The sequence below is a fragment of the Erythranthe guttata genome, chromosome 3, assembly GCF_056151865.1.
Source record: "Erythranthe guttata isolate IM_541 chromosome 3, IM_541, whole genome shotgun sequence".
Lineage (NCBI taxonomy): Eukaryota > Viridiplantae > Streptophyta > Magnoliopsida > Lamiales > Phrymaceae > Erythranthe > Erythranthe guttata.
Window position 1 is genome coordinate 14,475,261 of NC_142535.1, and position 144,179 is coordinate 14,619,439.

At 35.5% G+C, this 144,179-nt stretch overlaps 11 protein-coding genes, 2 long non-coding RNA genes, 1 other non-coding gene and 4 pseudogenes across 18 annotated transcripts; 3 read left to right on the plus strand and 15 right to left on the minus strand.

Moving 5' to 3' along the window:
• The first annotated feature begins 1,735 nt into the window (after positions 1-1,735).
• Positions 1,736-3,558, plus strand: LOC105971288 (APO protein 3, mitochondrial). Of its 2 annotated transcripts, XM_012996136.2 has the most exons (4): positions 1,736-1,881; positions 2,060-2,417; positions 2,509-2,933; positions 3,017-3,558. In XM_012996136.2, the coding sequence occupies exons 2-4, from the start codon at positions 2,068-2,070 to the stop codon at positions 3,421-3,423; spliced, it is 1,182 nt and encodes a 393-aa protein (XP_012851590.1). In that variant the 5' UTR covers positions 1,736-1,881; positions 2,060-2,067; the 3' UTR covers positions 3,424-3,558. The 2 variants fall into 2 exon arrangements, with proteins under 2 accessions (XP_012851590.1, XP_088671715.1); XM_088815589.1 differs by lacking the exon at positions 1,736-1,881 and having other exon boundaries at positions 1,981-2,417.
• A 164-nt stretch (positions 3,559-3,722) lies between these two features.
• On the minus strand, positions 3,723-5,470 carry LOC148771878 (serpin-ZX pseudogene; annotated as a pseudogene).
• A 636-nt stretch (positions 5,471-6,106) lies between these two features.
• On the minus strand, positions 6,107-6,751 carry LOC148771879 (uncharacterized). Its single transcript, XR_016030546.1, has 2 exons — positions 6,651-6,751; positions 6,107-6,507 (listed from the first exon to the last, which is right to left on the minus strand). It is a non-coding gene; the product is annotated as an uncharacterized LOC148771879 (long non-coding RNA).
• An 896-nt stretch (positions 6,752-7,647) lies between these two features.
• On the minus strand, positions 7,648-23,506 carry LOC105971212 (serpin-ZX). The gene is made up of 2 exons (XM_088815590.1): positions 23,005-23,506; positions 7,648-8,549 (listed from the first exon to the last, which is right to left on the minus strand). Exons 1-2 carry the CDS (start codon positions 23,395-23,397, stop codon positions 7,767-7,769), a joined length of 1,176 nt encoding a protein of 391 aa, XP_088671716.1. The 5' UTR covers positions 23,398-23,506; the 3' UTR covers positions 7,648-7,766.
• LOC105950575 (uncharacterized) lies at positions 10,354-15,753 on the plus strand (annotated as a pseudogene).
• Positions 23,507-24,184: 678 nt separating the features above from the next.
• LOC105971211 (serpin-ZX pseudogene) lies at positions 24,185-25,957 on the minus strand (annotated as a pseudogene). Its single transcript, XR_016030164.1, has 3 exons — positions 25,925-25,957; positions 25,335-25,631; positions 24,185-25,025 (listed from the first exon to the last, which is right to left on the minus strand). The product of XR_016030164.1 is annotated as a serpin-ZX pseudogene (transcript).
• Positions 25,958-35,046: 9,089 nt separating this feature from the next.
• On the minus strand, positions 35,047-35,535 carry LOC148771880 (uncharacterized). Its single transcript, XM_088815270.1, has one exon. It carries the CDS (start codon positions 35,533-35,535, stop codon positions 35,047-35,049), a length of 489 nt encoding a protein of 162 aa, XP_088671396.1.
• A 1,632-nt stretch (positions 35,536-37,167) lies between these two features.
• On the plus strand, positions 37,168-38,289 carry LOC105971415 (serpin-ZX). Its single transcript, XM_012996268.2, is given in 4 exon segments — positions 37,168-37,203; positions 37,282-37,321; positions 37,324-37,544; positions 37,546-38,289. Coding segments are annotated over 4 exon segments (825 nt in total). The 3' UTR covers positions 38,074-38,289.
• A 7,054-nt stretch (positions 38,290-45,343) lies between these two features.
• Positions 45,344-48,122, minus strand: LOC105971310 (serpin-ZX). The gene is made up of 2 exons (XM_012996157.2): positions 47,529-48,122; positions 45,344-46,415 (listed from the first exon to the last, which is right to left on the minus strand). Exons 1-2 carry the CDS (start codon positions 48,024-48,026, stop codon positions 45,624-45,626), a joined length of 1,290 nt encoding a protein of 429 aa, XP_012851611.2. The 5' UTR covers positions 48,027-48,122; the 3' UTR covers positions 45,344-45,623.
• A 2,709-nt stretch (positions 48,123-50,831) lies between these two features.
• Positions 50,832-89,062, minus strand: LOC105971209 (serpin-ZXA). Its single transcript, XM_088815593.1, has 2 exons — positions 88,325-89,062; positions 50,832-51,851 (listed from the first exon to the last, which is right to left on the minus strand). Exon 2 carries the CDS (start codon positions 51,575-51,577, stop codon positions 50,921-50,923), a length of 657 nt encoding a protein of 218 aa, XP_088671719.1. The 5' UTR covers positions 51,578-51,851; positions 88,325-89,062; the 3' UTR covers positions 50,832-50,920.
• Positions 59,570-60,138, minus strand: LOC105971206 (serpin-ZX). The gene is made up of 2 exons (XR_016030165.1): positions 59,749-60,138; positions 59,570-59,626 (listed from the first exon to the last, which is right to left on the minus strand). It is a non-coding gene; the product is annotated as a serpin-ZX (transcript).
• LOC105971205 (serpin-ZX) lies at positions 62,749-68,140 on the minus strand. Its single transcript, XM_088816056.1, is given in 5 exon segments — positions 62,749-62,922; positions 66,528-66,646; positions 66,649-67,162; positions 67,782-67,834; positions 67,837-68,140. Coding segments are annotated over 5 exon segments (1,164 nt in total).
• Positions 69,342-70,926, minus strand: LOC105971464 (serpin-ZX). The gene is made up of 2 exons (XM_012996317.2): positions 70,433-70,926; positions 69,342-70,181 (listed from the first exon to the last, which is right to left on the minus strand). The coding sequence occupies exons 1-2, from the start codon at positions 70,823-70,825 to the stop codon at positions 69,396-69,398; spliced, it is 1,179 nt and encodes a 392-aa protein (XP_012851771.2). The 5' UTR covers positions 70,826-70,926; the 3' UTR covers positions 69,342-69,395.
• LOC148771881 (serpin-ZX-like) lies at positions 72,350-75,144 on the minus strand. The gene is made up of 2 exons (XM_088815591.1): positions 74,645-75,144; positions 72,350-73,312 (listed from the first exon to the last, which is right to left on the minus strand). The coding sequence occupies exons 1-2, from the start codon at positions 75,032-75,034 to the stop codon at positions 72,536-72,538; spliced, it is 1,167 nt and encodes a 388-aa protein (XP_088671717.1). The 5' UTR covers positions 75,035-75,144; the 3' UTR covers positions 72,350-72,535.
• A 190-nt stretch (positions 89,063-89,252) lies between the features above and the next one.
• On the minus strand, positions 89,253-96,625 carry LOC148771882 (serpin-ZX pseudogene; annotated as a pseudogene).
• A 1,576-nt stretch (positions 96,626-98,201) lies between these two features.
• LOC148771883 (uncharacterized) lies at positions 98,202-102,842 on the minus strand. The gene is made up of 3 exons (XR_016030547.1): positions 102,462-102,842; positions 101,861-102,084; positions 98,202-98,553 (listed from the first exon to the last, which is right to left on the minus strand). It is a non-coding gene; the product is annotated as an uncharacterized LOC148771883 (long non-coding RNA).
• A 5,197-nt stretch (positions 102,843-108,039) lies between these two features.
• On the minus strand, positions 108,040-110,178 carry LOC105971465 (serpin-ZX). Its single transcript, XM_088816057.1, is given in 4 exon segments — positions 108,040-108,340; positions 108,343-108,858; positions 109,761-110,084; positions 110,086-110,178. Coding segments are annotated over 4 exon segments (1,200 nt in total). The 3' UTR covers positions 108,040-108,073.
• Positions 110,179-127,613: 17,435 nt separating this feature from the next.
• LOC105971383 (uncharacterized) lies at positions 127,614-132,040 on the minus strand. Of its 3 annotated transcripts, XM_088815594.1 has the most exons (9): positions 131,740-132,021; positions 130,576-131,405; positions 130,070-130,542; positions 129,829-129,987; positions 129,523-129,702; positions 129,188-129,382; positions 129,006-129,104; positions 128,321-128,923; positions 127,614-128,234 (listed from the first exon to the last, which is right to left on the minus strand). In XM_088815594.1, the coding sequence occupies exons 1-9, from the start codon at positions 131,868-131,870 to the stop codon at positions 127,869-127,871; spliced, it is 3,036 nt and encodes a 1,011-aa protein (XP_088671720.1). In that variant the 5' UTR covers positions 131,871-132,021; the 3' UTR covers positions 127,614-127,868. The 3 variants fall into 3 exon arrangements, with proteins under 3 accessions (XP_088671720.1, XP_012851687.2, XP_088671721.1); XM_012996233.2 differs by having other exon boundaries at positions 130,070-131,405; positions 131,740-132,040; XM_088815595.1 differs by having other exon boundaries at positions 130,070-131,391; positions 131,740-132,036.
• Positions 132,041-144,179: the final 12,139 nt, after the last annotated feature.

Genomic DNA, 144,179 nt, shown 5'->3' on the forward strand with positions numbered 1-144,179 from the left:
GAGGTGAATTGTCAATAATCAGAACGTACCTTAATAAAATGAGTAAAACCTCTATTTATATGTCGTTTATTGGGTTGAGTTTGCTTTGTTGGGCCCAAACCTTACTTGAAGGTGTTTGGGCCTCGGTGATATTAGTCTTCGATATTGGGCTCGTAGCCCAGTAGGTAAAGAAATTGTAGGCCCATTGGGTTGGCCCAATTGGGCATATCAACCATTTTCTTCCTTTTTTTACTACCGTGTGTTGACCGTTGTATATATATGCTTTTTTTTCCTACATTTTCTTAGAGATTTTCATAATCTTTATAGCTATTACTTCCACAATTATAGTTTAGTTGATTTATTCATTAATATTATTAATTTATTATACTATATAATGTAAACAAAACGACGTCGTTTTGTATGGCGGGGCGGGACGGGTTTCACGGGTATTAAAAAAAATTGAACCCATCTAAGACCCAAACCCACGGTTCTTCACCATTTTAGGACCCAATCCTATGGATGGATCTATCCGTCCGGTTCCAACGGGGCGGTTTTTCACGGGTTTGACGGGTGTAGCGGGTTGATGGGTCCGACTTGCTCACCCCTACAACGTACTACTCTTCTACGGAACAAGATTGACCTTTCCGATGTCCGATGCTATGTCCATCTTGTGGGGGCGTATTCTGAGCTCCCTGAACCAGGGTGAACAGGGCCTAAGCCCAAGGCCTCATTTCTCATAGGGCCCCAAAAAGTAATTATATATATATATATATATATATATATATATATATATATATATATATATATATATATATATATATATATATATATATATATATATATATATTAAAAGATCGAGTTAATAGCACAAAACTCCCTATGTAATTTCAAATTGTCAAAAAAATCTGATCTTAAAAAAAAAAGGAAAAAATCCTCTTTGTTGTGTTTTACCAAGTACATTGTCTATTTCTTTAAAATTGGCGGTAGACTTTTACATCTAATGAGTTTTTAATAATAATTTTTAATTTTAAACAAAAAAAAACTAAACAAGTGAAAAAATATATAACTTAAACAATTAAAAAAGGCGAAAGATACGTAATTTCCAAAAAAAACCCTAAAATTTTCTCACTTGTGTTGGATTCGACGGCTCCTTCAAACCCTACACCCAGTGATAAACACCGGGTGGGTCTTCTGCTGACATGTGTACTTTAATAAATAACTCAAGTGAGGAATATACAATAAATAATTAAATATGACACGTGACAGTAGAAGACTCACCCGGTGTTTAGAACCGGATTCCACCATGATTGTAATATCTCCACTTAAAGATACTTTTTTTTTTTTTTACCAAAAATGTTTTATTACATTAAAAACTTATGAAAATACAAGGGGCTTCGTTAAAAACCTAGTGGGTCTACACAAGGAAAATAGTATCCCTGCAAACGAAAGGAATAAAAACGGGACAAGCAAAGACCTATAAAAGTCTATTACACAAAGGCCCAAATTACTATGCCTAAGAAGACTATATCTCGAAAATTGCTAGTATGCCCCCACGGGGGTGAAATGCAAATAAACAAAAACTCCACTCCCTAATTGCTGCTTCTTTGAAACAAATCCGAAAATTGAAGAAAAGACCCAAGGTGGGGGCCAAAGGGAAATAAACACAAATCTAAGATAAGAATAAGTACACATGTATAAATATGTAGGATAGTTGCTTCGGTTAACTCTCTGCAGCAATAATTATCAAAAAAAAAAAAACTCTCTGCAGCAACGAACCATTGCTACGACTTGTGCTTAAAAACTAGAACCAACAGAATAAACAGTTATACTTCTTACATCATCGATACAAGACAGAGGATTCTCCGTCCAGTTATTACTCAATCACTCCAAAAAGAAAAACAGGTACACATGACACACATAATATAGGGTTCGATTAGGTTTGATCTTCTCCATATTCCTTCATTGTTGGTTTTGGTCCCTTTGCTGTAACTTAGCAAGTGGAGATCTATTTCCTTATACCTGCAAACTGTTCGATAAAATTCCCCACCGAGGAAAAGTAACTTGAATCAGTTTCTACCAGCTGTGTTAATGTTCTGTAGACGAGCCCGAACAGTGTCACACCTACACCAGATATTCACGCGAAGCTATGCTCGTGCATTGCACTCTACTGGGTCAAGTTTCCTCGTTGAGCCACCAAGGAAGCTTAAGAAGAACTCCGACAAGAAGCCATGGGTGACCGACATTAATGAGGTCAAGCGCAAATCAAGATTGGAAAAACAAGAGAGACGAGTGGTCAGCGAGTCAACGTTAAAACCTCCGGAAAACGGGTTATTGGTCAAAGAATTAATCCCAACTGCTCACAACGTTTTAGCAGCTAGAACCCAATTATTATCTTGTGTATCGATAGTTTCCGAAATCATCCCAATTTACGTTTGCAGGTGATCCAAGATTTTCGCGTATTTCCGTATCAGCATTGATTCGATTTTTTATTTATTTTTTCGGTTTATTAATCATGTATTGTCTTTGCAGTGTTTGTAGAGAAGTGCATGTAGGTGATCCACCACATAAGATCAAAACATGTAGTGTGAGAGGTAAGAGTAAAGAGCATGCATGGGAGAGAGGGGGAATGGATAATATATTACCAGTTGTGGAATCTTTTCATCTGTACGATAGATTGGGAAGAGCAGTTTCACACAACGAGCGTTTAGAAGTCGACCGAATTCCAGCCCTAGTTGAACTATGTATTCAGGCAGGTGTGGAAAACCCCGAGTATCCAACTAGAAGACGCGATTTCCCCGTTTATCGTGTCGCTGGAAAGATAATTGATTTCGAGAAGAGGTTTCCCAAAAACGACTTTTCGGGACAGAGTATAAATGCCTCTGGCTTTTGGGAGATGAAGAAAAGGTCTAATGAAGATCAAGAACCGCTGATCTTGCCGTATAATGATCTCAAAGGTTTGTCTTTATTAAACTAATGGAGATTTTGGTAATTACCCTAATATTAATATATTAAACAAATACTTAACTCCTTGAGCCAGGTTTTGCGGAACAAGGAATGAAAGCATACGAAAACTTGCACAACGGAGTCGAAAAAATAATGAAGAAGTACGCAGTGCAAACGTGTGGGTACTGTAGTGAGGTGCAAGTGGGGCCCAAAGGGCACAGAGTGAGGCAATGTCAGGCATTCAAGCATCAAATGAGGGGCGGCCAGCACGGTTGGCAAGAAGCAACAATCGATGATCTTTTTCCTCCCGTTTATGTTTGGCATGTCCGAAATAAAAAAGATTCTTTTCTTATAGATGCTTTGAAGAGGTACTACGGGAAGTTGCCTGCATTGGTTGAACTGTTTGCACAAGCTGGAGCTACAGTGGGAGAAGATTATCGGGCTATGATGAGAGAAGATGTTGTCGTGCCTGGATTGGACGAAGACAAGTTTGTTGCTTGATCGAAGAACAGGTAAATATTCTTAAACCTAGACTCCTCCCATTACAATGAGTCCAATTTTTTTTTTTTTTTTTTTTCATTTTTAAGATAAATCCAAAACCCTTTTAATTAATAAGAATTAATATAATTTCACAATTATACCCTTATTTCTATTTGAGTATTATTTAATATTAATTTATATAATTCTTCTCCTTTTATGTTCACCGCCGCCGCCGCTCAATCCCTTTTTTCTTAGGGGTTTTCGGTTGAACCTTGCCTCTTTCTCATCCTTCTTTTTTCTTTAATGTTGCTGCCCTTCTCTCAATTTTCTTCATCGCCGCCGCCGAGCCTCTCTTTTTTACCAGCCGAAAATATAAACAAAGAATCTAAGCCAGCGGCCCCTTTCTTCTCCAAATCATCGTTGTCCACCCAGATCTTCATACGACGACGTTGAAGCTTTACTTCCTAACATTACTTCTCCCCAAATTTATCGATTCGTCTCTCTCGCTTCACGTACAGTTCAGACTCGTCTCCGCTTATTGGTCGTAGTCTTTGAATTGATGCGGGCTAGTTGATTTCTAACTTTTTGTTTGGGATTCAATTTGTAATTGCAATAGCCCTAAATTGTTATCCATTTTGTATTTGCCTTGGGCCTCCAAACTTTACGAATTTTAGACTCCCCATATTTTGAAACAATATTCATTATACATTTTTGGATATTTATAACACATATAATTAAGGGGTCCTTATTCTTAAAAAAATCTTAACCGTGTGGAGTGGAGGAACTAACATATTCAAAGACACGATATTTGAGTGGTTTATACGAACGACGCCACTACAAAACGGGTGTTTATTGTTTATTGTTTATTGAATAATTCCTATAGTTGTAACCGTAAACTGAATTAGTAGAAATTCGTTTTTGCGGATCGTAGTAGATGTAGGATACAATTGTATCACAACCACATTAAAGTTGTGTTTTTTTAGTCATGTTTTACGAATTGTCAGAACACTTAGAGTAGCAGTAACGAATGACTGAATTAGACACAAATAAATAATATTTGCACGAAACTAAATCTAACAAAGTGAACCCCATTCATTGAGTTACAATACGAAAAAACAAAAGAAATAAAAGATTAATAGTGGAGTTAAAATTGGAACAAATTTACAAACTCCATCAATTTTAATTCCAAATTTTCAATTCTAGAATATTTTATTTTTTTTCATTTCAATTTTTCTAAATTACGATTTTTTTTCTATTTGTAGCATATTGGAATTGGAATAATGCACCAAATTTCCAACAATCCAAACTTTTTGATCTAATTTCAATTTGTGAGTTTATATATAATAAATGAATTTTCCAAAAATATATGTAATAAAATAATTTTTTATTTGTAATTTAATCAAGATACATTAATAATATATGTAAGAATATAAACAATTTTTTTTTTTTGAGATGAAGAATATAAACAATGAATGTATCATTCCAACTTTCACCCCTACGTTTATTCTTTTAGCTTCCATATACAATATGTGAATAAATATTATCGACATAATTTAAGAAAATAATTCAAGTTTTCATTTGAATGCACCAAAATACATAAAAAGATGCATGAAATCCCATTTTATATTCAACGGGAACGATATTTTATGCAAGAAAAAAAAAAAAGGAAAGTAACCTGAGTCTGAAAATCAACACGGTAAGTAGCAGCCTTGTAACCATTCTCGACAATTTCTTTGTAAGAGGGCTTAAAGGTTAGACTCTGGTCAACCCAAACGCCGTTGACCAAGGACAAACGGGGCCCACCAAGCGGCTCGCCGTTGGCGAACACCTTGGTCACGTGCTGCGCCAAGAGCGAGTTCAGTTCTTCAATGGAACTGGACTTGAAAAAGCCCAGCATCTCATCTTGGGTCGGGCCTTTCGACCCGGCCGCAATCATGCCCAACAAGATGTGGATCGACAACGGCGAGAAAATGACGTTTTTGTCCATGTAATCGGTGGAGATCAGTTGCTTTGCCAGTGAGAAGGAAATATCGGTCTGGTTTAGTATGGATTCTCTGTGGAGTTCCATTTTTCATATGTCTATGATGAATTGATGATGGAGATGAAATATTTGATCTGGTTTTTAAAAGGCCTTTCAGCAAATATATATCGACACGGACACAGTTGACAATTGTGGAGCAAGAATTGGTCTATTAGCGTGTATATTGTCACAAACACCTCCCTAAATACCAAAATGGCCCCTAGTGTGTGATGATGTGGCATGTTGACTTTATGGTTTGTAGTAGTTTTATGACCGTTGGAAATTGTTTTGACGGATTAGCCCCTCAGATTGGTATATATATAGTTGTGTGGACTAAAATGCACTTGTAGAAAACATGGGTACCTAAATAAAAAAATTAATTGTTCAAATTAACCTTAAATAAGAGCAACTCCAGTGGAGGAATTAAATGGGGAATTAAAATGGAATAACTTCTATTTTGATGCTCCAAAATATAAATTTTCATCTCCAATGAGGGAATTAAATTGGTAGTTATTTTGATATTCAACTCCCCGAGATGCACAAATGCATCCTGGAAAAAGAGGTATCAAAACATTAACTACCCAACAAACCAATTAAAAATTGACACGTGTAATTATTAAATATATTTATGCTTATATTTAAAATTAGATGATTCATTTAATGCTTGCGGTTGGAGTAAACGAGTATCAAAATAATAAAACGAGTATCAAATTAATATTTGATGATCGATTTTTACCATTGGAGTTGCTCTAAGGGATGATCGAAACATAGGGGATCAAATTGCACTTTTACAAAATATATTATGTCAGCCCTAATTCTCCCTTCTTCACCAAAACCACCGTCACCACCGCTCCTCTTTAACTGTCAGTCCCGCATCCACTCCACAACCAAGACATCACCGCGGAAAATACACTGGCACAAACGTCACGCCACCGTAGGCCGATGTCGGATCCCCGCACAGCCCGTTGTGCGAATTCTGCCACCCAATCTTTCACTGCCAGTCGCGCAACGATCCCACTACCCAAACAACACCGCCCAAAATACACTATCACACAACTCACACTGCGTAGTCCGCCGCCAAATCCCTGCACAAATCCGCTGATTTCACTTCCAAAAATAGAGATATTATGGGTTTCTTGAATTTTGTGTTAATTTGCCAAAAGTCAAAGTAAATTTATAAACTAGGTTATGAAGTTTGTTGGCTTTTCTTAAATTTGTGTTAATTTACCTTATGGCAGAGAATTTGGAAAAGCTTAGTTGGTACTTGCTATTGCCATGTTTTCCTCGCTCAAAATGAAGAAGAAAAGGAACAGAAGAGAGACTTTTTAAAATAAAAAAAGCCAAGAGAAAGGTGGTGATTGGTGTTAGTTTTCTTAAGGGTAAATAAATAAATAAATGCACAAGGAAACTCACGGTGTTAGTTTGTCTGCCGTTGACCATAAATGATAAGGGTTATATTGGTACGTTTAGTAGTTTAAGGAGGTGTTTGAGACAAGCACCATAGTTCAAGGGTGCAAACTGTACTTTTCCCTAAATTTTATCATATATCTCCCTATGATGTAGTTTATTTAGTCCACTGACCCTTATCTAAATAAAGCTAGTTGACTGAAATGAAATAAGTATACTACCCCTGAAAAAGGTAAAGCAAAAACTCCCCCACACCCAAAAAAAAAAAGCCAGTTTATGTTTTTTAATAACTTTTAATATTTAGTTTTTTCAATTGGAATTTTATAAAATAAAATATATATTAAATATTAATAAATCATAGATAAAACAAACATAAAATAATAGAAAATTAAATAAATCATATTAAATATTTAGAAAATATTCTGTTACAAGTATTATTTATTTCATTAGTTTTATTTTAAATATGTTCTATAATAAGTTCATTTGACTATATCAATTTTTATCTAAAATATGTTAAAACAAACAAAATACAAATAAAAAATTTAAATATTAATAAATCATAGGAAAAAAAAAAAAAACAAAACAAAAGAAGTCGTCTTCTTCATAAACCGGCGACTGCAAGTCTACAGCACCTCTCCCCCTCGTACAAGGCTGTTGCTCCAATTCCTGTTCCGGTATTTTGATATTTTTTGGGACAAAAAACACACTTCCAGTCACATAATTGACGCGTGTAGCACACAATCGACTAACATGGGCGTATGTACTAATTGTTTTAATATAGACGATTTTTTAACCATTAGACATTACACAGAGGGGTCTGTGCAAATAACTCATTATATTACACAATCATATTCACCACAATATATCAATCACTCAATACGTTTATCAATCCAAACCACAAAATCAAAAGAGGTAATAAAATTAAATGTGCCGTTAATTAACTAGTGGAGGGTTCAAGTAGCTGCCCAATGAAGAGTATCATCCCACTCACATCTTCTCTTATAACAAACATGAAAGGATGGTCGGCCACAAAATCCAATTTATCCTTAATTAGTGAAGTGTCAAAAGTAACAATCGAAACCGCTGCAGCTTCCGTGCCTTTCTCGTTCACTTCAACAAACGCCTTGTGGATAAATTTCGAGACGAACAAATTCTCCGTCTGGGTAGTTATAGTTGGGTACACCATTTCAGTGAGATCACCGCTTGAAAAGGGAAGCACCATTCCGAGCTCCTTCAGAGCTTTTGTTGCTTCGAATTCGAATTCTATTTTAAATTTTGGAATTCGGAAATTACCGACTTCGACATCCCGAAGTGGGAGGTGTTTCTCGATGAATCCAGATTTGGAGCCGGCTTTTTCTATCAAGGATGGCAGCCCATCTTTTGCATCCGGAAGAAAGATGTACATTGAGAATTTGCGTTTATCTTCACCTTGTTTATATGGTAGCCCCAAAACCTTAAAACCCTCAAAATCATGGATATATTGCCTTTCCCAACTTGTCATGAAAGGTGCTTTAATTGAGCTTCCGTTTAAGAGGAAAAACTCGTCGTCTTTAGTCATTGACGCATCAAATGTTTCCTTCCACATTCCTTTAAAATACACTGCATTAGCGAGGATAAGCCTAGTGCTAGCATCAACTAAACCAGGTCCCAGTATATTTTTGATGAGGCCGTTTGTTTCGTTCTCAGCCCATTTATTCACTTCTTCTATAACATCGTCGGCCTTCAAAAATCATCAAGATATGAAAATACAATAATTTAGAATTAAACTGTGTTTTGTAACACACGGTAAACTTCGGAAAACTTTACGGTTATCAAAATTTGCCTAACTTCATTTTATTATGTAAAACTCTATATGTTTTCATTTTTCTTGCACGAAATCTCATTTTTCATTAATAATTAACGCGGTTAATTTCAAGACCTTAATTCAAGAATTCAATTTTTTTTTTCTAACAGAGATTTGGTGCAAAATTTCTAAAATACAAAGGGGGTTAATTTATGCATAGTTAATTTTTCCATTTAAAAGATGTATGAATAAGAGAGCAACAGGAGATGAACTTTTTTTCGGGCCTCCTGATAAGTGTTCGTTTTGCACGATTTTTGCTTATCGAATCTTCGAGTTTTGGTCTTCGTTCGTCCGAGTTTCGGCTTTATTTGTATATATTATTGCGTTTCTTGTTTTATTTCTTTTTTTAGGTTTTGTTAGCTTTTGTTGCCAAGTCGAAGCCATTTGGAAGCGAAACCGATTTTTCAAGCCGAGAAAGTGGTCAATAAGACCCAGATCGCGATCCAGGAAAGTCGGATCGCGATCTGGGGGCAAATTCCAGTAGCAAGCAAAGTTCAGACCCAGATCGCGATCCAGGAAAGTCGGATCGCGATCTGGTGACAAATTCCAGTGGCAATCAATATTCAGACCCAGATCGCGATTCGCACTTCCTGGATCGCGATCTGGGAGGCGGTTCACGTTTTTTTTGAGAAGCCAGATCGCGATCTGACTTTATTGGATCGCGATCTGGCACGTTTTTCAAGGGCAGATATTTTAAATTGCAAAGCTTCTTGAGGAAGCTTTGCAATTTACTATAAATAGAAGCAAGCCCTCACTCTTCATCCTTCTTCGACTTTTTACGGTTTTCAACGGTTCTTCGCGGGAATCATCAACGGGGGTTCCGACTTGGGTTTTTCTTACGCAATTTCTTTACGTTTTGTTCTTCATTTCCTTTGTACATTCTTTTGATACTATGTTTGTTATGAACTAAGAACATTTTCTTCTGGGGTAATGAAACCTTGTATATATTGATTTCGATCGTCATTTCTGCTATCTATTTGTCGTGTTTTGATTTCGTTTATGTTTTCCTGTATTAAATGCTTCTGATTGTGTTGATCAGCTCTCAGACTGATATTAAATAGGAATGAACTCGAGAGAGGATTTCTTGTTTGAAGTTAGGAGAACATAGCTCGGGGTGTGGAAACGGAGACGTGATGCACTTCGGGTAGCCCTTAAGGACTTGACCTAAATGCTCTCTTAATAGCAGGTTCTGAACGGAGACGTCGGACCTGTGGGTAGACTCTAGCTACACTGGAGACGGGGGTTAGAGTATATTAGCGTCTGGGTTAACGAATAGGAACGTGATTTTAAATAGCGGATTTGTCGATCGTTGTTGATTATACCTAGGTGGATTTGGCCCTAGAAGTCCCCTTTAAATCGAAGTCCCCCGCGTTGATTTGTCGTTACTTTATTGTACGTACATTCTATATTTGCATGTTTACGTTCTTGCATGCTTTTAAATTAGGGTTTCTCACCAATCCACTTATTTACGATCGGCTAGATAATATAACGATAATATAATTACACTACTCAGCAATTGAATCTACAAGGTCCCTGTGGATCGATATCCGGAACCACTGTTCTGCAAAATGCGATACCGTATACTTGCGGTAATTTATACGTGAGGAAAACGCGTATCAAGTTTTTGGCGCCGTTGCCGGGTACCAATTTGATTTTATCTTTGCTGATAGTGTTACCAATTATCTGAGTATTACTTTAGCCATTTACTTGTTTTATTTTCGATTTTTACCTTGATCTTAACCACTCACTTTGTTTATGCCCAGGCGTCGAAATTTGGAAATCATACCTTACGATCCCGAGATTGAAAGGACATTACGTAGACTAAGGGCCACGCGCAACCAACAAAGTGAACCAATGGCCGAAGATCAAGGAAATCCAGAGCACCTGGCCTTTGAGTACGATCAAGAGCCAGGACGAGATCACGAGCAGCCAAGACCGAACCTGCCACCCGAGCGAACAATGCGAGAATACCGAACTCCAGCTATGAATGAGAACTATTCGGGAATCAGGAAACCGACGATAGCCGCAAACAACTTCGAGCTGAAAACGGGGCTAATCAACATGGTCATGGCGAACCAATTCTCCGGAGCAGCCACTGCGGATCCGAATCTCCATCTTGCCAATTTTTTGGAAATTTGTGACACGATCAAAGTTAACGGCGTTTCTGATGATGCCATTCGGTTGAAGCTATTCTCATTTTCTGTCAGAGACAAAGCGAAGAGTTGGCTTCTGAGTCTTAATCCAGGATCACTCACCTGTTGGGAAGAATTATCACAAGCCTTTCTGGCACGATTCTTTCCACCCTCGAAGACCGCACAACTACGAAGAGATGTAGGCAACTTCAGACAGATGAGCCAAGAGCCGATGCACGAGTCTTGGGAGAGATTCAAGGACTTATTACGACAATGCCCTCAACACGGATTCAACCCGTGGGATCAAATGGAGTTATTCTACAATGGGCTCGATCAACCAGCCCGATCTCTAGTCGATGCTGCTTCAGGTGGATCATTACAAAACAAGACTCCCACAGACGCTCGAGACATTGTCGAGCGAATGTGTGAGAATGCGTACCATTGGCCGTCCGAACGGAGTGGTGTACAAAAGGTGGCCGGAGTCCATCAACTCGAACCTTTAGCCGCAGTTTCAGCACAATTAGCGATCCTATCAAATCAGGTCGCCCAAATTTCAGTTCGAGGGCCACAGACCGAACGAGTAGCAGCAGCAAGTACCTCACAAGCCACAAACGACGATTGGGAGCAGGCACACTTTATGAACCACCGATTCAACAATTTCCGAGGAACCAACAATCAGAACCAAAACCCTACTCATTACCACCCGGGAATTCGGAATCACGAGAACTTCTCCTATGCCAATCCGAAGAATGCTCTACAACCACCTCCCGATTTCAACCATCAAAGAGAGCAACGAGGGCCAACGTATGACGAGCGTCTTCACCGACAAGAACAGGAAATGGAGGGGCTGAAATCAACAATGAAGAACATGGAAAAGCAAATAGGGCAAATCGCCCAATCCATGTCCACAATGGCAAAGGGTGGATTCCCGAGCAATACCGAAGTCAATCCAAAAGAAAGCTGTCAAGCCATAACCACCCGAAGTGGTCTGCAAATGACCGATCCTCCTTATCCGACAGACGAATCACCAAGGCCAGCTGTACAACCGACCCCGGTCGAGCCGGAAATCACCGTTTCAGGGAGTAATACAAAAGAGGCTAGTAAGCCCAATAACATTTCTTTTCCTGATAATCCCCCTCTTATGGTAACTCCTATTCCTTTTCCAGAAAGACAGAAGAAGAAGAAGTTCAAGGATCAATTGAAGAAGTTCATTGAAAAGATCAAGCAGATTCGAATCAACATCCCTTTTGCAGAAGCCTTGGAGGTAATGCCAAACTACACCAAGTTCATGAGGGAAGTCCTATCCAAGAAAATTCGAATCGAAGAAGACACACCAGTGACACTCACGGCAACTTGCAGTGCCATTCTTCAGTCGAATCTGCCACCAAAAATGAAAGATCCAGGGAGTTACACTATTCCTTGCATTATTGGCAATTCTACTTTCGATAAAGCTTTATGTGATTTGGGGGCAAGTATTAATTTGATGCCTATGTCTGTGTTTCTAAAACTGGGCTTAGGAAATTTGAACCGCACTCGCATGACTTTACAGCTAGCTGATCGCTCATTGAAATATCCCGATGGGATTGTAGAAGATCTGCTAGTTAAAGTAGATAAATTCATTTTGCCTGTTGATTTTGTGGTACTTGAAATGCCTTGAAGATGATGAAGCACCAATCATTTTAGGTCGTCCATTCTTAGCCACTGGTAAGGCGATGATTGATATGGAATTAGGATCTTTAATGCTTAGGGTAAATGGGGAAGAAGTTGTTTTTAATTTGACAGATGCATTTAAACACTCTGAGCATGTTGAGCATTGCAGTAGAATAGACGTGATCGAGGACTGTGTTTCCTCCTTTTTTGATTTGTGTGAATTATGTGATTCTGTTGAGCACTGCATTGTTAATTCTATTGATTTGCATTCTGCCTCCCCTGAAACCCCTATTGAAAATGATGTGCTTGATTGTGTGTTGTTTCTTGAGTGTGCCGAGATTTTAGGTATAGACGAGGTAGGGATCGTCCCCGAGATACCAGTTAGTGTGAAAACGGCCCCCGTACTGGAATTGAAGCAATTACCGGATTATCTTTGTTATGCTTTTCTTGGAGCAGACCAGACTTATCCGGTGATTATTTCTTCTAGTTTGAGCGAGGCCGAAACAAACACACTGCTGGAGGTCCTTAGAGAATATAGGTCAGCTATAGGTTGGTCTATTGAGGATATTAAGGGAATTAGCCCATCTATTGTTCAACACAAAATTCTAATGGAAGACGTCTATAAACCGAGAGTCCAACCTCAGAGGCGGTTAAACCCGTCAATGAAAGAGGTAGTCAAAAAAGAAGTCTTGAAATTGTTAGGCGCTGGTATGATTTATGCAATTTCTGACAGTCCGTGGGTCAGTCCGGTGCAGGTTGTGCCAAAAAGGGGTGGGATGACGGTTATTGTGAATGATAAAAATGAACTTATTCCGTCTAGAACAGTCACTGGGTGGCGTGTGTGTTTCGATTACAGATTATTGAATGCAGCCACTAGAAAAGACCATTTCCCCCTTCCCTTTATCGATCAAATGCTAGACAGGCTAGGAGGTTTCGAGTATTACTGTTTTCTTGATGGTTATTCGGGGTACAATCAAATTTCAATCGCCCCGGAAGACCAAGAGAAAACTACTTTTACTTGCCCCTACGGTACTTTTGCATTTCGTAGGATGCCTTTCGGTTTGTGTAATGCGCCTGCTACCTTTCAACGTTGTATGATGTCTATATTTCACGATATGGTAGAAGAGTTTCTTGAGGTGTTTATGGATGATTTTTCTGTGTTTGGATCGTCTTTCGATCATTGTGTGCACAATCTAGAACTTGTTTTGAAAAGATGTACAGAAACGAACCTTGTTTTAAATTGGGAAAAATGTCATTTTATGGTTCGTGAAGGTATTGTTCTAGGCCACAAGGTCTCGAAAAAGGGTCTTGAGGTGGATAGGGCAAAAATCGAAACGATTGAAAAATTGCCTCCACCAAAGGATGTGAAGGGAGTTAGAAGTTTTTTAGGGCATGCTGGGTTTTACCGTAGATTCATTAAAGATTTTTCGAAAATAGTAAAACCATTATGTCATTTGCTTGAGAAGGAAGCTGTCTTTGATTTTGATTCTGCTTGTTTGCAGGCTTTCACGTTTCTCAAGGAGAAGCTAACCCAATCACCGATTATGATTACTCCCAATTGGGAGGAACCATTCGAGATCATGTGCGATGCGAGCGACTATGCTGTAGGTGCTGTATTGGGACAAAGGAGGGACAAAATCTTCAAAGCCATCTACTATTCGAGTCGTACACTTGACCAGGCACAGAAGAACTATTCAACGACCGAAAAGGAAATGCTTGCAGTCGTTTATGCTGTTGACAAGTTCAGACCGTATATTTTGGGGTCTCAGGTGATCATTTACACCGACCACGCAGCTATTCGATACTTGTTCGCGAAGAAGGACGCCAAGCCCAGACTCATCAGATGGGTACTACTACTCCAGGAGTTCGACTTGGAAATCAGAGACAAAAAAGGGAGCGAGAATGTGGTAGCAGATCATCTTTCCAGACTCATACTAGAAGAAGTTCCAGCCGAAGGAAATATTCAGGAATCCTTCCCAGACGAGCAACTGCTCGCCATTAGTACTCACACTCCGTGGTATGCTGATGTGGCCAACTTCTTGGCCAGTGGAATCATTCCTGACGATCTATCGTATCACCAAAAGAAAAAATTCCTTCACGACAGTCGTTTCTATCTTTGGGACGAGCCATTGCTTTTCAGAACCGGCCCCGATCGAGTCATCCGAAGATGTGTTCCGGAAACAGAAGTACGTGAGATTCTCACACATTGCCACTCTTCACCCTGTGGCGGGCATCACGGGGAATCTCGCACTGCCGCCAAGGTTCTGCAGTCAGGCTTCTTTTGGCCAACCCTTTTCCGTGATAGTTACGAGTTCGTGAAACGGTGTGATCGGTGCCAACGAACAGGGAACCTATCCAACAAAAGCCAAATGCCTTTGAACAACATGCAAGAGGTGGAGCTTTTCGATGTTTGGGGCATAGACTTCATGGGACCATTCCCTTCTTCGAACGGAAAGTTATACATTCTGCTTGCCGTGGACTACGTGTCCAAATGGGTCGAAGCGATTGCCACCACGGCCAACGATGCTCGTACGGTCCTCAAATTCTTCCACAAGAACATATTCTCAAGGTTTGGGACACCCAGGGCGATCATTAGCGATGAAGGATCTCACTTCTGCAACAAACTGCTCACTAATCTCACGAACAAGTTGGGAATCCGACACAAAATTGCGCTTGCCTATCATCCACAGACAAATGGCCTTGCTGAGTTGTCAAATCGAGAAATCAAACAGATTCTGGAGAAGACCGTGAGCACGAACCGAAAAGATTGGGCATTGAAGCTCGATGATGCACTTTGGGCCTATCGAACCGCATTCAAAACACCGATTGGTATGTCTCCGTACAAACTCGTGTATGGGAAAGCGTGCCACCTGCCAGTGGAATTGGAGCACCGAGCATATTGGGCAGTCAAAAAGCTCAATTTCGATCAAACAGCTACCGGCGATCGTCGATTGCTTCAACTCAACGAAATGGAGGAGTTCAGAAATGATGCTTACGAAAATGCCAAGATTTACAAAGAAAAGACGAAAAAGTGGCATGACAAAAGAATCACGAAGCGAGAGTTCCGGGCAGGTGACCAAGTCCTGCTATTCAATTCTCGGCTACGACTATTTCCGGGAAAGCTCAAGTCCCGTTGGTCGGGACCATTCGTAGTCCTAAGCGCAACCCCACAAGGAGTTATCGAAATACGAGGACGAGACGGTCCGTCGTTCAAAGTGAATGGGCAACGAGTTAAGCATTACTACCCGAATGGTGCTCCCGAGGAAGTGGAGCGTGTCGCACTAATTTTCTCCCAATGAATCCAAAAGAAGTCGAGCCGTCGACTGTAAAACAGGCGCTAAATGGGAGGCAACCCATTGTTGCTCATATTCTGTCATTTTCCTTTTTTTCTTGTTTTCGTTTTTAATTTTTTAGCCTTTTTCGTGCATCTTTATAATTTAGGGTTCAACACCTCTATCTCACCCATTTAAATTTTCGTTTTGCCAGGTTTTAGGTGTCCCGGATCGCGATCCAGGTAAGTCGGATCGCGATCTGGGGTGTTTTTCCAGTAGCAGCCAGTTTTGGGCCCGGATCGCGATCCAGGTATGTCGGATCGCGATCTGGGACGTTTTTCCAGAAGCGGCGGATTTTGGGCCCGGATCGCGATCCAGGTATGTCGGATCGCGATCTGGGACGTTTTTCCAGAAGCTGAAATTTTAAGGACCAGATCGCGATCCAGGAACGCCGGATCGCGATCTGGGGCCTTTTTCCAGAAGCTGCAAGGTGAGACCCAGATCGCGATCCGGGTATTGTGGATCGCGATCTGGGGACGAAAAACAGTTCAAATTCACAAATCCCCTTTCATTTCCTCACTCCCCCTTTTCTAAATTCCAAACCCTAACCCCTCCCCAACTTCAAAATCTTCAATTTCTTTCATAAAAAGCACATCAATCACACACTTGATCATCACAAATTCACGATTTGCACATTTATTCCAAGAATTTGTGGGTGAATCTTCAAGAAAAGGTAAATTTTCAATCTAATCCTCATTTCTTTTATTTTCTTCAATTTTTTTCGAATTTCACCAAAATTTCATGTTTTTTCCCCTTGTTTGTTAATTGTGTATGCTTGTCCGTGAATTTGTACTTGGTGTTGGGATTCAAAACATGAATTTGCGGGTGAACCAATGTTTAGATATAGGAATTGCCCTATTGTTCTTAATTTCGAAATAAAGGATAAAATAAAGATTTGAATGACTTGGGTTGATTGTTTAGCTGCCTATTGTTGATTGTGGTGGTGGATTCTCACTTGGGTGTTGTGATTGATGTAGGAGGGATAGGTACCAAACAACCGGGGGAAATCAAAAGGATTACCAAGTTGGGCACGCCAAGTGTTCGACAAAATTCCCGAACCAACTTCCAAAGGCTTTCGACCCTCCATCTCGCACAAAGTCGAACGAAATGACGTCGCCGGCCAAGAAACTCTTAAAGACGGGCGAAACCACCAAAAAAGCCCAACCCAAGGAGAAGGCTCCGGCAAAGGGAAAAGCCGCACCGAAGAAAAATGCAGCTTCTCGAGGCACGGGAAGCCAAGAGGGCACTTCGAGCGCACCACCACCATCTCAGGTGCCGGAAGAGCAACAAACCCCACGCACGGGAAACGTGCAACTTGAGATGGGATCCCGGGCTAATCAACACACCATCCTTGACCACGTAGTCCTCGAGCCGGGAGATGAGTTTTTGTACCTGAACGTCGAGGCCAAGAGAGAGTTTATACGTCGCCATAGCCGACCGTTTGTTCCAGAAAGAGAATTAGATATCTATGGCATGGAAAAAGAATCGATTCGAACAAACTTTGATCGTCGGAAATGGGAGTACTTGGCCAGACGACCGGACGACTACAACGAGAATCTCGTGAGGCTTTTCTATGCCAATGCCGGTTTTCACCCGGGGTCGGTGGTCGTTCTTCGAGACAAAGAGGTGCGCTATGACGCCGCTACAATCAACGATTTTTTCCACATACCCGAAGTCCCGACCGAGCCGTTTCAACAACTGAAGTTGGCAACGACCTATGAGGAGCTGATTCAGACTCTTTGCCCTAGGGGTTCGAAGTGGGAAAAAGGAGAGCACTGGTTTCGTCGGGGGGAACTGTCAAGAGAAGCGAAGGTATGGATGTACTTCGTCAGTAGCAGGCTTATGCCCACAAAATCGACGGCCAAGACCTATGCCCCACGTCTTACACTGATGTATGCCCTAATGAAGAGGACACCTGTGAACGTGGGCGCGATCATACACTCGGAGATCCGACGATGCTTAGGTGATACCTCTCTAGGTCTGATGTTCCCTTCCCTCATCACTACACTGTGTAATCGTGCAGGGGTCCCCACATACGCTGATGACCGGCTCATCAGGTCACCACAGCCGATCTTCCCTTACCACAAGCTCCAGCCAGCGAGTGGACCCCTAGGCGAGGGCGACTCAGACTTACCAGATGCGGGTCCCTCAGGTGCTCATGCGGCTCGACCACAACCAAGGGCCAGAAGAGGCAGACAAGAAGCAGAACCACAGCTCCCTGAGTATGTCGGCCAATGGATGGATGTTATGGAGGAAAATGTGGGATGGTTCAAGAAAATGATGAAGGCCATGGCTGCAGCGCTTCAGTGCAGGACCGATGACATTGTCGAGCCACGGCCGTTCCCACCACGGCCTCGATATGATGTAGCATCAACCTCCGCCGCCGACGAACAAGCACAAGCGGCAGCCACTACACTGGTGGCACAGGCCTGGGAGGAGTACGAGCGGGGACGACCGGAAGAGGAGGGAGGAGCCCACGAGGACGATCACGACAACTAGGGGACGTTGTGTTTTCTATCCCTTTTATTTCTTATTCTGCTTTTGAGCATAGGGACTATGCTAGAATTTAAGTTTGAGGGTGGTGTGTGTTGAACTTGTTTGTTTGTTTTTTTTTTCTTTCGTTTATTTTGGGATAAGTCGTTGGATTGATATTTCGTTTACGATGTATCTTTGCTAGACTTTGTTTTTATTTTATTTTATTTATCTTATTTTGATTTGGTCTTTTGCATGCATATCATATAATTTAGTTTCGTTTATGTATTTTGATTTCTGTTATTGTGTTATGTTTGTCACATGCATTTCATGTAGGATCGAGTGTAATTTGCATTTCCGGGTTCTTTTGAAGCAAAGCAATTAATGAATTAGTAGATGGGCTAGTTGATTTTAAAATTGAAATTATGGATCACCGGCTAATTATAGATGAACCTTCCGACTGCGTTTTTGCAACTTGTGTGGATAGCCTTTCGAATCCTTTCCGATTAAGCTTGAGCGCATTTTTCTGAGGGGTATAATAGCCTGAGGTTTGGGGGGCAGGTTAGAATTGAATTATGTGTTCACGATTTCGAGTTGTTGGCTAGAAGTTCTATCAATGGTCTCTACGTTTTTATTCGATATGTTTAAAAAAAAAAAAAAAAAAAAAAAAAAAAAAAAAAAAAAAAAAAAAAAAAAAAAAAAAAAAAGAAAAAAAAAAAAGAAAGTTGTGAGAAAAATCACAATATATTGTTGTTGTCGTATCTTATTGAATAAAAAGACCAACTTATGCCCAACTCGAGTTTTTGAATTTCTGAATCAAAACTTACTTTTCACCCACATTTCTACTCAAAACCCTCGATAATTGTGTTTATTGTTTAATTACGGATTGTTGAGTCTATCTTTCATTTTGGTGTAGAAACAACTAATTGCGTCGGTAGGAAAGTCGAATACCTTAAAGCCGTGGGCCATTATGAGATTTTAGGTTATCTAGCTCGTTTTATCTTTCGAAGTAATTGCAATGCTTTGACCAATCCGGCAACTTTGTGGGTGTGTTGTCTGAAAACCCTCACGAGACACAACTCGTCCTTTGGGGGTACCCAGGGGTTCAAAGGCTTATTGCATACGCTAAATGCAATCGTGTTTCCCTACGTTAGTGGCCTAGTTTAGTTTGTTGTTTTTATTTCATTTTCGTTGTAGTTTCATTTTGATTTACTCGGGACGAGTAAAGATCTAAGTTTGAGGGTGTGATAAGTGTTCGTTTTGCACGATTTTTGCTTATCGAATCTTCGAGTTTTGGTCTTCGTTCGTCCGAGTTTCGGCTTTATTTGTATATATTATTGCGTTTCTTGTTTTATTTCTTTTTTTAGGTTTTGTTAGCTTTTGTTGCCAAGTCGAAGCCATTTGGAAGCGAAACCGATTTTTCAAGCCGAGAAAGTGGTCAATAAGACCCAGATCGCGATCCAGGAAAGTCGGATCGCGATCTGGGGGCAAATTCCAGTAGCAAGCAAAGTTCAGACCCAGATCGCGATCCAGGAAAGTCGGATCGCGATCTGGTGACAAATTCCAGTGGCAATCAATATTCAGACCCAGATCGCGATCCGCACTTCCTGGATCGCGATCTGGGAGGCGGTTCACGTTTTTTTTGAGAAGCCAGATCGCGATCTGACTTTATTGGATCGCGATCTGGCACGTTTTTCAAGGGCAGATATTTTAAATTGCAAAGCTTCTTGAGGAAGCTTTGCAATTTACTATAAATAGAAGCAAGCCCTCACTCTTCATCCTTCTTCGACTTTTTACGGTTTTCAACGGTTCTTCGCGGGAATCATCAACGGGGGTTCCGACTTGGGTTTTTCTTACGCAATTTCTTTACGTTTTGTTCTTCATTTCCTTTGTACATTCTTTTGATACTATGTTTGTTATGAACTAAGAACATTTTCTTCTGGGGTAATGAAGCCTTGTATATATTGATTTCGATCGTCATTTCTGCTATCTATTTGTCGTGTTTTGATTTCGTTTATGTTTTCCTGTATTAAATGCTTCTGATTGTGTTGATCAGCTCTCAGACTGATATTAAATAGGAATGAACTCGAGAGAGGATTTCTTGTTTGAAGTTAGGAGAACATAGCTCGGGGTGTGGAAACGGAGACGTGATGCACTTCGGGTAGCCCTTAAGGACTTGACCTAAATGCTCTCTTAATAGCAGGTTCTGAACGGAGACGTCGGACCTGTGGGTAGACTCTAGCTACACTGGAGACGGGGGTTAGAGTATATTAGCGTCTGGGTTAACGAATAGGAACGTGATTTTAAATAGCGGATTTGTCGATCGTTGTTGATTATACCTAGGTGGATTTGGCCCTAGAAGTCCCCTTTAAATCGAAGTCCCCCGCGTTGATTTGTCGTTACTTTATTGTACGTACATTCTATATTTGCATGTTTACGTTCTTGCATGCTTTTAAATTAGGGTTTCTCACCAATCCACTTATTTACGATCGGCTAGATAATATAACGATAATATAATTACACTACTCAGCAATTGAATCTACAAGGTCCCTGTGGATCGATATCCGGAACCACTGTTCTGCAAAATGCGATACCGTATACTTGCGGTAATTTATACGTGAGGAAAACGCGTATCACCTCCATCGAGCTAATTGCTCGGAGAAAATATTTATGCAGTTGTTTTAATTTTCATTTTGCTCCAGCGACGTGGTCTAAACAAATGACGTGAGTTTTTGTTTATTGAATAATCCCTATAGTTGTAAACGTAAAAATGAATACCCATTTGAGGTACAATTGTATCCCAACCACATTAAATTTTGGGGAAAGTTAAGCTTACACCACAAACTGTGTAGTCGTACCAAATTCCACTGAACTACAAAATGTAACAAAGTTGTCATTCTGTTTGCATTCTACAATTTTTTGTGTATATAAAAACGCAGAAAACTCATAATCCAAACAAAATATTGAAAGCAACTAGAAAACCCATATTTCAAGAGAGACAGAGAAAGACGATGAAGAAAAAATGCATGAAATCCGAACATACAATGCATGCAGGGGCGAGTCCACCCCTTTGGGAGGGGTGGACTCAAGCTCACCCTTAATTTGCAAATGTTTTCCCATATTATACCTAAATATCGATTAAGCCCCTCCAGTTTATATTAATTAGCCCACCCTCCAGTTTATATTAATTAGCCCACCAAAATTCAAGTTAATGCAAAAAAACTCTAATTTTTTTTTCCTTCATTCTATGTTCCTATTTTCTGATTTTGTCACAAAAAAAGTCATAATTTTTTTTTCGGAGGTGTTGCCCCGTACCCCGAAAATTTAAGTCCACCCTGTAACACATTTCTCGACTCGCCACTGAATGCAAGAATATATATCCCTTTCCATATAATTAACGGAGGGAAAATTATAGTTTATGTCCCTAAACTTTACCACTAAAACGATTTATGTCCTCAAACATTTCAATCCATGAAATATGTCCTCAAACTTGCCACTTTTGATCACTTTATGTTCTGCCGTTAACGTCGGCAGCTAACTTCGACGGAAATGTGATGTGGAATAATATATTGAATATTAAATGTTGACGTGGCACAAGAATATACTAATTTCCTCTAACTCACTCTCCCAAATCCCAAATCCCAAATCACGTTTCATTCCTTCTCACATTTGAAGAGTTTTTCCCTTCTCAAAGAACAGCAGATTCACGTGCAAACACATGCCTGCAATCGAGAGGAAGAAGGTTAACGCGACTCCTCTTTTGGTTCTGAAAAAGATTTTAGAGGAAGCTTTAATTCTTCTCCCAACTCTGTCTCTAGAACGTTGGGGTCGTGTGATTTTTTGCTTGCTGATGCTTGTGCCCCTTGTGGTCTCGATGAAGCGAGAGCACAAGGATGGTGAAGATGGCACAAATTCTATCCAACTCAGCAGACTCAGAATCTGCCCAGAAGGTGTTCGACAAAATGTCTGAACCAATTCCGAAAGAAAAAAAAACATGCAGCACCTGTCAAAGCTGCATATAATTCTTTTATCGCCAATAATAGAGTGCCCAAGAACGGATTCCAGCTCCCCGACTTCCCCAACAAAGTGGAAGAAGACATGATATTTCGGCCCGAAGATGAAAGTGAAATCGAGGAAACATTCGGCATTTGTTTATTGGGCTATTTTGCTGGTAAAACACCACGAAAAATGGCCATGGACTCACAGACGATTCTGCTATTTTCGAATTTCACCTCAATTGAAGGATTCGAAATGGGAATTTAGGGATTGAATTTACGAGTTCATTGGGGATATGGAGAATTAGGGATTTTAGAATAGAAATAGGGGAGGAGAATGACGTGTCGCTCCACATCACGTTTCGTCGACCAAGTAGGCACTGGGTGTTGTACAACTCGACATTTAACGGCCACATAGACGTCAGGTGAGCCACGCGTGCTATTTCCGTCAAAGTTAGCTGCCGACATTAACGGCAGAACATAAAGTGATCAAAAGTGGCAAGTTTGATGACATATTTCGTAAATTGAAAAGTTTGAGGACATAAATCGTTTTAGTGGTAAAGTTTAGTAACATAAATTGTAATTTCCCCAATTAACGGAAAATTAGATTTTATGTAAGAAAAAAATTAAAAGAGACATGAGTTTTATACAATTTAACATAGACAAATACGTCGTCGTTGATGATAATTGTCGATCATCAGAGAAGTAGCTTTAATCCATGGACTAGCTGAAAAAGAAGAAGAAAACTAACCTGAGTCCGAAAATCAACACGATAAGAAGCAGCCCTGTAATCATTCTCGACAATTTCTTTGTAACGGGGTTTAAAGCTGAGACTCTGGTCAACCCAAATGCCGTTGACCAAGGACAAACGGGGCCCACCAAGCGGCTCACCGTCGGCAAACACCTTGGTCACGTGCTGCCCCAAGAGCGAGTTCAGTTCTTCAATGGAACTGGACTTGAAAAACCCCAGCATCTGATCTCGGGTCGGGCCTTTCGACCCGGCCGCAATCATGCCCAACATGATATGGATCGACAACATCGAGAAAATGACGTTTGTGTCCTTGTAATCGGTGGCGAGGAGTTGCTTTGCCATTGAAAATGAAAAATTAGTCTGGTTTAGAATGGATTCTCTGTAGAGTTCCATTTTTGATATGTCTATAATGAAGTGATGATGGAGATGAAATATTTGATCTTGTATTTAAAAGGACTTTGAGCAAATATATTAATATTATTATTAAACAATGAAAGTGGGACAACTGTAAATTGTGGAGAAAGAATGGGTCTAATGAAAAAAGTCATCTGAATATAGGGATGATTACAGTTTTTGTCCCTATATTATACACATTTTACAGGTTCTTAAATTGTTTCTGGCATGAAATTGATACTCAAATAACCAGTTCTTTTATAATTTTCGTCCACCGTTTGAAATTGTTGTTAGTTTGGACGGAAAAAAGTCACGTGCAAGGAAACATCGCTCTGGTTGGTGGGTCTGTACGTGGTGGTTGGAGATTGATTCGTAGAGGTCGTCGATCATCTGTCGGTTGTTTGTGCGTGATTCTGATGAGGGGATAATACGAAGCCCAAATTTGGGTTGCTTGCTTGCCAATAAGTTTCAACTTTGACGCCGGCCAACACCGTAAATATGACCAAATCTTCAATGATGAGAATTGATCGGATATTTGTAATAGAAGACTGGAATATTTAGTTTTCTTGGGGTTTCTTATATAAATGATTCAACGATGGATTATACTTTGCTTTATTCGTCGCGTTTAATAAACGCAAACAAAATTGCCTCGACGCTTATCAAGTACGTAAGCATTTGATTTAATGATTCAATCCACCGTCAGGAAATAAACAGGTCTCTTTTATGTTGACAAAACAATATTATAGAAAAAAACAAAATATAATAAAACAAATGTTTTGTATACATATAACTAACCGTCAAGGGGATTAACTAGTTGGCCGACGAAAAGCAGTACACCGCTCACATCTTCTCTTATAACAAATAAGAAAGGATGGTCAGCCACAAAATTCAATATCTTCTTCTCCTCCCAACAACCACCATCATATGTGCCAGTAAAGGTAACTGCCGCAGCTTTCGTGCCTCGCTCGTTCACTTCGATGAAAGCCTTGTGGATGATTCCAGAAACGTACAGAAGCTTCCCGTCAATAGTCGAGTCCACCATCTCCGCTACTCCACCCGGACAAAAAGGAAGCACCACTCCCCGGCTTTGAACAACCCCCGTAGCCTCAAATTCGAAACTTATTTTAATCTTTGGGATTCGAAATTCGCCAACTTCCACTAGACTTTGCGGGGCGTGGTTTTCGACGAATCGGGATTCGGACCCGAACTTCTCTAGCAAAGCAGGTAGCCCATCTTTTGCGTCCGGGAGAAAAAATACATTGAGAATTCACGTTCGCGATCTTGACCTCATTTATATGCATGGTAGTCTCAAGATTTTAAAACCATCTTTGGCATCGTCGTAGCTTGTCATAAAAAATTTACTAAATCCACCAAATCCTCTAATGTATTGATTCTTCGTGCTCGTCATGTACGGTACTTGAATCGAGGTTCCGTTTAAGAGGAAAAACTCGTGGTCGTTAGTCTCTGATGCATCAAATTCGTCTTCCCAATCTCCTTTAAAAATACACTGCGTTCCCAACGATAAGCCTAGTCCAAGAATTCACCGAACCGGGTTCGAGTACATCTTTGATGAGGCCATTCGTTTCCTTTTCAGCCCATTTGTTCGCTTCTTTCCTTACTTCCTCCGCCTTTGAAAATCGTCAAAAACGGAAATAGATGTAATAATTTGCACATACAGTACTTAAACCTCTATAAATTAATAGAGTCAGAACAAACAAAATTTTGTCAATTTACAGAAATATTAAATTATGGAGTTAATAATTTAGTATATTTTTACCGAGTCGGGACCGAATAAAAATTATTGTTTAAGACAGGTTATTAGTTTATCGAGGTTCTACTATAAATTGTTGTTGTCAGTATTAGTGGCAAAGTTAGGTACAAATAAGATAATATAATTCCCAATGTATGTTGATGAAGAAATCTTGAAAAAAACTAACCTTATTCTGAAAATCGACGTTATTAGAAGCAGCCTTGTAAGAATTCTTGATAATTTCTTTGAAAGCGGGGTTTAGGCGGAGGCTCTGGTCAATCCAGACGCCGTTGGCGGTGGACAAACGGGGCCCGCCGAGCGGCTCTCCGTCGGCGAACACGTGAGCGGCGAACTCGGACGAGAATGAATTGATTAGTAGACATGTCCTATACCCCCTATTGCAATTATGATTACGTCCTGCAATTTTTCTTGAAACTAATTCCTCTTCGTTTTTTTTCCGACGAGTGCAGTGCAGGCTAGTAGGCTTTCGTATCAATCATTTCCTATCATATCATATAATATAACACTATTCGTTCTTTTTTCAGAATTCAATTTCACTCTCTTCTTTCTTCTTCATTGCGCCTGCTGCACAGGTAATTCCTAAAAATATTTCATTTGCTTCTCTTCTTTCTTCTTCATTTTGCTGAAACTCTTCTTACATTAACATACAGTCATTAATTAGAATACATCACACGCACTACCACACCATCAGATCCACGCATAACAACTTCTCAAAATGGACCGCCGCCGCCACAGAGAACCCATCCCCAACCTCACCGACGCTTCCTTGTCACTGGCAAAGCACGTCATCACCGCCCACGCCGGAGACGCGAACGTCGTAATCTCGCCGCTGTCGATTCAGGTTTCGTTGGGCATGATCGCGGCCGGGTCAAACTGTTGGAAGGTGGGTTAAAATGCAAATAAAAGAACTATTAGTTTCTAGTGGAGAGGAGATGAAAAACTCAACTCAATCAACACTTGTACTCTCAATTTTATTTCTTGTTCTCTCGGCTGATTTTCTTACACCCAAAGTGATAGTGGACATTCCTATTTATACAAGGGATAAGAGAATTCTAGACTAATATAATAAATATTATATTTGACCAAGACTTAGACTTTCTAAATACTCTAGAATATGACTAGACAAATACATTCATGTACATAAAATGGTTACGCACATGAACTTACAATCCACACAATTTAATTATTATTTTGACTCGTTTATTCAAGTTTAATTTCCAACACGCCCCCTTAAACTTGATGCTCGCATTCCAAGACGATTCCTTAGCTTCTCGAAAATTTCTCTCCTTAGAGGCTTCGTAAAAATGTCCGCCAATTGATCCTCGGACTTCACAAATTTTACTTGAACCTCTTTCTTTGCAATGCATTCCCTTATGAAATGAAAACGAGTCTCGATGTGCTTACTTCGGTCATGAAATACCGGATTCTTTGCTAACGCAATTGCAAATTTGTTGTCGACATAAATGTCCGTTGATTCACCTTGGTTGAAACCAAGTTCCTTAAGCAAATTCCGCAGCCACAAAGCATGGCAAACACTTGAAGTTGCAGCAACATATTCAGCTTCACAGGTCGATAATGTGACAATGGGCTGCTTCTTCGAAATCCACGTGAAAGCCGCTTCTCCAAAAAAGAAAACGCATCCGGTAGTACTTTTCCGGTCATCAACGTCTCCTGCCCAATCACTATCGCTATATCCTACCAACTTCAGATTTCCACCAGTAGGATAAAAAATTCCATGATCAAGAGTACCTTTGATGAAACGGAGAATCCTTTTCGCCACTTTAAAATGATAAGTTTTCGGGTTCTCCATAAAGCGACTAACAAGACCAACAGCATAAAGAATATCAGGTCTAGTGCAAGTCAAGTACCTTAAACTTCCGATCAAACTTTTGAATAAAGTTGGATCGACCGGCTCTCCTCCAATATGCCTCGATAGCTTTTCACCAACATCGATTGGGGTACTCTTTGGTTCGCAATTTTCCATTTTGAATTTTTTCAGAACTTCCTTCGCGTAGCTTTCTTGAGAAATGAAAATTCCATCATCTTGTTGTTGCACTTCGATGCCAAGATAATAAGACATCAATCCGATGTCCGTCATCTCAAATTCCTCGGCCATTTCTTTCTTAAAAATATTAATCATCCCCTCATTGTTGCCTGAAAAAATTAAATCATCAACATAAAGACAAACAATTAAGATATCACCTTTCTCGTTTGTCTTGACATAGAGTGCATGCTCGTGCGGGCATTTATTGAAGCCTTTCTTTTGAAAGTGTTCGTCAATGCGACTATTCCAAGCTCTCGGTGCTTGCTTCAATCCATACAATGCCTTCTTTAATTTTAGCACTTTATTCTCATGGCCTTTAGCAACATATCCTTCCGGTTGCTCGATATACACCTCTTCGTCAAGATAACCATTCAAAAATGCAGACTTTACGTCCATTTGATAGATCCTCCACTTCTTTTGTGCTGCCAAAGAAATTAGAAACCTTATTGTCTCTAATCGAGCAACAGGGGCAAAGACTTCTTCGTAGTCAATTCCTTCTCTTTGTTTGTACCCTTTGACCACGAGCCTTGCTTTATACCTCTCGATTTCTCCCTTGGAATTTTTCTTAATTTTGTAAACCCACTTTACACCAATGGGCTTGTGTTCCGGAGGCAAGGAAGTCAGTTCCCAAGTTTTATTCTTTTCGATGGCGCCGATCTCCTCGTTCATGGCGTTTGTCCATTTATCACTCTTAGATGCCTCCTCGAAATTTATCGGCTCGGTATTTGCAAATAAACAAAATAGATTTGGATTTTGGTTGAGCTCATAGATCTCCCGCAATGATCTCGTCTTTAGGGGTCTTTCACTGCTTGAACTCTCACTTTCCGACGAGGGCTGGTTAGACGAGGATTGTGATGGTGGAGTCACCGGCTCCGTTAGCTCCTCATCGGCTTCTTTATTAACTGCCTCAATCGGGTAGAAAGTGAATTGTTCCTTCTCTTGAGAACTCCAATCCCAAGAATTTTTCTCGTCGAACACCACATCTCGGCTGGTCCTCCTTGTCTTCTCAATAGGATTATACAATTTATAACCCTTTGATGCATGGTCATAGCCGATGAAGATAAACTTTTGACTCTTATCTTCAAGTTTGTTCCTATGCTGATCCGGAACATGCATGTGTGCGATACTCCCGAAAATCCTCAAGTGCGATACGCTCGGCTTGTATCCACTCCAAACTTCTTGCGGCGTTTTATTTCCGACACTTCTAGTTGGACACCGATTTGATAGATAGACGGCACAGTCAACAGCTTCGGCCCAAAACTCCTTTGGCAAATTCTTACTTTTCAACATGGACCGAACCATGTTCATTATGGTTCGATTTTTTCTTTCCACGCCGTTCTGTTGTGGTGAATAAGGAACGGTAAGTGGCCGGTGAATACCATATTCGTCACAAAATGCCTTGAAATCTTTTGATGTGAACTCGCCACCACGATCGGATCTCATTGCCTTGATCCGATAGTCACTTTGATTCTCGACAAGAGCTTTAAACTTCTTGAATGCAGAAAACACCTCGGATTTTTGCTTGAGAAAATATACCCAAGTCTTGCGGCTGTAGTCATCAATGAATAGAAGAAAATATCTATTCATTCCAAACGAGGCAGGTTCGATTGGTCCGCATACATCAACATAAATTAGCTCCAATGGCAGCTTTGCTCTAGAGAGCGATTCCTTTGGAAAACTTTGCCGAAATTGTTTTCCGATAAGACAACCTTCACAAAGTTGATCCGGCTGGTCTATGTTTGGTAATCCCTTCACCATGCGCTTTGATGACATCAACTTTAATCCGTCAAAGTTGAGATGTCCGAGCCTCAAATCCCATAACCATGATGGGTCTTCAAAACTTGATTTTAAGCACGTTACTTCATCCTGGTTGACATTCATTATGAACATTCGGTTGCTCGTCATTTGAATATGCGCAACTGGGCTCCAATCACTATTCATCAAGTATAGATGATGCAGAGGTGGCGGAGTCGGAATTCTAGTTTGATTAGGATTTGAATTCCGCAAGTTGGGTTGTTTCCAACTTTCGGTATTCTATTAGGTTTAGGAGTTATTTTATTTTTATTTTTTGGTAATTTTCTCGTTTTCCTAGTTTGATTAGGTTTTTCCTTTTTTTTTGGTAATTTTCTCGTTTTCCTAGTTTGATTAGGTTTTTCGTTTTTTTTAGTATAAATAGTTGCTCTAGGATTTATTTTTCAGCATCTTCAGTATTAATAAAAATTTCTGAGTTTTCTCTCAATTATCTGGTGGATTCCAGAGTTATCGTGTTCTATAGGATTAATTCGTAGAAATTAATTCTTTCCGTGCTTCCGTTCTGCGTCAGTTGGCATCAGTAGCGAGGTTTTTCCTGGTTAGATGGCGAAAGGTGCGAAACAAGGAGACGACAACCGCGATGGCGATGACCTCGAGGTTGATAACATTCAGGCAGCAGTCAAGCTCGCTCGAGAAGAATCTCGACAGACTATAGAGGAATTTCGAGTAGAGATTCGAGGTGAGCTGCAACAACTTCGGGAGTTGCTACAGGGAATTGCCCTCAATGGCAACAACAGGAGGGGCGAACCTAATATAGCGCGCGCTGGGGAATTAGCCCGAGGTGCACATGTTAGGAATCAGATTCATAACCAACCATATCTTCACCCGGACAGTGATGAAGACTTGGATGAGAACGACAGAGCAATAGCCGACGGAAATCAACCTAGGCAGGGACAAAGGCAGTACGACGATTATCCAACAAGGGCTGAGATTCCACCTTTCCATGGAAACCTCTCCATAGAGGATTTTCTGGATTGGGTGGTCGAAGTGGAGAGTGCTTTTGATGTGATGAACACCCCACCCGAGAGGATGGTCAAGATGGTTGCGTACAAGTTGAAAAGTGGTGCGGCTGTATGGTGGGACCAGTTGCAGCGATCACGGACTCGACAAGGGAAGGGCCCAGTGCAGTCTTGGAGGAGGATGAAGGGGCTTCTTCACGATCGATTCCTACCGGCCGACTATGAACAACACTTATACAATTTATACCATAATTGTTCGCAAGGTAGTAGATCTATACACGAATACACCACAGAATTCCTGAAGCTGGCAGATCGAAATAATTTAAGGGAGTCGGAGAACCAGCAAGTGGCCAGGTATTTGAACGGGTTGAAAGCTAATATCCGTGACCGAATAGGTTTGCAACCAGTTTATACCATCCAGGATGCGCAGAGTATGGCATTGCGAGCAGAAGAATTTGAGCGACGGAACAACGTGAATAATTATCGTAGACCGCCAAATTATGCACCACCGCCGGTTGATAGGGGTAAGTTCGTATCCCAAAACCCTAATCCTGTTGCCCCGCCAACACGGGCACCACAGATCCAGACGAGAGCCGGTGCCGGTAGTTCGAGCACGCCCGTTCAACCTCGAACAAACAATCCTTATGCGAGACCAGTCCCGGGAAACTGTTTTAGATGTCACAAACCTGGGCACCGCTCTAACGAGTGCCCTGAGAGAAGACCCGTGAACTTAGTAGGTGGGTCGGAGCAGAGAGGCGAGAGTGATCAAGAAGATTACGATGAAGACGTTTTTCAAGAAGAAGAGGATACGGCAGAATATCATAGTCAGGAGAATGGAGAGCAAGTTAACTGCGTGGTGCAACGAGTTCTTTGTACGGCGATGCAGCAAAACCAACGAAATAGCATATTTCGTTCTCAGTGCTCAGTTAATAAGAAGGTGTGCGATCTGATAGTTGACAATGGTAGTTGTGAAAATTTTGTTGCGAGAAGATTGGTAGATTATTTGAAGTTACCGGTGGAAAAACACCCAGTCCCCTACACTATTGGGTGGGTTCAGAGAGGACCAACAGTCAAAGTGACAGAAGTGTGTTGTGTGCCTATCTCAATAGGAATGAACTATGCCAATGAGGTGTCATGCGACGTGATAGACATGGATGCTAGCCACATACTACTCGGTCGGCCTTGGCAATTCGACGTTAATATGACCTATCAGGGGAGAGAAAACTCATGCATATTTGAATGGGGTGGGCGCAAGATTGTGATGTTACCCCGATCGGAGTCGACGGTCAAGCCTGCCAGAATAGCGGAAAAAGAACCAGTTTTTGTGGTCTCCCAATCTGAGAGCGAATTCATAAAAGATGTCGAATCAGCAGCCGGAGTATACGTGACGATGATGAGGTCTTTGGGAATTCAAAAGGAAGAGGAGGTTCATAAACAAACCGTCGAAATTCCTAAGAGTGTGCAACCGTTACTTACGGAGTTTGACGAGTTGGTGTCCAATGACCTACCGGATTCGTTGCCGCCTATGAGAGACGTTCAACACCACATTGATTTAGTGCCCGGTGCTAGCCTACCAAATCTGCCACATTATCGGATGAATCCGCAAGAATGTGAGGTTTTGCGAGAGAAAGTGGAGGAGCTGCTGAAAAAGGGGTTTATTAGAGAGAGTATGAGCCCGTGTGCGGTGCCTGTGCTACTAGTGAAGAAGAAAGACGGCAGCTGGAGGATGTGTGTCGACAGTAGAGCAATAAATCGGATTACCATAAAGTATCGTTTTCCCATTCCGCGGCTTGACGATATGTTGGATATGCTGGAAGGTGCGAAGCTGTTTTCAAAAATCGATCTTCGAAGTGGGTATCATCAGATTCGGATTAGACCCGGGGACGAGTGGAAGACAGCGTTCAAGACAAAAGATGGCTTATACGAATGGTTGGTGATGCCGTTTGGGTTATCGAACGCGCCCAGCACTTTCATGCGCGTGATGAATCAGGTATTACGACCCTTTTCTGGAAAATTTGTCGTTGTGTATTTCGATGATATCCTGATTTATAGCAAACACGAAGACGAGCATATGGGACACCTGCGTGAGGTGTTAACTGTTTTGAGGGATAATCAGCTGTTTATCAATTTGAAGAAGTGCACTTTTATGGCTAGTCGATTACTGTTCTTGGGATTTATAGTTGGGGCGGAAGGAATTCATGTCGATGATGAAAAGGTTCGGGCAATTCGTGAGTGGCCCACGCCTAAGAATGTTTCGGAAGTCAGGAGTTTCCATGGATTGGCGACATTCTACAGACGGTTCATTCGGAATTTCAGCACCATCATGGCACCAATTACTGAATGTATGAAGAAGGGAAAATTTATGTGGGGTGACAAGGCAGATCAGAGTTTTGCAGTGATCAAGGAGAAATTAAGTAATGCACCTGTCCTAGCCTTGCCTAGTTTCGAGAAGGTGTTTGAAGTAGAATGTGACGCCAGTGGAGTAGGCGTTGGAGCTGTTTTGTCCCAAGAAAAGCGTCCCGTGGCTTTCTTCAGCGAGAAATTGAGTGACACACGAAGGAAGTGGAGCACTTACGATCAAGAATTTTATGCAATAGTTCGAGCTTTGAAACAGTGGGAACACTATTTGATACAGCGAGAGTTCGTACTATACACCGACCACCAAGCTTTGAAGTTTCTGAATAGTCAAAAAAGTGTCGACAACATGCATGTGAGGTGGACAAATTTCCTGCAGAAGTTTCCGTTTGTCATCAAGCATCGGAGTGGAATCATGAACCGTGTCGCAGATGCCCTAAGTCGGCGAGCTGCATTACTTACCACTCTTAGTGAAGAAGTGGTCGGATTGGAGTGTTTGAAGGAGCTGTACGAGGGAGATGAGGATTTTGGAGAAATATGGTCTAAGTGTGTTGCGCGACAGCCGATGGAGGATTATTATATTAGTGAAGGATTCATATTTAGAGGTAACCAGCTGTGCATTCCGAGGACTTCTCTTCGCGAAAAGTTAATTGTGGATCTACATGCGGGCGGGCTAAGCGGTCATTTGGGACGAGACAAGACGACGAGCAGCGTCGAGGAGCGGTTTTATTGGCCTCAACTTAAACGAGATGTTGGTAAGATAGTTGCAAAGTGCTATGTTTGCCAAGTTTCGAAGGGTCAATCTCAAAATACGGGGTTGTATACACCTCTCCCGGTCCCAAGTGGTATTTGGGAAGATCTATCGATGGATTTTGTGTTGGGCTTGCCGCGAACCCAGCGGGGGGTTGATTCGGTTTTCGTGGTGGTTGATAGGTTTTCCAAGATGACTCACTTCATTCCGTGCCGAAAGACTTCTGATGCGTCTCACATTGCGAGACTGTTCTTTCGAGAAGTAGTCCGTTTACACGGCGTACCGAAGACAATCACATCCGATCGAGACGTGAAGTTCCTTAGCCATTTTTGGCTTGTCCTTTGGAAGATGTTTGACACCTCCCTCAAGCGAAGCACCACAGCACATCCGCAAACTGATGGGCAAACGGAGGTGACTAATCGGACTTTGGGAAATTTGATACGATGTATTTGCGGCGATCGCCCGAGGCAATGGGATCATGCTTTACCACAAGCGGAGTTTGCCTACAATAGCGCTGTGCACAGCGCCACTGGAATGTCTCCTTTTGCGTTGGTTTATAGAGCAGCTCCGAAGCATGCAGTGGATTTGATACGCCTCCCTCAAGAGCACCGAAAAAGTGTGGCGGCTGAGCGACTGGCTAATGAAGTACGAGACGTCCAAGCAGAGGTTAAGGAGAGGCTCGAGCAAAAGAATGCCAAGTATAAAGCTACCGCGGACGAGCATCGCAGGCTGAAGACTTTTCATGCGGGGGACGATGTCATGGTATTTCTTCGAAAGGAGCGATTCCCGGTGGGAACGTATAACAAGCTCAAGCCAAAGAAGTATGGACCGTTCAAAGTCCTTCAGAAAATTAATGATAATGCTTACGTAATCGACCTCCCGGCTCACATGGGTATTTCGAAAACTTTCAACGTTTCGGACTTATACGAGTATCAGGAGAATACCCCACTTTATCCCGATACAAGCTCGAGGTCGAGCTCTTTCGAAGAAGAAGGGATTGATGCAGAGGTGGCGGAGTCGGAATTCTAGTTTGATTAGGATTTGAATTCCGCAAGTTGGGTTGTTTCCAACTTTCGGTATTCTATTAGGTTTAGGAGTTATTTTATTTTTATTTTTTGGTAATTTTCTCGTTTTCCTAGTTTGATTAGGTTTTTCCTTTTTTTTTTGGTAATTTTCTCGTTTTCCTAGTTTGATTAGGTTTTTCGTTTTTTTTAGTATAAATAGTTGCTCTAGGATTTATTTTTCAGCATCTTCAGTATTAATAAAAATTTCTGAGTTTTCTCTCAATTATCTGGTGGATTCCAGAGTTATCGTGTTCTATAGGATTAATTCGTAGAAATTAATTCTTTCCGTGCTTCCGTTCTGCGTCAGTATTGATAAGGAACGTCAAATTGGATTCGTGTTGCAAAATAACTCTTTAATTCGGAGAAGAGTTATTAATGGACATGGGTGGAAATATCGAAAGAAATTATGGAAAAATAAGGGTTTTCGACGAACTCAAATCGTAGTTGAGTACGAAACGAACTTTATCTCAAGTGAAACGGCGCAAGGAACAAAACTCATGAGCTTTGCTCATGAATCACGTCCAATTTCAGCAATCCAACGTCGTTTAGACTCCTAAAAGTTCGTTTTTGCTATTTTAGGTAAGTTTTAGAAAATTAATATCAAATCATAGAAAAATCGTATTAGGATTCCGTAAATTGGGTTGTTCCCAAAATTACGAGATCTACTAGAATTAGGATTTAACTCGTTTTTGCCGTTTATGGTAATTTTTAGTATTTTCTTATTTTAATTAGGGTTTTCAGTTTTTTAGTATAAATAGTTGCCTTAGGACTTTATTTTGGAATAATTTCGAATTTTAATAAAATATTAGAGTTTTCTCTATTTTTCTGGTGGATTCCAGAGTTTTCGGTGGATTCCGAATGTTATTTTGTTCTATAGGATTAATTCGTAGAAATTAATTCTTGGACTCACAAAGTTGATCCGGCTGGTCTATGTTTGGTAATCCCTTCACCATGCGCTTTGATGACATCAACTTTAATCCGTCAAAGTTGAGATGTCCGAGCCTCAAATCCCATAACCATGATGGGTCTTCAAAACTTGATTTTAAGCACGTTACTTCATCCTGGTTGACATTCATTATGAACATTCGGTTGCTCGTCATTTGAATATGCGCAACTGGGCTCCAATCACTATTCATCAAGTATAGACTTCGGTGCTCCAAGTGCATTTTGTAGCCTTTTTCCAATAATTGGCCTATGCTCAAAATTCTCGCCGCCATGCTCGGAACATAATAAACATCAGAAATGAACTGATGTTTTCCACTTTTTGCTTGAATCGAGATTTTGCCAATGCCTTTAAATGGAATCTTTGACATATCAGCAAGAGTGATATCACCGTTCACAGATTCATCGATCTCCACGAACATGCTTTTGTCGCCGCACATGTGATTACTAGCACCTGAATCGAGGTACCATGAAGACTTATTTTCTTCCACTGATGCCTTATACGCCAATAAAAGGGTGTTATCTTCTTTTTCTTCTAGAAGATGAGCCTTTTCTTTCTCTTCTCCGGGTCCATTTCGACACTCGTAGGAGTAGTGTCCAAGTCGATGGCAATTATAACACTCCACATTTTTCTTAGTTTGGTGTCGGTTGATGCCTCCCCTGCCACGGCCCCTTGACGAATGGGGCTCGAACTTTGTTTCATTATCATAAGATGTGGTGTAACCACCACGACCTCTACCACGGCCTCGACCGCGACCTCGTCTCCACGACCGCGACCACGCCAACTCTGGTTACTTGCATCATCATCTTTCTTGATACCGAAACTCAATTTTGCCTAAAGAGCTTGGTCAATGGGCTCTTTCGATCTCCTCTTTATCTTTTCTTCGTGCACTTGTAATTTTCCTGTTAACTCATCGATAGTCATGGTGTCGAGATCGTTGGACTCCTCGATGGCCACAACAACGTGATCGAACTTTGGATCGATCGATCGGAGAATTTTCTCGACGACACGGTTGTCCGACATAGTTTCACCATTCGTTTGAAGTTGGTTTACCACCGCATGGACTCTTGATACATAGTCAAAAACTGACTATGTATCCTTCATTTGTAAGGATTCGAACTCTCCTCTAAGACTTTGGAGACGAACTTTCTTCACCTTATCGATTCATTTAAACGTATTTTGGAGGGTATCCCACGCCCTTTTTGCGGTAGTGGCTTGTGCTATCTTCTCAAAGATATCGTCGGCAACACTAAGTTGGATGAATGAAAGGGCCTTTTGATCTTTCACTCGAGCATCTTTAACTGCTTTTTTCTGAGCTTGGCTAAGTGCAGCAAAACCTTCTGGTTCAAAGTATTCTTCTTCGATAGCATCCCACACATCTTGTCCGCCAAGATATGCCTTCATTTGGATGCTCCACCTTTCATAGTTGTTCTTCGTGAGTTTTGGAAATGGCATGGCTCCACTCATATTTGCCATTTAAACCACGGCTCTGATACCAGTTTGTTGGAAGGTGGGTTAAAATGCAAATAAAAGAACTATTAGTTTCTAGTGGAGAGGAGATGAAAAACTCAACTCATCAATCAACACTTGTACTCTCAATTTTATTTCTTGTTCTCTCGGCTGATTTTCTTACACCCAAAGTGATAGTGGACATTCCTATTTATACAAGGGATAAGAGAATTCTAGACTAATATAATAAATATTATATTTGACCAAGACTTAGACTTTCTAAATACTCTAGAATATGACTAGACAAATACATTCATGTACATAAAATGGTTACGTACATGAACTTACAATCCACACAATTTAATTATTATTTTGACTCGTTTATTCAAGTTTAATTTCCAACACAAACGGCCCGACCCGAGACCAGCTGCTGGGCTTTCTCAAGTCCAAGTCCATCGAAGAACTCAACTCGCTCTCGTCGAGACTCGTGACTCACGTGTTCGCCGAGGGAAGAAACCCTCTAACTGGCGGGCCCCGTTTATCCTTAGCCAGCGGCGTTTGGATCGACCACAGTCTCACCTTCAAACCCTCTTTCGAAAGAATTATCACTCAGGATGCTTACATGGCTGCTGCTAATCGTGTTGATTTTCGAACCAAGGTTAGTTTCTCCCAACCGGGTTTATATTTGTTGCTTCTTTATAGGGTAATTACTACATTGACGGTTATTTGTTTGTAGGCTGTTGAGGTAACAAAAGAAGTGAATGCATGGGCGAAGAGAAAACGAATGGCCTCATCAAAGAAATACTCTCACCCGGTTCGATCAATGCCGCCACCGCGCTTATCTTCGCAAACGCAGTGTATTTCAAAGGAGATTGGGTAGACGAATTTAAAGAATATATGAATAGAGATTGCATGTTTTTCCTCATCAACGGAACCTCAGTTAAAGTACCCTTCATGACAAGCTACGAGAAGCAATACGTTCGTGCATTTAACGGTTTCACAAGTTTTGAGGCGACCGTATAGACAAGGTCGAGATTGCAATCGCAGTTTCTCGATGTATTTCTTTCTTCCGGATGCCAAAGACGGACTGCCCGATTTGCTCGATAGGGTCGCCTCTGAATCGGGATTCATTGAAAGCCACACCCCTAACCGCCCGGTCCTGGTTGGCGAATTCCGGATCCCGAAATTTAAAATCGATTTTCAATTCGAGGCTACAGATGTCATCAAGGAACTGGGGGTGGTGCTTCCCTTTTGTCCTGGTGGTTTGACCGAGATGGTTGACTCGGCTATTGATGGGGAGAGTCTCTATGTTTCCGGAATCTTCCAGAAGGCGTTTATCGAAGTCAATGAGAAAGGCACGGAAGCTGCAGCCGTTTCGAATATCTTGGTTGGTGGTGGTGGTGGTGGTTTTGGGAGGAATAAGAGATTGGATTTTGAGGCTGATCATCCTTTCCTATTTGCTATAAGAGAAGATAAGAGTGGTGTGGTGGTCTTCTTCGGACAGCTAATTAATCCGATTGCTTATTAAAAAAACTTGTGTTTTGTTTTGTTTTTGTGACTTCTTTAATTTAACATAGTTTTTGTATGTAGGAACTTTTGGTGGTTTGACCTGATTTCTCAAATAGGTACATTTTAAGTAGGGATGGCAATTTGGATCCGGTTCCATGGATCCAATTAGATCCGGTTCGGTTCATAAGGATCCGGTTTAGATTAAGTTTAGTTGAAACAAATCGGATTACCCGCAGTCAGTCTCAGTTAGAGAAATACTTGAACCAGCCTCTACTTGATAGGAAGCAATTCCCAAATTTGTATGTGTTAGACTATTGGAAGGGAAATGCTACTACATATCCTGAGGTAGTAGACCTTTTTTTTTCTTTTTTAATTTCACTTTGTTAGAGGTCAAACGTACCTGCATTTCGGGTCAACTGAAAGGCACACCTCGTGCATGTTTGTATTGAGTCTTTCCATCATGCTCTCCTCTGTGACTCTATATTGAACACCGCCTACGAAAAACAGACCAACACTCGATTTTTTAGCTAATTGAAGAAGAAAAATAACAGAGATAAGAGAGAAATGGAGAGAAAATTAAAGGAATTAGGGATTTTAAATGGAAAAGACAAAAATAGCATTGGATTTCGCATGTGCAGCGCACATGGGTTTAGAACCGGTCATTTTGACCTGGAAAAGGGCAAAGTGGCACAATTAATTGAGTACAAGTGAAATCGTGCAAAAAAAAAATTGTTCAGGAGGTGATCCGCAAAAACTTAAAAAGTTTAGGTGGTTTAATGATATTTACCCTAATAATAATAATAATAATAATAATAATAATAATAATAATAATAATAATAATAATAATAATAATAATAATAATAATAATAATACTAATAATAATAATAATAATAATAATAATTTTAATAATAATAATAATAATAATAATAATAATAATAATAATAATAATAATAATAATAATAATAATAATAATAATAATAATAATAATAATAATAATAATAATAATAATAATAATAATAATAATAATAATAATAATAATAATAATAATAATAATAATAATAATAATAATAATAATAATAATAATAATAATAATAATAATAATAATAATAATAATAATAATAATAATAATAATAATAATAATAATAATAATAATAATAATAATAATAATAATAATAATAATAATAATAATAATAATAATAATAATAATAATAATAATAATAATAATAATAATAATAATAATAATAATAATAATATTAATAATAATAATAATAATAATAATAATAATAATAATAATAATAATAATAATAATAATAATAATAATAATAATAATAATAATAATAATAATAATAATAATAATAATAATAATAATAATAATAATAATAATAATAATAACTATTTATTATATTTTCATTTTTTAACTTTGCTTGGTAATATAATAACACGTAATGTTAATATAATTAATAGAATATTTAAAATAAAATTAATATTTTAAATTCAAAAGATCGAATTAGAGAAAAAAAACGAGAAAACTAAAGTACAATAAAAGAAATTAATACTAAAATGAAGAAAAAAAAAAGAAAGAAACAAAAAAGGAAAAAAAAAAGAAAGAATTAAAATAAATAAAGAAGATATACAAAGAAACAAAAGAAAAAAAAAAAAGGAAATACTAATGTGGAAAGAGACGGAAAAAAAAATGGAAGAAAAGCCTGCGTACGTGAAAGACACGTGAGGCTTAAGAGAGTGAGAGCTCAGGGCTTCTCCCTGGGCTCAGATGACCCCCCAGCCACCCCAACCCCCCACCCCAGCCCCACCCCAGCCCCCATCCCTACTCATTAAACACCTCAGCCTCCGCCACCCCACCCCCTCCCCCAACACATAGGAGATGCCCTAATTGCCGAATAAGTACTCACGTCAAAACAATTATCAGTTATCATTTTTTCGAGAGAGATATTTATTGGGCATGATAGGACAAAGTAGGAAGAAGGGTAGAACCTTCATTACACCCTAAATCAAAGCTAGAGGCTAATACGTGAGCCAAATGGTTTCTGGATCGTTTAACAAAAAAAATTCGCAAAAATGAAATGAACCAGCAATTAACAAGAATATTCTCTCTCTCTCTCTCTCTCTCTCTCTCTCTCTCTCTCTCTCTCTCTCTCTCTATATATATATATATATATATATATTAGGATTGTAATTAATGGGATTTTTACATTTTCGGTGTTCTATTATTTTGCTATTGTACATTTCATATATGTTTACTAGTTTCTAATTTTACTTATCTTATATTTTTTTTTCTAATCCGCCCGTGCAACGCATGAGCCAAAATAGTAGTTTAGAATTAATAATTAGAGAATTGTTAGGTTTAGAATCTTGATCTAGGACTAAGTTTGCTTTATGGGCTTTCTTTTATTTCAACATGATGCATGGAAAATCTGTGCAGGCTTAATTGCACTTTGCACCCTTCAAATATAGTTTTTTGACACTTTGCGTCCCTCAATTGTTTTCCCGAGGTTATTCAAAGGCATCGTATTTCAAAGATAAAGATATATATATATATATATATATATATATATATATATATATATATATATATATATATATATATATATATATATATATATATGAGAGTTAATATTGTTTGCACCATTATAGTATAGAGGTTGTAACACTCACTCGTTGAAGTATTAGATATAAAACTTACCCCCTCCATAATAAATTCAATAATAAAACTTTAACTTCAATGACATGGCATTTTTTATTTTCATAATATCCTTCCCACCATTATATATATAATGAATATGTAATAATATTTCTTTTCCAAAAGTCTTTCAAAATTTCAATATTATAAAATAAAAAATTCTAATTTCATGTAAATGTTTTTGAATTTTTCTTTCAATATTATAAAATAAATTTAGAATCATACATGCAGCAAATTATAGATTTTTGCAAGTGAAATGTATTGACCGTAATTTTTTTCTGGAGAATATATACTACGAATGCAATGAACTTAACACATTATTTATATATCAAATGTTTACACTAACAATGAAAGGAAAGTAAAAAACATTGAAATTAAACAAAATTCAGATTTTTTTTCTTCATCAAATATTAATATTGAAATGATACAATTGATTTTAAGGATGTAGAAAAATATTTTCCTACATATTCATCATTTATTTAATGATTATGAGAATTAAAAACTGCCATGTAATAAAGTTAAAATTTAATTTTTACATTTATAATGGAGGGGATAAGTGTTACATTATACTTCAAGGGGGTAAGTGTACGTTACAACCCCTATACTTTAAGGGTGCAAATTGTATTTAACCTTATATATATTTATGGGTAAAGAACATAAAACCCCTGGTGTTAAGGAAAATCTGTGTCAAATCGCCTAGGAGGTAATTCGCAAAAACGGATGAGTTTAGGTGGTTTAATACTATTTACCCTATAATTAATCCAGAATAAATTATAAAAACATAATTCTAATAAAAAATTATATACTTTAAAACATCAAAAGTTTATATACATTAATTAATTAAATCATATAAAAATTGTTTAAGAAAACATTCACCACACCTAGGGGTGCAAGTCGGAACGAAAATTCCAATTTCCGTTAATTCCGATCAGAAAGTTTCGATTTTGGAATTTTGTTTTTTCATTCCGACTTCCAAAATTCCGATTTTCGAGTTTTTCCGATTTTTTTGGATTGAAATTGTAATATATAAAAAAGTTTGGAATTTCCAATTTGCGATCCGATTTAATTCCCGAAATTAATTTCAAAAACTTGTGGCCGTTTCCCAAAATACACCTATAATTAATACACGTTATATAGTACTTACTTTAAGTTTCTTTTGTTTTATGAAACAATAATTTTAGGCTGCAGATATTTGCAAGACGAAAATTACTAAGTGCAAGACCTTACTTCATGCAAGACCAAAATATAAATAAATTTACTAAGATCAAGACTGGAAATTACAAATATAACCCCAATAATAATTTAGATATTATTAATTTAAATTAAGTTAATTGCTATTGCAAGACCAAAAAAAAAATACAAAAAAAAAAAGAATAAAAAAAAAAGAAAAAATAGAGGGAACTCACTCACCCAACAAAACACCAACATCTTCTTCTTCACCCTCATTTTACACATTTTTTTCCACAAAAAAATCTTCCATATTCTCCAAAACCCTTATCACATAAAACCCTCAAATCTTACTAAAACTTGAAAAGAAGGACATTATGGATACACAAGACATAAATATGGAGGATTCTAAGGTCGAAGAACACAAAGAGGTAAGAAATATTGTACTTTGTGATCGTTTTTCTCGTTTTTCGCACCTCATTTCACGTACAAAAAAATCGACATGTACAGGTCGAAATATCAGCTTTATATCGACACTCCAGTGTCGAAATTGTCAAAATAATTCGACACTCATTAACTGTCGAATTATATTGAAATTATCGACATTCTGGTGTCGATATTAAGCGGATATTTCGACGCCAGTGTGTCGAAATTTTTCCAAAAAAACGACAAGTACAGGTCGATTTTTGTAAAACCGCAACTCCTTCAACAATAGTGCTACAATCGAACCCTAGAATCATCAACTATGTTCTAAAACGACTTGAATTCATTATTCTAACAATAAAATCATGTTTATCACATTTATTTCTAAAAAAAAGTTAATTCAAAAAGTAATTTTTACTTGTTTTTCGTGAGATTGTTGTGGCGGGGTTGGGGCAACAACGGAGTTCAACGGCGACGGGCGACGGCGGTGGACTTCAACGGCGACGGCGACGACGACGGGGCGACGGCGACGGGGCGGCGGGCGACGGGGCGACGAACGGTTTTTTGCTGCAATTGATTTTTTTTGTTTTCTTCAATCTTCCCTCCTCGTTTTGATTTTGTCAATTCAATTTCTTTTTTCTTTTTGTTTTATTAATTTTTTTTTTAAATTGGTCTTGCAAAAGAAAATTAATAAAATATTTTTTTTTGTTTGTATTTTATTAAGGTTATTATAGTCTTTTTATACTGAATTTAATAAAAAAAATTAAATTGGTCTTGCACTAAGTAAATTTCGTCTTGCAAATAGTCGCTGCCATAATTTTATTTAAGTTTGTTTAAGGATTTTGACATATTCAATTATTGTTATAAGTTTTATTTGATATAATGATTTGGTTTATCTTTATTTATTATTTTGAGCTTAAATTTATTAGTTATTAGTTTTACTTCTATTACGTGGATGTTCTTATTTTTGGAAAATTATGAAATTTTCAGAAAATTTCCGCTAAGTTTTGAAATTTTAAAACTTATGTGATTTCCGAAATTCCGAAATTTCCAGCCCGTTTGGAACTAGAATGAAGTTTTAGTTTCCGAAAATTTTGGAATTGGAATTGGTCTTGATTTTGTAATTCTAAAAAGGATAATTCCGATAAGATAACCACACCTATTAAATATCTATTTTTCATATTGTAACTGAATAATGTGTACGACTTAATTTAAGAAACTAATATGAATTTTAAACGAATAAACTGATTTTGCATAAAATCCTCTTGTATTGTAGAAAATATTCACCAAATCCCCTTTGTTATAAATGAAAATTGCATAATATCCCCCTATAGTTAACGACATTAACTTTTTACTGAAAAGAGGATTCCATGCAAACTAAAAATGAAACACAAGGGGATTTTACGCAAGAAAAAACAAACGTTGCACGATCACACCCACACTCGTTATTTTGTGCAATGTTACCTATTTGCAAGCCATTTTGGCCGAAATATTCACAACATGTGCACTGACATGGCTATTTCAAGGGCTTCATTGTCTTTTCCATGTGTTGAGTTTTTATTTTCCTTTTTCCCTTCCATTTCTTCTCTTATTCTTCATCCCGTTTCTTTTATTTCATTTGTTCTTCTTCAAAATCACAATCCATTTTTTTCCTTCATTTCTTATTTGAGAAGAATCCCGATAACTTGGGCTGCCTTTTCTTGATGTTGAAAATATTTTTTTTAGTTTAAGCAATTGAATTAGAGGGTGACAAGTGCAAAATACATGACAATTGAATCAAGAGAAGAGCTCAATCTCTTTGCTTTTTGAAAGAGCTCTTTGCTATTTACTTCTTGAAAGAGCTCTCCGCCATTTTCACTTGCCCTGCGTATGTGAAAAAGCTTGTCAAAAATAATTGGTACACATGATTTCATATGTATTTTGGCAAGCACATTTTTAGGATTCTTGTTATATTCATAAATCCGATAGCCTTTTTATTTACGTGTGTTGCTTTGATTCATGTATGCTTGTGGGTTTCTTGGAATTTTTGTGTAGAGACTGAATCAATGTAAGTAAAAGTTTCCGATTGAAATGGAAATTTAGGGGAATTAGACGATTTGGGTGAGTTTCAAATCTAGTTCAATTGAGTCCTTAAAACTTTCAATTTCACTCTCAAGTGATATATTCAGGTGAAAATAACAAAAAATCGCATGGACATAGCCATGTGCCTCGCACGTGCGCCTGAATATTCCAATATTCGCCTCTAATTAAAATTAGATACAGGTGGTTAAGTGGCTCGAAGTAACAAGTTTGGGCGTGCCCCTGCAATTTGTTTTTGTTGAAGTGGTAATCCGCAAAAACGCGCAAAATTCAGGTGGTTTAATGCTATTTTGCCTTAATTATATGTAAAAATAATTAGAGAATTCGATCTCAATTTTTTTATTTTTTTATTTTCATCTCTTAAATTAATATATATATTCGACTTAATTTAAGAAAATGATTTTGCGTAGACCCCCTTGTGTTGCAAAACAATGCACCAAATCCCCGTATATTACAAATAACTTGCATAAAAGCAATGTTGTTAGAACCGGACCGAACCGGCCGGTCGGACCGGTTCAATCGTGACCCGGCAAAAAAACGGTCCGGTCTGACATCTAAAACCGGAAAAATCGAAAACCGGGGTCAAATGACCAAAATCCGGTTCGACCGGGTAAAACCCGAAAACCGACGAGTCAGTAAAGGAACCCGGTTTTCGGCCAAAACGTCTCGAATCACCGTTCAGTTGGTTATTTGTCGCTAGATTCAAGCGAACATTCACAAACTTAGTAGTGGGTTGCCGGATTTAGTCATGAGTGGTCGAAAGATTGTCGGATATGATCATGGGTGGTGGCCGATTGCCAGATTTCAAGTACAAATAATGGAAAATTATAGAGTATAAGTAGTAAAATATAGTAAAAAGTGAGGTGAAATAGATAAAAGTGAAAATAATAAGTGGGAGATTAAAAATATAAAGAAAATAATATTTTTAAAATATTAAAATTAATAAAATAATGACATATTAGGAAAAATAAAAAACCCAGTTGAACCGGTTCGACCATAAAAACCCATGACCCAAATTGTCATTCGATTCTATAGCCGGTCCAGTTCTAATAACATTGCATAAAAGTCTCCTCTATAGTGAAAAAAAAAAAAAACTATTCAAAGAAATAACTATGTTTTGTGAAGAAAAAGTTGTCTTGAATTCACTTTTTTTACTTCCGTTTCCGCTTTTCTTTAAGTAACATACTACTTCAAATTAAGCATCAACAATTCGGATTAAGTAGCTGCCCTACGAAAAGCACCACCCCACTCACATCTTCTCTTATAACAAACATGAATGGATGATCAGCCACAAAGTCAACATACTCAATAATCTTCACACTATTCCTCATACAGCCTCCCATCATGCGTAAAGCAGAAGCGGCCGCAGCTTCTGTGCCTTGCTCGTTCACTTCGACGAACGCCTTTTGGAATATTCCGGAAACGTAAAGTTCCTTCCCATCAATATCCGAGTCAACCATCTCAGTCAGACCGCCCATACGAAAAGGAAGCACCACTCCAAGTCCCTCTAAAATTCTAGAAGCCTCAAACTCAAAACCTATTTTAAATTTCGGGATTCGAAATCGGCCAACACTCACTTTATACTCCGGGAGGTGGCTCTCGATGAATCCACATTCGGACCCGGCTCTTTCCAGCAGAGCTGGCAGCCCGTCTTTGGCATCCGGAAGGAAGAAATACATTGAGAATTTGCGTTTATCTTTACCTTGTTTGTACGGTAGCCTCAAAACCTTAAACCCATCGAACGCGCGAACGTACTGCATTCTGCGGTCGGTCATGAAAGGTACTTTAACTGTGCTTCCGTCTAAGAGGAAAAACTTGTCGTCTTTGGTATGCGATGTATCGAATTTGTCTAACCAAGCTCCTTTAAAATACACTGCGTTCGCGACGATAAGCCTAGTCATATAATCAACTGAACCAGGTGGAAGTAGGTCTTTGATCAGGCCATTTGTTTCCTTTTCAGCCCATGCGTTCACTTTTTTCCTTACCTTGTCAGCCTTCAAAGAAAAATCGGCAAATTATTAAAAAACTTTCCATGTTACTTTATTAGCAAACAACCCCTTACTATTCTATTTTTGGCAAACGAGTCCCGGAAACTCCCTTTGAATGTGGTTGTATGCTAACAAAAATGCATTATAAAGGTTTTTGCAAATATTTATAACATGAGGAGTTTTTTAGCAATTCAATATAAGGCATTAATTTAATTCAACAAATATCAGCACATAACCCTGTGGTTACAAACTTTTGCTGATGATCCTTTTGTGCTCGTATTATCAGCACATAATATCCTTGTGGTTGATAGGGATAACTTTCATTATTTTTTCCATCAAATTAACCGCGGGATGACCTCCTTGAATTTTGGTATGCGTGGTTAAGTTGGATAAAGAACCTAAACAACACTACCTCTATCGACCATAAGGAGTTATGTGTTGATATTACCGATATAAAGGAACTATCTGCAAAAACCCTTAACCACAGGGGTTAAGTTTACCCTTTCTATTTTAATGATGTCATAAAAAGAAACACAAAATAAAACTTAATGACATTTCTTTAATATAATATTTTTTTTTTCATATTAGACAATCATACAATTATTCAACAAAAATTCTCTTATTTATTTTTCTTTTATTATTTTGCGTAAATTACACCTACACCCTTGAGATATGTTAAAATAACTTTAAGATTCCTCTAGTATAGGTAATACAGCCACACCCCTAAAACAATTACTGGAGCTAAAATTTCATGTCTTGGCGATATTCATTATATTTGTTTCTCGTGGGGTCGTTAACACTACCATAGACGAAAATATATAAATCTTATATAAAATAATAAAGATTTAAGAAATATTAGGAGAGTTAAGTTACCCCTAACTCTATGTTGTTTCCACCACTGCCTGAAACTAATAGTCCATTAGAATCCTAACCGAATAATTTATTCAATGCATTATTCTGTTAGGGTTTCTAACAATTTTTCAGGATGATAATTGTAATTACCAATACTATAGGAATCTTAATTTTTTTAAGCATACCTCAGGGTGTCTAAGTTTAAGAGTAGCAACTTGCATCAAAAACAAAAACACAAAACAAATTAATGAATTCAAAGAAACTAACCTTAGTCCGAAAATCAACATGATCAGAAGCAGCCATGTAAGAGCTGTGGACAATTTCTTCGAAAGAGGGTTTCAAACGGAGACTCCGGTCGATCCAGACGCCGTTGGCAATCGACAAACGGGGCCCGCCAAGGGGCTCTCCATCGGCGAACACGTAAGTCACGAGATTTGAAGAGAAAGAATTGAGTTCTTCAACGGTGTCTGACTTGAGAAAGCCCAGCAACTGGTCCCGGGTCGGGCCGTTCGACCCGGCTGCAACCAAGCCTAGTAAGACCCGAATAGACAAGGGTGAGATTACGAGGTTTTTGTCTTTAGCGAAGGTGGAGATGACGTGGTTTGACAGTGATAAGGAAAAGTCAGCCTGGTTGACCGGGACGGGTTCCGTTGCTGCTCCGCCGCCGTTGTGCGTGTTTTTGGTGGTGGGATTGTCCGTTTTCTTGTGACGGCGTTTCTGGATTTTCCGTTTGCTAACGCGTTCCAATTTGGACGGTGGCGACATTGTTAATCGAATTGTTAAAACACTTGGAAATAATAATATACATTGAATAGTGAAATATTTATATATATATATATAGTTCAAAAATTGTTAGGTTTAGAGTCTTGAGCACTACGTTTCTTTTATGGGCTTTCTTTTGCTTATTAAACCCACGGAGTAAATCCTTACTCGTCAGTATACTCTACCCCTATGTTATACTTTTACAAAGAAAAATGCCATTTTTTCGTTTTTTTCTTGTCTCGGATGAAATGACAAAATTATCCTCAATTTAAAATAAAAATATTCAACCAAAAAATAAAATAAAAAATCACTTAAATAAAAATAAATAAATTGAAAACAAAATCCCAAAAGAAAAAAAAAATTAGAGGATAATATACAGTTGCTTCATCTTTCCCATCAAACCAACACACCACCCACCCATCCCCTCACCCCAACCCTAAATCGAAACCCAAACAACTTTCTGTTACATTCCTCAAATGGTGTATCCACCGCCGCACACTACCGTCTACCAGCAATTTAAAAGGTCCGTGGCGGCGATGGTGGTGGATATGGATGTTGTGAGGGAGGTCGTTATGGAGGCGGATGTGGTGGGAGGTGAGTACGATGGCGACCGTGGCTCTCTTCTTGTGACGTTTTCTAGTGAGGAAGACATTGGAGCTGGTGTGAAGATGGTTGCCAGCTGGAGTGACATTTGTTGTTTGATCTGTGGCCTTATTGGAAATGGGAAGGATTGAATTGCAACTTTTGAAAACTTTATTTTGGGGCATATAGAATTTTGGGGTGAATTTGTAATTTTGGAAATTTATAATTTAAAGGATAGTTTGGTTTTTGGGGTGAAAAATACACTCTCAGTCGCAGAGTCATACAACCCCTGTTTAATTTCGAATTGCCGAAAAAAGTCCTCATATTAAAAATATTAGCGACGACCCCCTATGTTATATTTTATGAAGCACACGGCGCCCTACATTAAATGACAAAACTACCCTCAATTTAAATTAAGAAAAATAATCGTAAATCAGCCCCCAGACCAATCTTCTTCTTCATCTCTTTCATTCCATTCCTTATCCAATTCACAGAACAATCGTTGCAGGAATCCAAATATGGAGTTACAATTAACAATCTGCAAACTTCAAGACGGAACTAATCCCACTGATATGTCTTCCCTTTTGTGTGTGTGCTCAGTGTATGTGTGTGTGTGAGAGAGAGAGAGAGAGGGGGACTTCAAGGCCCGATCCGCCATAGATGATTCGTCCGACTCTTGATGCCGACCCCAAACCCACCGTTAAAGAAGAGATCAGAAGAAGATGAAGGGTTATGAAAATGAATTATCACAAGTTCTCCGATAAGATCCCGAAAAAACCCAGCAACACAGACACACGCACACAAACACAAAGCAAATAATATAAAGCAACAAACGAAAATCGTTTCATTAGCAGCACCGCCGTAGTGAATTCCAGCCGTGGCGGCGACGACAACTGCTCTAACGGGACATTGGTGCCAGAGGGAATGGAGGTAAATTACCTCGTCTCTAAGCCTTTGTTTGCTGATCCATTGAAGAAGAATGAAATGAAGTTTTTGGTTTTTTAAGGGGTCACAAGATTTGGGGCCTTTTTTTTTATAGTCCGACGAAGAGATTGGCCATAGGGTTTTAGATTGAAGAGAGGGTCTTTTTGAAAATAATAGGGACTGAACTGAAAATTTTGTAAACTTCTTTTTGGGCTTATGAAAATTCCAAGGTGAATAAGTAATTTTCAGAAATTTTCAATTAAAGTTTACATCTTCTCAGGCAAAAAATGCACCTTCAGTCGCACAAACCGCGAGTATATCGCACGTCAAGCTCGCAGGGTCCTTGTTGCATATGACTAATTTTCATAAGGGGGTTTGTGCTAATTTTTTTTAACACAGGACGTTTTCCGACAATTCGAGATTATACATGGGTGGTCCTTGCAAAAAACCCTTCAGCCGCACAATCCGTGCGTGCAGAACACGATAAGCTGTTACGGACCTTAATGCCTTTAATTAATTTTTATAGGGGGTTCTTGCTAATTTTTTTTAACACGAGTATTTTTTCAGCAATTCGAGATTACATAGGGGTGGTTTTTGCAAAAAAACCCTTATAAAAAACTTACAAATCTTATATATGATTATACATGACTCATATGAATCATTGTACATTATAAACATCCTACATATGAATCATTGTACATTATAAAAAACCTGCATATCTTATATATGATTATACAGGACTACATATGACTACATACGACTATATAGGTTGGTGAACGAGTTTCGACATAATTTATTGAGGTTCCTCTTCAATCCTCTTTCCCAATCTATGCTCTTCCTCCGTCTATGGAACTCCTGTGATAAATCGAAAACAATTGATCTATGCATTATATGGATGCACATACACATGCACAATTCCCAAAAAAATCAAATTAACAACTCGAATATCAAAATTAAACACAAATGATACGAGCGGCTGTTTTAAGATATGATCAGTCGTTAGAGAGTTCCTCTCCACCCTACACGAAAACTGCTATTTCTCGAAAAGGCTATGTTTTCTCTCTTTTTTTTTTTTTTTTTTTTTTTTTTTTTTTTTTCCCGTCAACTCTGCCAAAATCAAGCCAAGTATGGTCTGAATCGTCGGCGGTGAGATGAAGAGGTTTTTGTCCTTTGTCAGTGAAACTGTCACTGAAACGTCCGTCTAGTTCAGGATGGATCCGGTGTTGTTGTGCGTGTTTCTGATGGTGTAATATCTTTAATTTCGCAAGATTCAAAATAATTAAAATACAGAAGGATGAAATATGTGTAAAATTCTAATTAAACCAAAAGCTTCAGTCTTTATTTAAAACATTAAAAATAAATTTATTAAAGGAGAAAACAAAACACATGTTCTACTCATCAACCGGATTAAGCAGTTGGCCAATGAAGAGCACCACCCCACTCCAATCTTCTCTTACAACAAATAGGAAAGGATGGTCAGCCACAAAATCCAATTTCTCCGGACAACCGCCACCAAGCATAACAGCTGAAACAGCTTCGGCTTTCGTGCCTTGCTCGTTCACTTCGATAAACGCCTTCTGGAAGATTCCGGAAACAAAGAGTCTCTCTCCATCAATACTCGGGTCAACCATCTCAGTCAGACCACCCATACGAAAAGGAAGCACCACTCCAAGCCCCTGGAGGATTTCCGAAGCCTCAAATTTAAAACCTATTTTGAATTTTGGAATTCGAAAATCGCCAACTTGGACCGGATGATTCGGGAGGTGGCTCTCGATAAATCGAGACTCGGAGGAAACTTTTTCTAGCAGGGCCGGCAGTCCGTCTTTGGCGTCCGGAAGAAAGATACACATTGAGAAACTGCGGTCGCGGTCTTCGCCTTGCTTATACGGTAGCCACCAAACTTTAAAACCATCAAATTCACGAATGTACTGCCTATCGTCGCTGCTCATGAAGGGTGCTTTTACAGAACTTCCATTTAAGAGGTAAAAATCGCGCTCTTTAGTCAAAGACGAATCGAATATTTTCTTCCATACTCCTTTAAAACACATTGCATTGGCGAAGATAAGCCTAGTATCTGGAGTAACTGTACCAGGTGGAAGTATTTCTTTGATGATGCCATTTGTTTCCTCTTCGGCCCATCTATTCACTTTGTTTCTTGCCTCATCACCCTTCAAAATTCATCAAGTTTAGAAAGAAAAAAATGTAATAATTAGAATATAAATTGTTGTCACTTTATTTACTAAGAAAACTAATTATTAATTATTCTCTAGCTTAAAAGTAATACAAAATCTCAAAATAAAAATAGGGTTATTAATTGCTACACTGGGTAATTTTTGCAGCACATAGTCAGTGGCGGGGCTATTGCCCCCAAGTTACAATATATATATATATATATATATATATATATATATATATATATATATATATATATATATATATATATATATATATATAGAGAGAGAGAGAGAGAGGTACTTTGTTATTGTATTTTTTGAATATTACTTTTGATCCCTCTAAAATATTTGTAAATATGTATCTTAGCCCTTAGTTTTTTTTTTCTTCTCCATAATCTTATATAAATTATACTTGTATATATCATATTTAATATAAATATATAAAATAAAATGGTTAAAATTTATATTATTTTATAGGGAAAATTTGACAAAACCCCCTCATTACACAAGTGTCATTACAATGGACCAAATTTTATTTTACATTTTTAAGATAAATCCAAAACAATTTTTATTAATTAAAAATACTTAATTATCACCATTGTACCCCTAACAAATAAGGTATCTTTAATTTTGATATTAAAATATATATATATTATATATTTCATATCTTATATATAAAAGAAAGAAACGCTGGGCAACCCTAGAAAAACCCTAATGGCATATTTGTAAATTTTTGTTTTTTTTAGGGGAAAGTACAGTTTGCACCCCTGAACTATGGGGCTTGTCACAAACACCCCCTTACACTACGAAACGTAACAAAATGACCCCTCCGTTTACAATATGTTAGTTGATGATGACGTGGCATGTTGACTTTCTCAATTATAACTGATTTTTTTATTGTTTGTCGTTTTTACCCCTCAATATGTCGTGCATATATATATATATATATATATATATATATATATATATATATATATATATATATATATATATATATATATATATATATATATATATATATATATATATATATATTACTAATTGGTTAATAATATTTTAATTTTAAAACTATCATAATATCAAAAAAAAAAAGTATTATTCAATATCATTAAAAAAAAAAAAAAAAAAAAAAAGAAGGAAACACCTGCAAATGCCAAGAACAGGGTCTCCAAACTCTGTTCTCACGAGAACCATCATAAAACCCTCCTCAATCCATAGAACCATCATAAAACCCTCCTCAATCCAGTAAATGCTTACATAAATTAAAGAATAAGAACAACACATCAATTCTTCAATCCGACAATTTGCATATGCAATTTTCCCGATGAAAGGTTCCATTAAAAAGTCCCCAAATTTCAGTTTCTTGCAAGGATTCTCAAGCATCCCCTCAATCCCAATTAGGTAGTAATCTCAGAATATTTCAACAAAAAAACACAAGTTATAGTAAAGATATATCAAAAAACCCAGCAAAAAAATTAATGAGATCCCGTTGCCATGAAAAAATCGAACATTTTATGGCGTCATTTGGTTATATCCCTGTCGCAGTCCCTAACAATTTGTTTTCTCTCTCTCTCTCTCTCTCTCTCTCTCTCTCTCTCTCTCTCTCTCTCTCTCTCTCTCTCTCTCTCTCCGCTTAGCCCAGACGCGAACCATGCTCCGATTCGCGCAGGCTTCTATTGCTTTCCGATTCGGCTGATTTAGTTGGAAATTTGGGATTTTGAATTGAGGGAGACGACGCAACGGGGGACTTTGAGGTTCTAGAAACAGAGGCGAAAGTGGTGAGATTAAAGAAGAGCTTGACGTTGGGACCATCAAAGAAGAGATTCACATAGAAGTGGGTGCGGTGTGGCCGGGAGAGAGGCTGCCGGTGAGACTTGTGGTGGCAGTGGGTTTCTTCTGCTCAATATTTGATTTGGAAGAAGGTGTGCTTACTAGGGTTGTACTCAAAGGTACAACCCGATAATGCAAACATATTTTAAGGACAAAACGGTAAATGCACACATATACTAACGGTGTTAAGTTTTTGACAGTTGACTGAAAACAGCAGGGGCCATTTCGTTACGTTTCGTAGTTCAAGGGGGTGTTTGTGACAACCCCTATAGTTCAGGGATGCAAACTGTACTTTCCCCTTTTTTTTATTGTGCATATTATATCTCAATTTATTTTCTCGATTTTAATTTCCTCCTCTCCTAATTTTCAGCCCTAAAATCTCTAAAAAATTCTAATTTCCACCTCCTAATTTTCCTAATTTTGGTATATATAAAATTAGGTGGAGATAAACTAACAAAAATTCTAATTTCCACCTCTCCTAATTTTTAGCCCTAAAAATCTCTAATACACAACTAATTTTTTTTATTGTGCATATTATATCTCAATTTATTTTCTCGATTTTAATTTCCTACTCTCCTAATTTTCAGCCCTAAAATCTCTAAAAAATTCTAATTTCCACCTCTCCTAATTTTCCTAATTTTTGTATATATAAAATACGGTGGAGATAAAATAACAAAAATTCTAATTTCCACCTCTCCTAATTTTTAGCCCTAAAATCTCTAATACACAACTAATTAAATCTTCTAAATATTAAATCTCGATTTTAATTTGCATCTCTCCTAATTTTCAACCCTAAAATCTCTAATTATTTATTTTCCATCTCAGTTTTTTTGTTCCGATTTTCCCGATTCTCAGAGATAAAATAAAAAAAATTCTAATTTCCACCTCTCCTAATTTGTAGCCATATTAAATCTCGATTTTAATTTGCATCTCTCCTAATTTTCAGCCCTAAAATCTCTAATTATTTATTTTCCATCTCAGTTTTTTTTGTTCCGATTTTCCCGATTCCCAAAGATTTCCAACACTTTCAACTACTCCCTCCCACTTCAACACGTTTATGTTTTCTCTTCATATTTTTATCCAACCTCTCAACTTCTCAACCCATTCATAGTTAGCTATTTTGCAAAGTGAAACCAGAAGATACGGTCGGTAATGATTCTCCCTTTCATCTTTTTATTTGCATCTGTATTTTTCTCATGTGTTTGTATTGCATCCTTTCATCTTTTATATCAATTCGTTTTCATACCCATATAGCTCTGTGAATCCTTCATTTTCCCCACTATTACCACTGCTAGACCCGACACCTGAGTTTCAACTCACTACCATTAAAAAAATTACACGATTTCTGCCAATGTGAGCAGGCTAATTGTTAAAAAATGCGGATAAAATTCAAACCCTAGAAATACAGAATAGATCAGAAAGAGAGAGAGAGAGCGAAGAGAGATGTAGAAAAAGGGAGGAAAAAAATTGTGCAAAGCACATATGACATGGGAGGATTTTTGTTTTACTCTTTTTTCTTTTTCTTTATCTGTTGTGCGGAGCACATATGACATGGGAGGATTTTTGTTTTACTCTTTTTTCTTTTTCTTTCTCTGTTCTGCACAAATGACATGGGAGGATTTTTGTTTTACTCTTTTTTCTTTTTCTTTCTCAATTTATTATATTGATATTGAATTCCATTTATTTTTCTTGAATTCTTTACATCCTTAATATATTGTTCGATTTTCATATAAAAGCACCCAAGTTGAAAAGGAAAGAATGAAAATAATTTCCTTAATGCTTCAATTGGTGGATTCACAAATAATAAATGAAGAAGGGTAAGAAGTTTCGTATAATTAATAATTTTAAGCTGCATGCGGTCGGATGTGAAGATAGATAAAACATTGTGGGTGTTGCTGCAATTTACGAAAGTTCTAACAGTAGGGAAGAGTTTTTTCAATAATTACAGTTTGACGCCGTTGTGGCTATAATGCGATTTCCGGAAGTTTCTCAGTCAGGTAGGAGTTTTTTCAATAATTACAGATTGATCCCGTTGTGGCTATGATGCAATTTCCGAAAGTTTCTCAGTCATGTAGGAATTTTTTCAATAATTACAGATTGACCCCGTTTAGAGGGTTTTTCTGCTAAGTGAGAGAAAGATGGGGATTGAAACCCATATACTATTTAGATATTTTCATATTAGAATATTAGCAGGCAAGAGTTTTTTAAAAAATTACAGTGTGACCCCCGTTGTGGCTATGATGCAATTTCCGGAAGTTTCGTAAACTGGCAGGAGTTTCTTCAATAATTACAGTTTGACCCCGTTGTGGCTATGATGCAATTTTCGGAAGTTTCTCACTCAAGGTGGGAGTTTTTTTAATAATTACAAATTGACCCCCGTTTTGAGAGTTTTCTGCTAAGCGAGAGAAAGATGGGGATATATATAAAATATTAAGGAATAAACGTAAAACCTTTACGTTTATATATAACATAAGTAGACGAAAAGTCTAAGACTCTTGAGTTACTTGAGTTAAAAACTTAGAAAGGTAATCAAAATTGTAGAATCCTTTTTAATATCAATCTCCTCCATAAAAGTCACGTTATTTATTAATTCACATCAGAATTCGGTTGTCAGGAAACAAAAAATTCTCGATTGAAAAAAAGAACTTCTCCACCATCGAGTTCTTCACAGGTTAGGCGAGATCAAGTCTCAATTGAAAAAAAAAATTCTCCACCATCGAGTTCTTCACAAATTAGGGTAAATTGTGATTAACAGCTCCTAACACGTTGAGCAGGCTTTGGTTTTTTTTTTTCTTTTTTTGAGTAGGCTTTGTTTGTTTGTTTCTTTCTTTTTTTTTTCTTTTTTGAGCAGGCTTTTTATTTGTCAGACAATGGATCAAGCGTCATGTTCAATCGGAAAGGGCAAAAAAAGATTGTATCAATCTATATGCAATATAGACGATATTGATGAATGCACAACTAATCGTCAATATGATATTTTAGGTAAAATTACTTACAGAGTTTCACTATTATTAATTATTTTTCTTTTGTTAATACAATACAATATTTATTTTTTTAATTACAAAATTATTTTCTAAATTTATATGTTTGTATTTCAAGATTTTGAAGTTGATGGGGATCGTGAAAGTATGGTTACACCGATTACAAATAATGAGACTTCACAAAATAATCTTATATTTAGTAGAATCATTCGTTTGCATATTCAATTGTTTAACAGACTTCCACCATGTTTGGACTCTAATACAGTGATCCAATTTCATTTGATCCATGGATATTAGTAGGGTAAATTGTTTTCTAAATTACAAAATTATTTTCTAAATTTATATGTTTGTATTTCAAGATTTTGAAGTTGATGGGGATCGTGAAAATATGATTACACCAATTACAAATAATGACACTTCACAAAACAATATACCATGTAAATTGTTTCTTATATTTAGTAGAATCATTCTTTTGCATATTCAATTGTTTAACACACTTAAATTCAGTATTAATACATCTGTTTTATTAAAAAGACGCAGTTGATGTCGACCAAGAAGCTGAAGATCAGGGTTTTGATGAACTCATGCCGCTTTCAAATGACGGTATGATATACAAATGTTTGTATTACATCGTCTATCATTAATTGTTATATTTGTTAATAATATATGTTATTAAAACAACAGAATATTTGGACATTGATGATCCAACTTGGGAATGCATTTATTGTGGTGCAATGATGTGGTACGATGAAAGACTACATAAGCACAGAAGTAAAACACAAAACCCAAAATTCTCATTATGTTGTAATCAAGGAAAGATTGAACTCCCACTGCTCACAAATTGTCCCGAAATTCTAAATAATCTTTTCTAGCGTGATGCCAAAAGTAAATATTTCATCGAAAATATTCGAGCATTCAACATGATGTTTTCATTTACATCACTGGGAGGAAAAATTGATTATACAGTAAATGATGGAAATGCGGCACCAACATTCATTATGTGCGGTGAAAACTATCACAGAATTGGAAGTTTAGTTCCAACAGAAGGTTCCACACCAAAATTTGCCCAGTTATATATATTTGACAATCAGAATAAAGTGTCAAATAGGACCCATGTCGTAAGGTACACCATGAAGCCTTTAATCATAAAATAATAAATTTACTAAGCGCAGTGGTTTGAAAATACTTATAACCGACAAAGAAGGACATACTTCATATATTACAACTAATGTTGTTTACAAAGAAGTATTTCAAAATTTACGGTGAGTATTTAATTACTAATTGCTTAATATTTTGAGGTATAGAGATCGATAGTTAAGTTTATCTATAGTTAAGTTGCAACTTAGATATTTATTTTTCTCGCTTATTTATTAATTCAAAATTAATAATCACTCAGCTTAGATTTTTATTTTTGTCGATAAAATTTGCTTATTTTTTATTTTTTGTTTTGTGTAGTAAGTATACTTAGTTTACTATGTTCCACTGATGAATTATTAATGAATGATTGTAATAAAATTTTCATCATACGAATACATCAAATGTTTGTGTATATACTTACAACATCCAAACATGCAATTTGTTGGCCCGTGCATCGCACGGGTACAATTACTAGTATATCTTAAATAACACCTTATATACGTCTCTCTCTCTCTCTATAATTTAGTAAATATCTTAATTAAATCCAAAATTAATAACGTCAAAAAAAATGAAATTAATAATACACAATTATCTTAAATTAATAACATTTAAACAGAAAATGAATGTAATTTTGAAATTAGTTGATTCCGACCAAACCCAGTTAAGCTTGAATTATTAATCTCGACTTTTCAAATATGCATGAGCACCACATTTTAAATACACAAGACGTAATTGAAAAGAATAAAAATATATATCATGGTTTAACAAAGCATTAAATTGAATGCAGTATTACTGGTGGAAACAACTTACAAAAAGTACCCACAAAATTGCATAAAAAGCCCATTTATAGCTAGAGTTATCAACCCAAAAAATATTATTTTTTCATGGATTATCACAACAACTCAATTAGGAGTTATCTCGAGAAAATTGTAGATGTATGAACATGTTTGTTTTGCTTGAACGTTATGTTGTTGTTTATCCGAGTATGAAAGCGAATTTGTAATTATACAAAATGGTTTTCATGTTTATATAGGCGTTATACATAGTGGTTTTCATGTTTATATAGTTGTTTATACATAGTGGTTTTCATGTTTATATAGGTGTTTATATATAGTGGTTTTCATGTTTATATAGTTGTTTATACAGAGTGGTTTTCATGTGTGGATTATACTAATTTAACAATGGATTACACTAATTTAACAGTGGATTGCACTAATTTAATAGTGGATTACGTTAATATTAATGTGGATTATGCTTATTTTATAGTAAATTTTACTTTAATTTCATAGTGATTTTCGATAAATTCAGTGGTTTTCGATGAGTATATAGTGGATTTCAATTTGTTTTTAAATATTAACCATTTAAAAATCTGAAGAAAGAAAAAACAATTTTTGTTTTAAATTGTAAAAAAAAACCATTAAAAATAAAAAAAAGAAATTGGGAAAGAATTAACTAAAATTACGTGAAATATGAGATATGGGAAATAATAAGGGATGGAGTGAGATGGGGGAGATAATAGGGGGATTTGCATATCCACCAAAATTTTAATGGATTTTTTCACAATAATATAATATATTAATTTTTAATAATAGTAAATAGGGACATTTTGGACAATTAGAATCAATTGGATTTATAACAAATATCCATTAATAAAAATGGATTTATTAAGAATTCAAAATTCAATAAAGGGTGTTTGTCAAATAGCCCCTATTTTATATAATATTTATGAATACTTACTTATTCTTGAGAGTGACTCTAAAAAATAATATAAGATATGTCATTAATCCCCAAAATATTTAAGTGCAATACATTAAGATAAAAATGATAAAACTATAGTATATACTCTATTTTAATTAAAAAGTATCAATATAAACTTATTTTTGCAATGTCTTGTGAACCTAAATTTTTTTTCAGGGCGCTACCCCGAACCCGAAAATTTTAGTTGGCGCCCTACATTTTGATCCTGGTTCCGCCCCTGCACATATATAGTCACACACACCATGTGTACAGTATATGTGCTTAGTGGGTGGTTATTGAACCTTATGTACAGTTAAGTAGCGTAACATGCTTACGAGTACGCTACATAAAGAAACTAACCTTAGTCTGAAAATCGACATGATCGGAAGCAGCCACGTAAGCATTGTGGACAATTTCTCTAAAGGCGGGCTTCAGTGTCAGACTCCGATCAACCCAAATGCTGTTGGCTACAGACAAATGGGGCCCACCAAGCGGCTCACCGTCAGCAAAAACCCTAGTCAAAATCTCAGACAAGAGCGAGTTGAGTTCTTGGGTGGACTTGGACTTGAGAAAGCCCAGTAGCTGGTCTCGGGTCGGGCCGTTCGACCCGTTAGCAATCATGCCCAACAAAATCTGAATCGACAGCGGCGAGATTACCACGTTGGCGTCTTTCGCATGGTCGGTGATGACGTGTTTTGCCAGTGATAGTGAAACCTCGGCCTGGTTGAGGGTGGATTTTTGGAGGTCCATTTTCCGAAGCTCTTGTGCGTGGATTTGATGGTGTGATAGTGTGTTTTCTTTGCTGGGAGATTAATGTAGTGAAATATTATCTCTCTCTCTATATATATACTAAGTCCTGAAGTCATATATATAATAAGTTAATAGTACTAGTATACATGAATATGTAGAGTTGCATCTAGAAATTAAATTAAGTTGTACATGAATGTGGATAATCAAAAAGATTAGGGGGGGGGGGGGGGGGGGGGGGGGGGGGGGGGCGGCGGTGCATTTAAGAATATTAATTAATTGCTATAATTCAGAGAGTTTGTAAGTAAGATGGAGGGGTGAATGATAAATGTGGAGTTTTTTTTTTCGAATTTTTCTTTCTTTCAGTTTTTCCGGTTTTTTTTTTTTATTGAAAAAAAAATCAATTTTTTTTCTCGGAAAAAAATTATTTTTCTATTTTTTTTTTTTATATTTTTCGGTTTTTTTTCCAAAAAAATATTTTTCAAACTTTTGTTATCAAATTTATTTGGCTGCGGCTATATGCAAGACTAATTCCACTTGTGCAAGACCAAATTAAAATTTTCAATGTATAAATACTATAATACCCTTATTTATTAAAAAAATAAAAAATTCCAAATATGCAAGACCAAAAATTCAAAAACACAAAAAACCCTATCACAAGACCACAAAACCACAAGACCAACTATCATCTTCTCCATCTTCCAAAACTCACAAGACCTTTCTCATTCCTCCTCCATAAACGCACAAAACCTAGAAATTCAAAATCATCAAAACTCAACAAATCTTACAAAGATGGCAAGTATGGAGTCAGAAGACATCAAAATAGAAGATTCTACGATGGAAGAACCCAAGAATGTATGCATTTATGGGTTTTTTTTAGCTCGAATATCGATTTTCCAAAAAACATCTCGCGCAAACGAATTCGACATGTACAGGTCGAATTTTATAGGTAAAAATCGACATTAAGATGTCGATTTTGAGGTATAAAATTCGACATTTAGATGTCGATTTTAAGGTATAAAATTCGACATTTGAATTTGTGCTACAAATTCGACATGTCAATGTCAATTTTTACCTATTAAATTCGACGCTTAAGTGTCGATTTGTAACATAGTTTTTCGACACCTTGGTGTCGATTTTTGTTTTTTTCTCATTATTTGTATTTGGTCTTACATGAGATAAAAAGCCAATTTAATTTATGGGCATACTTGTCATTCCATCTTAATAAAATAGAATCTTTTGGAATCTTTTTTTAATTTGGTCTTGTACAAGTGGAATGAGTATTGCATATAGCCGCAGCCAATTTATTTTTTATTATTTTTCGATTTTTTCGGAAAAAAATAATTTTTCGATTTTTTTATGTACTTTTATTTTTTTCAAAAAAAATAATTTCTGATTTTTTTTTTTTCGAAAAATATATTTTTTTTAAATTTTATTTATTTTATTTTTTTTCGATTTTTTTATTTTATACTAATTATTTAAAAAAAAATAATTGAATGTGTCATTGTGATAAATAAATGAAAAGTAGAAGGGCAATTGTGTCATTAACGTATCTAATCACATTACAATAATTTTATTGGACCACTCAAGGTCCAATTAGTTATCTCCTAATTAGCCGAGATAAGCTATGACAAAACTAATTCGGCGGGTCGACCCGAAAAATAATTGGGCTAACCAAACATAGTTAATCTTGGCTAATCTTGCCAACCAAACGGGGGCTTTTGAGATCCTACACCGGGTGAAATACACCGGGTAGATCTTTACCATTCATATACACACAAAAACACACACACCCACATTGGTATGTGTAGATCAACGGTAAACAATCACCCGGTGTAACCTTCACCGGGTGTAGGATAGATAAAACCCCAAACGGGGCCTAAGGGGTTTAATGGTGAAATTTATATAGGGTAAATTACAAAACCCCCCATGAGGTATGATCAAATTACAAAACCCCCCTCTTGTTTGGATAATTACATCTACCCCTCAACTATCATTTTTTCTTACACCTCCACCCTTATTGTGTCAAATTCAACATAATCATCTAGATTCCGTGGAATGTGCTCTAGGTTGTACTCGTTTTGTGTAAAAATACAGTTTCCGATGCACCACAAACTGATATACACAAGCTAAAAATCACATATTATGATCATCTTGCTTCATAATGTAGAGTTTGAATGGTATAAAACGGGTAAATAAGTGATAATATTTCATTTAATCTCGAAGATTCCACTAAATTTGAGGAGCTGAGGGGGTGGTTGTAATTATCCAAACAAGAGGGGTGTTTTTGTAATTTGACCATACCTCAGGGGGGTGTTTGTAATTTACCCAATTTATAAATGTGGAACGTCTTTGAGTAAACGTATATTAAAATCCAACATTCACCCCCCGTCTTATACTCTGCGATTCTTTTACGTAACTTTTCGACAATATTATTCTATCAGAATATCACATCGTTAATCGTCAACAATTTGAGTTTATCGAATTTGGAGCATAAATGAGTAGACAAAAAGTATGGAAAGAACATGATGCTCCTGGCTCAGGCGCATACGGCATGCATATACAGCAAAATTGAGCATAAACGTGTATCGAAATTCTAGTGATGCGCGCATATTACTCAGCAAGGGGATTAAGCAGCTGCCCGACGAAGAGAACCACGCCGCTCACATCTTCTCTCACAACAAATAGGAATGGATGATCGGCCACAAAATCCACTGTCGTCTCCTCTTCTTCCTCCATACAAGACAGTAATTTTAACGTATAAGACAGTACTATTCTTGTCTCAACCTATAATTTTACTGTCTCGAACAGTAATATTACCTACTGGAGCAGAAACGCTGCTCCATGCATGCCGTTCTGGAATGCGCTGGGATTCGAAGCATTTGGTATTCACCACCTTTCACTGCGAGTCACGCGGGCTCATTCTCGTAGGCAATGGCTTTAACCACCTGCAACTCACTCTGTCCGACGAAATTTTCAACAAGTATGGAATCGATTCTTGTTATTAAACATTAAAAACAAATGGAATGAATAATCGAAGGGGGTATTTATTTCAAGAAAAATGGCAATATGGACATTTTCAGAAGTCTAGAAATTGGATGGGGCTGCCCACTTATCTTCCGCGCGCGTAACATACACGCACAGGTAAGTTAGACGGAAAACTTAACGGGCGCTACCCCCCTCTAACCACAAGGGGGTTATCTGCTGATATTACAACCACGAGGGGGTCATCTGCCAAAGCCTGTAACCACAAGGGGGTTATCTGCTGATACTACAACCACCAGGGGGTCATCTGCCAAAGCCTCTAACCACAAGGGGGTTATCTGCTGATATTACAACCACGAGGGGGTCATCTGCCAAAGCCTGTAACCACAAGGGGGTTATCTGCTGATATTACAACCACCAGGGGGTCATCTTCCAAAGCCTCTAACCACAAGGGGGTTATCTGCTGATATTACAACCACGAGGGGGTCATCTGCCAAAGCCTGTAACCACAGGGGGGTTAAGTGCTATTTACCCAAGTTTGAATGGGGTAGATTTATTTGAAAGACAAAAAAGTTACATGTCCCTCTTTTAATTAAGTGCCTTTGTCATGGGCCTATTTGCCATTAACCCATAATACATTAATACTTCTAGAATAAAAATTCACTCTTACCACAAGTATAAAATAGATTATCAAATTTTAAATATATGAATAATTATATTATTAAATGTCACATGTCAAATAGTGATAGGTTAATGGAGTGGTTATATTTTTGATACTTCATTTCCATCTAAGTGATTGATTCTCTCAAAACCGAGAGATCTCTAATGTCTTCTTATGGTGTTTTGTAGAGATTATTTTGTTACATGCTCGTTCATTTCATTTTTGCGAATTTTCTTTCGTTAAGCGATCGAGCGATCCAGAAACCATTAGGCTCACGAATTAGCCTCTAGCTTTGATTTAGGGTGTAATGAAGGTTCTACATTTCCTCCTGGTTTGTCTTACTATGCCCAATAAATATCTCTCTCTCAAAACAAGGGGTAACTGATTATTGTTTTGACGCTGAGTACTTATTCGGCAATTAGACGTTACACAAGAGGTCTATGCAATTAATTCAAGTCATTTACACATTGATACGAAAGCTACTAGGCTGCACTGCACTCGTCAAAACAAAACGAAGAGGAATTAGTTTCAATCATAATTACAATAGGGAGTAGTCTATTTCTTGTCTTAAATCTAAAAAAGGAGTGGGCTTCCTTCTTCTATGAGTCGAAGACAGCCTCGAAGCGCCAAACGAACTGACCCTACCCAAGCCTTTTCCAGGCAAGATCTCAGCCAAATGAGCCTGATCGTAACAAGCTTTAATTAAATCAATGGGACCGGCTTAAAAAGATGGAGATTTTCTCTCTACTAGCTGCCCCGCTCATAGAATGGTTCGCTCAAGAAGAGCACTTTTCGGGCATAAGATAGCGAAGTTTTATACTATCTTGAAATTTGATCAACCTCTATGAAACCGATTTCATATCTTAAGTAAGAAAGGTGAGAAAAGGTTTTTCTCGTGCCTTTGACGCAGGTGCCAAAACCAAAGCATACGAATTTCAGTTCTTATGAGCCAGGACACCCAACTTCAGGGGACATACAAGTGAAAATTTTAACCCCATTAACTTGAGCTAATTGCAAATACCACCCCTGTGTTATCTCTAATTGCCAGATACCCCCCTGTGAAAAAAAAACTCACCAACACCCCCTTGTGTTAACAAAGTCAAGGCATCGACACCCCTGGACGCAAATCGTGTCACTCACTCGCGGGTTGTGCGATTTTTAATGGTATTTTTAGGGTGAAATGTCATAAATACCCCTTTATAAAATAAAAAATAATATTGTTGGTTAAATTATGAATAATCTAAATTTATAGGACCAAATTGTAATTTCAAGAATTGCAAAATAAAATAATAATGCAGAAAAATATTATAAGAAAAAAAGAAGAAGAAGACAGAACATCGTCTTCTTCCCCCTTTCCCCGTTCCCCACCCCCAAACCCCAACCCTGCCAAGAGAAGAAAAGTTCAGCAACACCACCCCATCTTCTACAATTCCCATACCAGACCCGAATCCGTACAACCCGAGGCTAATTAAGCCCCAATTACAGCAATGGTTATCTAAAATCTCCAAGTAATTTCTCTCGACGGCGACGATTTTAACAACGGCTAAACTTGCTAGGTCAAAATTGCGTCTTTTGGTTCTTTTCTCTTCTCTTTCTCTTTCTTATCGCCACCACCGCCGTCAAAATAAGAGATTGGGGGAAGGTTTGAGGCTCGTGTAAAGTAATTTGTTGGTGAAAACTAAAATTTCAATAAATTAAAATTTATGGGTGGGCGCCGGATCTAGAGAAGATGGTGGTGTTGGTGAAGGAGAGGTCAGATGGTGGTGAGCTGTGGCGGAGCCGAAGCGGCAACCCGGTGGAGATATGGTGGATGAGTGCTGAGAGTTGGGTGGGAGGGTGGGGAAGAAGAACGTTTTTTTTTTTTGTTTTTTCTTTTCTTTTCTTTATTTAATATATAATGTAAAACTAAAAAAAATAGAAAACATATTAAAACTTTTAATGTTATAATATATATTTCATTCTCGTTTAAATATATTTTTTATTTTTAGTATTTACAAAATAAAAAACTAAATAATATTTATAAAATTATAATATATTTTATTAATTGCTGAAAAAATCACAAGGGCATTTTTGTCACTTTACCTTCAGTCAAAGCCTAAAATCACAAAGGGTGCAGTGTGCTTCGAAAATGTTAACACAAGGGGGTGTTGGTGAGTTTTTTTTTCACAGGGGGGTATTTGGCAATTCGAGATAACACAGGGGTAGTATTTGCAATAAACTCCATTAACTTGCAATAATTTTAATTTTTATGTACTTCCATCTAAAATGAAGTTTTCAATAATTTCTTTTACAGCCTTTCAACTCTTAACATAATCTGTTTATTTAATTTCTCACCCCACCTTGCTCAGTTTTTCGAGTACATGCAAAAGTTTATTTAACCAAAAAAAAAAAAAAAGAACTGAAAAAACAAAAACGCAAGCACGTTTAACGGGGGATTTGATGCTACACGTTGTGATACACACCGGGTGCATTTTAACCCTTGATATGCACAAAATCACATACACATCCATATGTATGTGTGATCAGTGACAGTTATTTAACCTTATCAAGGGTTAAAAACCATTCGGTTTATATATCCCGGTGTAACATCTGAACCCCCCACGTTGAACTAAGCTAGCGGATTAAGTAACTGGCCGACGAAGAGAACAACCCCACTCACATCTTCTCTAATAACAAATAGGAAAGGATGATCAGCCACAAAATCCAACTCAACCTCATAATAGCCACCACCGCGAACATGTGAAACGGCTGCAGCTTCGGTGCCTTTCTCATTCACTTCGATAAACGCTTTCTGGAACATTCCAGAAACATAGAGACTCTCCCCATCAATACTCCGGCCCACCATCTCCGTGAGACCACCCGACAAAAAGGAAGCACCACCCCAAGCCCCTTGAGAACATCGGAAACCTCAAATTGAAAATCTATTTTAAATTTTGGAACTCGGAATTTGCCAAGTAATACCAGACGATCTGGCTTGTGGGCTTCGATGAATCCCGGTTCAGAGCATACTTTTTCAAGCAAAGCTGGCAGTCCATCTTTGGCATCCGGAAGAAAGAAATACATTGAGAATTGACGACTATAATCTCCACCCTGTTTGTACTCTCGCCTCAAAACTTTAAAACCATCGAAAGCACGGGCGTATTGCATCTTCGTGCCGGTCATGAAGGGTACATGAATAGAGCTCCCATTTACGAGGAAAAACTCGCCATCGCTCGTCAGATATTCCATGAATATATCCTTCCAGGCTCCTTTAAAATACAATGCATTAGCGAAGATAAGAATAGTAGTAGCTTCGATTGAACCGGATGAGAGTAAATCTTTGATGAGGCCATTTGTTTCCTTTTCAGCCCACGTATTCACTTCTTTTACTACTTCATCAGCCTACAAAAACCGTCAACGTAGAACAAATACAATAATCACCATATAGCACTAGTAGAAAATTTGCTTTTTACTACGAAATTTGTTGCTACGGTAAAAAAAAAACCGTAATAAAATGTACTTTTTACTACGGAACAATTTTGAAGTCGTAGTAAATACTAGGATTTACGTAGTAAAAAAGTATTTGGTACGGCCATTTACCGTAGCAAAGTTTTTGTCACGCCGGTATATTTTACGGGGCAAAATGCGTAGCAAAAGACTTTTTACTACGATTTTAATAGCTTTTGCTACGATAAATGGTCGTAGTTAAAAGCCATTTTTCTACTAGTGTACGTAGATTGTTGACTATATATATATATATATATATATATATATATATATATATATATATATATATATATATATATATATATATATGGTCGGACTTGATTTATAAATTTTCGGAAATTATAAAACTAATGTATGTATAGGTGGATATATATGCTAAGAATAAAGTTTCATTGAATCAACGCTAATATCAAAATAAACATGCAACAGAAAACAAAAGCACATCTCGATTACTCGAAACGGCACCACAAAACCCTAAAAAGAAACAACAAACCCATGCATGCAGAAAACAAACCTTCTTAAAATCAACACGACTGGAAGCGGCCTTGTAAGAATTCCGGACAATTTCTGGTCAACCCAAACGCGGTTGGCCAACGACAAATGGGGCCCACGAAGCGGCTCTCCATCAGCGAACACGTGAGTCACGAGAAGTGAAGACAGCGAGTTGAGTTCTTCAACGGACTCTGACTTGAGAAATCCCAACAGCTGGTCTCGGGTCGGTCCGTTCGACCCGGCTGCAATCATGCCCAACAAAACCTGAATCGACAGCGGCGAGAATACGACATTGGCGTCTTTGGCGTGGGCTGAGATCACGTGCTTTGACAGTGACAGGGAAACTTCGGCCAGGTTGAGGGTGGATTTTCGGAGGTCCATTTTTCTCACCTATGTTTGGATGATTTTTGTTTTGTTTTCATTGTTTCTCCAAATAAAATGGGATTTATTACACTTTTCAAATCATCTTCTCAAAACAATTTCAAAAGTTTATCTCTCCATCAAACATGATGTGACTGCTACAGTAAAATAATTTGACTGTTACAGTAAAAAATGTCTTCACTAAAAAACAAATAAACATCACTTCATCTTTCAATTTTTTTTCTTCAAAAATATTTTTTTCTAACACCTTTAAACATGATTTGACTGCTACAGTGTATTTTGTCTACTTCCAAAATACAAACAAACATTACTTTCATTCTCAAATTATTTCCCCAAAACATATTTCCTTAAAATGAAATCAAAAATATAAGATCCAAAACGCTTCCAAACATTGTCTAGATGTTACATCTGCTTATTTATATTTGGTGGATTATTTGGTGGATTTGAACTGTATATTTACACGTAATCACACACATATCCATGTGTATGTGTGCTTAATGGATAATTATAGTTATTTAATCAAATTTACGGTTGAAATTCACCGGTGTAAATAACCAGGTGTAGCATCTAACTTCCCACCAAAGACTTGTGAGAAAAAAAAAACAAAAAAACAACTGATATTTGAAGAGAACTCTTTTTCTTATAAAAGATAAATAAACTGGTCGAATATAATATATATATATATATATATATATATATATATATATATATATATATATATATATATATATATATATATATATATATATATATATATATATATATATATATATATATATATATATATATATATATATATATATATATATATATATATATATATATATATGATTGTATATACACACACATTATTATGCATGAATATAATACCATTGTTCTATGAACTATGGTCTATGCACAATCACGCACAAATATATATGAATGTGCGTACAGAGTTGGTAGTTATCATGGTGAAATTTATTATGTGATGTCAACTAAGGGGTTCGATGGTGAAATTTAGAAATGTCGGATGCCGTTTACTAAACGTCGGACACTTTGATAAAATATCAGTTGCAGTTGACCTTTGACCACTAGATTTTTCTTTTAGTACTACACAACATTTGTTGCAGAAACACAAAATGTTTAAAATAAATAACTTGAGAAGTATAATATAGTAAATATTTATATGTTAAGGTTTCGATGTTTCGAGCATAACCGTGTATCAAAATCCTATTTAAAGAAAAGAAAAATGACATAAAAAACTTAATTATGCAAATTACTCATCAAGTGAGGGATTAAGTAATTGTCCGACGAAGAGAACCACGCCGCTCACATCTTCTCTCACAACAAATAGGAATGGATGATCGGCCACAAAATCCACCGTCGTCTCCTTTTCTTTCCCCATACAACAACCCATGCCCATTTCATCTTCGGTAACCGCTGCAGCTTCCGTGCCTTGCTCGTTCACTTCGATGAACGCCTTGTGGAATATTTTCGATACATAAAGTACCTCCTCCACCATCTCCGACACACCATCGCCCCCAAAAAAAGGATGCACCACACCAAGTCCATAAAGAATTCCCGAGGCCTCAAAACCGAAACCTATTTTGAATTTCGGGATTCTAAAATTGCCCGCTTTGACTGTTTTATGTGGGATGTGGTTTTCGATGAATCTTGATTCGGAGCCGATTTTTTCGACCAAATCGGGCAGTCCGTCTTTGGCATCGGGGAGGAAGAAATACATTGAGAATTTACGGTTGTCTTTAGCTTTTACGTACGGTAATCTCAAAACCTTAAATCCATGAAAAGCACGAATGAATTGGTAGCAGCCACCGCCGCGCATGAAGAGTGCTTTTATTGAGCTTCCACTTTGGAGGAAAAAGTCAAAGTCTATAGTATCCCATTCGTCGAATTCTTCTTCCCAAGTTCCTTTAAAATACACAGCGTTCGCTAATATAAGCATAGCATCGGAACTAATCGAACCGGGTTGGAGTAAATCTTTGATGAGTCCATTTGTTTCCTTTTCGGCCCATGCATTCACTTCTTCTCTTACCTCTTCAGCCTTCAAAAATCGAAGACAAGGGTAAATCAAAGGGTAAATCAAACAAACGTACTAATTAGCAAACCGACTTGTTGTTATTAGTATATCAACTCAAATTAAACTACAGTTAAACCTCTATAAAATAATATGATTAGGATTACCAAAATTCTATTAATTTAGTAGAATATAAAATTATCAAACTAACAATTTAACACGTAATCAAATTTGCAATAGGACATGTCTACTAATTATTCCAAAAAAAAAAAAATTACCTTATTCTGAAAATCAACATGATTAGAAACAGCCTTGTACGAATTATGCATAATTTCACGGAATGCGGGCTTCAAGCGGTTACTCTGTTCAACCCAAACGCCGTTAGCCAACGATAAACGGGGCCTACGGTGCCCTCCGTTATCTTTGGCGAAAACCCGAGTCACAATTTCTGACGAGAGAAAATTGAGGTCTTCAATGGATTCGGACTTGAGAAACCCTAGTAACTGGTCTCGGGTCGGGCCGTCCGACCCGGATGCAACCATAGCGAGAGCTATGTGGATCGACAGAGGAGAGAAGACTAGGTTTTTGTCTTTAGCGTGGGTGGCGATCACGTGCTTCGCAAGTGACAGTGAAAAGTCGCTCTGGTTCTGGATGGATTGCTGGAGATCCATTTGTCTCGGTTTTTCTTCTTTCCGGCGATTTTCTCCGGCGTGGGTTTCCGGCGGCGATTTCCTCTCCTTATGGTGTTATTGGCGTTTTAATTATTGATTTTAGGTCTAGACTCCTATCCTTATATAGAGTTCAAAACTTTCACAATAAGTTCAATAATCCTATTCCTTTTTAGACTCGTCCAACAAACAGTGGACTACCGGTGCACTATTTAGCTTTTTAACCTAACTAGTAATTTCATTAAATCATGGAATTAAAGACTAAGTTTGAACTTGTATTGCAGGTATTATCTTATATATAAAAGAAACAAACGCTGGACAACCTAATAAATCCTAATGATATTTCTGTAATTATTTATGTTTAATATTTTTTCTCTACTAATTTCTAACTATAATTTTTAACAAACCCGTGAAGAATTCTACCTTATTGCTATTTATGTAATTATTTTTTTTAATATTTTTCTTTTACTAATTTTTTAACTATAATTTTCAACAATTATTGATCTCCTAATTTTCTTTAATATATCTCAAATTTTAAGAGATAAAGCTAGAAATTCAATATGATTTATGAATAATACTACATTATTTTATTTTATATATAAAAGAAAAAAACGTTGGACAACTCTAACAAACTCTAATGTTATTTCTATAATTATTTATTTTTAATATTTTTTCTCTACTAATTTCTAACTATAATTTTTAATAATTATCAAAATTAAAACTAACCCTTGAAGAATTCTACCTTATTGCTACTTATGTAATTATTTATTTTTAATATTTTTTTTACTAATTTTTTAACTATAATTTTCAACAATTATTGATCTCCTAATTTTCTTTAATATATCTCAAATTTTAAGCGATAAAGCTAGAAATTCAATATGAATAATACTACATTATTTTATTTTACTATATTAGTATACTATATTTTATTAAATTGATTATTTTTTTTTCACTACTTAAATAATATCCCGTGCATTGCACGGGGAAAATACTAGTATATAGAAAACAAAAATATATGCAACTTAAAAACATAAAATCAAATATAGTCAATCCTCGAAAACCAACTATACTATTAATACCAATACTACCAAATCATAATAACAGAAAAAATAAAAAAAACCATTAAATCCATCAAAAGCGGGAAGGAATTGGTAGCTACCGCCGGCGCGCATGAAGGGTGCTTTTATCGAGCTTCCACTTTGGAGGAAAAACTCAAAGTCTCAAGTAATCGATTCGTCGAATTCTTCTTCCCAAGTTCCTTTAAAATACACCGCGTTTGCTAATATAAGCATAGTACCGGGAGTAATCGAACCGGGTTGGAGTAAATCTTTGATGAGTCCATTCGTTTCCTTTTCGGCCCATGCATTCACTTCTTCTCTCACCTCTTCCGTCTACATAAATTGTCAAGGGTAAATCAAACAAACGTAATAATTAGCAAATCGAATTGTTGTTAGTATATCAACTAAAATTAAACTACAATTAAACCGCTATAAATTACGACTATTGGAAGTAGTTAAATTCTACTAATTTAGTGGAATATAAAATTATCGAATTAATAATTTAACACGTTGTCATCAAATCGGGACCAGGACGCAAGTATTACAAATGATACTTTAGAGGAGAGTGTTACAGAGGGTATACTTTAGGGGTGTAAACTGTATTTAACCCTTAAAATAACAACTAACAATAATACAATACACACGTTTATGTCAACTAAGCAAGGGGATTAAGTAGCTGGCCAATGAAGAGCACAACCCCACTCCTATCTTCTCTTATAACAAATAGGAAAGGATGGTCGGCCACAAAATCCAACTCAACGTCACAATAACCACCACCGCACATATATGAAACGGCTAAGGCTTCTGTGCCTTTCTCATTTACTTCGATAGAAGCCTTCTGGAACATTCCGGAAACATAGAGGCTCTCCCCATCAATAGCCGAGCCCACCATCTCCGTTAGACCGCCCTTACAAAAAGGAAGCACCACTCCAAGTTCCTTGAGAACTTCCGAAACCTCCAATTGAAAATCTATTCTAAACTTTGGAATTCGGAATTCGCCAACCAGCACTAGACGATCAGGCTTGTGGCTTTCGATGAATCCTGGTTCAGTGCAGACTTTTTCTAGCAGAGCTGACAGTCCATCTTTGGCATCGGGAAGAAAGAAATACATTGAGAATTGACGCTTGTAATCTCTAGTACCCTGTTTGTATTCTCGCCTCAAAACTTTAAAACCATCAAAAGCACGAGCGTATTGCCGCATGTGGTTGGTCATGAAGGGTGCTTGAATAGAGCTCCCGTTTAGGAGGAAAAACTCGCCGTCTCTGGTCAGATATTCCTCGAATATTTCCTTCCATGTTCCTTTGAAATACAATGCATTAGTGAAGATAAGCTTAGTAGTAGCATCAACTGAACCGGCTGAAAGTATTTCCTTCACGAGGCCATTTGTTTCGTTTTCGGCCCATGTATTCACTTCTTTTATCGCCTCGACAACCTACAAAAATCGTCAGTGTGTGTAACACAAATGTAATGAACAAACCAGTTCTTTCTACAACGTTTGTGGTTTGATTCTGAACAGGCCGTAAAATAAAATTGCAAACATTATTGGTATAAAACACATAATAATATTGGTATTTTAAGTGTAACATTTTGAAAACGTACAAATTGGAATTTTCGGAATTATTTTCTGGACTTCAAAATCGAATTGGAAATTGAAATGTCATATATATTTCAATTATGATCCAAATAATTTCAGAATAATCATAAATCGAAATTCTGGGATTTGGAATGAAAAATATTGTTCCGAAATCAGATCAAAATCGGCGAAAATCATAAATTTCGTTCCAATTTCCATCTCTAGCCACGTCCAAAGCATAAGCTCTAGGGTACAGTGGTCAATATTAGTAGACATGTTACAGAAATTGACAAGTAACCAAAAAAGCCACATGATTTCGAATGATTGAAAAGTCACACAACACTCCCGGGGTTAGATGTTACACTTGCTTATTTCAAGGTTGTAAAAAACGGTAATCAGGTCGGAGGCGGTCAGGAACCGACTCACGATTAATCAGTGCGGCGGTGATTAATCGGTGATAAATCGGAAATAAATCGGTTTTTAAAATTTAATATAATATATTTCTAGATATTATTTATAAATACTCAAAACATATATAAAAAAGATATTTAAACATAGTTGTATCTTCATCATGTATATATCTTAATAAAATAATAAAAGTTTAATAATAATAAGATCGTAATACATAAATATCCTTATAAAATATAAATAAAAAACATTTTTTTTGAATTTACATTTATTCTTAAACATTCCTAACATACATCATTAGTTCGTTAACAATAACAGTTAACATAAACAAAATAAAACATAAGTTCATATTTTGTTTATTAAAATCCCAACTTTTAATTTGAATTATTCAAAAAAAAAAAAAAAAAAAAAAAACCGATTTTTGGCCGATTCTTGCCACCGAAGTTTGACCCGCCATAGAGGTTTGACCGCCTCAGACCTCCTAAAACTGCCTCACAGGCAAAAAACCGATTTTTGACCGCCTCCGCCTCGGAGACCGATTAATCGGCCACCTCGGCCGATTTTTAGAACATTGGGTTATTTACATCGGGTGAATTTGAAATGTACATTTAATTAAATAATCACAGACTAAGCACACACATACAAATACTTTTGTGCAATTATGAGTAGATCTACCGTTAAAATTCACCCAATGTAAATAACGAGGCGTACCATCTAATTTCCTCACAACACCCCGTAAGAAAAAAAGAAAAAAAGAAAAAGGGAAATAGAAAAGGAACTAACCTTATTCTGAAAATCAACACGATTAGCAGCAGCCCTATAAGCATTATGAGTAATTTCTTGGAAGGCAGGCTTGAAGGAGAGACTTTGGTCAACCCAAACGGAGTTGGCAAAGGACAAACGGGGCCCACCAAGCGGCTCCCCATTAGCGAACACGTAAGGCACGAGCTTCGACGAGAGCGTGTTGAGTTCTTCGATGGACTTGGACTTGAGAAAGCCCATCAACTGGTCCCGGGTCGGGCCGTTCGACCCGTTTGCAATAATGCCCAACAAAATCTGAATCGACAGCGGCGAGATTACGAGGTTTTTGTCGTTGGCGTGGGCGGAGATGACGTGTTTTGCAAGTGACAGGGAAACCTCAGTCTGGTTGAGGATGGATTGTCGTAGGTCCATTTTTCTCAGTTCTTGTGCGCGAATCTGATAGTGTGATAGTGCGTGTGTTCTTGCTGACCAAAATAATAAATCAAACTGAATGGGCGTACCATGTGGTATTCTTACCTTCCATAATGTCTTCCACGTTCCAAGCATTAAATAAAGGGTAAATTACAACCACCCTGAAGTATAGTCAAATTACGAAAAACCCCCTCTTGTTTGGGTAATTACAATCACCTCTCAGCTATAAATTTTCTTACAGGTCAATCATTGCGGTTTCATATTTAGTGGAATCTTTGAGATTATATGGAATATTATCACTTTTGTACTCATTTTATCACATTTGAACTCCACATTTTAAAGCAAAATGATCATAATATGTGTTTTTTAGCTTGTATATATCAGATTGTGGTGCATCAGAAACTGTATTTTTACACAAAATGAATTCAAACTATAACACATTCCACGAAATCTAGATGATTATGTCGAATTTGACACCATAAGGGTGGAGGTGTAAGAAAAAATTATCGTTAAGAGGTAGATGTAATTACCCAAACAAAATGGGTTTTTTCGAAAATTAACCATAGCTCAGTGGTGATTGTAATTTACCCTTAAATAAAGGATATATATAATAAGGGAAATTAGATACCACACGGTTTATTTATACTGAACCCTAGATTTACACATAATCACACATATCCATGTATGTGTGCCCCTAGTGGGTAGTTAGGTAATCAAATTTACAGTTCAAATTCATGAGCGGAATTTTAGTTTTAATTGTTATTTCCTTTCTCGTTATTGTTAGTGGAAACATGTGAATATATTTTTCTGACCGTAATGCCTATATCTCTAAAAATGAGATTGTCATTTTTTTATTAGTTGAAACATTTGAATATATAAATGATGTGATTAGCTGTTAGGTTGATTGCACCAATTTATATATTTTCTTAAAAAAATTACCATCAATAGGTCCAATACATCCCACTTGCACCAAAATCTATAATATATATATATATATATATATATATATATATATATATATATATATATAATATGGGAAATTAGATGCGACACGGTTTATTTATACTGAACCTTAGATTTACACATAATCACACATATCCATGTATGTGTGCTCATAGTGGGTAGTCATGTAATCAAATTTACATTTCAAATTCATGAGCAGAATTTTAGTTTTAATTGTTATTTCCTTTCTCGTTATTGTTAGTGGAAACATGTGAATATATTTTTCTGACCGTAATGCCTATATCTCTAAAAATGAGATTGTCATTTTTTTATTAGTTGAAACATTTGAATATATAAATGATGTGATTAGCTGTTAGGTTGATTGCACCAATTTATATATTTTCTTAAAAAAATTACCATCAATAGGTCCAATACATCCCACTTGCACCAAAATCTATAATATATATATATATATATATATATATATATATATATATATATATATATATATATATAATATGGGAAATTAGATGCGACACGGTTTATTTATACTGAACCTTAGATTTACACATAATCACACATATCCATGTATGTGTGCTCATAGTGGGTAGTCATGTAATCAAATTTACATTTCAAATTCATGAGCAGAATTTTAGTTTTAATTGTTATTTCCTTTCTCGTTATTGTTAGTGGAAACATGTGAATATATTTTTCTGACCGTAATGCCTATATCTCTAAAAATGAGATTGTCATTTTTTTATTAGTTGAAACATTTGAATATATAAATGATGTGATTAGCTGTTAGGTTGATTGCACCAATTTATATATTTTCTTAAAAAAATTACCATCAATAGGTCCATTACATCCCACTTGCACCAAAATCTATAATATATATATATATATATATATATATATATATATATATATATATATATATATATATATATATCTTATATATAAAAGAAAGAAACGCTAGGGCAACCCTAAGAAACCCTAATGTCATATTTGTAATTTTTTTTCAATTTTTATCAAATTTTTATTAATTTAAATATTATTTTCGAATTTTATCATATTTGTAGCCCCTAAATATTATTTTAAATATTATTTTTTATTTTTTATCATATTTTTGTCTAGTAAATATTATTTTTTATTTTTATCAAATTTTTATCTCCTAAATATTATTATAAATAATATTTTTTTTAATTTTATCAAATTTATATCGCCTAACTATAATTTTAAATGTAATTTTCAACTTTTAGCAGATTTTTATCTCCTAAATATTATTTTTGAATTTTATCAAATTTATATCTCCTAAATAATATTTTAAATATTTTTTTCGAGTTTTATCACGTTTTTATTATTTTTTTATCTCCTAAATATTAATTTTGTTTTTTATCAGATTATTGTCTCCTAAATATTATTTTCGATTTTTATCAAAATTTTATCTCCTAAATATTATTTTAATTATTATTTTCATATTTTATCAACTTTTATCTCATTAACATTATTTGAAATATTATTTTCGATTTTTTATCAAATTTTTATCTCCTTACTATTATTTTAAATTTTATTTTCGATTTTTATCAGATTTTTATCTCCTAAATATTAGTTTTTGATTTTTTTATCAAATTTTTATCTCCTAAATATTATTTTAAATATTATTATCGATTTTCATCAAATTCTCCTAGATATTATTTATAATAATCTGATTTTCAATTTTTACAGAAAAGGGTAAATAAATCTGATTTTCATCCCTAGCGGATTTTGTAACATCGTTTTACAGAATGTCCGCAACATTTGAATTTTATGTCTTCCCTACCTAAGACTTCTTCTTTTGGTAAGCCGACTTTAGATTTTGTTTCTTATATTCTTCTTCATCCTATTGACTGTGTGGCAATTAGTTTACATTTTTTTCCATCATGGCTTATAGGTAATTTCATTTTGTTAAATTATGTGTTTCATTAATTTATACCAAAGTTTTCAAATTTTATGTATAACAATTATTTCATTTTATATGTTATTGGACATGTTATTGAAATGGATGATTTGAGAAAATTAACCAAAAATGGGCGGAGCCACAAGCTATTGGAAGTCGACCTTCAAGACTTATTGTTTGTATGCGATATTTAATTTATTGTTTCTTAATTTTCCAATTGTTAATTCCAGTGGCAAAACAGCCTTAAAATGAGGCAGTGGAGAAGGGCTTAGTTCCGATGCAAGATGTATAGATGGTTTTTTACGATGGTATGTTGTCGATAGTTTAGTTTTGATTATGTTAACTTAGTTATTAAATCTAATTACTTTTAAGCTCAACATGAAAGACATAATTGATGATTTTTTTCCTGGTTCAAATTTTCAATCTACTGGTATTAGCTGATTCAATTCATACGATACTTATTCAACAGTAAAGTTATGTCCTTTTTTTTGTGTGTAGTATACTTAATAATGTTCCAGTATAATAGAATTTTGATCATACGATACATCAAACGTTTGTTTATATTCTTACAACATCAAAACAATGTAATTTTTTGTCCCGTGCATCGCACGGGTACAATTACTAGTATATATAATATGGGAAATTAGATGCCACACACGGTTTATTTATACTGAACCCTAGATTTACACATAATCACACATATCCATGTATGTGTGCCGCGAGTGGGTAGTCATGTAATCAAATTTACAGTTCAAATTCATGAGCAGAATTTTAGTTTTAATTGTTTTTTCCTTTCTCGTTATTGTTAGTGGAAACATGTGAATATATTTTTCTGACCGTAATGCCTATATCTCTAAAAATGAGATTGTCATTTTTTTATTAGTTGAAACATTTGAATATATAAATGATGTGATTAGCTGTTAGGTTGATTGCACCAATTTATATATTTTCTTAAAAAAATTAGGGTAAATAGCACTTAACCCCCCTGTGGTTTCACCTTTTGGCACTTCGCCCCCTTATGGTTTCGATTTAGGCACTTAGCCCCCCTGTGGTTGTCAATTGGTAGCGGCCGTCAAATAATCCGTTAAAGTTAACAGTGAGTGCGTCTCACTCGCTCAAATTGAAGTGGTTAAATATTTTCCAAGCTGAAATTTTATATAATACCCGTATTGCCCCTTTTCCTTCAATGAAAAATGCTACACCAATTTCTCACTTTTCTTTTAATTGAGAAAAACAAAATTGATTTTTTTTTTAAATTGTATAATTTTTAAGGGACTATTAGTGAGAACCCCCTCTAACATTATTTTAATAAGGATGGGTCCAGCTCATTTTCCTTTATTAATGAGAAACCCATTTTTTTTGTATTCTCAAATTTACCCTCCCACTATTCACTACTCATTATCCATTAGTTTGATATATTTTTTTATTTTTTATATTTTAATTTTAATTTTCGTTTTTTTTATTTATTTCTTATTTAAAAAATAATATTTTAAAAAAAATTTATGTTTTTTTTAATATTTTTCTTTAAATATTTATTTTCTATATTATTTTAGTTTTCAGTTAAAACAACTATATGCCAATAAAACGACTATTATTAAAACGACTATTATTAAAACGACTATTATTAAAACGACTATTACGAAAACAACTATATTACTGTACGAAAACAACTATATTGTTGTACGAAAACAACTATATTACTGTACGAAAACAACTATATATCTGTAAATAACACCAACACAATTTCAACAAAAAACAAACATCCAATATACTATTGATTGAACACAAAATTAGTCTTCAATATAAGAATTCAACCAAAATCTCCAACTAAGAAAATTGAGATTCGAGAATTGGGTTAAAAAAATCAGAGAAGAAGAAGAACCACAACAATCAAATAATATTGGCGGTGGTCTCTATTGAAATCTCAAACGCAATATCAACCCTAGCGCCGCTGCGTAGTCTCGTCATTCTCCCTACCGAAAACCCTAATACCGTCCATGACGAGAGAATTCCAGGGGTGGAGACCGCCTTCTTTTCGCGGCGGTGGAGGGAGGAACACCGATGGGAGAGAGTAGACGACGACACAGAGACAGAAGATGGTTGGATGGCAGCATCGACAATGCAGAGATGGGGAGGGTTTGAGGCGGCGGTTTATAGAGAGAAAAGGGAGAGAGAAATAAGAGAAATAGATATAACGTAAAATAGGTTTGGTTATTTTAAATATAACATAGAAGGACAAATTAGGTATATTAGTAATGTTAAATATAATATTAATTAAAAAATAAATTATTTAATATAAGGTAGGGGGTTCTCACTAATAATAAAAAAGAGGTTATATCCACCCTTATATAAGTAAATGAATTGGGGGGTTTTCACTAATTATCCCAATTTTTAATTTTAATTTTAAATTAATTATTGTTTTAAATTACATATTTTAAATTATTTTATGATTATTTACATTTTTAAATATTTTTCTATTCAATTTATTTTTAAGCAAAGAGCATACATATATATACGTCACAAAAAAAAAATTACAAAATTAGAAAGAAAAATAAAATAAGACCATAATAAGGGCTGGCTGATTTTATGAATCTACCCAATCTAAAACAAAAACAAAAAAAACAAAAAAAAAATAAAAAAAAATAATAAAAAAGAAGAAAAGAGAGAAAAAGAAACAGGCGGAAGAAACAAGAAAATGGGGACGAAGAAGATGAGTTTTATAACACGCCGCCGACCATCAACCCCTTGGTGACCCAACTCAACGCCTCAATTCAAGATCCTGAAAACTCATATCTCCTTACTTTCTACAATAATGTAAAAATACTTGAGTTTCTGAAACCGTAACAAATCAAATCCCCAACCAAAATTCTCTAAATATAACCACAAGGAACAGAGAATTATCAATATTCTTCTCAAAATTGAGGATTTCAAAGAAGAATCAAAATCCTAGGAATCAGAGATGCCGCCACAGAAGACGGAAAAACGCGAACAATGGGTTCTGAGATGAAATCCCTGGGCTTTTTTTTTTCTTTTTTTATATAATTTTCTGGGAATTTTTTCAAAATATTGTGGGGAATTCTTGATTTTTTCCCCGAGGTTTATCGGCTTAACCCTAAATCATAAACCAGAGGGAGAAAAAATTATGTGTGTTCTGAAGGGGTTGGAATAGTTGGCGCATTTGTAGGCGAGTGTTATATCCTGGGGAGCAACGAAGCAACGTGGGTTAAGGAGTAAGGTGAAGGAGAAGCAGTTGAAGGGTATTCGGGAGAATTTGGGGCTGGAAGAGGTGAAGAACCCTAGAAATGGTAAAGATGAAGTCTTGATGCAATCGGGAACAAAGGAATTGATTGAAGAGAGGAACGACGTCGTTTCGGGGGAAACACGTGGAACGGGCCGCAGCTGAAGAATTGGACTTAGCAGCCCATTTATGTTGCTTTTATTTTTAAATTGGGCCGTTTGTTTTTAGCCCGTTTGTTATGCTATTTTGTTTTAAGTCTTTTACTGGAAATACTGTTATTGGGCTAGGGTACAATATTCCCTGACTTAGAGGGGTATTTATACCTTATTTTGGACCATGAAATGGATTATCGAAGAATTTCTCTAATCTTTCCTTTTCTACTCTCTTCTTCCCCAAGTCTTTCTATTCTCATCTCAATTCACTCAGTTACAGCAAAATTACAATTATTATTACAATAACTATTACAAAATACGATAGCTAGGTCCTTGGATCCTGACAATTGGTACTCAGAGCAAGGGCTGATCTAAATGGCGGACGGCACCAGACTGGAGGCACACCGGAAGCTACTGGAACAGAAGCTGCAAGAGGAAATGGACAAACGAGTGGCTGTGGAGACAAACCTGCAAGAGCAAATCAGTTTAAACCATGAGGAAACAAAGAAATCCTTTGAAATCATGCAGATTCAGCTGGGAAAAATAGCTGAAAGGATAGAAATGTATAACAGGGATAAATCAATTATGGGGGAAGGATCTACCTCAGGCACAATCCCAACCCCATACACTGCACAACCAGAGCATTTCACCAGGCCTCAAACAGAAAACAGAAATAATAGAGGGCAGGAAGTAATGGTAAACCCAAACCCTTTCTCTGGTAATTACACCCCTAACCCCAAGATTGATTTCCCCAGATTTGATGGTAGTAACCCTAGAACTTGGTTGTTTAAGTGTCAAGGGTATTTTCAGCTGGTTTCTAACATACCTGACACTCAGAAGGTAGTTCTAGCTGCCTTGCATTTTGAGGGTAGAGCAGCTATTTGGTATGGACACATCTCACAGAATAATAGGGTTTATTCTTGGGATCAGTTTGTAGGGTTGGTTTCTGCTAGATTTGAAGATCTGAGGGAAGCTAAAGTGTTGGCTGAAATGGGCAAGTTGAAAGTTACAAACTCTTTAGAGGCTTATATTGATAAGTTTGAAGAACTTAGAGCCTATTTGCTGATGTTCAACACTAGGTCATATGATGATGAATTTTTTCTGACCTTCTTTGTCAGTGGACTGCCTGAAGAGAACCAGAAGTTCTTTGATCTGTTTGAACCTAAATCTTTTCAACATGCCATTGAAATGACTAGAAAACAGGAAGCTACTCTGGAGGCTGTTTCAAGGAGAGCTAAAGGAGGAATGAAGCAGATGATGCCATACCAGGGTTTACCAAGGAAGCTACAACCAAATCCTGACCCAAATCAGAATCAGTTAACTAAGCCTAACTATACTCCTCCTGCTCTATTACCACCAAGGAGACTACTCACTAGAGAGGAGATGAAGGCCAGGAGAATGAAGGGCCTATGCTTTAACTGTGATGAACAGTATAGCCAGAATCACAAATGTAAGTTTAGCCAAATTTACATGATCATGACTGATGAAGAAGAGGAAGCTCATCTGCTCAGTATAGCTGAGGCAGAGAATTTAGAGGAGGTTGGTTGTAATGGGGAGGTTTCCCTGAATGCTATTGAAGGTAACAGTGGGGTGAAGACCATTAAAGTTGTTGGGGAGTCAGAAGGGGGTCCCCTTAACATTCTTATTGACACAGGAAGCACCCACAGCTTTATCAGTGAAATTTTGGCTAGTCAACTCCACTGCCATATTGACAACACAAATCCTATGGCAGTGACTATGGCCAATGGGACCAAGACAACCAGCAGGGAAATTGTTAATGGACTGGTATGGATGATGCAAGGGGAACCATTCACTTTTCCTTTGAGGTTATTAACTCTCAAGGGGTTTCACATTGTTTTGGGGTGTGATTGGTTGTGGGAAAACAGTCCTGTGAAGTTTGACTACAAAAGGAGGTTTGTGAAACTCAGGAGAGGAGATCATAAAGTAGTAATTACTGCCAAAGAAGAATATGGTGATGGCAGTCTTTTGACTGTATGTTCTGAAATGAACAGAGAAACTGTTGGTTCCCCTGGCCTTAGTGGTCAATTCTGCACCATTCAGACCAACAGTGATCTCATGGAAGTGCCTGAGAACATTCAAGAGTTATTGGAGGAATATGCTGAGTTGTTTGTGGAGCCACAAGGGCTGCCCCCAATAAGAGGGGTTGAGCATCAAATCATTCTTAAACCTGAGGCTATACCTAAACAACTATACCCTTACAGGTATTCACACTCTGCCAAGGATGAGATAGAGAAAATTGTTGAAGAACTATTGGGGAGTGGGATTATTAGGCAGAGTCAAAGTCCTTTTGCATCTCCTGTGCTGTTGGTTAAGAAGAAGGACAATTCTTGGAGGATGTGTGTGGACTACAGGTACTTGAACACCATGACAGTTAAGCATGATTATCCTATTCCCATTATTGATGAGCTTTTGGATGAGCTCTATGGGGCTAAGTGGTTTTCAAAGATAGACCTGAGGTCTGGTTATTTTCAAATTAGGATGAAGGATGAAGATGTTTACAAAACAGCCTTCAAAACTCACCATGGGCACTTTGAATTTTTGGTTATGCCATTTGGGCTTTGTAATGCCCCAGCTACTTTTCAATCTCTCATGAATCAAGTGTTTTCAAGATACTTGAGAAAGTTTTTGTTGGTGTTTTTTGATGATATATTGGTGTACAGTTCTAGCTTGGAGGAGCATAAAGAACACTTAGGCATCACTCTGGAAATCCTAAGAAACCACCATCTTTATGCTAAACAGTCCAAGTGCCAGTTTGGGCAAACTAGCATAGAATACTTAGGCCACATTATCAGTGCACAAGGGGTATCCACTGACCCCAGTAAGGTTCAAAGCATGTTGAATTGGCCTAAACCAACTACTGTGAAAGGGCTGAGAGGCTTCCTAGGGTTGACAGGGTACTACAGGAAGTTTATAAAAGGGTATGGGATCCTGAGCAGGCCCCTTACTGATATGCTGAAGAAGGGGAATTTCAAATGGACTCAAGAATCTGAACTGGCATTTACTCAGCTCAAGGAAGTGATGGCAACCTCCCCAGTTCTTGCCTTGCCTGACTTCACCAAACCATTCTTGGTGGAAACTGATGCCAGCTCCACTGGTTTGGGTGCAGTATTGATGCAAGATTCTAGGCCTATTGCATTTCTGAGTAAGGCTTTGAGCCCCACTCATCAAGCATTGTCTATTTATGAAAGGGAATTTATGGCAGTCTTACTTGCTATTCAGAAGTGGAAGCACTATTTACAAGGCCACCATTTTATCATCAGGACAGATCAGCAAAGTATTAAATACATTGTGGAGCAGAAATTCACCACTGCCCTTCAACAGAGGTGGATTGCTAAACTGATTGGCTTGGACTATGAAATACAGTACAAAAAGGGGGTGGAAAACAAAGTGGCTGATGCCCTGTCTAGACAGGAACATAACCTAGCTACTATTTGTGCCATATCTACAGTACAACCCAAATGGTTACTGGAGATTCTGGAGAGTTATAAGGGGGATGCTGAGGTTATGAAGATCACTGCAGCTAAGGCCATTGATGAGGCAGCTTATGCAGACTACAAGGTGGTACAAGGAGTTTTGAGGTTTAAAGGAAAGATCTATGTGGGCACACATACTGATCTTAGAGTTAAGTTATTAGAATTCTTCCACAACTCTGCAGTTGGTGGCCACTCTGGGATGCTGGGAACTTACCAGAGGTTGAAGAATAATTTTTATTGGCCTGGAATGAAGGCCAAGGTTATAGAGTGGGTGCAGAAGTGTGATGTTTGTCACAGAGCCAAACATGAGAACACTCCTTATCCAGGGTTGTTGGAACCTCTGGAAATTCCTACAGGAGCTTGGACTCATGTTTCTATGGATTTTATTGAAGGTCTACCTAAGTCTGAGGGTAAAAATGTTATTTTGGTGGTTGTTGATAGATTTACCAAGTATGCACATTTTTTGCCATTAGCTCACCCTTTTTGTGCAGCTACTGTGGCTAAATTGTTTCTGGATAATATTTTTAAATTACATGGGCAGCCAGTTAGTTTAGTCACAGACAGAGATAAGGTTTTCACCAGCAATTTCTGGGGGGAATTATTTAAGCTGCTAGGAACTAAGCTAGCTATGAGTTCAGCATACCACCCTCAGAGTGATGGCCAGACAGAAAGATTGAACCAGTGCTTGGAAAACTATCTCAGATGCTGTACTAGCCAGCACCCTCATCGATGGATGAAGTGGCTCTCTCTAGCTGAGTACTGGTATAATACTAATTACCATACCAGTCTCAAGATGTCACCTTTCCAAGCACTGTATGGGTATTCTCCTAATTCCCTATCCTTAAGCCCCTACTTAGACACTATCAACCCTGAAGTTTCAAATTTGGTGCAACAACGTGTTGAGGCCTGGGAGTTAATAAAGAAGAACCTCACCCAAGCTCAAGCCCGGATGAAGTGGTATGCAGATAAACATAGGGTTGAAAGGTCTTTTGAAGTTGGAGACTTAGTTTATCTTAAACTACAACCCTATCGACAGAATTCAGTCATCACAAGAGCGAATCAAAAGCTGACCAACAAATACTATGGACCATACCCAGTAATTGCTAAAATTGGAAGAGCAGCTTACAAATTACTGTTACCTGAAGGGGCGAAGATCCATAATGTCTTCCATGTATCCTTGTTAAAGCGCACCGTGAAGCCCACTGCCACAATCGACACCCTTCCATCTGCAGCTACGGCTGAGCCACTGGAGTCTTCCATTTCTGACCAGGTTTTGGATTCTTGGGGACAAGAATCATCTCAAGGGGGGGGTAATGTTATATCCTGGGGAGCAACGAAGCAACGTGGGTTAAGGAGTAAGGTGAAGGAGAAGCAGTTGAAGGGTATTCGGGAGAATTTGGGGCTGGAAGAGGTGAAGAACCCTAGAAATGGTAAAGATGAAGTCTTGATGCAATCGGGAACAAAGGAATTGATTGAAGAGAGGAACGACGTCGTTTCGGGGGAAACACGTGGAACGGGCCGCAGCTGAAGAATTGGACTTAGCAGCCCATTTATGTTGCTTTTATTTTTAAATTGGGCCGTTTGTTTTTAGCCCGTTTGTTATGCTATTTTGTTTTAAGTCTTTTACTGGAAATACTGTTATTGGGCTAGGGTACAATATTCCCTGACTTAGAGGGGTATTTATACCTTATTTTGGACCATGAAATGGATTATCGAAGAATTTCTCTAATCTTTCCTTTTCTACTCTCTTCTTCCCCAAGTCTTTCTATTCTCATCTCAATTCACTCAGTTACAGCAAAATTACAATTATTATTACAATAACTATTACAAAATACGATAGCTAGGTCCTTGGATCCTGACAGCGAGGTGAAAAAAGAGATGATTGGGTGTTAAGAAGTTATAAAAATTGTAGTTTAGTCCTATGATTTTAGTTTATTTATCATTAAATCATATTGAATTTATATTTATCTATAAAGGAAACCTGCAAATAGTAGAAAAATAAGAGGGCATTTCAGACATATAACTTTTTCCGTTAGTTTATTTGACGGCCGCTACCAATTGACAACCACAGGGGGGCTAAGTGCCTAAATCGAAACCATAACGGGGCGAAGTGCCAAAAGGTGAAACCACAGGGGGGTTAAGTGCTATTTACCCAAAAAATTACCATCAATAGGTCCATTACATCCCACTTGCACCAAAATCTATAATATATATATATATAGGGTAAAATTCATTTTGCACCCCTGTACTATGATAAATATATCGTTTACCCCCCTGAAGTATTGAAAACATCAAATACCCCCCTGCCGTTAGTTTGTTTCTTCTAATTTCGTTAGTCAAACCCTTTGACCGACTATTGCAAAGAAATGTTGGCTTTTTTTTAACGAAAATACCCCAAAAAATTTATATATATAGATTTCAGGGCTTTTAGTTTTCATTTTTTGTGGGTTTTGTGCCGTTAGTTTTCCTATATATAGAAATTTTTTGGGGTATTTTCATTAAAAAAAAAGCCAACATTTCTTTGCAATAGTCGGTCAAAGTGTTTGACTAACGGAATTAGAAGAAAAAAACTAACGGCAGGGGGGTGTTTGATGTTTTCAATACTTCAGGGGGGTAAACGATACATTTATCATAGTACAGGGGTGCAAAATGAATTTTACCCATATATATATATATAATATGGGAAATTAGATGCCACACACGGTTTATTTATACTGAACCCTAGATTTACACATAATCACACATATCCATGTATGTGTGCCGCGAGTGGGTAGTCATGTAATCAAATTTACAGTTCAAATTCATGAGCAGAATTTTAGTTTCAATTGTTTTTTCCTTTCTCGTTGTTGTTAGTGGAAACATGTGAATATATTTTTCTGACGGTAATGCCCATATCTCTAAAAATGAGATTGTCATTTTTTTATTAGTTGAAACATTTGAATATATAAATGATGTGATTAGCTGTTAGGTTCATTGCACCAATTTATATATTTTCTTAAAAAATTTACCATCAATAGGTCCAATACATCCCACTTGCACCAAAATCTATAATTTATTGCATCTGAAACTAGATTTATTGTTATTAACTATTAATGAAGATCAAATGAAAAATGTTGAAACAAAAAATACAATTACATATGTGTCTAAGAATATCATCTAAGGGGTTTGATAAATGTTTGACGCCTTTTAGTAAACATCGGACACTTCAATGAAATATCAAAATCTGGGGTTTGTAAAACTTCTTTTCTAGATTTTTTTTCGACCGATTTTGTGTTTCAATTGAACAAAATTCACCAAACAATATTTCACTTTAACAAGAAGCAGAAACTTTTAATTTCAACACAAATCTAAGGGTCCGAATTTAGACGATCCTCCCCAAATCAATTTTGAAACTTAAACCCTAATTCAAATGCTGATTTGCTTATGGAAAACAATTAGGAAAATTGTATCATATTTATTTACCTTAATTGACCTTTGACCACTAGATTTTTCTTTTAGTACTACACAACATTTGCTTTGCAGAAACACAAAAAGTTTAAAATAAATAACTTGAGAAGTATAATATAGTAAATATTTATATATTAAGCAATGTTTTGAAAACCGGACCGGACCGGCCGGTCCGATCGGTTTAACCGCGAACCGCTGCCATGTCAGGTCCGGTTATCACTGAAAACCCGAAATGGCCAAAAACCCGGGTCAACTACCAAAAACCGGGTTCGACCGGTAAGAACCGGGAAACCCGGAAACCGGTCCAAGAACCGGGTTTTAGCTTAAAAAAAAAATTATTGCCGGATCTGCGTCGATGGTGGTCGTCGGTGACTGGATCTTGCCGGAAAAAGCTGTGGGTGAACGGATCTAATCGGATTTGGGTCATATGTAATGTGACTGAAGGAAAAAAAAAAGAAAGGAGGTGAAAATGAAAATAAAGAAAAAAATAATGAAAAGAAAAAAGTGGATAAAAATCTCTGTATGTGTGGAAAATGAGAGAAGAAAGAAAAAATAGAGGGAGAAAAGGGAAGGGAAGAAGAGGAGGGCATATCTTGGGAGACCTGCGTGAACCGTGAAGAGGAAGAAGCAGACGGAAGAAGAAATAAGAGAGAGAGAGAGAGAGAGAGAGGAGAGAGAGAAGAGTAATAAGAAAAAAAGCATATTTTTTTTATTAAAAAGCCAAAAAGTGGAGTAATTGGTCCGTAAGTGGGAAAAAAATATAAAAAACATATAAATATATTGTATTTAAGTTATTTAATTAATAAAATAATTAGATAAATTTTTTTTTTTTAAAACCCGGTGGGACCCCGGTCGGACCGGTCCAACCGTGACCCAGTAACTTGGCCGGGTCGATGTCCGGTCCGGTTTTCAAAACATTGATATTAAGGTTTCGATGTTTCGAGCATAACCGTGTATCAAAATCCTATTTAAAGAAAAAAAAATGAAATAAAAAACTTAATTATGCAAATTACTCATCCAGTGAGGGATTAAGTAATTGTCCGACGAAGAGAACCACGCCGCTCACATCTTCTCTCACAATAAATACGAAAGGATGATCGGCCACAAAATCCACCTTCGTCTCCTTTTCTTCCTCCATACACCAACCCATGCCCATTTCTGTTGGGAATTTTATTTAATAAAATAAAATTATTTTTTGAATGAAAATAAAAAAATATTTTTAGGCACCTATTTGATCAAATATGTGTGACAATATGAAGAGGTGTGACCACACCTCTTCACTTGTTTAATTTCCTAAGGGTTGTGTTCATTAATCACAACCATTGGAAACTTATAAATAGAAACTCCACATGTTTGATTTAATAACAACATAAAAATCAATTCAATTCTATAATTTTGTTCTATGGAATTCTTCTTTCTTTAGCCCGAAAATATTCTTCGTAGAATATTTTCTTCCGTATTCGATTCGAGAGTTTGAGACACAAAGTAACGTTCGTTGTACTCGGGATTTTGAGTGCTCATATGCCGAGTTAGCCGTTGTATCTTGGGAGACCATTGCCAAATAACCGTAAGCACCGTAGCGGGGCAATATTGTCTTAAGGAAAGAGTATTCTCGTCTCGGCTAATCTTTTCGTATTTCGACCAATCTATTTGATCATTTTACTAAATCACTACCCGTTTTATGTATCGGGAACAACAATCTTAAGACAATAACTTTGTGAGATTTAGTAAATTGTGTTTTCTGCACACGTTGATAAACGGGATGGAGAAGAAGATAGTCTGCCAAAAATCAAGAAGTTACAAAATCAAATAGGAGGAAAAAGATCATTTTCGGACAGAACATGAAGTCCACGTTCTTTCGCATTTTCGAAGCTGTTAAAGTCCGAATATGGAAAATTAACATTTCACAGAAGTTGTAGATAATCAAGTTGGGTTTCCAGAACATGTTAAATCGTCACAATCAGAGATCATAGGGAGGAGTTATGATGAAAATACGAAAGGGTGCCAGAACTGCCGATGCACCTTTTCATGAAAAATACAACCGTTCGTGACCAATGCAACTTGTCGCATATTAACGCCTCACCAATGTCCAATGCACGAAATTTTGGTGAAAGAAGACTGAATCAAAGATTAATAATGAGGTTTTATATTATTTTCGATTCATGAATATTATTTAATATTTTTTCTGGTTCCATTGTAGGTGCAAATTTACAGCACACCTATTCCGACTTCGAGGATTATTTTGATCATGATCCAGTCCGAATCTCAGAAAACGTAAAAGATAAAAGTTGTAGAAAATTTTGTTAGCTATTCGGATCATATTGAATCAACAAAATCGGACTTCAGACGGAAGAGATATGATTAAATCATTCAGCACTGCCATAATATTGCCACGATTTGGTGCTACCTACAAATTTTGAATTGACGAACATATAATTTATCGGGTACGTTTTTTAATTATAAGATATCTATTTGTGCAATAAATTGATAATGCTATATGATATAATGGTGGATTATTGCATGATAGTTTAATTTTAATATGTGGAAGAATGGTAAACTATATACAATATATATGCTTAATGAATATTCATTATGTCTGTGTATCTAAATTAATGATATAAATAATTTTATCCTAAATGCAATAAAGTGATAGGGTATGTGTTAATTATTTGAATAAGTTTATCATAAACCGCATGACATTTCTCATGAAAATGCAATATTTATTTTCATAAATTGCGTATAGTTTTGATACGGGATTAACTTTCTCCCAATTTTCATTTGATGTGGAACCGTCCAATTGATTGATTTTCGAAAATGTTATATGAAATTTGTGAGTACATGATCTTATTAACGTTTTTCTTATTGTCTATGAACGATTAGACTTGTCTCGTATATTAAGTATGAGTTACTTAGTAAGAGGAATATTATTATACATATTATTATTTCCGTAAGCCATACCAATTCCTTAGAATTTTGTAATTGCTTGGACACATATTGATTACGTGCTATATATTTATATAAATCAACTATGTTGGACATGAATTAATTTATGCCATGAAATAATATCCAAACATGATGTTATTATGTACTCATGTGTGTATACTATGTATATGTTGATAAAGTATGCTTGATCTATTGTTTATGTCTATGATCAACTAGTATTGTTTCTTTCTATGATAAACTAGTATGAAAGTCGTGGTCACATATTATATTTATTATAATATTGATGTACATATGTTTTATATATGAATCATACTACAGTACAATTAAAAGCATGATTGAAATGAAATAGAAAGAAAGAGAAGCTAAATTCATGAGAGCACATGAGTAGTTCTTGTCTCAAGGACATAAAAGAAGATCGAATTGTTGGTTCGATATGATTTGATATCACATTTGCAAGATGATGATCTACAATGTGAATGGATAAGATCGGATTTTGATTTTCAAACATCCGAAATAGTTGTAAACAACAATAGATGTTTTGTTGAAAGAAAATTCCAGCAGTTTACTTAAGAGCTCGTTTTGTAGAATTAAATCGTTGGATTTGGCTGAATTTTGAACGGCATGTTTAGGACATACAATCCTAAATTATGAACTATTAAGATTAAAATTTGTATATTCTAACTTTAATATTGAAAAGTGGAGATCAACCACCATTTGGAGAGATTAATATTCTCTTGTTTATTGACAAGATTTAAGTATCTTGACGAGTTTTCTCTTTTGAGGAAAATGAAGAAATCTTATTATCTTAATTGTTGACAAGATTTAAGTATCTTGAGAAGATTTTTCTTTTTGTGCTTTCTTGAGAGAAAGAAATACAATACTTTGTAATTAAATCATATTGGTGATCCAAAATATTTTTCTAACTAAAGAAGAAATGTATTTTATTACATTGTGTATCCTTATTAATAAAATAAAAATAAAGATTTCAATGCATTTAAATGCTATGTGAATGAAAGTTGGAAAGTGCCAACTTTGACAAATGAATTAAAAAATGAGAACTAAAACTTTTGGAAAAATTTTATGGATATTATATTGATAAATTCTAGAATACATACTCTAGAATTTGTGGGGGAAATTAGATATCCCGAGCTACCACGTTAATATTTAAAAATGTGGGGGGTCTTTAGGCCCTAACCACATAAATTAAATATTCCGAGCTAACCACATAAATATTTAGAAATGTGAGGGTCTTCAGGCCCTAATCAGTAACCACATTAATATTTAGAAATGTGGGGGTGTTTAGGCCAAGGTAAAAAAAAAAAAAAAAAACACCTAAGTTAGTATAAGGCCTAGTATAGTCAAGTGAATAAATATTGAATATATTTATAATGATTGTCCACGAGATAGTCACTCTTGATGCAAATTGATTATATTGTGGTTTCGTGTAAAATAAGAAAATAAATAAGTTCTTAAATAAGTTCTTAATAAAAGAACTTATAAATGTGTGAGTGGTAAATCATCAAAGTGATGAACAACCAAGTTAAAATATGTGTGAGTGGTAAATCATCAAAGTGATGAACAACCAAGATACAACAAGATGGCAAAGAAAATCAATACGTTTGATTTTGCTTTAATTTTATAACTTATGAGTTATAAAATGAACAAAAGACAATTAATGAAATATTGTCTGCATTGGAAGAATGTATGTGGAAGTTAGTTAGTCTTCTTCCAAGTAGTAAACCATTAATGTTTAAATGGACTATTCAAAAGAAGAATTAAAATGGTGGTCCTATAAAGCTAAATTAAACAACTATGGAAAAATCTTGATTATTTATAACAAGATATTGGAATCCGTTAAGTCATTCTAAAGTAATATTTGATAAAATTGTGTTATCAAATAATTCTCGTAATAACGAGTATGACCAATGTGTTTATATTAAAAACACATGGAAGTATATGTCTATAGACGACATTATAATCATGAGATAATGACCATGATATTATTGAAAATAAAAATAAAATTATGTTTGATGTCAAAAGACGAGGGTCTAAACGATGTAATCTTATAGATTAAAGTCACTAAGACAAATATAGTCTTATTGAAAGTCTCATGTTGATACATTACTATAAAATTGATCTAGTACAGTTATCTAAAGACCAAGTCTTTACCTTGCAAAAAATAATGATGAACAATGGTTCAATTACAAATATTTTTGGATAGTTTGGCAGCATAATGAATTGCAAACTAGTAAATATGTAATTCCAAAATAAATAATCATTCAATGATATTATAAAGGTTCTTAGGTAATCTAAGTATCGCCTTTAAATGGATTACATTAAAGAAAATATCCAACCGTATTAGTAACGTACATTGGATATATGAGTCCACTAAGATTATGTATCTTGGAAATCCTCAAACAAAATTGAATAGCTCGATTCATGGTCGAATTCGAATATATAACTTGAGATAAGGTTAGAAAAGAAGTTGAATAAACTTCATAAAATTATTGGAGGATGTTCCGTGTTGGACTAATTAGTCGGTGTCTACAATTATGAATAAATTGTGATAACCAATCGGTTACGTTAAGGGCACAAACGACATGTATAATGGCAAGTATCGACACACTCGTACACATAAGACCATTAGGCAATTGATCTCAAAAGAAATAAAATAACATTGATTATGAAAATCAATGGTTAATAGCGGATCCGCGACTAAAAGTCAACTAAAGAGATCAAACACGTGGCCTGTCTAGGGGAGTGAGATCAAAACCCACAAATTAAGAATTTCTATAGTGGAAACCCAACCATGATGACTGGAGATCCCAAGAACTGGTTCAAAAGGGACAACTAAGTTGTGGAAAATTCAGTGATGCACTAAGGAGTATATATTCCTATGGAATTATATATTTCCAACTCATTCACATGATAGACATTAGTGCTGCCTGCAGAGAGGGTAAAGGATAAGCGAAAGCTTTTAATGATTCCAAAACCTTGACAAAAGGTGAGGTATTGGCACGATACCTTTAATAGGACATCACCTATCTAAGTGTAGAAGTGTAGGCCGCTTCAAAGAGACAAACACTTATGAATCCAAGATGTGCTCCAGGGCCAAAATGGACGCAACCATGAGAACTGATGAAATGTGGAAAAACTATTGTGTGGGATATCATTGTCTTGGTTTACACAAATGGCTGGCAGTTCAAGACATCGCGTTCACTAACTAGCCAAGTAAATCCGATGGTATACCGCTAAGGAAGGTTCAAAGCCAAAAGCTATCTATCCCCATTGCAATAGTTTCCACTTGAACTCTCGATAGAATCCATTGTTTTTAGTTAATTTCATTCATGTGGGGGATTGTTGGGAATTTTATTTAATAAAATAATATTATTTTTTGAATGAAAATAAAAAAATATTTTTAGGCACCTATTTGATCAAATAGGTGTGACAATATGAAGAGGTGTGGCCACACCTCTTCACTTGTTTTATTTCCTAAGGGTTGTGTTCATTAATCACAACCATTGGAAACTTATAAATAGAAACTCCACATGTTTGATTTAATAACAACATAAAAATCAATTCAATTCTATAATTTTGTTCTATGGAATTCTTCTTTCTTTAACCCGAAAATATTCTTCGTAGAATATTTTCTTCCGTATTCGATTCGAGAGTTTGAGACACAAAGTAACGTTCGTTGCACTCGGGATTTTGAGTGCTCATATGCCGAGTTAGCCGTTGTATCTTGGGAGACCATTGCCAAATAACCGTAAGCACCGTAGCGGGGCAATATTGTCTTAAGGAAAGAGTATTCTCGCCTCGGCTAATCTTTTCGTATTTCGACCAATCTATTTGATCATTTTACTAAATCACTACCCGTTTTATGTATCGGGAACAACAATTTCATCTTCGGTAACCGCTGCAGCTTCCGTGCTTTGCTCGTTCACTTCGATGAACGCCTTGTGGAATATTTTCGAAACATAAAGTACCTCCTCCACCATCTCTGACACACCATCGCCCCCGAAAAAAGGATGCACCACACCAAGTCCATAAAGAATTCCCGAGGCCTCAAAACCGAAACCTATTTTGAATTTCGGGATTCTAAAATTGCCCGCTTTGACTGTTTTATGTGGGATGTGGTTTTCGATGAATCTTGATTCGGAGCCGAATTTTTCGACCAGATCGGGCAGTCCGTCTTTGGCATCGGGGAGGAAGAAATACATTGAGAATTTACGGTCGTCTTTATCTTTTGCATACGGTAACCTCAAAACCTTAAATCCATCAAAAGCGCGAATGAATTGGTAGCCACCGCCGCGCATGAATCGTGCTTTTACCGAGCTTCCACTTTGGAGGAAAAACTCAAAGTCTATAGTATCCCATTCGTCAAATTCTTCTTCCCAAGTTCCTTTAAAATACACCGCATTCGCTAATATAAGCATAGTATCGGAACTAATCGAACCGGTTTGGAGTAAATCTTTGATGAGTCCATTCGTTTCCTTGTCGGCCCATGCATTCACTTCTTCTCTTACCTCTTCAGCCTTCAAAAATCGAAGACAAGGGTAAATCAAACGAACTTACTAATGAGCAAACTGAATTGTTGTTATTATATGAACTAAAATTAAACTACAGTTAAACCTCTATAAAGTAACACTAGTAGAAAAATGGCTTTTTACTACAATCATTAACTGTAGCAAAATGTATTGCTACGAATTTGCCACGTAGCATATACGGGCGTGACAAAAGCTTTGCTACAGCAAATTGTCGTACCAAATATTTTTTTGCTACGGTAAATCCTAGTATTTACTAGGATTTCAAAATTGTTCCATAGTAAAAAGTATATTTTATTACTGTTTTCTACCGTAGCAAAAAAAATTGTAGTAATAAGCAAATTTTCTACTAGTGTAATATGATTAGAACTAGCAAAATTCTATTAGTTTAGTAAAATATAAAATTATTGAATTAACAATTTAACACGTAATCAAATTTGCAATAGGACATGTCTACTTATTATTCCCAAAAAAAAACTGACCTTATTCTCAAAATCAACGTGATTAGAAGCAGCCTTGTAAGAATTATGCATAATCTCTCGAAAAGCGGGCTTCAAGCAGTTACTCTGTTCAACCCAAACGCCGTTAGCCAACGATAAACGGGGCCTACGGCGCCCTCCGTTATCTTTGGCGAAAACCGGAGTCACAATTTCTGACGATAGAAAATTGAGGTCTTCAATGGATTTGGACTTGAGAAACCCTAGTAACTGGTCTCGGGTCGGGCCGTCCGACCCGGCTGCAACCATAGAGAGAGCGATGTGGATCGAAAGAGGAGAGAAGACTAGGTTTTTGTCTTTGGCGTGGGTGGTGATCACGTGTTTCGCAAGTGACAGAGAAAAGTCGCTCTGGTTCTGGATGGATTGCTGGAGATCCATTTGTTTGGGTATTGTTCTTGTTTTTCCGGCGATTTTCTCCGGCGTGAGTTTCTGGCGGCGGCGAAAGGGTTGTACTTCTCGGACCGTAAAATATTTAATCTGGTGCGTATAAAATAATTAAAAGTGAATCTCAACCATCAATTTTATGTACAACCTATGTACGACCTAGATTTAATCTGGTGCGTATAAAATAATTAAAATTGAATCTCAACCATCAATTTTATGTACAACCTATGTACGACCTAGTACGATACTAAAGAGGGGTTGTCTAGGGTCCGAGAGGGTTGTACTTCTCGGACCGTAGTCTTCCAATAAAATTGCGCCACGTAAGATAAGTACGAACCCAGTAAAAAAAAGTACGATACATGGTTACATATAAAATTACATAAAAGCCCATTTTAGTTAAGATTTGAAACTTAATTTTAAATTCATAATTAATAAATTAATTACTTTAATTTGTTTACAGAATAACAATTATCATAAATCGTAAATCAATAAACTTAATATCGATCGTTTAATCCCTCTTCCGTCATCAATCAATCATGAACCCTTCTTCTTCTTTCGGCCGACGATGGTAGCAAAAATTTCAAATTAGTTCAAAATAATAAATATTGATTCTTCGAGATGAACTTATATTTTTCCCTACGCCTCTCCCAATCATCATCGTTTAAATTTATAATTCTAAAACCATATTGATTACGAATCTATCTTCAAATTCCCTGTTCTTTTATCGATTTCAAATATGTCTCAAATTCCCTGTTCTTTTCTTTCCTATATGCAGAAATTTTAACCAAAAAAATGATGGTTGTCCTACCAATTAGTACCCTTTTTTTTGTAGTCAGATGGAAGCATATCGAACTCTGAGCATAATTTTTGAGGTTTTTTTTTTTTTAGAATGTTATCATTTATGTATATACCTTGTTGTGGAAAAATGATTCATTTGTTCTTATGATGCTACTTTTTGTGCAGATGCATTCTTGATTTTGGTCTTCACAATCTGATTTGGTGATGGGTTTGTTGAGTGGAAAGAAGTTTTTAGCTTATATCACATTGCTTGAAAGTTGTTTTGCCTGGTTGCGAACCTCATTGATTTCATGCTTTAATGGTAGGTAAGCTATTTTGGACATCGGGCAGCTGTTAAGTTGTACTTGAGTTCTTCTTCATGCTTATGGATCTTTGTGCTCATAAGATGAAATATTAATTTTCTATGTTCTTTTGCAGAGAAACATGGATGATAACAATTCACATGGAATGATATTATTCTTACACAAGGAGGTTGTAAGAGAATGTTGGCACACAACACACCTAAGCGATCAAGATTCAATTTGAATACCTTCATATTTGTCATTTTCCTGCTACCGTTCTTTGGGAAATCAACATTCTTCATATTAAAAATAATTTAATACTTTTAACCAAACAATTTTTTGAATGTAATAATGTTCAGATTCATATTAGACCAAACATGAGAAGTACTTGGTATATCTACTTCTTGGTTAATATTTTATAAGAAAATAACATGGAAAATTGTGAACTCTTTAATTACGTGTGAGAACTGTAAGAAGAAACGAGTTTAACATCAATTAATTGTATATCCTTAACTTGCAACTCAAGATTTTTTGTTATGCATGTACAAAATGAAACTAAAAACGATAGGCATCTCTACGGGGCTAAGAATTGGCGCCGGCCAAGGGGCCTGCTCTTGAAGTTCCCTTTTTTAAATTCACAACGTTATAGAAATGCAAAATGGGATTAGCTTCAACCAATAATTTACCGCTAATATTCTTATAATCGAACAAAATACGAGAATAAAGAAAATCTTGAGATAGTCCTCATTCGCCTTTCATCTGGTCTTTTCACTAATGCAAGCGCATTACACGGAAAGTAACACTGTAATATGGAAAATGGATGCATTACAATTGGATGCATCGCCTGAACACAAAATACAGCCCTGAAATACACAACATGGTTGCATTAGTACACGACGTCGGGTCTAATCGACTTTCTAAGAGAGAAAACAAAATCAAGCTTAATAAATGTGAACAAAAACAACAACTCACAGGGATTAAAAGCTAGCTGACAATTGCTTAATAAAAATAAATTAGCTTCAGCAATCCAGTTCGGAGCATCAGCTTCGAATAATCATACGTATCAAAGTATAATCCACGTAACACAATTATAATTTCAGATGTTGAATCCACAAACACTAAACTAAACTAAATGGTACTGATTCAATCATTCCACCACGAGAAACTAAAAATTCAAACCCACTCAGAAAAAAAATCGAAACTTTAGCACTATGCCATAATACAGTACTTAATTCTTCTTCAATAGGAGGATATGGGTCGACCCACGTGAACATATCAAGATTTTCGCAATCGACCCCAACGGTAAATCATCAAATTAAGATGACTATGTATTTAAGAGGCGTTTCATTGAACATGTGGAGTGCTTCAATCGATCTAAAGTTTCAAGGTACGAAGAAATCATCTTTAATTAGAGAGGTGGGGTGCTCAACGTTGACGAGTTTGATTATGCAGCCGGAAAATAAATGCTTTCGTAACTTCCATGGCGAGAAGAAGGTGACGAAGGTTATATGCTTGATGGCATTTCTCGATCTGCTCCTTGTCAAGTTAGGGATTTTGATTTTGGGGAAGAACATCTGTGCCGTTTTGATTTATTTTACCAGTAATTTTGCTAATTAATTTTGATTACTATAATATTTCTTAATGGATATTTTAATTTAATTTTTATAAGGTTAATTAAGTAATTTACATAAAGTACGATGTGTGTACAATGGTGTACGATGTGTTATTACTGGATTCGTACTATTAATTTTCTAATCTAGTGTCGTACTAGGTTGTACAAAAAATCAATGGATGAGATTTAATTTTAACTAATTTGTACGCACAAGATTAAATATTTTACGGTCCGAGAAGTACGACCCTCTCGGACACTAGGCAACCCCTACTAAAGATTTGAAAATTAATGTACGAACCCAGTAAAAACACACCGTACCCCATCGTACACACATTGTACTTCATATAAATTACTTAATTAGTCTTCTATATTCAAATGAATTAATTAAAATCCCCATTAAAAAATATTATAATAATCATAATCAATTAATTGTTCTTCCCAAAAATTAAAATGTCTGTTGGTCGAGATTAAGCAAAATCGAAGGTTTCTTCGCTGTTTCATCGTCTCGCCGGCCCTCTGAATCTTTTTTTTCGATGGCCAAGAGAACCAAGAAAGTTGGAATCGTCGGGAATATGGTGTAATTTAGAGTCGTGTTCTCGCGATTTTGTATATTCAAGCTGAGATTTAGGGATTCCCCTCCCACTATCCATGGGGAAGTCGGGTCTTCTTCATTTGCAACTCCTAGTTTGAAAGATTCCAAAGAAAACGTCGAGGGAACCCTATAATGGCGGGCGGATTCAGGTATACTTCCTACGTTATATGAACTTAAAAATAATGAATCATCTCGTAGGACTTTGGGTTGTTATGATACTGGTTGAATTTTGAAAAGTGTGTGGAGGAAGGTGAAATATCGGTAGTCAAAGTGTTCGAATATATGTCTCAGAGAAAATGAGGTCCATAAGGGGGGAAGTACAACCAAAAGACATTGCCTTTTAAACCGAGCCTAGCTTTGCCCATTATAATGATTCGGGAATTTTAATGATAGCAACAACAACAAGGTTATTAACATGTTCTCTGTTCATTTGTTTTTTCAATTTCTTGGTCGTATGATACCAGTTGATTTATGGAATATTTTCACATTGGTTAGTCGAGCCTACCTTAACGATTCTTTAGGTTTGTAAATTTTTCTTATACATCTCTGCATAAATTCCTAGATGCGCTAGAGGTGATGTGATACGTGAAAATGTATCGCCATTCTTCTAGTGGCACACATGCGAGTTTCTAAATTAGTTATTGGTTTCAGTTTTTCGGCATCAGTGATCTTCTACAAGTTTTGTCCTCTTGTCCTTGAACAAGGAATTTTTGAGCTGCAAATACGGGAACCGCTTAAGGGTAGGAATTACTTGGTCAGACTGCATGTATGGTTACCGACTTACTGTGTGCAATTTACTCAAACTTAATCTTTTTTGTACGTTACCTATGAACGAACTTATTAGTATGGCTTGAAGCCTGTAATCGTGGCTTTGGCAACGCAAGTTGAACATCTGTTTTTTTTTTTCTTTCTAAAAGATGTTTCCCTGTCATTTTTATTTCATACATCATCATTGAATTTTGATTGAATTTGTAAATTAACAGTTCATATAAATGCAGGAAATGACATTTAAGGTTGTGAAGCTGCTAATCACAAAGCTGGGCAGACTTCTGAGTCGGCAAAAGACACTATCTTCGAAAACCTTAAAGCGGCCAAGGATAAGTCGCTCGATATTAAAGACGATATGACTGGCTCGAATAATAATCGGAGTCATGATAAGAAGCTATAAATTTATAATTGCATGGATGATGAGTGATATATATATATATATATATATATATATATATATATATATATATATATATATATATATATATATATATATATATATATATATATATATAGTACAAATGGATGCAATCAACAACTCTAAGTCCCAGTAATTGTTTTTAATATTTATACTCATCATCATGTAGTTGACTCTTTTTTATGATGGCTGTTATGGCTATTCCCAATAGTCTTATAGTGCTGGTTTTGAATTCATTTTTTCATCAAAAAAAAAAACAAAAAAAACAAAAAAAAAAAAAAAAACAAAAACAAAAACAAAAACCAGGTAAAGAGAATTTTGTGAAAAAAATGACAAATGACTAAAAGCTCTAACTTCTCTCATACAAAGCTTTTATCTTCATTTGAATTGAACACTTTGACTATAACTCATCATACTTCTAAAACTTGAAAGAATTAATGAAAATTCATCTTTAAACAAGTTTTAACACAGTATATCACAGTATGTTATACTTCTATTCTTTTGTAACAAATTGTATCCCCATCAAGAAAAGAGTCTTAAGATTATGAAAACAGAGGACATTGATTTAACTGAAATCCCCTCTGAATTTTCACTCCATATTTCTCTCTGGATTTTGCCATGGCAGGGTTCCTTCGATGCTACACCCGGTGAAAAACACCAGGTGGGTCTTCTGCTGCCACGTGTTCTTTTTTTTATTTTTCTAAAATCCCTAAAGGTAAACCCTAGCGGGGAATCTATTATAAAATATAAAAAAGAGATACGTGGCAGCAGAAGACATACCTGGTGTTTTTCACCGGGTGTAGGGTCGAACAAATCCCATGGCAGTATCAATACTTTAAAATCCCATCGCCATGGCCTTGTTATCAGTCCCTTCAAACTTCTTATCCTCTTCAACAAGCATTTATCCATCAAAAACTTCATTATTCCTTGAATTTTCTCCACGAACTCATTCTTTAAACAACTCCAGAGCTTGACAAGTGACATGCTGTCAGCAACCTGTTCAACTTGACAACAAAACCAACCACAAGATTACTATTGTAAAGAAGAAGAGAAATCCCTGATTAAGTATTCTCGAACAAGTTCAGAACAAATTGTCAGAACACTCGAGGCAATTATTTCCTCAACTCTATCACAGTATCATCAATTAAATAGTTACTCAAATGATATATGTTGCAAAACCATCAAGCAATATAGACAGCTCTAATATTTGCATTGACTCAAGAATTTGGCAGAAGTGCTAGAACTGTAGAACATAAAATTCTATCAAGTATCTAATATCATTTCTTCTTAAAAAAAAATATTAAATAACATCTCCATCACCCAACAAGAGTGGTACTGGTAACAAAGAAACTTTTAATTATAGAGGAATTTTATCAAACACCTTGACTGCGGCACCCACAATTGGATTTTTGTTTTTCGTATGCACGCAAGAGTAGATTGACTGACCATTCTCTTACAAGGAATGTCAAATGCCTAACCGAAAAATCACATGCTGATTTATTGCCCCAAATAAGTTTGCAAGAAAAGGAGGTAACAATGGATGATGATTTTTCTAAACAAATGATCGATGATTAATATTGGAGGAAAAGATCGAACAAAAGAATCACAGGATGATTTCTTGCACCAAAAAAGTTTGCCACAAAGGGAGTTACAAATCGATGATGAGTTTTCCAAAAAATAAAATGATCGATGATTAATATTGGAGGAAAAGATCGATGATGAATCCTGGTACTTTTTTTCTTAGAGGAACGATCTTTAATGAATAAAGGGGGTTAATGGAATTAGATTTATAGTTTAAGAAGAAGACTAATTAGTTTTGACGTAATGTTGTATCTTATTTGATATGATTTAAAATTTGTTGATTTATAATTAACTTTTAGATTATTAATTTTTTCATTATGTTTTAAGTTTAATTGAAAGGGGGTTTTATGTAATTTTATTTGTAACCCATAGATCGTACATTTGTTTGCTAAGTACGTACTAATCTTATGTGTCATATTTTTATTGGCTCATAGTGGTCCGAGAAGTACAACCCTCTCGGACCCTAGACAACCCCATATCCCTAAAAATTCTAGGGTTTTCTCCAAACGTTACTCCTTTTACAAATAAGACTAATATTTTTAACCCGTGCGTTGTACGGTTGTAACACCCCGCATTTTCGGTAAAATAATATTATTTTATTTTACCACCTTTATATGCATATTTGTGAAATTAGAATTTATAATAATTCTTGCATGATTAGTATTTACGTGAATGAGGTAATTATGTGATTATTGTGTGAATTATGTGATCATATGAATTATGTGATTATGTGAATTATGTGATTATGTGAATTATGTGCTTAGGAAATATTTCGAGATAGTATGTCGAAATAAATTATTTTTCATAAACTAGGATTTTATTCTTGCATATGAATTTAAATGAGCATTTCATCATATTTATGCATGGACAAAATTTTAGAAAATAATTTTTTATTATGCATTTTAGGATTTTTAATTAATGTAGAAAATTAGAAAATCCTCCCCACATTTTCTTGAATTTTCGGACATCACACACACACACACACACATGATTTTAAAATTGCATATTAATTAGTAGAAGACATGCAGTAGTGTGGTTGTACTTTGAGCATAGAAAGAAATACCTAAGCCTAGCCCCCTATTCTATAGACTAGGTATGCTTTTCCACTCCCACACACCACTTTAAGGCCACAAGTCTTTCTTTCTTCTTCCTCTCCCCTTCATTTTTCGGCAGCCATATCACCTCCACCATAGCCACCACCTTCTCAAGCTTGAACCACCTTAGAACCACCACCACTCCCACTTTCGAAAATTTCAAAATCACCCCCACAAAAAGATGTATTTTCTTTTCTTCTCCATTGGCTTTGAACTCTCCAAAAACTCTATAAATACCTCCCATGCCCAAGATCAAAATGCACTCTCAAACTCCACTCTTACTATCCTTAAGTTCAATGTCTCCTTCTATTTCAATAGAAGAAGAATTTTCGGCCAAGCTTAGGAGTAAGCTTCTTCTTCCTCTTCTTTTCTTCTTTTCCATTTGTGAAAAGAAAATGAATTTTTGGCCTAGCCATGAAACTTTCGGATTTTTGGGGGAAAAATGCTTAAATTGCTTATTTGGCTTAATTAGTGTTTTGCATGTGTTAATCTAGTGTTTGATTGTTGATTTGTGAAAAGAAACTGAATTTTTGACTTAGCTAAGGAACTTTCGAATGTTTGAGGTAAAATGCTTAAAATGGTTTATTTGGTTTATTTGCTATCTTGTATGTGTTGATCTTGTGTTGATTGTTGTTTTAAGGCCTTGCATGTTAAGATTTGGTGATTGATTGTTGATCTAAGGTTTTGCATGTTAAGATCTAGTGATTGATGATGGATCTAAAGTCTTGCATGTTAAGATCTAGTGTTTTCTATGAAAAATGATGAAAGAACTAAGAATTTGTGCTAACTTGATTTAGATTACTCTTGCATGTGAAGATCTAGTGTATTTACTTGAATAAATGTAAAGATGGAAGTCTTGAATTTTATTCTTGTAAAAATGCTAGATCTAGTGAACTTTTGATGTTAGATTGTCTTTGCATGTTAAGATTTCGGTTACTTTATGTTTTTATGGCTAAATGATTTTGTGAAACTTTATGTCTATTTTTTATGTGCTCTTGCTTGCTTATGTGAGTCATTGGGTGTGAGGATGAGAGAAGAGTAAGTAGAAGGGTGCATGTGTGGGTGCATTAGTGTCATGAAATTTAAAAAGATAAAACTATGATGGAAAGTCTTTCGAGGTTACGGTAAATTTCCCGGGTACGGCGAGTCGGTACCGTAGGGCCTAGGGGTGGTTTGATCCCACGTAGATAGACATGATTCGATATATATGAGGTTATTTACCGGTAACTTAGATTGGCTCTTCCGAGGGACTCCCGACAATTTTTCATGTCATGCATGTTGCATTATGGTGTTGAGGATATAGGTGGGAAAATCTCACTCTACGGTCTTGGGATCGTAGGGTTATAAAGGTGGGAAATTCTCATTTTATAATCTTCAATACGTGTCATGGCATAGGGTTATAAATGTGGGATATTCTCACTCTATGGTCTTGGGATCATAGGGTTATAAAAGTGGGAATTATCTCACTCTATGCGTGTGACAATTATGTGATGAAGGACTCCGACGAAAAAGGGAAGTATATGATTGTTTTGCTTTATGTTGCATGTTCATGTATAAGATATATGTATATATATATATATATGTATATATATATATATATATATATATATATATATATATATATATATATATATATATATATATATATATATATATATATATATATATATATATATATATATATATATATATATATATATATATATATATATATATATATAGATATATGTATGCTCTATGTGCTATGTGTATTCGATAATATTTCAAGATTCTCATTGAGTCCTCAAAGGCTCATATAGGTGTTGTATGTTTGTAGGTATACCCGATTTGGAGCCCGAGGAGTGAAGTTGGGAATCGAGCTCGAGAATCGGAAGGAGATCGTATGGAGGGGTTGTGGATTGTGTTGGCTCTTAATTTAGTTATGTGGTTTTATTTGTATAATATGCTTGTAAAAACTTTTGATACGGTTTTAGGTGTTTTCTACCGTTCGCTTCCTCCGATCGGTGGGAATTATTAAAAGACGATATGTGTAATAGTAATTAGGATTACCCCATTTTATAATTAGTCGGTAATCCGTAGTCTTTTGTACGCGAAAGAGAATTTTCACTATTTATATGCATGCATGCTTTCGGCTAGTAACTTCTTCGTGTTTTGTCTCGATGTTCTAAAATTATTTTAATATAGGTTCTCTACTTAGAAAATCATGAAACTTTAAGAGTCTCTGCATCTCTCTGTTCTCATCATATTGATAGGTCTTTTGCATGATTTGGGAAAGTATTCAATTAGTTATGATTTATTTCTCACTACTGCATTGAAACAGGGTCATTCGGGTGTGTTCTGGTATAACTGGAGTTTTACTCACTCAAATGCCTTTTTTCCACTTGGAACACGTTTTAAAATCATTTTTTTGCCTTGGCGTAAAATTTGGTAGTTTTTGGGTCAGTGAGGAATTTATTTTGAATTTTCAAAACTCCCTCCCCTGTTCTGGATTTTAAACTGAGTGACTGTGCCATTTTATTTATTTCTCCTAAATGGCCATGCATATTTCAAAACTGTTTTAACTGAGTTATCTAGACTCGTTTTAGATGGTATGGTATTATTTTGGGGTCATTTCCATGAGTAGTTTAAGAGGAATTAATTTTTAAAGCTTCTGCATTGAATCTGTCCACATTTGTATTAAGTCCATCATGCCTAGTTATTTTCTAGTCTTGCATGTAGCATGCATTGGTGTTAATTGGTTGATTAGGGTTTAGTATAGTGTGACCTCTCTCCCTCTGATTTAAAAAGAAATTTTTTTACGTAAATTTATATCCACAAAAATCATTTTTAAAAGTCTTCCGCTGAGATTACATATAATAAGAGTAATCGAGAGAGGGGTGTCACAACGGTTGATTGTTCACACAATTAAATAGCAAAGTAGTTTAAATATATGGATAATTAGCAAGAACCCCCATCTAGGAAAATGAGTTGAAACACCCTCTCCCTAAAATAATTAGATAAAACCCCCTTACCTAATAATCCACCCAAATATTATTTCATAATTCCAAATCTACCCTTAATTGTCTAATATACTCTTTCAAAACCCTAATTATGTTTAACGCCGTTTTTTTTCTTTCTTTTTCTCTTTTCATCTCTTTCTCTCTCTTTTTTTCCTTCTCTACATGATCTGATCTTAGTGTTTGGTGGCGGTCCGACTATGGGGCGATGGTAGAAGGCGGCGCCCAGGCGGCGCGGGCGGAGGTTTGGCGATTGGAGCTTCGAGGGGAGTCTCCACACCGGAGGAGATGCGCACGTTCGTCTATTTCTAAGATTTACTCTTTATTTATAGTTTTGATTTTCTGGAGTTGTGTTTGTTGCCGTTGTTTCTGGTTTGAGATTTGAAAATTGGAGATCGGGAATCTAATTGCAGATAGAAATCTCAGAGTTGTACGGGGGAGATCGGGAAACTAACAACCAAAAATATACAAACAGAAATTGAGGTTGACACAGATGTCCTTGAGTGGACATAATTGAAATGGAATCCTCTTGTCCTATGGCCGGGCTTAATGGCAATCTTGGAATGAAGACTGCACTTAAAAAAATCTAAAACTTTATGTATTTTTTTCACTTCTAGTAGTGCTTAGAATAAATTTATATGCCCCAAATGTAATTTGTAGAATGATAATTCAGTTTGGAATTTGTAAATTATTTACAATTTGTAGATACAAATAAGTAATTGACGATGTATATAAGTTTAAACGTTATAAAATTTTATCAAAATTATGAATGTACCCCTAAACTTTTAAGATTTACATGTCTCCCCATGTTCTTGTATCCAACTTTTTGAAAATTGGAGTTTTCCCATATTCGTTTCCTCGTTCACCATGCCCGCGTTAATTGTGACAATCTTTCAACATAGGTTCGTTTCCTCGTTCACCATGCCTGCGTTAATTGTGACAATCTTTCAACATAGGTTGGTAATTCAAGTGGCAAGGGTGCCTTTATCTACACATCTTAAGTATAGGGTTCGATTCCCTTACCTTGTGATATTATCCAAGGTTGTAAAAGGCGAGAATCGGGTCGAAGGCGGTTAGGCACCACCTCACAGTTATTAATTGAATTATATTAATTGGTGATCTATCTCAAAATTTCAACGTCTACGAACTACAATAACATAGACACAAAATTTTGTAACTTGAAAAGTAGGAAACATAATATAGTAAATATTTAGTAATTAAGGTTTGGAAATTTGAGCATAAACGTGTTTCAAAATTCTATTTAAGAAAATACTATCAAATTTGAGCATAAAAATTGACATGTATAATACTATTGATGCAAATTACTCATCGAGTGAGGGATTAAGCAGTTGTCCGACGAAGAGAATCACGCCGCTCACATCTTCTCTCACAACAAATACGAAAAGATGATCGGCCACAAAATCAACCGTCTCCTCTTCTTGCCCCATACAACAACCCATGTACATTTCAACTTCGGTAACCGCTGCAGCTTCCGTGCCTTGCTCGTTCACTTCGATAAACGCCTTGTGCAATATTTTCGAAACATAAAGTACCCCCTCCACCATCTCCGACACACCATCGCCCCCAAAAAAGGATGCTCCACTCCAAGTCCGTTAACAAGTCCCGAGGCCTCAAAACCGAAACCTATTTTGAATTTCGGGATTCTAAATTTGCCGGCTTTGACTGCATTATGTGGGGTGTGGTTTTCGATGAATCTTGATTCGGAGCCGATTTTTTCGACCAAATCGGGCAGTCCGTCTTTGGCATCGGGGAGGAAGAAATACATTGAGAATTTACGGTTGTTGTCTTTAGCTTTTACGTACGGTAATCTCAAAACCTTAAATCCATCAAAAGCGCGAATGAATTGGTAGCTACGGCCGGCGCACATGAAGGGTGCTTTTATGGAGCTTCCACTTTGGAGGAAAAACTCTAAGTCTCTAGTAACCGATTCGTCGAATTCTTCTTGCCAAGTTCCTTTAAAATACACCGCGTTTGCTAATATAAGCATAGTACCGGGAGTAATCGAACCGGGTTGGAGTAAATCTTTGATGAGGCCATTTGTTTCCTTTTCGGCCCATGCATTCACTTCTTCTCTCACCTCTTCAGCCTACATAAATTGTAGAGGGTAAATCAAACAAACGTAATAATTAGCAAATAGAATTGTTGTTATTATTATATCAACTAAAATTAAACTCTCTATAAATTAATATTATTGGGACTAGCAAAATTCTATTAATTTAGTAGAATATAAAATTATCGAATTAATAATTTAACACGTTGTCACCGAGACGTAGACCTGACCACCGGTTCGGTTAGAACCGGAACCGGAACCGGAACCGGAACCAAACCGGGGTCAACGGTTTTGGAACCGAACCGGAACCGGTTTGACCAGAACCGGAACCGGAACCGAAAAAACCGGTTCGGTTCCGGTTCCTCATTTTTGGAACCGGGAACCGACGGTTAGAACCGCGGTTCTAACCGTTTGAACCGGTTTTAAAAAAAAAAAAAAATATGTATGTCCGTGTATATATATCTATATCTATATATCTCTCTCTCTCTCTCTGTATATATATATATATATATATATATATATATATATAAGTATTAAGAGAAAAAAAATTTACGTATTTAAAAAAAAAAATTATTTTTTTTAAATATACTTTCCACTTAAAAAAAAAACTATTTTAAAAGTTTTTTTTTAAGTTTTTTAAAGTATTTTTTAAGTTATATCTATATATATAAAAAACAAAAAAAAATTATTGAGAACCGAAGTCCGAACGGTTCTACGGTTCTAACAGGGAACCGAACCGGAACCGAACCGGAACCGGTTAGGAACCGAACCGCAAGGAACCGGATTTTTTCGGTTTGGTTCCGGTTCCTCCAAAATCGGAACCGGAACCGGAACCGAACCGTGGTCAGGTCTACCGAGACGTAGTCAAATTCGCAATAGGACATGTCTACTAATTATTTTCCAAAAAGAAAAACAAAAAAAAAAAAAAAAAAACTGACCTTATTCTCAAAATCAACGTGATTAGAAGCAGCCTTATAAGAATTATGCATAGTCTCTCGAAAAGCGGGCTTCAAGCGGTTACTCTGTTCAACCCAAACGCCGTTGGCCAACGATAAACGGGGCCTACGGCGCCCTCCGTTACCTTTGGCGAAAACCCGAGTCACAATTTCTGACGAGAGAAAATTGAGGTCTTCAATGGATTTGGACTTGAGAAACCCTAGTAACTGGTCTCGGGTCGGGCCGTCCAACCCGGCTGCAACCATAGAGAGAGCGATGTGGATCGACAGAGGAGAGAAGACTAGGTTTTTGTCTTTGGCGTGGGTGGTGATCACGTGTTTCGCAAGTGACAGAGATCACGTGTTTCGCAAGTGACAGAGAAAAGTCGCTCTGGTTCTGGATGGATTGCTGGAGATCCATTTGTTTGGGTATTGTTCTTGTTTTTCCGGCGATTTTCTCCGGCGTGGGTTTCCGGCGGCGGCGGCGATTTCCTCTCCTTATGCTGTTATTGGCGTTTTAATTATTGATTTTAGGTCTAGACTCCTATCCTTATATAGAGTTCAAAACTTTCAATAAATTAAAGAATCCGATTCCTTTTTAAACTCGTTCAACAAATAGTAAACTTTTAGTGCACTATTTAACTTTTTAACCTAGCTAGTAATCTACCGTGCCCTTGTTTTACAAGGTGTGTGTGTATATATATATATATATATATATATATATATATATATATATATATATATATATATATATATATATATATATATATATATGAGTTAATTGCAAATACCATCCATGTGTTATCTCTAATTGGCAAATATCCCTATGTGAAAAAAAAACTCACCAACAATCCTTTGTGTTAATATTTTCGAAGCACACTGCACCCTTCATGATTTTAGGCTTTGACCGAAGGTAAAGTGATAAAAATGCCCTAGGGGTTTTTTCAGCAATTAATAAAAAATATTATAATTTTATAGATATTATATATTTTATTATTTTGTAAATATTAAAAATAAAAAAATATATATTTAAACTAGAATGAAATATATATTGTAACATTAAAAGTTTTTATATGTTTTCTATTTTTTTTTTATTTTACATTCTATATTAAATGTTAAATAAAGAGAAGAAAAAAAGACCAAAAAGCCTTCTTTTTCCCGCCATCCCACCCAACTCACAACACTCATCCACCATATCTCCATCCCGCCGCCGCTTCTGCTCCGCCGCTGCTCACCACCATTTCACCCCACCTTCACCACCATCGCACCCCACCTTCACCACCAACACCATCTTCTCCAGATCCGCCGCACAACATCTTTGAAATTTTAGTTTCCACGAATAAACTTTACTCGGGCCTCAAACCGTCCCACAATCTCCTATTTTGACGGCGGTGGTGGCGATAAGGCAGGCAAAGCACGCAAGAGAAGAGAAAAGAACAAAAAGACGCAATTTTTGGACCTAGCAGGTTCGGCCGTTATCAAACTCGTCGCCGTCGAGAGAAATTGTTTGGAGATGTTGTAGATAGGCATTACTGTAATTGGGATTGGGTTAGCCTCGGGTTGTCCGGATTCGAGTTGGTATGAGGATTGAAGAAGAGGAGGTGGTGGTGCTGAACTTCTTTTCTTGTTGGGGTTGGGGTTGGGGTTTGGGGATGGCGAATGGGAAGACAATGAATCTTTTTTTGAATGGATTATAATATTTTTCACATTATTATTTTGCATTTTTGAAAATTACAATTTGGTCCTATAAATTTATGTTATTCATAATTTAACCAACAAGATTATTTTTTATTTTATAAAGGGTATTTGTGACATTTCACCCTAAAAATACTATTACAAATCGCACAACCCACGAGTGAGTGACACGATTTGCGGGGTCTCGATGCCCTGACTTTGTTAACACAAGGGGGTGTTGGTGAGTGTTTTTTTCACGGGGGGTATTTGACAATTAGAGATAACACAGGGGTGGTATTTGCAATTAGCTCATATATATTCAAAGGAAGCGTATTTTCCGAAATTAATTACATACTGTTGAATCAATGAATTAAAGACTAAGTTTGAACTTGCATTGCAGATATATGAAAAAACAAAATATATGCAACTTAAAATCATAAAATCATAAAATCAAACATAGGCAATCCTCGGAAACCAACTATATTAATAATATCAATACTACTGAATCATAAAAAATAAAAAAAAAAAAAAAAAAAAAAAAAAAAACAATCAAACAAACAAACAAATAAACAAACAAACCATTAAAAGCAAAATCATATGCAAATTTTCATTCCTAAAAATTCTAGGGTTTTCTCCAAAACGTAATCCATGTACGTTACTTCTTTTATAAATAACACTACTACCTTGGCCTATGCTTTGTACGGTGGATTGTTTCCACAATTAAATAGTACAGTAGTTTAAATATATGACATGAAAAACGGACATATGCATGAATATGTTAAAATAAAAAATAAATTAACAACAAAAAATATAGGAACAGAAATTGAGGTCGATATATATATATCCTTGAGTAGACATAAATGAAATGGAATCCTCTTGTCCGATGATGGGGTTAATGACAATCTTGGAATGAAGACTATATATACTTTAAAAAATCTAAAATCTTATGTATCTTTTTTCACTTCTAGTGGTGTTTTAGTAATTTTTATGTTAATTTCATAGTAAAATAAATTCATAAGCCCCAGATGTAATTTGTGGAATGATAATTCGGTTTGGAACTTGAAAATTGTATATAATTTGCAGATACAGATATGTAATTGACGATACATATATAGGTTAAACGTTTAATATTTTTTTAAATTATGGATGTACCCCAATATTTTTAATATATACACGCTTTTTCCATGTCCCTGTATCCAACTTTTTAAAAATTGATTTTTTTTCATATCCGTCTCCTCGTTTTGCCGTGTCCGTGTTCCCGTGTCTGTGCTACGTAGATTTTACCAGCATGCATCTGCATACAAAACCCTAGTTCATGGATGTATAAAATCTAGTGCATATATATACCTCTCCACCAAGGAATAGACAGTCATGGAATATGCCTTGGAATATAGCCAAAATAGGCTTTGACTGGCTTTTAATTGCTAGACTTTTTATAAATGTTATTGGTTTAAATAAATTTCCAAAATAAACATTAATCTCACAATTGTTATTACCAATTATTTTTTAATTGATGTAATATATTTATGTGTTTTCATAACCTAGTAAGATATTATAGGAATGTTTGGACGATCCAATTCTAGCTTGAAAACTACCTATAAAGAGGACACTAATAACATCCAAATGAACCACAAATTAATTTTTTTTACAAGAAAAATGATTTCCAGCATTAATATCAAAAATTTGTTACTAATTATCTTCCTTTCGGCCAATGCTTTCCAAGCGACAACGTCTTGTTTTTTTGCTCGGAAGTACAGGGTTCAAGTAGTCAATAGACTCCCTTCTAATAATAGTTCGTTGTTTTTGCATTGTGCATCTGGAGACGATGAACTAGGCAGAAGAACAATTTATGCCGGCCAAACGTTCGAGTGGGCATTTTGTGCGAGTGGTTTTTCAAAGACGCTGTTTTTCTGTCATCTTTGGTGGGGTTCGAAGGATACAGCTTTTGAAGTCTTTAATTCGAAACATTCAATTAATGATTGCAGAAGTTTTTTATGCTCTTGGTCGGCGATGAGCGATGGCATCTATTTTCAAGACGGACAAAATGGTGAATTAGAGAAAAGATATGATTGGAATTAAGATAGTTTGTTGCCGATGATGTTGTCGCGTATTTGTTATTTTCAAATAATATAAATGTTCCATGAACGTATTTCTCGAGTTTTTTTAGCAATTCTACAGAAAGCTATCATCTGCAAAATATAGTGTTGGAATATTTTATAAATAGAAAAAAAACAAACAAAGGATGAGGGTGGAGTAGGAGATACGAATTTCAAAATTCTGCAGCCCCCTCTTACCATAGTACTGGTATGACTTTCTATGTACAATGTAGATTTATATTTGTCCGTTACAAAAATCAGCCTTTAATTACCTCTGATTTTTTGACCAACAAATAATTATAATTTATATCAGCTTGTGTGTTTCTTACGTTACAAAATCAGTTTTTCTTTTAGTCAAATTCGAATGACTTTTTTCAGAATTTAATCTCAGATTTAATTCAATTAATTTCGAAATTTGAAACAACTAATTCATACCCACCATAAAAGGAATCATGTTTCATTCTTCTTGGATCACTTTTTCAACCAACAAAAAATTTCCTACTTATTATTTTCCAATATTCTTTGTGTTCTTAAAAGTGTCGGGTGCAAGCTTCTGCTTCACTTGACAGTGCGGTTTCTAGTGAAGCTATAGCAACGAGATAGGCTGAGTTGTTGTATCACATAGACGACACGATTGCGACCTTGATACATCTCTTCGAGAAGGAATCGTGAAATTCGTCTTAAGAGAGCGGCCTAGTCTGCGCCTCACCTTGCCTGTCCGACGAATTATTTGAGACTTAGCAGCAGATATACCAATATATAGCAAACGCATAAGCCAAACAAAGACAACAAAACAGTAAATGCTATCAAAACAAGCAAATTTTATTTCTCGAATTGTATACGGTTGTCTTAAAATTTCACTAGATTAACAACATAAAATTTATTCTCCAAGATCTCTAATGTGGTCAAATTGATTTTGGGCCATGAGATAAACTAAATTACTGTTCTAAGAAAAACTCAATTTTGAAGGCATTATTTAAAGTCCACACTGACACGGATATATTTGCACTTGAAATATTTGAATGAGTGGCTCAAGTGCAGGCGAATTGCATTTGAAGTCTTGCACTTGAAATATTTGAAATGGGTGGCTGTGATATTCAAACTCAAGACATTTTCATTTGGTCTGACTTTGATACCATGTTGAATGACCACCTCAACCAAAAACTAAACTGTTAGTGAAATGTATCATTTAATATTAATATCTCCAATATACTTCTCCAGACGACGAGGTCGGTGAATGATATATAATTGAACGCCAAAGTATCGAACGTGACTTGTGTGAAAATTCCATTGATAATAGGTGTCTTAGGCGGGGACCGAAAAATAGAAATTTCCAAATGTCCGATTAAAAATGGTCTAATGAAGACTGTAACAGTCATGTATATATGCTCCTGATCTGGGATGTGTGACGCGGCACCTATTATCAAGACGGGCAATCGAGAAAATTGACCAAAAAATATGATTGGGATAATTAACACACAATGTATTTCTAATTTTTTTTGTCGAACTATTTATTATCTTCAAATAATATAGAGTAAAACTGCAAAACGTACCCTTGTATAATATTAAATAGCGAAGAACCCCATGTGATAAATAAACGAGCAAAAACTCCTTGAAACTTTTTAAATAACAAACTTGACCCATTATACATTTAAAGGTTGACCCGGCATAAGAAGACATATATACCCCTAGGTTTTTCAGCAGTTAGAAGATATAACAAAATAAGTGACCAAACTGAAATTTTAGAAACCATAAATCTGGGGTTAAATTGAAAATTCCGAAAATTTCAATTTTATTTTCCAAATCCGCCACTACAGCCCACCACCAAGATGATTATTTCCAACTGCAGTCATTTTCTGGAAATCATCAGAATCAACCTTCTCTGTTCCGCCGAAATCCGCCAGCAGAATCACCCTTCTCTGATCTCCCCCACCGTTCGACACCTCCGGCGGAATTAAATTGGCATCCAAGATTCTTTCTAATGCAGTCCTTTTTTTTTTTTGGAAAATAGCTAGTGGGTTTTAACTAAATTTCACATGGGGGTTTTTGCTCGTTTATTTATCACACAGGTGGTTTTCGCTATTTTGAGATTACACAGGTTTTTTGGCACTTTGCACCATTGAATTATACCCTTTTGGCACTTTGTACCCTTAAATTATAAAATTGGCAGATTGCACATTTAAACATAAATTGTTTGGCACTTTGCACCCCAAACCACTTTTGGCTTAGAAAAATTACCTGCAACTTGTTGATAACCTGAAAGATGGGCAAATTCACAATTCTCTAATTATCTAGCCTCTTCCTCCAATTCTTAATCATTGTTCCACCATTTTTATATTCCGTCCTATTAATAAAAAAATCATAAATTATTCTTAGCCGTTTCAATTTGCCATAATATGTAAATTCTGAACTAAAACTCAAGAATGGTCGGAATATATAGACAAAGTCCGATAACACACCTTTAGAAAATCAAGTTTTATTCCATGGTAATTTTTTTTAATAATTATGCAGATCCAAACTATTCAATGGGAGCACAAAAATCTTCCCATCATGAAACTAATAGGCACCACCTTTCTACCAACAAATAAACTTCTTAGTAGCCTTATTTTGTCATTTGGCTATTTAAAAAAAATATTGAGGACTCGGCCTAAAATTTTCAGATACATTATTTTTCATACTCGAAAGAAAAAAAAGTGATTTACTATTATTGTTTAGTGTTATACCGATTTTACCATTGAAAGAAATGGCTAAAAAGATTTTAGGATTTTTTAATTGCAGGGACGAAAGATAAAAATGGTGAAACGGTGATTAAGAATTGAGGGAAGATGATAGATAATAAGAAAATTATGAATTTGTCCATCTTCCAGGTTTCTAGCAAGTTGCAGGTAAGTTTTTTTAATCCAAAAGTGATTTGGGGTGCAAAGTGTCAAACAATTTATGTTTAAAGGGTGCAATCTGCCAATTTTACAATTTAAGGGTGCAAAGTGCCAAAATGGTGTAATTTAAGGGTGCAAAGTGCCAAAAACGCATATAACCTCCGGTAAAATGCGGGCAACTTCAATGGGGAGATATCAAAATGGAGCATTAAATATTCATTTGATGCTTGATATAATACTTTGATACTTCTTGAAAAAAAATTCACTACAACCACAAGTATCAAATAGATTATCAAATTTTAAGTATATGGATAATTATATTTTTAAATGCCACGTATCAAATAGTGATAGGTTAATTGGGTGGTTATATTTTTGATACCTCATTTGACAGGGAGTATTTTTGCACCTCGGGGTAGTTGAGTATCAAAATAATTCTCCATTTAATACCTCCATTGGAGAAGGATTTTTTAATTTTAGAGTATCAGAGTGGTAGTTTTTTTAGTTTGATACCTCATTTAGTGCCTCCATTGGAGTTGGTCTAATACCTCCGCCATTGGAGGGGGATTTTTTAATTTGAGAGCATCAAAGTGGTAGTTTTTTTGTTTGATACTTCATTTAGTGCCTCCATTGGAGTTGCTCTAAGGACATTTCTAATGTGCGTATAAATAACTTCTCATTTTCCAATTATTCCATTTTTTTACACTAAAAATCGATACAAATTGTAATCTTCCCGATAGGGGTGGCAATGGGGTCATATGAGCCGAACTTTAGCCAAACTTACAAGAACAAGACTCGACCTCATAATTATAAATATAAACTAACAACAAAAAATAAACTTTTCATGTCCCAAATTTTCAATAGAAAATTAGTTTGTAAAACCATCACACGAGTTGTCATAATAGTTATTTCAGAATAATATGTGTGTATACATATATATGTAATATGTGTTTATTTGTGTGTGTGTGTGCCCGCGCACGCGCGTAATTAGTAAAATTATTTGAATGGAACTAATAATTTGATAAGATTACTAGGGGTTGAAAATATGCTTTGATTATAGAATCTCAAGTTAGCTAAAAATATATACTTGTCGAAAATTTGCTGGGCGCCCTAAACCAATTGACGGTGAAGCTCGAGCAGCCCTTTATGCGATCACGACAGCTAAAGAAAAAGAACGGAAATCAATGGTATTTGAAGGCGATTGTCTACAGATGTTTAATGCACTCCGGTGTGCGGATATCAACTTAGCGTCTTTTGGTGCTATAATAGAAGATTGTGTCTTTTTTCTTTCGTTAAGCGTGGTGAAAATAGCCTTGCCCATTCTCTTGCTCAAATTGAACTTGTAAACTTGAATCTCTTCCTGTTATCTTGGTATAGTGCATATATGCCCAATAAAAATTATTGATTTTCAAAAATAAAAAGCTAAAAATATACTTATTTATAAAAAAAAAAAAAAACAAGGGTAAATTACAATCACCTCTTTGAGGTCAAGTCTATTTAAGAAAAACCTCTTATGTTTTAGAATTATATCCAACCCCTTGCAGTTTGTAAATTTCTTACATCCACCCTAAGAGTGTCAACGAGCCGAGTTCGACTATTTGTACTCGAGCTTGAGCTCGACGAGTTGAGATTTCCTGGCTCGAGCTCGAACTCGCATCAACTTTTGTGAGCTCACGCTCGAGCTTGAACTCGGCTCAAGGTTAAAAATAAAATTAGTTCATCAATAAAATAATTCTATTATTATTATTATTATTATTATTATTATTATTATTATTATTATTATTATTATTATTATTATTATTATTATTATTATTATTATTATTATTATTATTATTATTATTATTATTATTATTATTATTATTATTATTATTATTATTATTATTATTATTATTATTATTATTATTATTATTATTATTATTATTATTATTATTATTATTATTATTATTATTATTATTATTATTGTTATTGTTATTGTTATTATTGTTATTGTTATTGTTGTTATTATTGTTATTATTGTTATTATTGTTATTATTATTATTATTATTATTATTATTATTATTATTATTATTATTATTATTATTATTATTATTGTTATTATTATTATTATTATTATTATTATTTTTATTATTATTATTATTATTATTATTATTATTATTATTATTATTATTATTATTATTATTATTATTATTATTATTATTATTATTATTATTATTATTATTATTATTATTATTATTATTATTATTATTATTATTATTATTATTAATATTATTATTAATATTATTAGTAATATTAATATTATTATTATTATTATTATTATTATTATTATTATTATTATTATTATTATTATTATTATTATTATTATTATTATTATTATTATTATTATTATTATTATTATTATTATTATTATTATTATTATTATTATTATTATTATTATTATTATTATTATTATTATTATTATTATTATTATTATTATTATTATTATTATTATTATTATTATTATTATTATTATTATTATTATTATTATTATTATTATTATTATTATTATTATTATTATTATTATTATTATTATTATTATTATTATTATTATTATTATTATTATTATTATTATTATTATTATTATTATTATTATTATTATTATTATTATTATTATTATTATTATTATTATTATTATTATTATTATTATTATTATTATTATTATTATTATTATTATTATTATTATTATTATTACTAGCATTTTTTCTCCGTGCGATGCACGGGAAATTATTTAAAATTGAAAAAAATAATCAATTTAATTCATAATTGGAAAATATAGTACACTAACATAGTAAAATATAATAATATAGTATTATTCATATTATACATAACATTAGTTTTTTTAAATCTTGCATATTAAGATTTATAATCCTAATATATAGATTAAGATCTAACAAATCGAATTTCTATCTTTATATATTAAGATTTGAGATATATTGATGAAAAATAAGAGATTGGTAATTGTTGGAAATTATAGTAAGAAAATTAGTACAAAAATATATTAAAAATAAATATTTACAGAAATACCATTAGGGTTTTTAGGGTTGCGCCCAGCGTTTCTTTCTTTTATATATAAAGATTATTATTATTGTATAATATATAAATAAATAAATAAATAAGAAGCTCGTAGCCGGCTCTCGCGATATGTCGAACAACTATCCGGAGCTCGAGCTCAAGCTTTTGTACGTCAAGTCAGCTCGTTGAACTCACGCGCCAGCTCAGCTCGTTTACTGCCCCTAATCAACACCTTACAAAAAGTTGTTAATGTAAGAAATCTAAAATTGCAGGGATGGATATAATTATGAAAACATGAAGAGATTTTCATAAATAAACCTTACATTGGGCGGTTGTAATATTTGCCCTTTAAGCTTTCTTCAAATAGTACATTGTCTTTAAAATAAAATAAAAAATGATTTAGGAAAAATGGCCTTCCTAATTTTGTGGGTGGAGCTACAATATCATATCATTTAGTCAAGCTTTGATTCTTAAATTATTGAGTGTCGTCGAGTTATATCTGGTGTTATATTACATTGAATTTTAAAAGCGGTAGATTTCTAAATTTACCACATTTTAACAAATCGTTACACATTTTTTTTTTTCTTTTCTTTTTTGGCACATAAAATCAAGGAATATATGCTCTCCGAAAAAGAATATACCGTCATGGAATATACCTTGAAAGATATCCATATGCTTTGACTTTGTATAATATGGTTAAACATTGTTCAAAACAACATTAATCTCGGACCTGTTATTACCATTTGTACTGAATTGCTGTAATATCGTTATGTGCTTGATTAACATCTGAACAATCAAACCACCTATAAAAGAAAACACTAATTAACATCCAAATTCACCACAGATAAAAAAAAAAAAAAAAAATTACAAGAAAAATGATTTCCAACACTGTTAAAAATTTGTTACTATTAATTATCTTTCTATCGGCCATTTCTTTCCAAGCGACAATGTCTTGTTCGATCACGCACAAGTACGAGGTTCAAGTAGTCAATAAGCTCCCACCTAGGGACAATTCGTTGTATCTGCATTGTGCGTCTGGAAACAATGAAGTTGGTAGAAGAACAATTTACGCGGGCCAAAAGTTCGGTTGGAAATTTTGCGAGAATTTTATGTCGAATACTTTATTTTTCTGTCATCTCTGGTGGGGTTCCAAAAATCGAGCTTTTAATGTGTTCAAATCGAATCATCGGAATGATTGTAACAAGTACGTATGCATTTGGTCAGCGAGGAGTGATGGTATCTATTATCAAAACGGATACGATGGAAAATTCGTAAAAAAGTATGATTGGAAATAAGACAATGTTTAATGTATTCCTTAATCCTTACGAACGTCTCTCGGATAATGTAACCTAGTTACTTCCCCCTCTTTATTTTTTTATTTTTATTTTATTTTTTTATCGTCTTTAATTTTGGTATAGTTATGCTAAATGTACTCGTTCGTGTTTGTTCTTTGGTGTGGACATAAAAAAAATAGAAGTTTCCGAACTTTCGATTCGAAATCGTCCAATGGAGATTGTAAAAGTCATGTATGCATTTGGTCTGCATTGAGAGACGGCATCTATCATCAAGACGACCCCTCGGGAGAATTGGCCAAAAAAATACAAAATGGATTTCTAATTTTGTTATCGCCATATTTATTTATTTTCAAATTATATTTCTTATTGCTTCGGTTATATTTCATTCGGTGTAGTTACAAAAAATGTGGAGAATATTAAATATGTTGAACGATCATCCCAATTAAGAGTTTAAAGTGTTAGGCATGAGATGTATCATTTAATATTGAAAAAATGGATAAAACTCCCTCAAATATATTTTGTACAGCTAACAGTGTGCCCGGATATTTTCAATTTGTTAAAAGTCCCTGTGCAGCTTAGTTAGACAACTTAAACTGAAAATAAACAACTTAGACGGATAATGGACACTACAGTTGAAAAATCTGGATTGAAAATAGACATATTAGATAAAAATAATATTTTTTTTCAATGATGTTGCGGTGGAAATTAGGCGGTCGCCGACATGGGACGGGTGGAGATAGGCAAAATAGTGGAAGAAATACCTTTCTTTATTTAGTGTTTTGAGGATGGATGAGTTGGAGAATAATAAGGTATTTTCAGTCTAAAATGATTATTTTCTGACTATGCTCTCTAACTAAGTTGCGCGATAGACTTTCAGCAAATGCCAAAAATATGATTATCCTGATTTAAAAGGGTATTAGTGCACATATTTTTTTAGCAAATCGCCCCTTTAATATTTACATCTCCAATAGATATAATATTTAAAAACTATTTTGTTTTCAAATTATATAAAATGATAAGTAAAAATAAAATTAATCTTTATTTTTCTTGACTCTATGTACCTCCCTGTTTTTTTTTTTTTTTTTTTTTTAACCAATATAATCAACAAACCGGTCAACCTTACCATGTATTCGATTAATCATTTGTATTGTAATAATAATCTGGTATATATATATATATATATATATATATATATATATATATATATATATATATATATATATATATATATATATATATATATATATATATATATACATTGAAATAAAATTCCATTAATTATTTTCTCAATTTGTTAAAGATTTCATTTGATTAATGACATTAATTTATAATATTATCTGACCTTGACTATTTGAGCCAAATTCAGTTCTTGGAATCTTGTTTTCTACTTTCTTGATCTGTACCAAGATTTGATAATTTATTGATAAATATAGACCCATATTTTATTATAAATGATATTTCAATAATATTATTAACCAATTCAATTAATTACTTAAAAAAAAAAAAAAAACTACCTATAAATTGGACACTAATCATCAACATCAACACAGTGCACCACATAGAATTCCAATTTCTTACAAGAAAAAATGAATTCTTCCAACACAATTAAAAATGTGTTACTAGTTATTTTCTTATCAACCAATATTTTCCAAGCAACGAGTTCTTGTTCGGGTACTAGGAAATATACGGCCCGAATAACCAATAGTCTACCTCGTGATTCTGCTCCATTGCATTATCATTGCGGTTCGGATTTGGATTTCGGCACAAAAGTACTAAGAGAAGGACAAACGGCGGAGTTGGAGTTGTGTCTGAGCCCTATTGTTGAATATTCCGCATTTTACTGTCGACTTTGGTGGGGATCGAAAAATAAAACTTTCGAAATTTTTAATTCAAAAAAGTCAGATGAGTGCAAAAGTCACGTATGCTCGTGGTCTGTGATGAGTGACGGCATCTATTATCAAGACGGACCCTCGGGGAAATTTTCCAAAAAATATGATTGGGATTCAAACGCAATGTAGTTCTATTTTTGTTTATAATTTTCGAATAATAATAAATTGTTGCTCCGGTTATTCTTCTTTTTCGGTATAGTTACGATTAACGCTTGCCAACAGACATTTTAAATATGTGTAGGAATAATTTCCATAGTTTAGAATTATTTCGTTTTTTCTCCACACTATAAGTAATTGGCTCTTCCTTGTTTTGATTTGTGATAGAATTGAATAAATGTATTCGGCTTAATTTAAGATAATATTCATTTTTTAAATGAATAAAATAAACATGTTTAAATCTCTTGTATTATATAAAGCATGCACCAAAAGATAAAATTATACATAATCTAAGGCTTTGAAGGAATACACAATCTCTAGGGATTAATTATTTCAAATAAAAATTGAGATATAGATTTTATTTTAGGGACTATTAGTGAGAACCCCCTTCACCTTTATTTTAATAAGGATGGATCCAGCTCCTTTTTCTTTATTAGTGGGAGACCCATCCTTTTTTTATTCTTAAATTTACCCTTCCTCTATTCACTACCTATTATAAACTACTTTGATACACTTTTATTTTTTTTATTATTTTGTATTTTAATTTTAATTTTCATTTTTTTATTTATTTCTTATTAAAAAAAAATATTTAAAAAAAATATTTTTTTTAACTTTTTTATTATATTTTTTAAAAATATTTTTTTACTATATTTTTTTGTCTTCACTTAAAACAACTATATTTCAATAAAACAACTATTATTAAAATAACTGTTATTAAAACAATATGATTAAAACAACTATATATCTCCAACAACTCTCATTTATCAAAATCAACTATTACATTCAACTAAAAAGTAATAAAAACAACTATATTGCTGACGAAAACAACTATATTGTTGTACGAAAACAACTATATTGCTGTACGAAAACAACTATATTGCTGTACGAAAACAACTATATTGATGTACGAAAACAACTATATTGCTGTACGAAAATATCTATAAATCTGTAAATAACACCACACAATTTCAACAAAAACAAAACCTACATTATATAATTGATTGAACACAAAATTAGCCTTCTATATAAGAATTCAACCAAAAACTCCAATTAAGAAAATTAAGATTCGAGAATTGGATTCAAAAAAAAAATCAGAGAAGAAGAAGAACAACAACAATGAAACAATGGGGCGGTGGTCTGTATTGAAATCTCAGACGCAATATCAACCCTAGCGCCGCTGCATAATCTCGTCTTTCTCCCTAGCGAAAACCCTAACGCCGTCCTTGACGAGAGAATCCCAGGGGTGAAGACCATCTTCTTTTCGCGTCGGTGGAGGGAGGAACGCCGTTGGGAGAAGAGAATAACGATGGCGGCGCAGAGATTGAAGAGGGTTGGAGGCGGTGGCAGAACACAGATGAAGGAGAGTTGGAGGCGGCCGATATGTAGAGAGAAAAGAGAGAGAAGAATAAGAGAAATAGAGAACGTAAAATAGGTTTAATTATTTTAGATATAATAGGGCAAATTAGGTATATTAGTAATGTCTAAAATAATATTAATTAAAAAAATATTATTTAATATAAGGTGGGGGGTTTTCACTAATAATGAAAAGGAGGTTATATCCACCTTAATATAAGTAAATGAATTGGGGGGTTTTCACTAATTATCCCTTTTTTTTAAGATTGAAGGATTTCACTTGTACTATAACAAGTTACACAATTAATTACTTGGGGTCAAATTGAGATTAAATTAAGTTAAGGATGAAATTGGAGCATATTAAAGTATGCTCCAAAAAAAGTCAAAATCGAATTTTTGTGGTCAAAATTGGATTTTTGTGGACAAAATTGATTAAATTGGGGTTACAATTAACAATTGGGTATAAAGGGTTGGGGGTAATATTGGCATATACATTAATGTTTCCTTTATATATATAATAAACTAGCATTTTTTCCCTCGTGCGATGCACGAGATATTATTTAAATAGTGAAATTATAAGAAAATATAGTACACTAATATAGTAAAATTTAATAATGTAGTATAATTCATATTGAATTTCTAGTTTTATCTCTTAAGATTTGAGATATATTGATAAAAATTAGGAGATCAATAATTATTGAAAATTATAGTTAAAAAATTAGTACAGAAAAAATATTAAAAATAAATAATTACATAAGTAGCTATAAGGTAGGATTCTTTAGTTAGTTTTAATTTTGATAATTATTAAAAATTGTAGTTAGAATTTAGTAGAGAAAAAATATTAGAAATAAATAATTATAGAAATACCATTAGGGTAGTTAGAAATTAGTAGAGAAAAAATATTAAAAATAAATAATTACATAAATACCACTAGGGTTTTTTAGGGTTACCCAGCGTTTCTTTCTTTTATATATAAGATATTAAAGGGATAAGCTTATTGGCAAGATTGTAAAAAGCGATAATCGGGTCCGAGTCGGTCAGGCACCGACTCACGATGAATCAGTGCGCGACAGTGATTAATCGGTGATAAATCGGAAATAAATCGGTTTTTAAAATTTAATATAATATATTTCTAAATATTATTTATTAATACTCCAAACATATATAAAAAGATATTTAAACATAGTTATATCTACATCATGTATATATCCTTATAACATAATAAAAGTTTAATAATTATAAGATCATAATACATAAATATCCTTATAAAATATAAATAAAAAAATATTTTTTTGAATTTACATTTATTCTTGAACATTTTTGGCATATATCATTAGTTCTTTAACAATAACAATTAACATAAACAAAAGGCGGCGGTTATATGCAAGCCCATTTTTTTATTAATTCAAGACCTTCAACATAAAAATACTAATTTACCCTTAATGAAATTTAAAATCAAATAAAAAACACAAAACATTAAAAAATAAAAAGAAATCATTTCCTTTGTGCAAGACCAAATAAAATACATAAATCCAGAAACCCCTCTTCCTTATTTCACGACTTAAAATTCTCCTTCTTCTTCTCCTTTTTCTTCACAAACCCACAAAGAAATCCTACACACCAAAATTATCAAATACATACCAAACATTCACGATGGAACTAGAAAACAATGATATGGTGGTTTACGAGGGTGGAGAACACAGTGAAATATGTTTTAACCCTTTATTTTTGCTTTTGGGTCGTTTTTTTTGTTGGGAAAAAAGTTCGACGATAGCAAAAATCGGTCTGCAAATACCGATTTTTGTTACTAAAGTCGGTAACCACATTCCGATTATTTTAATAAAAATCGGTACTTATACACCGATTTTTGTAGTAAAAATCGGCATGACAACACCAATTTGTTTTTGTATTATCGGTATTGTCATGCCGACTTGTACTACAAAAATCGGTTTTTAAATACCGATTTTATTATCTGTGTTTTTTTAAGACCGTTTTCTCATACTTTCAAATGAATTATCTAACGAATAAATATTGGAGATACGGAAAGCTCTACTCGATTGGGTTAAAGGCGTGGTAGACGCCACCGAATGGTGATAAACATTTCCGTTCCAAATATTTAAAAAATATCAATTAACCAAATATATAATGTATTATTTAAAAAAAAATCAAAAAATATCGGTATTCGAAAACCGATTTTGTACTCAATAATCGACATTAGAACGCCGATTTTGACTTGTAAAGTCGACGTTGTGTCGCCGATTTGGTTAACAAAAATCGGTATTATGACGCCGATTTTCGTGTACAAAATCGGTCTGGATAAACCGATTTCGGAAACCAACGAAAAAAAATAAAAAAACCAATTTCAATCTCAATTTTTTTTCCAAAATCGGCCAAATCATTGCAACCCAACAAGAAATAAGCATAGATTAATGTTCATTCATACATATTTATCAAGAATCGATGTTCGATTAATATTTTCGAATTTACAAATAAAAATTTAGTAAAAAGGACATCGATGCTCGATTAATGTTTTCGAATTTACAAACAAAAGTTTAGTAAAATGGACTTACTTGTTGGTGGTGGTAATGGTGCAGTGGGTGGGTCGCTGGTCATCGCCGGTGCGGTGAAAGTCTCGCTGGTTGGCAGTCGTGATATTTCTTTTTTTTTTTTTTTTTTTTTTTTTGATTTTTGGTCTTGAACAAATTAAAAATAAGATTTATGTGTATTTGAGTAATATTTGTGGATAAGGGTATATTTGTCATCTTTGGTCTTGATGTAATAAAATTAGATTAATTTGCGGGCTTGAACTAATAAACTCCTTTATGTGGTTTTAAACTAATAAAAAAATGGGCTTGCATATAACGGCCGCCTAAACAAAATAAGGCATAAACTCATATTTTATTTTATTAAAATCCAACTTTTATTTTGAATTAAAAAAAAAAAAAAAAAACCGATTTTTGCCACCGAGTTTGACCCGCTTTAAAGGTTTGACCGCCTCGGACCGCCTCACAGGCAAAAAACCGATTTTTCAAACATTTACACTAAAATCGTAAAGGTTTTAGACCACCTCCGCCTCGGAGACCGATTAATCAGCCGCCTCGGCTTATTTTTAGAACACTGCTTATTGGTGAAAGAGATATAGACCCTAAATCTAGAATAATAAAGATGCTTGGTTGGGTACTTATGCACAAAAACCCCTTGATTAAATTGATTAAAAAAAAACTTGTATTATTCTGTCATTATTAAACAAAAAAGTATTATGTCGTTTAGTATCTATGTAATTCAATTTGTTTATAGTAAATATTTATTTATTTTTAAATAAAATAATATTGAACAAATTTTTACATATGATTCGTATTATTGAATATAAAATATAACAATTTAGAAATTGTAATATTTATTTCATGCACTAGAAAAATGAATATTCATATACTAACCAATCCTAAAGTGTAGGAAGTATTTAAAAAAAAAAAAAAAAAAAAAACCTAATTTGCCTAAAAATGAGCAAATTTGGGCTTTGGTTCACTACTAATGCAAAAAACAAAAAGAGCTCTATATCAATCTTGTATATGAACTAAAGCCATAAAGACTACTAATAATCTAAAACATTGACCAAATAGTCTTAGTAATGAACCAAAGTAGTATACCACCCTATATTATCTATATATCCGTCTCTAGAACAAAACCCGCCGAATTAATCCGAGTCTAACATGCAAAAAGGGCGAAATCAGATAACAGGGCTTCGTCGCTTGTAATGTATGCTCGAAAAAACACCGATATTTCCCAGCCAGAACAGAAGTAGAATAACCAGGCTAGTGACACCCACCCACATCCACTGCTGCAATATTTTCTTGTTTCTGTTGCGTAGAGCTGGCGGCACAACTGATTTTGCCTTGCTCTGCTTTGCGAATAACCACGATTTCTGCGCCTTTTTAGGTACTGCTGAAGAAGAAGTAGTTGTAGTAGTAGTGTCCTTCGCTTCGGTGTCGATGCTAATTACCGAAGCGGTTTCAGAGCTTGGAGCTGTGTCTATGTCGTACACGTCTGAAGCAGCCTTCTTTCTTTCCTTCTTTCTCTGCCTCTTCTCCCTCTCCTGCATTGTTTCGATTCTTAATTTAATGTAACCATTTACGCAATTAGAGAAAATAAAGAAAAAAAATTAAAAAATTGTAGTTTCACCTTTTCTTTCAGTTCTGCTTCCTTCTGTGTCTTGAGTTCTGCTCTCATCTGTAACTTTTCCGCTTGTCGTTTCTTCCTCTCACGTGCCTCGTTAGCCTTGGCTAGTGCCTCCAACCTTCGTTCCTCTTTCAACTTAGCTTCAACCTCCTCCTTTCTCCTTTCCTCTACTTTCCTTATCAACTCAATCTCCTCCTTCGATTTCTTTGGCTCCTCTTGCACCTCATCAGCGATCTCCTTAACAGAAACGGTGTCCAAGCCATTCGAGTGTATATGTATAGCAAGTCCCTTATTCGTCACTTCTTGATTCTTAAGTTCCGTCATTTTCTTCACAGTTTTAACCTCTGAGGTCACATTTTCGACCGTTGGTTCTTGCTTTAGCTCTAGAGTTGGAGTTTGTGATGTAAGAACATCAACCTTGACTGGAGTCGGAACCATCTTAACTCTGTCATTAACATAACTCGGTAGTATAGGAGGCTCCTCATCGGGGCCAAGTGCGCGCCCGTCTAAAGTACCGAATCTCCTTACGTAACTCCTTGCATTGAATTTAACGTAATCTGTGCGAAACTCCTCGCTTGTGTTCCACAGTTCCATGAAATTTTCCACCTATGGAATTGAGATAAATTCGTTAAACCCAAGAGGTTTGACTTAACCATCAAAAACCAGAAAGACCAAATATAAAACTTACATTATTAAAGCACAGACGGTAAAGAGCCTCCCTATCCCGGGTAAATGCATAATTATTTGCAAGAGCTGCACTGTCCTTGTACTTGAAAAAGTGTTTGGTCTGCCATATCAGTCATTCAAATTAAGCTAGTCACTTTCTCGTAATAAAATAAGTAAGCAAGGGTACATTGAGAAATACACTACCTTCTCCGAAAGTTCTTTTCTCAAATCTTGCCACTGAGCGTATGCTTCTTGGCGCACATCATTTGCAGCTCTAAACTGAGTCTGAAGTTCCCTAACCTTTTTATTTTCATCGTCATATTTCTTTTCCGCTTCCGTAGCAACCGCCTCAGCTTTTAAGACTCTCCCTTTAAGCACATCAAGCTCCTTCCTTAGAATCTGTACATGCCAAGCCCATATTAAAAACTCGAACAAATTACGTGTTTCACAGGGAGCAGCTTTTTCACCATATTATATTTCCATTCGAATTTAACTTTACATAGACCTTAACAGTTTCATAAGTAATGAGGTTTGCACACCTTTAAACGCTCTTCAACCTCCTCTCTCTGTTCAAGTGCCTGGTTGATTTCATCTTGGCTACCAATATTAGAAGACAATTGTTCGCGAATTTGCTTCAGTTGCTTGATTTCACGAATGAGCTGCTTTTCTTCTTTCAAGGGAAGAGTCTCATGCTGAATCATACGTTCCATATTGTACATCTGCGAGAGGGACGATTTAATTATTTAAGAGAACAAATAATTTGTACTGCAAGAGAAAATAGAAAACCACATGCTCAGACATGCATGTCAAGTGTATATACACAGAGAGGGCAGGGGAATGCTTACCTGGCTATCAATATCCTCAATAGATAACGCATTCTTGGCTTTGTTAATCACAGCCTGAAGAGAATCTATTTCCACGCGTTTTGATCTCACCGACTTCCGTGCACTTCTAGCTTCACCCTTGGCGTATTCATAATCGATCCCATGAATCTGAGCGTTGGCCTGCAAAGTGGTAAAGACCAATGAAGTTTTTGCTTTATCCTTCAAATCAAACAAAGAATAGTTAAATAGTTCAGTTTCTTACTCTTTTTTCCTGTATTTGGACTTGTAGAGCTTCCCTCAGTTTTGTCTTTTCATCAACATGTAGCTTTGCAAGCCTGATTTGTTCTCGAAGGTTTTCATCATCAAATCTTGGTACCCTGACCAAAAAGTTGAATGGCTTCGGCTTCGTCTTAATAATTGCTGCTTCTCCGTCGATCGAGGAACCACTTATTGAAGCGACGGATATGTTGTTGCTGGAAGAATTTTCACTTTCCTCATTTTCTTGCAAGGACAAGTTATCATTACTATTTCCTACAGCACCATCCAATTGATCTACCATGTCTTCAACGTCTCTTTTGACTGACACAATGTTAGCTGCACCTTCCTGAACATCGAATTTATCTGAAACCTCTGTTCTGCATGCGAGAGTCACACTACCATTCGTTTCTACGCTGCTTATGGTAGAAATGTTATGAACATGATCTCCAGGTTTCGATTTCACATCTAAAGTTTCAGGTGGGCTGCACGATTTCACATCAAAATTTTCAGGTGGGCTGCAGGATTTCACATCAAAAGTTTCAGGTAGGCTATCTGCAGCTTTGGCTTTCTCACTTGAAACTTTAGTTTCAGCATGGGGTTCACCCAATTGAGGAGTTGGTTTTTTCTCTGCAAGAACAGCTGTGTCAAGTGTAGAGTCAGATCCTGAGCTTGCCTCTTTGGTGTAACTCCTCATCGAACTGTCATGAACAGGAAGTGCTTCTTCAACAACTTTATCTTCCTTGTTATTAATTGGATGCGGCTCCAATTCCAAATCAGATGATGTTGATGCAGGAATTTCATGTTCTGCAGTTTCCACCACTTGTCTCTCCGATTTTATCTCATCATTGGTCTCCTTGCTCACATCTTGCAAATCACAGTCAGATACATTTACAACCATGTCTTTAGATCCCTGACTCGCTTCTGATGCTTCAGTTACGCTCAAGTTAATCTGATCCGCACATTCATCGTTTGCATTACCAGAATTATTGGTGTTGGACGAAATAATATTCAATTCGCCATTCTCTCCTAATATCTCCATAAGTATCTCCATAAGTGTCTCTTCCTCGTTTTTTATTGGACACGGCTCCAAATCCAAATCCAAGAAAGTCGATGTGGGAACTTCAACTTCCGAAGTTTTCACAACTTCTCTCTCTAACTTCACCTCATCGTTAGCCTCCAAGCTCACATCTCGCGAATCATGAAATCTTCCGACCATTGATTGGTGGATGACTGTAGGAGAAACAACTTGCGCGGCGCCCAAGTCTTCCATTTCTCCCAAGATAACAACGTTATTTGCATAAATCGAAACAATCGAAAGAAAAACACCTGCACAGAGGAAACTGAGGAATATTTGGAATCAGAAGAAAATAATCAAAGCAAAAAATACTAATTATTTTCATCTCAATAGCCCTAGATTTGTAATATACATCCAAAAACCAGTATATGTATATATATATAAAAAAACAAACCCTAAAGAAACATAAAATTAAATCCATCTCAGACTGTGTTTGTGTTTCAACAGGTTCAGCTAATTATCTTTTTAAGGAGAAACAGAAACCCTTTGTTGGGTTTAACTACCACCAGACGAATCAACAGATCAACAAACAACGAATTTCAACAAAGAATTTAAATTAAATAAAAACAAAAAACAAAATCGAAAGCGAAAGAAGGTACCTTTCTACGGGTATAGAGATTTCATCTCCAAACAATGAATCAATCAACAAACGTTTCAACTCATAAAACAGCAACCACCACTTCTTCTTCTTCTTCTGATTAACAACTAACAAAGTAAAACTAGGGCACATTCATTCTCGACTCGGTTGACTGATTCCTGAAATCGGAGGAAGAGAAATCAAATGAAATTGAATAGATTCGAGTACGGAGAGATCTGCACGAAAACAGGAGAAAGGAGATGAAAGGAACCAAAAGCTCTCACTCTCTCTCTCTCTCTCTCTCTCTCTCTAGATATATATATATATATATATATATATATATATATATATATACTAGTAACCATTTTCCGTTAATTATAAAATCAGCCCTAACATTTTCGGGTAATTATACTTCCACCCTGATAAGTCCTTTTTTATTATTATATTATCCCGCAGTAATTTTTAAAGTATTGCTTCTCCCATTTTTCTTTAATTATAAAATCGGCCCTAACATTTTTGGATAATCACATTACCACCGCTTGCAAGAAATTTTTTATTATTGTATTATACACCTACCAATTTTTAAAATATTTCTTGTTGCACCCATTCCTTCCTCCTATTTTCCTTTAATTATAAATAAGCCCTACCATTTTTAGATTATTACATTTCCACTCTTAATAAGCAATTTTTATTATTATATTATCCCAGTAATTTTTAAAATATTGCTTGTTGCAACCATTCTTTCCTCCCATTTTCCTTTAATTATAAAATCAGCCCTAATATTTTAAGATAATTACATATCCACCCCTTGCAAGCCTTTTTGTCGATTTTTAAAATATTGCTTGCTGCACCCATTCTTTCCTCCCATTTTCTTTTATTTATAAAATCAGCCCTAACATTTTCGGATAATTACATTTCCACCGCTGATAAGCCCTTTTTATTATTATATTAGCACCCACTGATTTTTTAAATATTGCTTGTTGCACCCATTCTTTCCTCCCATTTTCCTTTAATTATAAAATCAGCCCTAACATTTTTGGATAATTACATTGTCACCCCTTGCAAGCGCTTTTTATTATTATATTAGCCCCTAGTAATTTTTAAATATTGCTTGTTGCACCCATTTTTTCCTCTCATTTTCCTTTAATTATAAAATCAGCCCTAATATTTTCAGATAATTACATTTCCACCGCTTGCGAGCCTCTTTTATTATTATATTATACACATGTAAATTTTTAAAATATTGCTTGTTGCACTCATTCTTTCCTCGCATTTTCCTTTACTTATAAAATCAGACCTAATATTTTTGGATAAGTAGATTTCCACCCCTTGCAAGCCCTTTTTATTATTATATTCTACGCATGTCAATTTTTAAAATATTGCTTGCTGCACGTATTATTTTCTCCCATTTTCCTTTAATTATAAAATATGCCCTAATATTTTCGGATGATTACATTACCACCCCTTGCAAGCCCTTTTTATTATTATATTATACACCCGACAATATTTGAAATAGCTTGTACCTGAAATTCTTGAACCTGACAATACTTTGGAATAGTGTTGCAAACCTAGGGGCGCAATTATTGACAACTGTATAGAAGACATTATTATACACTTTCCTATTATAAGGCCATCTTCAACAGTTTGTCTAAAAGCGATTGTCCATATCTATAATATACAAAGAACAGTGTTTTAGCACTTCACTTTTAACACTGCGCTCCAACAACATTGTTTATATTTTACACAATTATTATATTTAATTATTTGTTATTAAATAGTTTCTACATGATATTCAATTATTTTAAAATATTAATAAAAATGTGCATTATTATAAACATATATTATATGTTGAATCTTTAATAATTTTTGTTTTACAAATTTATTTGACTTTTATTTTAGTTAATATACTAATAATTAAAAATACTAATTAATAAGTATACAAAATTAATTTTAAATTTGATAAAATAAATTTCAATAGCTTAATTGATATATATTAATAAACATTAAAATTTTATAATTCTTTATGAAATATTTGTTTTATTTTAATTAAAGTGATAGTTTTTTTTTTAATTTTAGTTATTATTAATACTAAGTAAAATAGTAATTAAATTTCATTTTTAGTACATTTATTTGAAAAAAACAAGTAAGATAATATAAAATATTTTTTAATGATAAATATATTATAAAGTACAATATATATTATTTAAATATTTCCTAGATTTGCTAAATTGTAGTTTTGGTTTCTCAAATTTGAGAAGCCAAAGTTACAATTTAGCCAATTAAAAAATTATGCATTTTCCTCTTGGAGCTCACTTTTTTGCTCTTGGTTGTTCATATGGTGTAAAATATGAGTTTGCATTACACTCTTGGTGATGCTCTAATGGCAACAGACTTGGTCACCTGCTCAGGTGATGATATATTTCTATCAATTCCTGCTTCATCACTGCACCTCTCTTATTTTTATACTTATTCAAACACTAATGTTAGCTAACTAAAGTTTGTGTTATACATTTATCACATGCTAATAAATTCTTTCTATATTATTTTAATACAACTATTTTGATGCAAATAAAAAAAAAGCATATGTAACGTTAATAATACTATATACAACCAACATGCCGTAACAAATCTTCACCGCATGCCATTGTGTACCAATCTTGAACCGTGTTCTCCTCTTCCTAATCAGTTTCATCCATCGCAACAATGAGTCCAACCAGGGCCGGGGCCGGTCCTGGGTAATTGGAGGCCCTGGGCAAGACTTAAAATCGAGGCCCTAAATTCCGATATATATATATATATATATATATATATATATATATATATATATATATATATATATATATATATATATATATATATATATATATATATATATATATATATATATATATATATATATATATATATATGTGTGTGTGTGTGTGTGTGTGTGCGCGCGCGCGCGCGTGTGTACATAAAAATGGGTATTAGAAAAAAGTTTTTTAATTAAACAAAAATAATTTAATTTTGAGAAATAAAAACACCAATAACATGGAAAAAACGACTAAGTTTAAACTCTAGAAACTAACAATAGAGAAATATATAGGAGTGCAAGAAAAATTAATTAGAGTAAAACAATGTAAATGAGACAGAAAGGGTAAAGAGATAAAAGAGATTGGGTGAAAAAAGAATCAAGAGAAGAGATAAAGAACAAAATGAATTGATTCAAAAAAATTAATGTAGAAAGTGGGGGTTAAAAAGTTAAGAGATGAAAAGAATAGAAGAAGAGAAAATAAAAATAATTATAAAATAATAACAAAAAATATAATAATTTTTGGGCCCCATTGAGAGGTGGGCCCTGGGCCTGGGCCCTGCTCGCCCTGGGCCAGGGCCGCCCCTGAGTCCAACAATAATCATGTACGAACATTCTATCATTTACATATTACTGGCTTGTATAACATCAGTTTTGTATCATTAATAAATATATTTTTTGGTCATTTACCTTTTTACATATCAATATTATCTATTATTTCATAATCCGTCTCACCTTATACAATGCTCTGTTTTAATGTGACCCTTACATCCAGTCTTCTAATATTGATCATAATATGGGGACAACTTTGACGCGTCACATGTAGAGTATCATCAACCCTTCAAACTATGCTAGCATAAATAAAACACATTTTGCAAATATGTAAGCAAGGCACCGGCACCGCGCATTGCGCGGCGCTCTCACCTAGTATATATATATATATATATATATATATATATATATATATATAGCCAAGGAATAGATAGTCATGGAATATGCCTGGAATATATCCTAAATAGGCTTTGACTGGCTTTTAATTACTAGACTTTTTATAAATGTTAATGGTTTAAATAAATATCCAAAATAAACATTATTCTCACAATTGTTATTACCAATTATTTTGAATTGATGTAATATCTTTATGTGTTTTCATAACCTAGTAAGATATTATAGTAATATTTGAACAATCCAATTCTAGCTTGAAAACTACCTATAAAGAGGACACTAATAACATCCAAATGAACCACAAATCAATGTTCTTAACAATAAAAATGGTTTCCAGCATTAATATCAAAAATTTGTCACTAATTATCTTCCTTTCTGCCAATGTTTTCCAATCGATGTCTTGTTTTTTTGCTCGGAAGTACAAGGTTCAAGTAGTCAATAGACTCCCTCCTAATAATAGTTCGTTGTTTTTGCACTGTGCATCTGGAGACGATGAACTCGGCAGAAGAACAATTTATGCAGGACAAACATTCGAGTGGGCATTTTGTGCGAGTGGTTTTTCAAAGACGCTATTTTTCTGTCATCTTTGGTGGGGTTCGAACGATAGAGCTTTTGAAGTCTTTAATTCGAAACATTCAATCAATGATTGCAGAAGTTTTTTATGCTCTTGGTCGGCGATGAGCGATGGCATCTATTATCAAGACGGACAAAATGGTGAATTAGAGAAAAGATATGATTGGAATTAAGATAGTTTGTTGCCGATGATGTTGTCGCGTATTTGTTATTTTCAAATAATATAAATGTTCCATGAACTTATTTCTCGAGTTTTTTAGCAACCCGGCAGAAAGCTAAAAATGCCACTCTATTTATTACGTTTTTGGAAGTTGACAATCTTACAATGTTTCAGTAATACTAGGTAGGGGTGTAAATGAGACGAGCCGGCTCGCGAGCTTCCGAAGCTTGCTCGAAAAAAGCTCGTACTCGAGCTCGAAAAATCGAGCTCGAGCCCGAGCTTTTCGACGAGTCGAGCTCGAGCTTCATTTCAGTTGTTCGACAGCTCGCGAACAGGCTCGCGAGCTTTACCTTTTCTTTATATTTTTAATATATATTAATAATATATAATAATGGATATTATTAATAATAAATAAAAAAAGAATAATATTACTTGAAGCGATAGCATGGTTTGTGGTTTTTAGCAATGGTGAGTGAATACGTATCTTTGAATTACGAGCTTGTAAATTTTTGAGAATTGTCATGATAATTGCAAGTTCTGAAAACATGAAATTGACCATTAATCTATGTGATGAGAAGCATTTGTTGAAAGTGTTGATTTGAAGGTTCCTAGTTTTTGCTTGAGGACAAACAAAAGATCAAGTTTTGGGGGTGTGTTAAGTGTATATTTTTACACTTTATCGTATCTTTTTATTTGAGATTTTTGTGTGAATTTACGATAATTGGTGCTTAAAAAGTTGATTTATTGTATTCTAGGTACAAATTGAAGTATTGGAAAAGTTTGGGGTCAAAACTGCAATTTTGGAGAAAATATGGGCCAAAAGTGAAATAAACAAAAATGCTGAAAATTGGCAGAAAATGCCCGCGCGGCCGTGCCAAATTTAGCCTATTTTTGGCACGGCCGTGCCAAATGCAGAAATTGGGCAGAAGGTTTCGGCGATTCTCGCGCGGCCGTGCGAGAATTGCACTGATTTTCGCGCGGCCGTGCCAAATCACGCTGGAGACAATTTTGGACTTTTAAACACACAAGGAAACCTAGAATCATCTACCAAGTTGGGACATCTATTTAAGCCCAAACCAAGCACGAATCAAAGGACTTTTGACACAACCTTGGAGCGAGAGGAGCGAGAGAACGAAGAATCGAAGACGGAGAATTGACAACTCTTCATCACAATTCATCTTTATTCTATCTTTTCTTAATCTATGTGTTTTTATATTTTTATTATGTTTTTCGTAGAGATCATGAGTAGCTAAGTTTTTAATCTAGGATTTTGTCGGAACCCTATGTGGGGATGGTGAACCCGTTTTCTTGAGATTATGGAATTATGATTTTATGATTATTTCTTCTGCTTGTTATGATTGTTAGTACATGAACTTGATCAATTTATGTGCTTTATCTGTGATTATTGGGATTGACTCGACAGAGCTATTTTGATAATTAGACGGTAAGTAGAAGAACCTTCGAGTAGTTTTCACCGGATGAGTGTGTCAATTGCATGTGGTGTCGTAGACATACAGATATCACCTTAGGTAGCCATTTACGAGACTTGTGAGTTAATACTTTATTTATAATTGGTTTGCATAGACATATAGTGAAACGTTTATGAATAATAGACTCATAATACACGCGACAGCGGGTTATGAGTAAATTAGTGTCTCGGGTTAATAATCATGAATCGTATATTTAATAATTGAGGGGTTTTGGGTGAGCAATTCTTGCATAGGGGGAAGATAAAATCCTAGATCCGTTTTATATTGATATTTTCTCGTGATTCTTTGTTTTCTTAATTATTTTAATTTTTTAATTGATTTAATTCGACAAACTTGCGTAGGCTGGATAAAAATCATAGTTGTTAGAATTTGGTACTTAGGATTAGATAATTTACGTATTCCCTGTGGGATCGACATCCGACTCTCACGAGTCCACTTTTACTACTTGTTTGCGATACGTGCACTTGCGTGTTAGGTATTTAGCACCCAACAAGTTTTTGGCGCCGTTGCCGGGGAATACGGCTAAATTATCTATTTATCCTAATATTAAATTTGAGCAATTTTTCTTACTTCAGCCGTTTTATTAATTTTATTTAATTAATTTTTTTTTATTTTTTTTTAGGTACTTTTTATGCGACAATGGAAGAAGAGAATAATCGTATGGGAGATGACCAAGGGCGCCTACCGAATGCAGCAGGAAATATCGTCAACGAGCAAGAGAAACTTCAGCTAATTAATCCACCACCTCGTCAACGAGCATTGCATGAGTACACCGTTCCAACACTCAATGGGTTTCAATCAAGCATCCAGCAGCCTCCCATTGAAGCCAACAATTTCGAAATTCGAGCGGGACTCCTGACTATGCTCCAAAACAATGGGTTATTCAGCGGATTAGCTCATGAAGATCCGCATCTCCACTTGGTCAACTTCCTCGAAACGTGTGATTCGCACAAGATGAACGGAGTATCACCCGAAGCACTGCAACTCCGCCTGTTCAAGCACTCTTTACAAGGTGCAGCCCGAGAATGGTTACAAACTCGTGCACCGCACTCCATCTCATCTTGGCCCCAACTAGCACAACTCTTCATGAACACATACAACTCCCCAACAAAAACTGAGAGAATCCGGAGAGAAATACAAAATTTCATACAAGATGCCGGTGAGGCATTATTCGAGACGTGGGAGCGGTTCAAACAATTAATTCGGAGATGCCCCAATCATGGTCTTCAAGAGTGGCGGCAACTTCAAATATTTTATGACGGGTTGCAAGATAATTCGAGAACGGTGCTCGATTCAGCAGCTGGCGGTATGTTCATGAGCTTGACCTATGACGAAGCATACGAACTTTTGGAGCGAATCGCTAGGAATAAATACATGCGGGCATCGGACCGGTCAAATAGCGGAGCCATAAAGACGGGAGGAATTTTGGAGTTAGACGGGGTCACCGCAATCACTGCCCAGTTAGAAAGGCTATCAAAGCAAGTAGCAGCTTTGCAGACTCAGCAAGTCCATGCAATCAACGATCCCAACCAGTGCTTAGAAGAAATGGAGTCTCTAAATTACGTGAATGACACCAACCGACAACAGAGGAACCCGTACTCCAACACCTATAATCCGGGATGGAAAGATCACCCCAACTTTGGATGGGGAGGAAATCAGCAAGGACAAAGGCAAGCACCACCTCAAGCTCCACCCCAAGGAGTTGACCTCGCTGACATCTTAGCAAAATTCATGACGGCGACTCAAGCATCCATTCGGAACCTTGAGACACAAATGGGGCAACTTTCAACCCAACTAAACGCGAGGGCGTCGGGAGCACTGCCGTCGAATACGGAAGATCCTCGAAAGAGCAACATCGAGCAGTGCAATGCAGTAAGTTTGAGAAATGGGAGGCAGTTAGAGGAAGGTCCTAAAAAGTCCGTTGCACCACCGCCTATTGTAGAGGAGCCCAAGGAAAAAACCGAGGTCGGGCCAAGCAACACAAAGATCACAGTAAGTGAACCTACTCCCAAGGTACCTTTCCCTCAACGTTTTCAAAACTCTAAGCTTGATATGCAATTTCAGTCATTTTTGGATTATCTTAAAAAATTGCATGTTAATATTCCTTTTGTTGAGGCACTTAAGCATATGCCGAATTGGGTTAAGTTTATAAAGGAACTTGTATCGAAGAAGATGAGGCTTCCGGAGTGTGCAGCAATCATAGACCTCAATGAGCAAAGTAGTGCTATCCTTGCAAATAAAATTCCACCGAAGCTTAGAGATCCGGGGAGTTGTACCATTCCATGCACAATAGGTACAAGGTATTTTGGGCGGGCGTTGTGTGATCAAGGGGCAAGCGTAAATTTAATTCCTTTATCAATTTATGAGAAATTGAATTTAGGAGAAATCAAGCCCACTTCCGTGACCTTGCAGCTAGCCGATAGATCTTTTACTCACCCTTTAGGTATAGTGGAGGATGTATTGGTCAAGGTAGATAAGTTCATACTCCCGGCCGATTTTCTAGTACTAGACATAGAGGAAGATGAAAATATTCCCCTTATCTTAGGACGCCCCTTCTTAGCAATCGGTAGGTCAATTATTGATGTAGGAAAGAGAGAGCTAAGAATGACTGTGGGGGAAGAAACAGTGATCTTCAAGGTGTACCGGGTGGATGAAAAGCCTATTACGGCTAATGGATGTTATCTTCTTGATGAGGTAAGTGATTCTAAACTTTTTCCTGTTAAATTACATGATTTAAATTTTTTTGTGGATACTAATGTGCATGTAGGAGAACAAAAGAAAAAGGTTGAGTTGGTTACAACACCTACTCAAAACACCGTGATAAAAGACGATGTTGGCAAGCCTCATGACATCAAGAAGAATAAATTCAAGGGCATTCCTAAGCGAACCCGTCGAAAGAAGAATCGGATCAACCCATTTATTCAAGACTTTCTCCAAAAGGAAGTAAGGAGATGGGTTCGAAAGCTAAGGAATTGAAGAGCAAGAATAAAGTCTGGCTGAAGACTATAAACTTAGCGCTTCTCGGGAGGCAACCCGAGATTTTCGTTTTTTATTTTATTTTATTTATTTTTCTTGTTTTATTTTGTTTATTTATTTTATAAGCATGCAAGCTAATAAATTAAACATGTTTTTAATTTTTAGGACCAAAAATCGCAATTTTGCTGCTCATACGGCCGTCCCAAAACAAGGCTTAATTTCACACGGCTGTGTGAAAAATCTGGAAGCTACTGCCCAATTTTGGCAAATCGCACGGCCGTGCGGAAAATAGTTCAAAATCTCATACGGCCGTGCGAACCTTAACAGAAGCATAATAAAGGCGAGGGTGGAAGAGCAGCCCGGACATGGCCAAAACGACTTATTCAGGTGTATTCTATCCTTGAACTTCGTGCTAATTACATTGAGGGCAATGTAAATTTTAAGTTTGGGGGTGGAAAATTACTTGTTTTTATGTGCTTTAATTTTTTAGTTTGCATGCCTTCAGTTTTTTTTATTTGAGTTATTTTATTTTAGTTTTTTTTCTTTCGAAAAAAAAAAAAAAAAGTTTGCTTGAGATAAATGCTTCGATGAATCATGATGATAAAAGATGGTCGATGTTTAATGATGAAATTGCTTGTTTTATCTTGATTTTGATCGAATTTTGGTGAGCTTTTGATTCAAAGTGTCGTAAGAAGGAGTCATTGTTAGGAATCTTGAATTATGCGTTGCTTTGGTTGAAAGTTTTGTGTTTTAAAATTTGAGTTAATTTATGTTATATCATATGCTATTCGGTTTTAGAACTTGTCTTATGAATTTACAAAGTGAAATATTAAATTGTTGAGTAAATTGGGAAGTGATTTGGGCCATCTTTGAACCGTTTGAGCCTTTCAAGCCTACCTTTAAATTTTTATCATTCGAACCTTGATTGAGTGTTGGAGAAACGGTGTTCTTTCTTTTAACCAATGTGTATAAGGTAGAATAAGTGGAGATTTTTTAAAAATTAACCCTTGGAGTTCGGTCGAAAATTTTTATAAGGTCCTTCTTCTTCTTCGAAAAGAATAAAAATATATATATATATATATATATATATATATATATATATATATATATATATATATATATATATATATATATATATATATATATATATATATATATATATATATATATATATATATATATATATATATATATATATATATATATATATATATATAAAAAAGAAGAAGAGACTAGAAGGGGAAGTAAGGACTAGTTGTTGAGTTGTTTTGAAAGCTCGATCCATTGTCTTAAGAGCAAAAGTGGAGACTTTTGAACTCTTAAGAATCGAGTTAATTAAAAGTCCTTAGAGGTGAATTCATTGTTTCAAACGCCTATCTTTCAGAATTTGGCGTAATCATCTCAATTCAAGAAGCATAGCCACCTATACCCATATCTCCTACCTTGAACCAAAAAGCCCAACATTTGAAAGCAAAAAAGTCCCAATGATCCCAATAGCTCAATTATTTGATACTAGCCGAGTAAAGAAATTTGGTGAGTATTTGGAGTTGAATATTAATATGTAAGTATAAATTTTCTCAATTTTTAATTTACAAATATGGGATACTTGAAGCGATAGCATGGTTTGTGGTTTTTAGCAATGGTGAGTGAATACGTATCTTTGAATTACGAGCTTGTAAATTTTTGAGAATTGTCATGATAATTGCAAGTTCTGAAAACATGAAATTGACCATTAATCTATGTGATGAGAAGCATTTGTTGAAAGTGTTGATTTGAAGGTTCCTAGTTTTTGCTTGAGGACAAACAAAAGATCAAGTTTGGGGGTGTGTTAAGTGTATATTTTTACACTTTATCGTATCTTTTTATTTGAGCTTTTTGTGTGAATTTACGATAATTGGTGCTTAAAAAGTTGATTTATTGTATTCTAGGTACAAATTGAAGTATTGGAAAAGTTTGGGGTCAAAACTGAAATTTTGGAGAAAATATGGGCCAAAAGTGAAATAAACAAAAATGCTGAAAATTGGCAGAAAATGCCCGCGCGGCCGTGCCAAATTTAGCCTATTTTTGGCACGGCCGTGCCAAATGCAGAAATTGGGCAGAAGGTTTCGGCGATTCTCGCGCGGCCGTGCGAGAATTGCACTGATTTTCGCGCGGCCGTGCCAAATCACGCTGGAGACAATTTTGGACTTTTAAACACACAAGGAAACCTAGAATCATCTACCAAGTTGGGACATCTATTTAAGCCCAAACCAAGCACGAATCAAAGGACTTTTGACACAACCTTGGAGCGAGAGGAGCGAGAGAACGAAGAATCGAAGACGGAGAATTGACAACTCTTCATCACAATTCTTCTTTATTCTATCTTTTCTTAATCTATGTGTTTTTATATTTTTATTATGTTTTTCGTAGAGATCATGAGTAGCTAAGTTTTTAATCTAGGATTTTGTCGGAACCCTATGTGGGGATGGTGAACCCGTTTTCTTGAGATTATGAAATTATGATTTTATGATTATTTCTTCTGCTTGTTATGATTGTTAGTACATGAACTTGATCAATTTATGTGCTTTATCTGTGATTATTGGGATTGACTCGACAGAGCTATTTTGATAATTAGACGGTAAGTAGAAGAACATTCGAGTAGTTTTCACCGGATGAGTGTGTCAATTGCATGTGGTGTCGTAGACATACAGATATCACCTTAGGTAGCCATTTACGAGACTTGTGAGTTAATGCTTTATTTATCATTGGTTTGCATAGACATATAGTGAATCGTTTATGAATAATAGACTCATAATACACGCGACAGCGGGTTATGAGTAAATTAGTGTCTCGGGTTAATAATCATGAATCATATATTTAATAATTGAGGGGTTTTGGGTGAGCAATTCTTGCATAGGGGGAAGATAAAATCCTAGATCCGTTTTATATTGATATTTTCTCGTGATTCTTTGTTTTCTTAATTATTTTAATTGTTTAATTGATTTAATTCGACAAACTTGCGTAGGCTGGATAAGAATCATAGTTGTTAGAATTAGATAATTTACGTATTCCCTGTGGGATCGACATCCGACTCTCGCGAGTCCACTTTTACTACTTGTTTGCGATACATGCACTTGCGTGTTAGGTATTTAGCACCCAACAGTGGCTGTGAGAATCGAACTCAAAACATTTTCATTTGGTCTGGCTCTGTTGAATGACCACCTCAACTAAAAGCTGAAACAGTTAGTGAAATGTATCATTTAATATTAACATCTCCAATATCCTTCTCTAGACGAAAAGGTCGGTGAAAGATATATAATTGAAGGCCAAAGTATTGAACGGGACTTTATGTGAAAATTCCATTGGTAATTGGTGCCATCTTTGGTGGGGACCGAAAAACAGAATTTTCCAAATTTTCGATTCAAAATGGTCGAACGAAGACTGTAAAAGTCATGTATGCTCCTGATCTGGGACGAGTGACGGCAAGAAAACCATCGGGGAAAACTGACCAAAAACTATGATTGGGACAATTAACACACAATGTATTT

What these genes read in the sequence shown, in the direction of transcription:
- LOC148771881 (XM_088815591.1), bottom strand. Translation starts at nt 75,034, where the DNA reads ATGGACCTACGACAATCCATCCTCAACCAGACTGAGGTTTCCCTGTCA. An exon ending in GTGTTGATTTTCAGAATAAG is followed by an intron (nt 73,313 to 74,644) that starts GTTAGTTCCTTT and finishes CGATTTTTGTAG; the next exon opens with GTTGTCGAGGCGATAAAAGA.
- LOC105971209 (XM_088815593.1), bottom strand. Translation starts at nt 51,577, where the DNA reads ATGTGTTTTAAAGGAGTATGGAAGAAAATATTCGATTCGTCTTTGACT.
- LOC105971464 (XM_012996317.2), bottom strand. Translation starts at nt 70,825, where the DNA reads ATGGATCTCCAGCAATCCATCCAGAACCAGAGCGACTTTTCACTGTCA. An exon ending in ATGTTGATTTTCAGAATAAG is followed by an intron (nt 70,182 to 70,432) that starts GTAATTTTTTTT and finishes CGATTTTTGAAG; the next exon opens with GCTGAAGAGGTAAGAGAAGA.
- LOC105971310 (XM_012996157.2), bottom strand. Translation starts at nt 48,026, where the DNA reads ATGTCGCCACCGTCCAAATTGGAACGCGTTAGCAAACGGAAAATCCAG. An exon ending in ATGTTGATTTTCGGACTAAG is followed by an intron (nt 46,416 to 47,528) that starts GTTAGTTTCTTT and finishes TTTTCTTTGAAG; the next exon opens with GCTGACAAGGTAAGGAAAAA.
- LOC105971212 (XM_088815590.1), bottom strand. Translation starts at nt 23,397, where the DNA reads ATGGAACTCTACAGAGAATCCATTCTAAACCAGACTAATTTTTCATTT. An exon ending in GTGTTGATTTTCGGACTCAG is followed by an intron (nt 8,550 to 23,004) that starts GTTAGTTTTCTT and finishes TGATTTTTGAAG; the next exon opens with GCCGACGATGTTATAGAAGA.
- LOC105971288 (XM_012996136.2), top strand. Translation starts at nt 2,068, where the DNA reads ATGTTCTGTAGACGAGCCCGAACAGTGTCACACCTACACCAGATATTC. An exon ending in ATCCCAATTTACGTTTGCAG is followed by an intron (nt 2,418 to 2,508) that starts GTGATCCAAGAT and finishes TTGTCTTTGCAG; the next exon opens with TGTTTGTAGAGAAGTGCATG. An exon ending in GCCGTATAATGATCTCAAAG is followed by an intron (nt 2,934 to 3,016) that starts GTTTGTCTTTAT and finishes TCCTTGAGCCAG; the next exon opens with GTTTTGCGGAACAAGGAATG.
- LOC148771880 (XM_088815270.1), bottom strand. Translation starts at nt 35,535, where the DNA reads ATGTGCGGCGACAAAAGCATGTTCGTGGAGATCGATGAATCTGTGAAC.
- LOC105971383 (XM_012996233.2), bottom strand. Translation starts at nt 131,870, where the DNA reads ATGTGCCCTAGTTTTACTTTGTTAGTTGTTAATCAGAAGAAGAAGAAG. An exon ending in AGGTTGAAGAGCGTTTAAAG is followed by an intron (nt 129,383 to 129,522) that starts GTGTGCAAACCT and finishes TGGCATGTACAG; the next exon opens with ATTCTAAGGAAGGAGCTTGA. An exon ending in GAAAAGAACTTTCGGAGAAG is followed by an intron (nt 129,105 to 129,187) that starts GTAGTGTATTTC and finishes CTGATATGGCAG; the next exon opens with ACCAAACACTTTTTCAAGTA.